Source organism: Homo sapiens, chromosome 5 (assembly GCF_000001405.40).
Source record: "Homo sapiens chromosome 5, GRCh38.p14 Primary Assembly".
Taxonomy (NCBI): Eukaryota; Metazoa; Chordata; class Mammalia; order Primates; family Hominidae; genus Homo; species Homo sapiens.
The window spans coordinates 32,498,780-32,641,766 of record NC_000005.10 but is presented as its reverse complement, the minus strand read 5'-3'; the positions used below and the strand labels follow the sequence as shown (position 1 = coordinate 32,641,766).

The following is a 142,987-nucleotide window of genomic DNA, read 5'->3' as shown; positions in this document are numbered from 1 at the left end:
AAGTGCTGGGATTACAGGTATGAGCCACCATGCCCAGCCACTTTGACATTTCATCATTTTGTTTTATGTCATTGTTTCTTTACAACAATTTTGGATGAACCAGATACCAAAATGCTGTGAGGCAGCATGACACACATGAGGATGCTTATCAAAATAAAGAACCATGGAGTAAAGAATTGGCTTTGTTTGATAGGAATGGAGTGCTCTAGGCAAGATGAAAAGAGGCTCAAATGGGCTATCCCACTCAATTCACACAGCAATCCGATGTAGTATGTCCTATTTTTCCTATTTTACAGATGATTAAATCTACCACAGCTTCAGGGTTTGTTTGTTTTGTTTTGTTTTTCCATTCTAGGTGATGAGAATAAAACTTAATTGCGTGTGTGTGTGTGTGTGTGTGTGTGTGTGTGTGTGTGTGTGTGTTTCTGAAATCGTGGAAAAGAAATACAACATAGAGAAAACATTAAAATACTGCACCTTGGCCAGGCGCGGTGGTCACGGCTGTAATCCCAGCACTTTGGGAGGCCCAGGTGGGCAGATCACGAGGTCAGGAGATCGAGACCATCCTGGCTAACACAGTGAAACCCCGCCTCTACTAAAAATATGAAAAAAAAAAATTAGCCGGGAGTGGTAGCGGGCGCCTGTAGTCCCAGCTACTCAGTAGGCTGAGGCAGGAGAATGGCGTGAACACGAGAGGCGGAGCTTGCAGTGAGCCGAGATCGCACCACTGCACTCCAGCCTGGGAGACAGAGCGAGACTCTGTCTCAAAAAAAAAAAAAAAAACTGCACCTTGTTCTAGGTCCGTTCCCATCTGTCTTAAGGCCTCGTGGCCCAGGGCACCCCACCGCAGCAGGAGGTTTCTGGCAGGCAGCCCGGCCTACATAACCTGAGGCCTCAGAGAAAGGAGAAAGCTCTTCTTCCAGCTTAAGCTGAGGCCCACCTCCTATGTCCCGACCTCCTCCTCCAAATCTAGCCTCTTTTCAGGATGGCTGGTGGCTGGATTCTCCACTCCCTTCAGGGAAAACTCCTCCCTCCACCCACAGGACTGTAGAATTGTTCTTATTCCCCAAAGACATCAGAACACATTTCTATGTTCATATGTTTGCCAAGCGGGTTACTCAGTCTTTAATAACACCATGTGTGGTCAGCCATAATCTCATCCAGATCCCTTTGCTCCAAGCAGAGTTCTTTGGCCCAGTCTGCCCTCCAGCATAAGGAAAGAAAAGATTGTGACCTGAGTGTGTCTCCAGACTCTTGGGGTCTGCACTCCTAATCTGGGAGCAAGGACACCCATTGCCCCAGTGTCCAGTGATGTACAGAACAGCATAGCCTGGATCTGGACCTAGAAAAACCTCTGCTAAAGAAAAGATGACACATGGTGTCTACAGCAATGGCCCCTGTGGGCACAGTCAGACACATCGCCTAGCTCACACCTGTCCATTCCAGAAGAGGGTCTTTGCTCCACGTTTTATTACTAAAGGCCAGTGGTGACTAGTTCCCACACACAAAGGGACAAGCCACTCAACAGACTAAAAGTCAGCAGAGAGGAATCAACACTTTTTCCAGTTTTAGCTCAGCAGGTGTTCAAACGTTGTGGGGCATAATATTAGTCAAGATCACTTGTTACAACTCAACATTCCTTGGATGTCATTCATCACTTGCCTGTGATGTGCCAGGTGGAATGCCAAGTCTTAAAAAACAAGTCTGGACATGGTGACTCAGGCCTGCAATCCCAGCACTTTGGGAGGCCGAGGTGGGAGGATCACCTGAGGTCAGGAGTTTGAGACCAGCCTGGCCAACATGGTGAAACCCCATCTCTACTAAAAATACAAAAATTAGTTGGGCGTGGTGGCACGCGCCTGTAACCCCAGCTACTTGGGAGGCTGAGGCAGGAGAATCGCTTGAACCCAGGAGGTGGAGGTTGTGGTGATCCGAGATCACGCCACTGCACTCCAGCCTAGGCAACAGAGTAAGACTCTGTCTCAGAAAAAAAAAAAAAAAAAAAGTAATTATGAAAAAGCTCCAGACTCAAGGATAAACATGTCTAGAAACTCTCTTACAAGTTCCTAATAAACAAATTCTAGCAAAAAACCTTCACTGCTATCCATCTCTTTGGCAAGCCTGAGAATTCTGATACCAGTAAACCCAAGTCATTCCTGAGAGGTATATTTAGAAAAGGAAGAACGTGGTGGAAATGGGATAGTCAAAAATGGAAAATGAAGGTAAATCATGGAGAATTCTGCAGTGAAGCCCAGGAAGATGAAGGAAGCTGAGAGGAGCCTACGTCCTGGGGATTGCACAGAAGGAAGGAACTGAGACATAAATAGGAGGGTCTGACAGCCAGGGCTGAGCAGTGACACAAAGATGCCCCAGGCAGGACAACAATTTAGCACAGTTTCAAATTAACGCTATTTTTTCAAATGGCTCAACATTTATTTAGTGGGGTTAGGGTTTTTATTATTAAAAAGTACACATAAGCCAGGCACAGTGGCTAATGCCTATAATCCCAGCACTTTGGGAGGCTGACACAGGAAGGTCATTTGAGCCCAGGAGTTCAACAACAGACTGGAAAACATAGGGAGACCCCATCTCTACAAAAATAAAAATAATTAGCTGAGTGTAGTGGAACGAACCTGTAGTCCTAGATACTAGGAAGGCTGAGATGGGAGGATCATTTGAGCCCGGGAGGTTGAGGCTGTAGTGAGCCATGATCACACCAATGCACCCCAGTCTGGGTGACAGAATGAGACCTTGTCTCTTGTTTTTGTTTAGTTTTTTGTTTTTTGTTTGAGACAGGGTCTGGCTCTGTCACCCAGGCTGGACTACAGTGGCACAATCTCAGCTCACTGAAACCTCTGCCTCCTGGGCTCAAGGCATCCTCCCACCTCAGCCTCCCGAGTAGCTGGGACTACAGATGCATGCCACCACGCCTGGCTAATTTTTGTATTTTTTGTACAGACAAGGTCTCTCCATGTTGGCCAGGCTGGTCTCAAACTCCTGAGCTCAAGCAACCTGCCTGCCTCAGCCTCCTAAAGTGCTGGGATTATAGGAGTGAGCCACCATGCCTGGCTGAGACCATGTTTCTAAAAATAAAAGTACCTATAACTCTTCTTCCCCTTCCCTTCTCTTTTCTTCTCAAACCATTCAGTCCTAAAGCTACACAGAACAAGATAGGCATCTTCACCAGGAGACGAAAGAGCCCTGATAGCCCAGAGCAGGGTGCAGAGCCCAACAAGAACAGCGTTCACACGCGGGGGCAGGCCAGTGAGGTGCGTCAAAGCCCCAGCAGGAGGCAGAGGATATCCCTGCCGGAAAGTGCCAGATGGGACGCTGGGGCAAGGGTAAGAAGGAGGTCTTTGTGGAGGGGCCCAGCAAGGGGTGTCAGTACCCTCGGAGCAAGGGGGACACCTACGCAAGGGAAGGCATGGCAGACTGGTTATATGCAGAGGGGTTAATCAAAGGGCTAAAGTGAAGATAATGGAAGCCAGGTTTCTCGTGCGGAAGAGAGGTACAAATATGTAAAGGAATGAATAAGTAAGCCCTATGGTGTTGGATTGGAATTGGAGGTATTGGTGTGAAATCCTGGTTTTCAATAGATACAGGTGGATATAACCAATGTAAATATGTATGTACTTATATACATGCACATACATTAAATCAAGAGAAACTATCCACTAAAAGTGCCTGAGAGCAGCAACACCCCAATAGCAGTGAGCACGCCTAACACCCAAGTCTTGAATTTTATTTATTTATTTATTTATTTATTTATTTATTTTTTTTTTTTTTTTTTTTTTTTTGAGACAGTCTTGCTCTGTCACCCAGGCTGGAGCGCAGTAGTGTGATCTCAGCTCACTGCAACCTCCACCTCCCAGGTTCAAGTGATTCTCATGCCCCAGACTCCCGAGTAGCTGGGATTACAGGCGCCTGCCACCATCCCCAGCTAAATTGTGTGTTTTTAGTAGAGATGGGTTTTCACCTTGTTGGCCAGGCCGGTCTCAAACTCCTGGCCTCAAGTGATCCGCTTGCCTTGGCCTCCCAAAGGGCTGGGATTACAGGCATGAGCCACTGCGCCCGGTCCCTAAATCTTAAATCCTAAATACCATTCTCCACTAAAAGTAATCAGGGCTCTGGTGGGAGATGAGAGAGGGAGAGAGAAAGGTGGGTATGGCTATAAAAAGGCAACAGGAGGGATCCTAGTAGAGAGGGAAAATTCTGTGCCTTGGCTGTGTCCATGTCAATATCCTGGTTGTGATGTTGCACTATAATTTTACAAGATGTTACTATTGGGGTTAACTGGGTAACGTGAAATCTCTATTTCTCACAACTGCATGCAAATCTAGTGATCTCCAAATAAAAAGTTGAATTGAAAAAAAGAAGGAACAAGGGGGTTCTTGAGGAATGGCTGATTTCAGTGTTGGGGCAGGGAAAGTATAAGATAAGCCTGGAACATTTTGTGCTAGAAAGCAAGAAATCTGGCCGGGCACGGTGGCTCACGCCTGTAATCCCAACACTTTGGGAGTCCGAGGCGGGTGGATCACGAGGTCAGGAAATCGACACCATCCTGGCTAACATGGTGAAACCCCGTCTCTACTAAAAATACGAAAAATTAGCTGGGCATGGTGGCAGGCGCCTGTAGTCCCAGCTACTCGGGAGGCTGAGGCAGGAGAATGGCGTGAACCCGGGAGGCGGAGCTTGCAGTGAGCCGAGATCGCACCACTGCACTCCAGCCTGGGCAACAGAATGAGACTCCGTCTCAAAAAAAAAAAAAAAAAAAAAGAAAGAAAGAAATTTTTTTTTTTTTTTTTTTGAGACAGGGTCTGTCTCTGTTGCCCAGGCTGGAGTACAGTGGAAGTAAAATGCCTCTTACTGTATATGTTGTCTCATCAAAGCCAAACAAATCTGCATGCGTATTAATGCAAGTGCAGAAGAGAGAGTGAGGGGACATGTCAAAAGGATGCAGGAGCCAGCCTGAATGGGGAGCCGAAAGAGGGACACTGACTATGGAGACAAAGGGTAGTAGCAATAGTTTGTAACCCAAATACAGGTGCCCATATTCATATGGATAAAACAGTCAATGAATTATAAGTTTAATGAAGTACAGGATATTTACATAACTTTTAAGTCTCTCCCGACAAAATGCTTATAAATAAAAGAGAAACCTCAGGGGGAAAAAAAAAGCCAGGTACGTTGGCTTACGCCTGTGATCTCAGCACTTTGGGAGGTAGAGACGGGAGGACCGGCTGCATATGTACATGAATACACATACACATATTCAGGGCTCTTTCACCTTCTGGTGAATACACATACATTTACAATCAGCTCAGGCAATGTAGGAGACCCCCTCTCTACAAAAAATAGAAAATAAAAAATTAGCAGGCATGATGGCTAACACCTATAGTCCTAGCTTCTCGGGAGGCTGAGGCAGGAGGATTACTTGAGCCCAGGAGTTTGAGGCTGCAGTGAACTATAATAGCACCACTGCTCTCCAGCCTGGGCAACAGAGCAAGACCCTGTCTCTAAAAATAAAATTTTTTTAAAAAAGGGAAAACATTATCTGTACTATACTTACAACTTTTCTGTTTGTGATTAAACATTACATATATGTCATGTAGAAACACCAATTCAATTCTACCGATTAAAACAGTCAATGGTCTGAAAAAATTCAACAAAGTATTTCCAGCTTTGCTGGTAGCTCTTTCCTTTTGGTATTTTCTAATCCTAGCCAATTATTGGGAGGCAAATTAAATAATAAAGTAAATCATTTATAAGGAAGTTGCCTGTGCCACACTTCACTCAGTTTCAGAATTCCAGTTGCCTGGGACTGCTGACAGGATGAGACTGCATGAGGAGGCACTGCAAAAGTATTTAGGACACAGGGCTGGGCACAGTGGCTCACGCCTGTAATCCCAGCACTTTGGGAGGCCGAGGCAGGACAGATCACTTGAGGTCAGGAGTTTGAGACCAGCCTGGGCAACTGGTGAAACCCTATCTCTACTTAAAATAGAATAAATTTAGCCAGGCATGGTGGCGCATGTCTGTAATCCCAGCTACTTGGGAGGCTGAGGTGGGAGGATCACTTGAACCCAGGAGGAAGAGGTTGCAGTGAGCTGAAATTGTGCCACTGCACTCCAGCCTGGGCGACAGAGCGAGACTCTATGTCTATATCTATATCTATATCTATCTATATATTATATATATATTTTTTTTTGTTGCTCAGGTTGATCTCGAACTCCTGGGCTCAAACGATCCTCCTGCCTTGGCCTCCCAAAGTGCTGGGATTACAGGCCCAAGCCACCACGACCAGAGTCAAGTTATTTTGTCTCTACTCAAGGCTGTTTTCTATCTGCACAACCAACTGACCACTGCACCTCTGTATTCCTGTTGCCTGACCACCCTGTGGATTACCGCCCTGAGCAGACACCTGCTTCTACCTCCATTGCCCAGGGTCTGTTGAGTTGGAAGCGTCATATTTGAAACCATGGGCGAGTGTGAGAAATGACTGTCAAGACTCATTTGAAGACCCCACTTGAAGAGACACACGGACCCAGAGGAAGTAAAATGCCTCTTACTGTACATGTTGTCTCATCAAAGCCAAACAAATCTGCATGCATATTAGTGCAAGTGCAGAGGAGAGAAATCCTACAACATTTCAAGCAAGGGGTTGAAAATTTAAATTGTTTGTATCGTACTCATATTACTCTTTTAAGATTTGTAAAATGTTATGAATAATCCTTCTCAGAGCCACGTATGGTCAGGCAGGTTGTGCTCTGCAGTGGGGCGCCTGTCCAATTGGGGCTGTAACCACCCAGAGAAAGAGATGCCTTTTAAATTCCAAACAGAGAAGTTGTATGGCCTAACAGCCACCTTGAATGTATTATCTTTATTGCTTTAACTTTGTGAACAACAAAACAAATTCTATGACTTTTATTTGTTCACTTCTAATTGCACTCCCTCAACTCCATAAAGTCATGTTTTTCATCTACAAATTTTCTTACTCTACAAGGTGTCAGGAACTTCATCCTTGCAATTTTGGAAGACTAAAAAATTAATTCAATATGATACTTGCAGCGTAAGTATACAAAGTATGAGGGGACTATAAAAGAAGGGACGGGGTATTGGATTAAATTTCTAAATGGCAATTACTTTTAAATTTGCCTGAAACATTTTGTATAAGGCAGAAATGTAGAACTGGTGAAGTTGGATTCGCATATCATTATTTGCATAAAGTTCAATTCACTATTCAATATTGCCATAGTGAAGAGATATAATTCTGTATTCATTATAAAATTTTTAACTAACATATTTTTCCATCTAGTTCCATAGAGAAAATTAATGTGTGCTGCATAAGTCTCAGGAGGAAAAAATATATATATTCTGAACTGCTGACTTTATCCTACTAAAGCAAGTTCATGCTGGACTTATATTAGAGAGGTTTGTGGTAAGAACTAGTGTTGGTATGAAATCCCTATTCCTTTTTCAAGTGGGATTTTGCATAAAAAGAAAATGAGACCATGTGCAGTGGCTCACACCTGTAATCCCAGCACTTTGGGAGGCCAAGGCGGGCAGATCACAAGGTCAGGAGTTCAAGACAAGCCTGGCCAGTGTGATGAAACCCCGTCTCTACTAAAAATACAAAAATTTAGCCGGGCATGGTGGTGCACACTTGTAGTCCCAGCTACTTGGGAGGCTGAGGCAGGAGAATTGCTTGAACCCAGCAGGCCGAGGTTGCAGTTAGCCTAGATCGCACCACTGCACTTCAGCCCGGGCGACAGAGCGAGACTCCATCTCAAAAAAAAGAAAAAAGAAAATGAGAGAATGCATTCTCACTGACTGTGCTGTTTAAAAAGACAAGTAAGCAAATTACTAATTTACTAATTATGTAATTATTGAAGAGCTTAAACTTTGGATGCTAAATCAGTTTTAAAGCCAAAATACAGTGTTGAAAAATTATAAATCATTAATTGGCTCTGTATTGAGTCTACTCTATAATGGGAGTAGTTGAAATTCCTTTTAACATTTTATTATTTTTTTAAGAGTTGCTTTTAAAAATAGTTCAAATAGCTATAGTATGTCTTATATTTAGATTTTAAATGAATTATTGCTTTATTATTAAATATTTCAAACTATACAGAGAATATAGAGAATGCTATAATAAACACATGATGCCTACCATTTAGCCATAACAAATATTTTCATTTTGCCATATTCAATTCGGTTTTTTTGTTAAAAAAATGAAATTGGCCGGATGCGGTGGCTCATGCCTGTAATCACAGCACTTTGGGAGGCCGAGGCGGGTGGATCACCCAAGGTCAGGAGTTCGAGACCAGCCTGGCCAACATGGTGAAACCCTGAAACCCCGTCTCTATTAAAAATGCAAAAAATTAGCTGGGCATGGTGGCGCGTGCCTGTAGTCCCAGCTACTCCAGAGGCTGAAGCAGGAGAATCGCTTGGACCCAGGAGGCGGAGGTTGCAGTGAGCCGAGATTGCACCACTGCACTCCCGCCTGGGAGACAGAGCAAGATTCTGTCTCAAAAATAAATAAATAAATAAATAAATAAATAAATAAATAAATAAATAAATAAATAAAATTTAAATTTATCAATGGGGCTATTGTCCTCTGTGTGGCCTTCTCCAATCCCATTCTGTCCCTCCTGTCCAGTGGGACCCAGTACTCTGAAGTGGGGGTCTTTCCATCCCAGGCATATTTTTACACTTTTACCCCCTATGTATATAACCACAGACAATACGATTTTATAACTTGGGGTTTTTTCACTTAACATTATATTCCTGATATTTTTTCATATCAATATACATACTTCTAATTCATTTATGGCGGTTACTATAGGTTTATCCGCAGTTGCTTTGTCCATTCTACTACTGAGGGAAGTTTTAGTTGTCTGTGATTTTTCACCATTACAAAAAAGACTGTGATCATGCCTATTTCTGGAGCACAGGCATGAGAGTTTTTCCAAAGAGACCTATCAGTTCCATTTGCTTTTCCATAAAATCTGCTTAAGTATAATAGCTACATAGGACTAGTTCGCAACCAGAAGCTGCTGAGAGATTCTCGTCTTCGTAAAGGAAAAGGTAATGGTGGGGGTCTCTCTGCGTGATTAGGCCTTACTAAACGCAACAGCTCTTCCAGAAGCCCACCTCACTCAGGAACAGCAAGTACCTTCTATCCCTATCCTCCTCCACAAAGAGTAAGTAGCACCAGGGCACACAAGCTCCCATCCCGGTGGTACCTCTGCAGGTGCTTATAAAATCTGGGACAGGCCAATGGAAACTGTAGAAATGTGTGCACTGGGAAACGAGGTTTAAAGGTGAATGTGACAACTTTGGTGGGCTGATTAATGAACCCCAAAAGATGTCCACACCCTAATCCTTGACACGTGTGAATATGTTTCCTCACATGGCAGAAGGGACTTTGCAGGTACAATCAAGTTAAGGACTTAGAGATGAGGCGATTATCCTGCATTATGGGGGAGGGGGCAGTCCAACGTAATCATCAGGTTCTTTACAAGAGGAAAGCAGGGAGTCAGGTCAGGGACAGACTGGAAGATGCTGTGCTGCTGCCTCCACAGATGGAGCAAGGCACCACAAGCCAAGGAATGCAGATGCCTCTAGAAGCTGGAAAGAGCAGAGAAAGGGTCTGGGTACAGTGGCTCTCACCTGTAATCCCAGCACTTTGAGAAGCTGAGGCAGGATGATCGCTTGAGCCCAGGAGTTCACGACAAGCCTGGACAACACAGCGAGACCCTGTCTCAAAAAAACAAACCAACAAACATAAAAACAGGCAAAGGGTGTCCAGGAGGAACAGTGTCTTTCCAGCTCCTTGATGTGAGCCCAGTGAGACCCATTTTTGACTTCTGATCTCTAGAACGGTGAGATAATAAACGTGCACTGTTTTGAGCCACTGGTGTGTGGCGATTTTTTCACAGCAGTAGTAGTAGACACTACAACAGTGAAGGTGGGTGAGGATCCACCTCGTGGATCATCACAGACGAGGAGGCAGCATTCCTCACCGATCCTGCGCACAGAGCTGGCTAACACAAAGCTAGAGGCCGAGGAAACAAAGACAGGCCTGAGGAGGACTGCCCTTCTGAACTGAAGCTGTCAGCATGGCAAGTACCCACGTGTGCCCCTCTCTGGGATTCAGCAACCCATTCCTGCAAGTGGTCACTGCTGACTTTAGGATATGTGGGTATAGCTGGTGGAAGTAAATCGATGTGTTGTTCATATTAAATTTCTCTTCTAGGGCTTGGAAGAAATTCTCTCTGGCATCATGTGGCTCCACAGACAACTCCTAACTTAATTTGGTCACACTTGCTTCCTTATCTTGGAATCTGAGGCACTGTTCTCTGTCTCCCTGTTCTGCCTCTGAGGATGGCTCCCTAACCTCTACCCTGCTGGGATCCTGCACTCCAGCCCGAGTGGGCCCCTCCAGACCTTGCTGTGGGCTGGCCGGTCTGCCTGGTTGGACCTCTGCCCACACCGTCTCACTCAAATTGGACCTCTGATGTTGACCCTGGCCTGTTCCTTGAACAAGTCTATGCTTTATGATAAATTTGGATCTTGCTACCCCATTCCCTGATCTTGTTTTGTTTGTCTGCCAGCTTGGCCTGACCTGTCAGACCTAGACCTTGACCTGGCTGTCTTTTTTTAACTGTGGGACTTGTTTTACAAAGCAGCCTTCCTAGCTGTTTATTTTGCCTGCTTAGTTAAGCATTTGCACATTAAAATCTTTCTCTTTTGCAACCTGAATAGAAGAGGAGCCACGATGAATCAACAGCCTATTGCAACGCCAGGAACCATGCTGGCAGCTCCACACACATATCCCATTGGTTTCTAAAATCCCCAGGTGTGTGACAGTTCAGAATACCAGTGTCCTTGGCCACCTCTTCTGGAAAACATACCTTCTTTCTTTCAAAGAAGTGCCCCCTATCACATAATGGTCACCCTATTATGACCATGCTGATATAGTGGAAGTGGCCATCATAGTTCACTGCTCTCCTGGCCACAATAATGGTATGTAAGCTGAGCTGACGAGAACACCCCACCCGCCCCTCCACCCTAGTGACTGGCCCAAGATTGGGCACATGACCTCAAGTCAGGAGCTAATCATAGATCTTCTCCAGAATGTTCTGTTGTTTTTTGAGATGGAGTCTCGGTCCGTCACCCAGGCTGGAGGAGCACAGTGGTGCGATCTCAGCTCACTGCAACCTCTGCCTCCAGGATCAAGCAATTCTCCCACCTCAGCCTCCTGAGTAGCTAAGACTACAGGCACGCACCACCATGCCCAGCTAATTTTTTGTTTTTGTTTTTGTTTTTGTATTTTTAGTAGAAGCTGGTCTCTAACTCCTGACCTCAAAAGATCCACCTGCTTTGGCCTCCCAAACTGCTGGGATTATAGGCATCAGCCACCGCACCCAGCCCAGAATGTTTTTAATAGGAATTGGAAGAGGAGCCCTTTCCCGGGAAGGAGGTAGGGGGCAGGCTGACAGGCGGGAGCCAGGTCTCTGTCTCATGGGGAAAGCTGGTTGAAGAGAATTAAATAGACCCAAGGACGCAAGAGTCATGCAGGAAAAATAAACTTTGACAGCATTTAAGTCCCTGGAGAAGCATAAGGTCAGTGGTTCCAAGTGTGGGCTCAGAGTCAGACTGCCTAGGTAACCTTGGGAAACTGAACCTCTTTGAACCTGAGTTTCCTCTTCTGTAAAAGATAATGATAGTACTTAGCTCATGGAACTGTTGTGAGGATTGAATGAATTAATGCATGAGAAGCATGCTGAACAGTGCCTGGCACATGGTTGTCTCACAATAAATATTAATTATTATCAGCTGCTCCAGTTGTCCAGGAGGCTATCTCTACCCTTGTCCTGACTTTGATTTGGTGACCGGAGCAAATGGTTTTCTCTTTTTGCCTAAGCTAGTGTTTGGTCTCATTACTTGCAACCCAAGTCCGGAGGAATGTAGGATTTCCCTAAATTCATCAGTTTCATGAGTGGCTCTATGAAAAAAAAAATGTCCATAATCAGGTAAGTTTGAGAAACTCTTGGATATTCATTGCATTTTAATTTATATGTTGTTCCTTCTTTGAGAGTCACATTGTATTTTAATATCTTAAAGCCTCTGAGCGACCCTATGGTTAAAAAGCCAGTTGAACTTCTTTTATTTAACTGTGATTTCCTTTTTTCTTGTGATCTTTTTTTCCTATTCTGCAAAACTAACATTTCACAGAATACACTTTGGTGTGTTGAACAGAAAATCCAGATAAGAAAACTGAAGAATTTGCTGAGCCTCAAGTTGAACCCAGAGCTGTTTAATCTAAAATGGATGCTCTTTGACAGTTCTGCACCCATATACATACACACACCACAATTACCATTAATCATTTGAAAGGTAAGTGCTAGACACACTGATTTTGAGTTTGCCTTTCCATTGCAAGTGTTATTTCCCCAGACAGCACAGTTTGAAGTGCTTGCCTTTGCAGATTCACATATACCATGCAAAATTAAGTAGCAGAATTAAGGTTTTTGAAAACAATTTTTCCCTGGTGGTCTAGCGGCTAGGAAAAAATAAGCATTTAAATATAAAAAGAAACAATTTTGAAGAAAAATTATCAGACATGCAATGGCCTCTTTGGTGAAAAATGACAAGAAAGATAGCTTTTCTTTTCTGCAGCAAGAGCCCATTGTGGAAGAAACGCTAGCTTGGGAGATGTTTTCATTCTAATTCACACTGTCAGACACCTTTGTCTTCATTTGTAAAATGGCCAAAGTATTGCATAAGTCACTCACATGTCCCTCTGAGCCAAATTCTAACTTCTGATTATCCAAAGCTATGGGCCTTGAACTGTAGGTCAAATATGGGCAAGGTATATCATTATTACTATTATTATTATTATTATTGTTGATTGATTGATATCAATTGTTGGGCCCTTAGAATTGTCAGAGGGGACGTTTAGACCAAGGGAGAAATCTAGTTCCCTCTGGCAGCCTTACAATGTAAATTAGACTGAGTTGCATAACAGTTTTAGGTATCTGATATGAGACTTGCCAAATTTCATGGCTTCAGGCACACGGAATGTACATCTCTGTTCCAGGGAGGCTAAATATTTTTCCAAATCAGTAGATAAAACAAACTCCCTGACCTCAACTTACTTCCTGGCGCCTGGAGTCCTGAGTAGCTGATGAAGAGTGTCTGTCTGCTATCAAGTGACAGGACACATTCAGACTGGCTCCTACACTCAAGACCATGTGGTACCTGATCCTGTCTCCATCTTCCGAGCTAAGATTTTGGACACAACCTGAAGATCTAAGTCCAGAGGGCAGTGGGCCAGGGTTAGATACCATGAAATGCCATTGAATCAGCCTTGAAGGGCAACTGTGGCTTCTTAGTGCATGAGGCAATGTGCTGCAGCCAGAGGCCGGTGAAAGCAATGATCACAGACCCAGGGCAAATCACATCACTAACGTCATCTCTGAAATGGAGAGGTGGCTACATCACTGACTTAAGTAAATACTATGCACAGACTTGAGACCTTACACAGCCGACCAAGCAGGGAGCTAATCCATCAAAGGGAACCTGAAGCTTCTGACCTACAAGCTTGTTGAGTGGACACCTTCACTATTAGACAGTGGCATCTACTGACTGTTACACACCGCCACCTTGCAGATCAAATAAGAATTAGCTAAGCCTGAGGATTCAAAGAATTGTTAAACGGGGGATGGGAGGATTCCCATGGATAGTTTAGTAAGAGCTGGAATAAATTAATAGCAGAAGAGAGATCATTGAGGTTGGAATGTGTTTTAGAGTGTTATACACACTTAATACAAATTAATTTCATAACCTCACAAAGTCCTCTGAGTCTTTCCCAGAGAGGTACTGTAGATTCATTAGGCATCGTGTTAGAACTTTTCTGTAATCATCAGGCCATTCTGATGCATTCACCTTGAGGTTTTCCCTTTCCAGGCAATCCCATCTGCCTTTTAGACTCATGTGCTTGCACTGATGTGCACATGCATGCTTTTCTCCCCTTTCTCTCCTCTCCTTGCCTCATCCCCCTGTGAATAAGCCACATTTAATCAAGAAGCATGAGTTTCCATTTCTTGTTTTCATTGAGTCATCTAAATAACTTGCTTTCTGGCTATTTCCTGCAGAAGCCAGGAATCCACACCGCCATATTTTCCCCTTCACGTACAATTTCATATAGCTGTAAACCACCCAGCAGCTCAGGTCCTGCAAGACACACAACCCCAATTCATTCCTAACTGCACAGCTGCCCTTCTCCCTACCAAGGCCACTAAGCTAAACCACCTGCTGTGGGCTCCTTCAAGGAACTGTTCATCCCAGCAGAGGTCCTGACCATAAACCTTTTGGAGCGGGGAGAGCGTCACTTGCCTCTCTTCAATCCCTCAGGACCTCTCTGGTGCACTATGCTCACAAGTGGACCTTGACAAATGCTTACTGGGTGAAAGAATGATGCAGAGGCTTGTTTTAATTCCAAGACATCAGTGAATTGAGAAGATTTTGCTCACAGCTATCATCGTGCTCAAATACACCAAACTGGAACCATGGAAATTAAACACTCAAAGAAAAACTGAGTCTGCCTTCCTGGCTTTTGCTGTCATCATTGTTCTTATACTACATATGAAAGGATTTATCGTATATCTCCAAGATTAATGTCCTCTCCCTATAAAACAATGTTATCTGTTTGATCAGGCTTTTCTTCCTCTGTCTTCCTGGCCTATCCTTTTGTATCCTATCCCCTCCCCACTCATTGCCTTTCCCGCACCTTCCCATCACCTCGGCCTTGCCCGGGGTCTCGTCTATCGTGTTTCTGTAGTTTTCTCTTTCAGAGAGTGGGTCTAAGTTCTTCAAAGGGAATGTGCAAAGCAGATCCTGAGCACTGAGAGTCAGGAACTGGATTGGAAACCAGCATTGTCTCCCCAGACCTCAGACTGAGGACCTGCTGTAAAGAGTGACAGCAGGAGGCTGAGAATTATAGCTTCAGTTGGTTTACAAAAATTAATGAGAACTTGTTTTTTTTTTGGCCAAGTTTCTCTTTCATGAACTAAAACATTTTCTATCGATTTTTATTTGGTAGATAAAAATGCAAGTATGAAAACAGAATTTAAAAAAAAATGTTACAAAGATTGAATATTCATAATATCTAAGTGTAAATATTTTTAGACCTTTCATTATTGCTTGCAACTATGGGTGAGCCTATAGGCGTTTTAGGGTAGATTTTCATGTTGTCTAATGTTGTTTAGTGCTTAGGAAAAATAGGTTATCCAAGCAAGTTCTGATCTGTTTTTCAGTCTCATCCCTTTTGATGTCATTATTGGAGGCACTGGATGTCTGTCATGTGGGAAGAAGGATGCAAGAGGGAATAGGCTGATGTTGAAAGGAAAGATCACCTAGGGCCCAGATAAAAAGGTGACACGTGAACTACGTATTCCACAAACAGGGCCTAGCATACTTAATCTCAAACGCTGGAAAGACACACGTGACTCACCCCTTAGCCACATCGATGGTACAAGGTAGTGATGACTCCTGGGAAGGGGCTGTCATGTTACTAAATGTCCAGGGACATTCTGGCATGTTTGTCATGCTGGAGTTCTGCCTCCATGGCCAACTATGGCCTACTCTGAGAGGGGTGGGTGGTCACAGCTGGTGTAACCAGCTAGGCGGAGAACGGGAACTAGGGAGAGGGAGCTCAGGCATTCTCTCAGGCTAGAACTTGGCAGGTTCAGGTATCTTCAACATCACAGGAACTGAGGAGTGAGGAAGCTCTCACCAGTGAACCATAAACAGGGAAGATTTGTCCAAAGGCTACTGTGCTCCCTGGTGCCATCAGTAAGTCTCTGCCTTTGGTCATTCCATAGCTTTGAGGAAAGCCTCTCCTGAATAACAGAGCCTTGGCTGGGCTGGGCTCTAAGGCATTAGTGAAAGACCCGTGCTTCTCTGTTTAAATCAGCTTTATTCAAAAGGAAATGATAGTCCCCACTCCCATCCCTACTCCACCCAGGGTGGAGGCAGTGGCAGGACTGCACATGAGATCCTCCACAGGACCGCGAGCCTTGGGGGACAAACACCAGGCTATGAGATCCAGCTGCTCCTCCCCGCAGGACACTGTCTTACTAACATTAACTTCGAAGGACCTGGTTATTATTTTTTATAACATTGGGGGTGGGAGATAATTACTTACAGACACTACTGTTTCCTAAATGAAATCTAATAAGTAATATGTAAATAAAAGAAAGCAATTCCCCAGCCCCTGGAGTAATATTGCTGTATGCTGAGTGCTCATTAAAACTTAAAATATCCACGAACTAATGCAAGTTCTCCCAAAGACTGACCACCCTGGGGAAAAAAGGCATCTCAACAAACAGTGATAGTTTGAACAAAATACAGCACATGCTCCAAGGTTCCAAGAGGGAAGGGACCACACGATGGAAAGATGGTAGCATGCTTGTGGTTTAACAGCATTTCCTTTTCCAGAAAACATCAGCATTCTGAACGAGAATTTAATTCTTGTATTTGTAAACACCTCAGTGGTATCTTACAGTATTACACAATAAGCTACATATTCCATTTTTAATCCTATGACTTTTATTTTTGATTTTTTTTGTTTTGTTTTTGTTTTTGTTTTGAGATAGAGTCTTGCTCTGTCACCCAGCCTGGAGTGCAACGGTGCTATCTCTACTAACTGCAACCTCCGCCCCCCAGGTTCAAGCGATTCTCCTGCCTCAGCCTCCTGAGCAGCTGGGACTACAGTGCCACCATGCCTGGCTAATTTTTGTATTATTAGTAGAGACAGGGTTTCACCATGTTGGTCAGGCTGATGTCAAACTCCTGACCTCAGGAGGTTACAGAGACTTGAACTTTAAGACATGGCAAATGTTTACAGTGTTGAATTAATAAAACAGATACTTTCTGTACAATGATCTTTACTTCTGATAAGTTGAAAACTGTTTCTAGCCTTTGTAGGTCAGAACAATGGATTGGATATGTAATAACTTTTATCACCTACCAAAAGGATGGTTATTCATTAAGATAATCAACATCTCTGTAACTAACTAAATCATTTTCCCCTCATCCATTCCTTTTATTGAAATGTTTGTGTTTTTATTTCAAGATGTATTCCTATGCTATGATTTTGGGGTCTTACAATGAAAATTTCGGGAGCAACTAACAACTGTCTGTGCACTGGAGCACAGAAACAATTTTCCTCTTCCTTACCTGTGGAAGAATCATAGCACAACCGTGAAATGATGACACGCTGAAACGTAAGACCACTGGGGAAATCCCTGTACCTAATTCGGGCTCCTTCATACTTGGGGGCCTATCCCTACCACTGCTCTCTATCAGCCTGTGTGTAGATTGAAGATCTCTTGACTTTGACTCCTAAAATAAACAACAAAAAGGATTTTTGGTATGTTTGTTTGTTTGACCCCTACCACAGTCTACTTGTTCTGCCCATTTCTGGAAGAAACTCAAACCCAGGTTCTATCCTCCTACAACCAATATTCCTACAATCCCCTTGTCTTCATGGAAGCTGATTCCACAGATGCTGTTTTAGGTGCAATGGTTTGGTCCATCTGCAGAATTTGAACTTCAGTGGCTATAGGGCTCCAATGTGGTTAGGTTTTTAGTTTTTTGTTCTTTTTTATTAGCCTACATAATGTTAACATTTTAAAAATTCATTATCAATGTCAAAAAAAAAAAAAGAAAACAAAAAAAGGAAAGATCTGGCATCTCTGGGCATGCATTTCCAAACGGCCGAACAGTAGCTGCCCCCTTAAACCAGGCATGGCCTCTTCAATTTGAGCCAGTCCCTGCCACTCCTGCAGCTCCCTGGCCACCTCATTCCTTTTCTTTCCCTGTCTGCTTCCTGGAGGCTGATGAGCCCAAGACCTCTTATCTGCACCAATGTTACCGGTGGAGGGTGTCTGGGTTCTTGGCGTCTTGAACAAAGAATTGGGCAAGATGCACAAACAAAGCAAGGAAAGAATGAAGCAACAAAAGCAGAGATTTATTGAATGAAAGTACACTCCATAGAGTGGGAGTTGCCCGAGCACAGGGGCTCAAGAGCCCCATTACAGAATTTTCTGGGGTTTAAATACCCTCTAGAGGTTTCCACTGGTTACTTGGTGTACACTCTATGTAAATGAAGAGGATGAAGTAAAGTTACAAGTCATTTACTCAGTGTATGCCCTATGTAAATGGAAAGGATATTTCCTGTCATAGCTGAAGTGTTTCCATTTGATTTAGTTCTAGGAAGTCAGCTTGCATCGCCTTATGTTCCCCGCTTCCAGACCCCATTCTCCTGCCTCACCAAGAGCTTGATTAGTAGATCAAGTGAGCACAGGAATGCCCACCCCACATTTACACAGTTGCTGTCTGGACCTGCAGCGTCCAGTAGGGTAGCCACTAACCATACATGGTCACTGAGGTCGTGAAATGTGGCTATTGTGACCACAAAACAGAATTTTTAATTTAAATGTAAAATGATCACATAAAGTTCTATAGGACGGTTCTGGTCTGGACCATGAGAGATTATAAGATTGAAAGATTTTGTTAACCACATGCAAATGCTAGTCTGTTATTATTTTCCTCGGGATCAGAATAGGCACCTTCATTGTAGATGCTCTTTAGGGAGTCCTTGCATACCATCAGTACTCTGTATCTTACTGAGCAGAGAAGCTGATCGAGCCAAACAACTCAAAACTCCCCAAACTCCTTTCCTCTCTCTTCTACTCCCAATGCCCAGGGCACAGAAAATCACTAGAAGTAATTTATATGTTGAAATTTAAGAGGACCCAAAGTAACTGATCTTCAGAGCCTTCCTTCTCTACTTGCTTGCCACCTTGCTTTCCAATCATTTGAGATCATGGAGGACACTTGTGGAAAGCACAGAGGGTTCCTGGGAGACGTCTAATACATGGGCCCTTTCTCACTTGTTGGGCTCAACTGCGGATACGTACTCTATGGACTGGCCTAGCAAACAGAGCAAATCCCTGAGAGAAAGAGACAAAAGGAATTTCTATGAAGAAGGTATGAGTTGATCTTGAGGCTTTTCCTGAGAGAATCAGAGCCCAATTAGGATGCCAGTGGAAGGCAGGGACCCTCAGGGAGCAATAGCAGTAAAGGGAACAGCCCCAAAGGCACAGTGGAGTGCTTAGGGAGGAGCAGAGACCAAAGGCAGGCTCAAAGGCTTCCCAACGCCGTGTGAGAAGGGGCTGTGGTCTCCAGCAGCTGTGTGGTGCTTGTGTTTGCATTAAAATGCTTGGAACAGAAGCTCTTTCCCTACTGTGCCCTTCTGCTCCCAAAATACAACCAAAACCTCTCCTCTCAACTCCTTCTGGGTGATTTATAAAACAAATTACAACCAGTGAAGACTTGGAGGATGAGTTCCTGAGCACTGGCGAATATGGAAATATGGCTGGTTATCCCACATATTGAATTTGTTTGATTACCCACTTGTCTTACTGTATTGTCATAGGCCCACTGAGAAGGAGAAAAGCAAGAATAATCCCTTACATAGCATCTTCTATATATGCTCAGACATGATAAATCGTTCACTTCACTTATTCCCTTAATGATACTGTTACTAATATCCCTTTTCCACAAATGAGAAAATTGAAGCTCAGAGAAGCTAAGCAACTTGACAATGGCCCCACTGCCAACAAGTGGCAGAGCCAAGGCTCAAACCCAAACTCAAATCCTATGCTTATGTCACGGTCAGGACGTTATAAGACAACACTATACAAGTAAACGAAGCTATCTATCTTCTTGTGAAAAATGGAGTCATTTCTGAAAGCAAACACCAGGAGTACACCACGAAGGCGTCTGGATGAATTCTGAGGCATTCTGAAACACGCTAGTGTCTGGAAAGGCAGGTGGGGTCTCCGCAATGCCCTGGTGTGGAGACTTGGCATCTGTACTAGCCAGTGGGCACTGCTACTGCACCCTAATTCCCTGAGAGCTGTCTCCCCGTTCCTGACTTCAGGGAGTCCCTGCAACCGTGAAGCAAAGCACATGCAGCTTCCCGAATTTCATTTTTAGAGGTTTTCATCTTTCCCTTAAAACATTCCAGAATTCAGATTGATTAAGTTCATCGATGCAGAGAAATGTTCTTTAATACTTGGCTCTCCTCACGGTGCACATCCCCGCACCCTAAGGGGAGCTTGCCCTGTGGACATGCTTGGAAGTGTACCATGGATTACAGCTGATTTTGCTAGGATTTCCATGAAATTTCCTGACTGTAGGACTTGCGAAACTTTGGAAATTGAAGTTCTGTTGCCAGAGGAGTTTGTGGAATTGTGTTCTGTGGAAACAGAATTATGGGATTTTAAGCCTAGAAAAAATCTTTCAAGTCCGCTCCTGCCAAAGGCCAGGCTGAGTGCGAACGCTTGCTGAGAGATGCCATGGCTGTAACATGCTTCTCCTTCCCAGCATGTAGCTTTCACCTGCAAACAGACACGTGTAAAAAGAAAATTCATAAATATTTCCTTTACCCAATTCTCTTCTTCATCTTTTCAGTTTATTATTTATTTTCCTTTTGGAAACAGCAACTACGCTCAGGTTTCTAACTGGATTTCACCTTGTCCATGCCAAATCAAGAAAAAACGTATATGAAAAAGTAACTACAATGGGACTGAGAAGAGGGGGAGCAGGTAGGCTGGTGAGGACTCGCTCCCTCAGTCTGTGCCGTCTGCTACAGGGAGGAGGCTCCCACCTCCTCAGTACCCCCAGGTCTGTTACCCGCCCTGAGCCCAAGAGGAAACAGTGGCCTGAGTCTGCAGCACCTGCCTCTCCCTTTGGATCAAGTGATCACACTGTGCTGGCCTCAATCAGAAGCTGCGAGAGGGATGGGAGCAAGGCAGATGTTGAAAGAGAAGTGGGTTTGGAATAAAATCATTGCGCATGCCCTCTTCTTTCCTTGGACGCCTGTGTGGCTCGAATGCGCCTGAGACCTCCAAAAAGCAAGCACAAGACTTGGCTGCAAATCACTGTGATTACCAAAACCTTACAAACAGTGGCAGGGAATTATTCTGGTCTTGGCTGTGCTGTGGGGAATTAAGGGACATAAGAAGGAGCATTGAAGCTGGGGTGGGGGGGCAGGGGAATATGACTCCCCATAAGGCAAAGGAGACCATGACAACTGTCACTAATAGGAGGACGTAGGGAGAAATGCGCCGGCAATGGAGCAGCCTGCAGGGAGACTTCCTCCTCATGGCCTCCTGGAGAACCTTGGGTGGATTTTTTCCAGGGCACTAGTGGGTTTCCTGACAGGTCCTCATGTGAAAAGAAGAGTTGACCTTTCCTTTTTAGCTCCTAAAGCATAAACTAAGGTGACTCTATGGAGCAACAAACTACAGCTCAATATATAGAGAGTCATTCGGAAAATTACAGACTTCCAAAGATAGAATTGTCTCCTGAAGCTATAGTGACCTCCCATTGTCTCAAATGTTCAAATAGAAAGTCATTCTGGGGGGAAGCGAGGGAGGAACAGGTGGAGTGCAGAGGATTTGGGAGCAGTGGACATACTCTGTGTGATACCATGATGGTGGACACGTGTCATTATACATTTGCCCAAGCCCGCAGTATGTATGGCACCACGAGGAAACCCTCATGAAAACCATGGACTCTGGGTGATGTTGGTGTGTCAATGGGTAGGTTCGTCGATTATAACAAACGCTCCACTCTGGTAGGGGATGTGATAATGGGGGAGGCTGTGTATGTGTTGGGGCAGGAGACATATAAGAAATCTTTATCTTCCTCTCAATTTTGCTGTGAACTTAAAACTCTAAAAAAAAAAATAAGTCTTAAAACAAAAAGTCAGTCTGAAAAGCAGGTAAGAATAAGGAATTCCTTGGTCAGTTGTGAGGTTTGATTGGTTGACCTGTGAGTTTCTTACATAAATTAGAGAATACTGGAGCTAGAGAAGTACATCTTAGAAGGTAATCCTTCCAGACATGTTGTTCTAAAACTTTGATCTGCTTTCTTTCTAAACAACTAGACTTACTTCTCTTGAGCTTGCTCAAAGACGTGTCCCCTCCCTACCCTGCTCACCAAACTCTATGATGAATTGGTCATCCCTGAAGGAAAACCTTAAAGAATAAGACGAATGACTTCATATGGGACTGGCCTTTGCATTCATGTCCATAGCAAAGAGGAATTCAAACACCAGGAACTTGTCAATTGATAGCAAAACTTAGACTCAGTTTCATAAAAATGTCTAAAAGCTATGTTATATGAGGTCTTAGGCAATAGATGTATCCTCTGAAAATCTCAAAGTGAGGATGTAGAAAAATTGGAACTCACATACACTGCTGACATGGATGTAAAATGGTACAGCAACTTAGAAAACAGTTTGGCAGTTCCACAAAATATTAAGCATGGAGTTAGCATGACCAACAATGACCCAACAATTCCACTCCTAAAGTCTCTGAACCACTTATCATTTTCCAAAATTCTTCCATGTATTTGTTTAGTAGCTTGTTGTCTTTGTCATCCACCAAAACTTATCTGTCCAGTAGAAAGGCCACTGGCCACACTCCAAGTGTTCAGCAGCCACATGTGGCAGTGGATACAGATTGGACAGCACAGTACAATCATCACTGTCAGAACGTCCTGTTGGATAGCACTGCACTGGAATGCAAGCTAGGTTAAAGCAGGCTCCTTATTTGTCTTGGTCACTGCTATTTCTCCGGCATCCAGAACAGTGACTGACACATAGTAGGCTCAATAAAGGGTAAGTAATGAGTGAATGAACTGAAGTTGAATGAATGAACAGCACTGGGTGGACAACAACAACACTGGAAAAGGAGGTGAAGGAATGCTGGAACAATACGAACAGGGGTGAAAATGGAAGCAAGAAAATAAAGTATTTGTTTAGGTTCTTCTTGTCATCGCTTTACTCCAGTATCTTATAATTTAATCATGATAGTCTCAAGAGAGTATTTTAATTATTGGATCTTAGTATCTTTCCTAGTATTCTCCTATTGGAGAATGTGTTGAGTAACATAATTTGACAAATGACATACCACTGTGAAAATGTATAGAATGTTGTGAATTTGTTAGTTTGCCATTAATTTCATTTCCAATTCCAACAGGGAGTACTACTGACATGGTAGAAATTTAGGTTGATAAAGAGCCTTTGACTCCTAGAGAATGTTTTAATAGTCATTCACTTTTATCAAACTTCAGAGGTCATTCTTATTTTATAGCTTTTTTCTGTAAATAATACTGAGTTCTAAAAATAGAAATTAAAAGATAAAAATCATTCAATAAACAGGTGTCATTTCATTGTTTTCCTAGTTTGTTCTTGTTTTTTGTTTTCATTTGGTTTGGTCTGTTTATATTGGGTGTTGAGACTGAAAATTTTTACTCAAGGTCTGATTGTAACTTTGCTACCATCCTCTGGCAAAATAATGACCATCTTAGGATCTTTGACTAGAATGAGTTTCCACAATTTTGTTTATTTCATGTTATAAACTGCTTTCACTTGCATCCTACTGCAGCTAAAAGCAAAAGCTATTAAAAGGCAACGATAGCAGAGGAAAACAAGATCACAGAATCTCTGTTCTCTAATACCTGAAGAAATGCAAAATTTTAAATGTTTTAATACCTGATATTCAACAGTGGCAACTAAAACAAAATGGCAGCCGGGGGGAAAAAAAAAGCAGAAAATTCAGAAGGAAAATTTTTGTTTGTAGAGATGGGGTTTCACCATGTTGCCCAGGCTGGTCTCAAACTCCTAGGCTCAAGCGATCCTTCCCACCTTGGCCTCCCAAAGTGCTGGGATTACAGGCATGAGTCCTGTGCCTGGCCAGAAGGAAAAATTCTAAGGAAAACCCTCCGTGATCCCCCCATCATAGCCTTGCCAGAGGCAGAAGGCAGAAGTGTTGCCCGGTCTCCTCCAGAGAACTGGGTTGAGTTGAGGGAACAGGTGAAGCCCATCAGGGTGGCTGGCACCCAGCAATGTTTGGGTGGAGTAAGTCCCAGCAGGACATGTCAATGGCTCCAAAGAAAATAATAAAAGCTCAGGACCCCCACCAACGGCTGCACTTGATCCCCAAAGAGCCGATCCTGCCTACTACACCCTCCTCTCCACAAAGAACATGGACTGCGGGTGTATGGAAAATGAAGGTAAAGCAATAACCACCTGTCTGACCATCATTCAGAGAGTTAAGACTAATGGGTCCTAAATGAGATGGGGGAAATGTCCAGGAGAATTTACCCACCCTATATAAGAGGAACTAGGCTTGGACAGAATTGTCCACATTAAACATAATATACAGAGAAATGCCACAATGGAATACTAAAGCAATAAATGTGAGCAAGCTATAACCACACACAACAGCATGGACAGACCTCACACACAACAGCATGGACGGACCTCACACACAACAGCACGGACGGACCTCACACACAACAGCACGGATGGACCTCACACACAAAATGCTGAATGAAAGAAGTCCAGTGCAAAAGGATACATCCTAAAAATTCTATTTAGATATTATGCTGTGAGAAGTCAGAATCCTGACTCCTCTTGTAGGGGGTAGATGTGAGCAGGGCATGTCTGTGTCTAGTGGACAGCACATTACATCTCTCCCAACTCCTGATAATTTTACCCAAGTTTTCAATTGCCTTCTTATTGACATTCCATATTTTTTTTAATTCTTGGTGCATTCTGTAACAAACTCTTTACATGTTGAAAATCATACAATATGGTATCATGCTATCTACAAGTCACTCACTGTAAAAAAGGCCTCATTGTGCAGCGATCATTCCTCAGAAAGACATTTTTGGGGGTAGTGACAGCAGTTCCTCAGTGGAGTCCAGTGGTCTCCACCCATGAATTTGCTACATCCTATCTCTCAAAATTCCTTTGTCTGAGGTCCCGTTAGTGACCCCACAGTGAACCAGGGCACACACCAAGGTTGCTTCCACCTTCATCTGACCATGAGATATTGCTGTGACTTACCCGCTCTTGTCCAAGTTCTTAGTTACAGACAAGAGAATCCAATCCAGTTGGTTAAAATAGAAAGAGATTTGTTAGTGGGTACATAGAGTTCACAGAATCATTACAAGGGCTAAAAGAAAGACTGAGCTTCCAAGAATGACTGCCAAACCACACTGTTCAACTGAACCACCAAGGAGGCTGCTACCTCTCATCAACAGGCAATGCAGAATCAGAAAGCTACTGCTCCTGTAGCCAAGAACACAGAATCAGAAAGCTGTCGCAGGCTGGGCGCGGTGGCTCATGCCTGTAATCCCAGCGCTTTGGGAGGCCGAGGTGGGCAGATCACCCGAGGTCAGGAGTTTGAGACTAGCCTGGTCAACATGGTGAAACCCCATCTCTACTAAAAATGCCAAAATTAGCCAGGCATGGTGGCGCATGCCTATAGTCCCAGCTACTAGGGAGACTGACGCAGGAGAATCGTTTGAACCCAGGAAGCAGAGGTTGCAGTGAGCCAAGAACGCGTCACTGCACTCCAACCTGGGCACCAGAGTGAGACCCTGTCTCAAGAACAGAAAAAAAGAAAGCAAGCAAGCGCCACAGACTGCTTGACTCACTGGTGCTATACCCCCAGCACCGGCGCATAGGCTATTGACATCAGCAACCTGCCAGCTGCACAGTTGCTTCTTAAACTGTTTGCTCACAGTTTTCTGAAGACAGTGCTTTTCAAACTTTAAGATGCCCACAAATTACCTGGGGTTCTTGTTAAAATCATAGATTCTGCTTCAGGAAATCTGAGGTAGGGCCTGAATTCTACATTTCTAATGAGCTTCCAGGTAAGATAGATGCCGCTGCTCTCACTCTTTAAGGAACAACATTAAGAGACATCAGCCTAATGAAATCAAGCCCTATAATCCCTTTCACCTCAATCCCACCAGTGTTCCAAGCTCCTGGGGCATCTGTCATTTGGTCTCTCACCCCTCACACTACCCTGGATCCCTGCTAACTAACCCAATCTCCCACTTTTTCCACCGTACCCTCTTTCATCAGATTCTGCACAGGCAAATTATCTAGTATTCTCAACTTCTTCTCTGAATGTTCCCTTTACTTTCCTGCTTTAACTGAAACTTACTCCCCTGAGGACGTGGATCCTGCAGCCTTCATTGAGGCTGGTGTTTTTTCTTCACTTGCATGTACCTTGAATACCAGAGGCAGGGCAGAAATTCTCCTTCTACCAAAGTTTGTTCCTCATCGCAGTGTTCCTCCTTTCCCCTTGAAAAACTACACCAGAGAAATCTTGCAGACACCACCTTGGCAAAACTATCAAAGTTGTCACCAGTAATAGGACAAATAAACATCATGTACCTCCTGATAAGATGTACTGAGAAGCCTACATCGTTTCTATGGTATCTCTATCAAAAATGCATAACCTGAATTTAATCAGCATACATCAGACAACCTAAACTCAGAGACATCCTACAAAATAAATGACATGTATGATTCCAAAATATCAAGGTCGAGAAAGAGTAAGTACTTCAATTTAGAGGAAACAGAGACATGACAAAACACACACACACACACACACACACACAATGGAGGGCTGGGCGCAGTGGCTCACGCCTGTAATCCCAGCACTTTGGGAAGCTGAGGCAGGCAGATCACAAGGTCAGGAGTTCAAGACCAGCCTGGCCAACATGGTGAAACCGCGTCTCTACTAAAAATACAAAAAATTAGCTGAGCACATTGGCGAGTGCCTGTAATCCCAGCTACTCAGGAGGCTGAGGCAGGAGAATTTCTTGAAAACTGGAGGTGGAGGTTGCAGTGAGCCGAGATCCTGCCATTTCACTCCAGCCTGGGCGACAGAGTGAGACTCCATCTCAAAAAAAAAAAAAAAAAAAAAAAAAAAAACACACAATGGGAGATTCTGGATTGGATCTGAGACCAAAAATGAGGATACTGGTGGGACAGTTGTAAAATTGGTACCATTAGATAATTGTATCAATGTTAGTTTCCTGCATTTGATAATTGTACTGTGGTTACATAAGATATTAACAATTTGAGTGAAGTAGGAATTTGAGTGAAGTACTTACAGAAATCCTTTGTACTGTTTCTACACTTTTCTTTAAAGTCTGAAGTTATTTCAAAACAAAAAGAACTTGGCCAGGCGCGGTGACTCACGCCTGTAATCCCAGCACTTTGGGAGGCTGAGGCAGGTGGATCCCTTGAGCCCAGGAGTTTGAGACCAGCCTGGCCGACATGGCGAAACCCCATCTCTACTAAAAATACAAAAATTAGCCAGGCAAGGTGGCACACACCTGTAATCCCAGCTACTCTGGAGGATGAGGCAGGAGAATCGCTTGAACCCGGGAGGTGGAGATTATTTGAAGTCCACGCCCGCCGACTGGACCTATGAAGCCTCCATGCACATAGTGAGTATTAGCCTGCACTAACACTAACACTAACAAACGCTACCAAATGTGCACTAACACTGCCAGATAACCTTTCTTCATGTTCCTGGTAAACTCACAATCCCACTGTTGAAGAAATCAAGTTTGGATTGTGTTTAGAATAGTGCTTTTGGAAATACTTCACTGATGGCATTCCAATTGGCCATGCTCAGCCAATTGTTAGAGTTGGCTATTTATGAAGGATTGAAGAAAAATACTAGAAAATATAGCCTCACTTTATTTTATATAAAAGTTAAAAATTAATATCCTGGTTGAGCATGGTGGCTCACACCTGTAATCCTAACGCTTTGGGAGGCCAAGGCTGGGGAATTGCTTGAGCCCAGGAGCTCAAAACCTGTCCAGGTAACATAGCAAGACCCCCATCTCTACAAAAAGTCAAAAAAAAAAAAAGCAATGATGGCATGCATCTGTAGTTCCAGCTACTTGGGAGGCTGAGGTGGGGGAATCACTTGAGCCTAGGAGTTCAAGACTATAGTGAGCTATGACCAAGCCACTGTACTCCAGCCTGGGTGACAGAGTGAGACCTTGTTTCAAAAAATAAAATAAAGTATCTTCCCCCACCCTTGATAATATTTCCCTGTGAGCTGGTTTATTTACTATACATATTATTAAAACAAAACATAGAAACAGTTTAGATAGACACTATCCCCTGTGACTGTCATCAACTCAATCTAGTTAAGTTTTAACAAGAAACAAGTTCATTTATCACATTAAAAACTAAATATTGATATATATCATGTTGTTCAAAACTAGTCTAGGTATTTAATGTGGGTATTTCAATGGCTATTTCCACCATTTCACTCTTTGTTTAGTTTTGTTTATACTGATAATGAACATTGTGCAGTTTTTACTTTTTCTTCACGTTTTTTGATTTATTAAAATATTATTGCTAAATCTAATAATAAAACATTCAGACTTGTATTTTGTATTTTTATACGCTTTTCTAATCATTTATTTGTATTTAACAAAAGTAGTGATCCACAACCCATTGGAAATAACCACAATTTGAGAAGCAATGCAGTCGCCTTTGATATTCCCGAGATGGACACTAGGTGGCGCCCAAGGATCTTCTTCCTGGCTGGTTGCGTGATCTTTGCAATGGCACGCTGGTCATAAGGCGCTTGGCAGTGTATAAGTGATAAGGCGCTTTTCCAGTGTAGACGGGCAGAATTGTCAGACCTTTCCTATCTATCAAGTCCACAGAGAAGGCAACTCACTCTCCTTTGTAGGGGACATCTATAAATAATTGAAGTTGACTTACACAAATGAAGACATTTTCATGTTTTGCCTATTGTTGGGAGGCTTCCCAGCTGAATAGAAGTAATCTCTAAACACCAAAGCTGTTACAACTATTGTTATATCAAGAAGACTATTTGAGAGCCTTTGTTCAATAATAGTGACAGGAGCCAACCACATCCGGGCCAAATTATAAAGGAAATCTACAAAGTCTTTTCAATGCCCACATCTCCCAGAATCAGGAGGGCAGTGGAATGGCAGAACAGAATTCTGAAAAATACCTGGCTGATATCAATCTATAAACGAGACCTCGAGAGGCAATCCTTGCATGCAGTCCTCATAAATATGAGATCCACAGTCAACAGAAAGACTCTCCCACACACAATAGACAGCCGAGTACAACACTTCCGGCTGCTCCCCGGGAGCCACTCACAGGACACTCCTATATTTAAACATACATTGAATGCTATTTAAAAACACACATGAAATATATCAAAGCTTTCCATTAAGAGATCTGAGAATCCAACCCTGATGAGCCCTGCCACAGCTACAACCTATGTGAAAGTTCAGCAGAGAAACTTATTCCTTCAGCCTCACTAGGACAGTGCTAACAAAGACCAGCTTATCACCAACACATAAATTGTCAAAGCCTTTAGCTTTCAATACGTTCTTCCCCCTCTAAGACTTTTGCACCACTGGGGCAGACAGCAAGAAGAATGCAGACCCGTCTATGGCCAAGGGCAGACCACAAGAATGCAGACCTATGGCCAAGGTTGACATCAAGAATGCAGACCTGTCTACGGCCAAGGTCGACATCATCCCTTGAGATGACTTGTCAAGGTTTCCAGGCCTGCCACTTGTGACTAGAAGTCTGATTTCCAACTTGTGTACCTGCCTCGAGAGTTTGCTCTGGCCATTCTTCAAGTTTGTCAGCCCAAGTCCTCAAAAACTTGTAAATCTCCCCATCCAACTCTGACCTTGTTTTGCTTGGGGTTGAACGTGCTAGGAATGAATACCCACTCTGTCAAGGAGAATGCAGTGGAACAGCAGCCACTGGAAATCATCCCTGCGTGGAGATAGGCAGTAGCCCTAGTTATTGCCAATAACCTCATGTTCCTACTGATAATCTTGATCATCTTTGGTAGTGAGACAACACAAAGAGATCATGTAGCCTTGGAATAGATACAAGTTTGCCTATTAAATCGGGGGGTCAAACTGTGAAGATCCCTTCTTTCTTGGATTTTTTTGCTAGTTGATGATTTTAACAGTTGTTTCTGGTCACTGCCATGACTGTTTTTAGAGGCCTCATAGGGCAAGAAAGACCAAACACATTAAAAATAACCAAGTGAAGTTCTTTTGCACAAAGTTTGAAGACATTCATCTTTGACTTTAATCTACAGAACTAGGTAACAGAGGTTTTTAATCCTAATCCGTAATAGTTGTCTCTGCTAATCTTATTTGTCCATTATTAGTCAAGCTCCCAACCTGAAAAGACACACTCGAATTATGCCAATTCAAGGAGTAAAATTTATTAAAATATATTATTTACAAAGGTGTGAGTGAAGGCTTAGGAAAACAAAAGGGTAACCAGTAGTAACAGAGGAACTAAACATCCCACAGTTGAAAGTTGTAGGGACCGAGTAGCTGCTGGAACCCATAAGAAACTCACATAGAGGAAGTCACCTTGAGAGGAGTTTTTAAGAAACACAGCCAACCTAAGGTGACCCTACCCCACCAAACTCTCCTTTCACCATGAACCAAACCCAACCAAACATCCCAGCCTCCCAGGACAGAGCGCAGGGTAAGACTGGATCTAGGGGAATAGATGGAATATCTAGGGGAACAGATAAAATATATACATATATGGCACCATCCGAGCCTTTTGCCTTCAGCATCATCTCTTGTCCTTCACCTGGTGGAAAGATTGAGTTCCCAATACGGGGCAGGATCAATGTTCCACCAACTACTACTTCAATACAAGTTGTTCTCATACTCCACAGCCTAAAACTTTAGCCAGCATTGGTGTTATTCATTTAACTTATTTCAGAGAAAAGAGAGGAGAAACACTTAAATGACATAAAACACTGTTGTGACAATCCTGACTTCTGTGAGGTCTGTATTGGTCATCTTAGCTGCCTTTGCCCTCTGCCCATTCCGAGTTCCAGTTAGCCTCCTCCAGCACCTTTGCTGGGCCAGGGTTCTTTACCAGATGAAAAGTACAAAACCTTCATTCTTACAGTGAGTCTTTGGAGGTCTTCTATTTACGGGTTGAAGTTTTTCCTTCAAGACAACTGGTTAAGGGAGCACAGTCACCAGTAAACCCCCTGGTTTCCAAACATCACTCTCCTTGCCACCACTGTGTAGGAACAAACAGTCCAATTTCCCTCAGACAATCAAGATCAATGAACTCAAACACCACAATCACCTCCTTATTTCCCTACTAATTCAATGGCATGAGAAGCCCAAGATGACCAAAAGGCAGTCTCCACTACCAACGCACTGGAACCATCACTCCCTTCCATGCTAGGCTCCCAAAACTTACATGCTTTTCAAAGAATGAAATAGACTGAATGCTCCTTGAGAGTAAAAAATTTTTATTTGTGGCCGGGGGCACAGTAGCTCACGCCTGTAATCCCAGCACTTCGGCAGGCCGAGGCAGGTGGATCACTTGAGGCCAGGAGTTCAAGACCAGCCTGGTCAACATGGCAAAACCCCATCTCTACTAAAAATGCCAAAATTTAGCCAAGCATGGTAGTGCACGCCTGTCATCCCAGCTACTCGGGAGGCTGAGGCACATGAATCACTTGAACCCAGGAGGCAGACGGTACAGTTAGCCGAGATCACAATACTGCACTTCAGCCTGGGTGACAGAGTGAAACTCTGTCTCACAAAATAATGATAATAAATAAAATAAAATAGAACGGGCAAGGCCGGGCACGGTGGCTCACACCTGTAATCCCAGCACTTTGGGAGGCCGAGGTGGGCGGATCACGAGGTCAGGAGATCAAGACCATCCTGGCTAACATGGTGAAACCCCGTCTCTACTAAAAATACAAAAAAAGTAGCCGGGTGTGGTGGTGGGCGCCTGTAGTCCCAGCTACTCAGGAGGCTGAGGCAGGAGAATGGCGTGAACCCAGGAGGCGGAGCTTGCAGTGAGCCGAGATCGCACCACCGCACTCCAGCCTGGGAGACAGAGCAAGACTCTGTCTCAAAAAAAAAAAAAAAAAAAAAAAAAAGAACGGGCAATCACCATTTTAAATAACTTAGTGATCAAAATTCACATGACCAGTTGTGAAACAACCTGGCCTGATGTACCTTCTGGTGTGGTGCGGTAGGTACAGCATCTCCTATGTAGCATTCTTGCAAAAGACATTTAACCTGAACTGAGCCATGAGGAAACAGACAAATCTAGAATATGGGACATACTACAAGTGGCCTGGACTCTTACAAAAGGTCAATGTCGTGGAAAACAAAATAGTAGGGAATAATTCTAGATTAAAAGAGACTGATAACCAAATGAACAGCATGAATTTTCATCAAGACACTGCATTGGGAGAAGAAATGAACATTTTTGGGAACTGGGGAAACTTACTACGGACTGAATAGTTGATAAAATTATTGATGTTTTAAGTTGTGATAATATTGAGGCTAGGTAGAAGAATGTCTTTACTCTTGGGAAATGCACATTGAGGTTCCAAGGCAGTCTCAAGGAAAAGCACCGGCAGAACTGTTTGGAGTGTGAACTGAACTAGCGGCACTTTGCACGGAGCACCATTTTAACTTCCAAGATTGACAAATTGTCGTTGTTCAGACCTGTGGATTTGGCAGACAATTTCTCAGAAACAAACAAACTGAGCCTATCACTTCAAAAAAAAACAACTGACAGCATGTGTTGTCAATGATGAAATTCAAGTTTTCAAGGGGAAATTACATACTACAACTTTTAAGAAACTACCACTTGTCAAATTTTGTGGTTGTTATCAAAGGATACCCACAATTACCTGGAAAGGCTATTAAAGTATTCCTGTGCCAGGCACAGTGGCTCATGCCTGTAATCCCAGCACTTTGAGTGGCTGAGGCAGGCAGATCACTTAAGCTCAGGAATTCGAGATCAGTCTAGCCAACATGGTGAAACCCTGTCTCTACTAAAAATACAAAAATTAGCCGGGCATGGTGCCATACGCCTGTAATCTCACCTACTTTGCAGGCTGAGGTATGAGAATCGCTTGAACCCGGGAGGTGGAGGTTGCAGTGAGCCCAGATGGTGCCTGGGCAACAAAAGCGAAACTGTCTCAGAAAAAAAAAATAATAAAGTATTCCTCCCTTTTCCAACTACACATCTCTGTGAGGCCACATTTTCTTCACATACCTCAACCCAAACAAAAGATTATCTGCAGAAGCAAACAGGAGAATCCAGCCATGTTCTATTAAAGAGATTGGTAAAATGTAAAATAATGTCACTCATAATTTTGTTTTGCAAAATATGATTATTTTCCATTAAAAAAATGTTAAAGTATCTTTCCATTCCTAGGAAATACATATTGAAGTACTTAAAATGAAATATGCCTGCAGTTTACTTTCAAATATTCATCCAAAAAATTGTATAGATGTATACACATGTATGTATGTGTGTAAACATGTATGCCTAAGTGGCATCAGAGATACTTGGTCTTTGTCCCTGGTTCCTGGCACAGAGCTCCTAAAACCTAATTTCTTGAGTTAAAAGTGATAGTAGGATCTTTTGTTCAAATGAGGGACTCTTGGCAGGGCCCCTAGACAGCTTCAGGATGGGGACTGGTTGCTAGAAAGATGAAACTTTGATTAGAAGCTTAGAATTTTCAGCTCCACCTCCCAACCTCTGGGGATGGGTGAGGAAGTGAGGACTGTTAATCACCAATGGCTAAAAATTTAATCAATCACGTGTAATGGAATCTCTATAAAAACACCCTAAATGATGGGGCTCAGAGACTTAAGTTGGTGACATAGTAAGGTGCTGGGAGAGTGGTGCTCCCAGAGAAGGCACAGAGCTCCATCTCCCTTCCCCATACCTTGCCCTGGGCATCTCTCCCATTTGGCTGTTCCTGAGTTTTATCCTTTATAATAAACCTGTAATTGTGAATAAAGTGCTTTCCTGAGTTGTGTGAATGGTTCCAGTCAATTATCAAATGTGAGAAGGGGATTGTGGAAACCCTCTGAATTTACTGGTCACAAGTACCAGTGACAACCATGGACTTACGGCTGGCATCTGAAGTGGGGGCCTTCTTGTGGGACTGAGCCCTTAACTTGTGGGATCTGACACACTAACTCCACGTAGATGGTATCAGAATTAAATTGTAGGACACCCAAATGGAGTAAGAGAAGTGGTGATGGAAAAAACACACACACTTGGCTCAGAAGTAAAAATAGCTCAGCATATGCGTACGTTAACTTTCTACAATTTACTTCCAAACAGTTCAGCAAAAAGAGACAGAAGGTTGCAAAATAATAGGTGAAGGATATGAGTGTTCCTTATACTATTGATTCAACTTTTCTCTGGGTTTGAAATTTTTCAGAATAAAATACGTTGGGGGCCAGGCACAGTGGCTCATGCCTGTAATCCCAGCACTTTGGGAGGCCAAAGCGGGCAGATTGCTTGAAGCCCGAAGTTCAAGACCAGCCTGGCAAACACAGTGAAATCCCGTCTCTACTAAAAATACAAAAATTAGTCGGGTGTGGTGGCACGCACCTGTAATCCCAGCTACTAGGGAGGCTAAGGAATGAGAATCGCTTGAACCTGGGAGGTGGAGGTTGCAGTGAGCCAAGATCACGCCACTGTACTCCAGCCTGGGTGACAGAGCAAGACTCTCAAAAAAAATAAAGATAAAATACGTGGGGGAAAAAAATCAAGTGCAAGGTCACTGAAATAGGAAGCAAACATTCTTCAAGTTAGAGGGGCCATTTCCATCTGCGACCCTGTGGCCTAGGAGCCATTCCCGAGGCTCCTCCAATAGATTAAAGAGGTCTTAAACTTCCTCCCTTCATTTATAGGCTCCCCATCCAGCGCAGGCCCTGTGACTCCAACAAGGAACTGAGATCTCATGCACCTTAAAACAATAAATGAGAATGGCTCATGGCTAGACATGACTGGTACCAGATCCCAAAACCCAAGGTTTGACTAGGCCCTGGTCTCAATTTGGAGAGCTTGGCTGTGGAGAAGAGGGGCGTGAGAACCAAGTGATCGAATTCCTGTTAAAATGAAGTAATTTGTGGCTCACACCTGTAATCCCAGCACTTTGGGAGGCCGAGGCGGGTGGATTACGAGGTCAGGAGTTCAAGACCAGACTGGCCAAGATGGTGAAACCCTATCTCTACTAAAAGTACAAAAAATTAGCCGGGCCTGGTGTGGGCGCCTGTAATCCCTCCTACTCAGGAGGCTGAGGCAGAGAATTGCTTGAACCTGGGAGGTGGAGGATGCAGTGAGCCGAGATCGTGCCACTGCACTCCAGCCTGGTGACAAAGCGAGACTCCGTCTCAAAAAAAAAACAAAAAAAAAAGTAGTAATTCATATTTTTCTTTAAAATTACTAGAAGTACTCATGGTTCAGGTGGCACTTAGTCACCAAAAAAAAAAAAAGTGGGAAGTGGTTGAAACTGTTGCTGACGCCGGGTGTGGTGGCTCAAGCCTTTAATCCCAGCACTTTGGGAGGCCAAGGCGGGCGGATCACGAGGTCAGGAGATCGAGACCATCCTGGCTAACATGGTGAAACCCCGTCTCTACTAAAAATACAAAAAATTAGCTGGGCGCGGTGGCGGGCGCCTGTAGTCCCAGCTACTCGGGAGGCTGAGGCAGGAGAATGGCGTGAACCTGGGAGGCAGAGCTTGCAGTGAGCCGAGATCACGCCACTGACTCCAGCCTGGGAAACAAAGCAAGACTCCGTCTCAGGAAAAAAAAAAAAAAAAAAAAAGAAACCATTGCTGACACCAAAGGTCAACTTAAATTCATACCGAAGAAGTTAGGAACCTTACCACCTTCCTTCAGATGCTGCACACTGTAATTTCAATCACACTCTGCCCTGGATCCCACACCCTTCTACAGCCACCATCCTATTTTTCTTTATCCTTCACAACCAAGCTGCTCAAATGAACTTACACACAGTCTCCACTCCTCACTCAACCAGCCTCTGCCCTCCCCACCCTTGTCACCACCACCAATGGCCTTCATGTTACCAAATCTTCAGAAACATCAAAGTTGTAAAAGTCAAGGAAAAACTAAGGAACTGTCAGGCTGAAGGAAACTGAAGTAAAGAGAGAATCAAATGAGACACGTGATCCTGTGTTACATGCTTTTGCTAAAAGACACTGAAACTCACAAAATCTGAATGGGGTCTCTGAGTGGAGGGGTACATGGGAGTTTTCTGTACCATTCCTGCAACAACTACATACTTGAAAAATAAAGCCTTCAGAATAGGAGCTATTAAAAGACTTGGGCTTGGCAGACACAGTGGTATACACCTGCAGTGTACAGATGCTAGGAAGGCTAAGGCAGGAGGATCACCTGGGCCCACAAGTGCAAGGCCATGGTGCGCTAGGATCACACCTGTAAACAGCCACTGCACTCCAGCCTGGGCAACACAGAAAGACCCTGTCTCTTCAAAAAATAAATACATAACATTTTAAAAGACTTGGGCTTAGCTTACTTAGGAAGGCAAAACTGGAACTTTCACATCACTTTTCAAGATACGTGAGTTACTACATAGACAACTTCAGCTGATTTCTGAACTACATATACAGTCTTCCTGTTACCCATGGAGGTTACATTATCCAACTATTGAAATGAGTTGAAATTCAGGAGCAGTTAAAAAGTGGCATAAATCTTATCTCCTAACTATGCAGTAAGTTATCCAGCAGAAGGATAAACCATTTAAACTATCAAGAACCTAAAAAGTGAAGAGGAGCATTTCACTTAGGCAGTGGGTCACTATTAATCCAGGACTAAAATGTCTATAAAAGCAGGTCTGGGAAGGTGTGGACTCTGTAAGGGGCTTATGTGAATGAAGCAAGTGGGCAAAGAAAAGTCCTGTTCATGTAGCAAGCTTTTTTTGTTGTTTTTTTGTTTTTTTTGAGACAGTCTCACTCTGTTGCCCAGGCTGGAGTACAGTGGCACAATCTCGGCTCACTGCAACCTCTGCCTCCTGGGTGCAAGTAATTCTCCTGCCTCAGCCTCCACTGTAGCTGGAATTGCAGGTGCTCACCAGCATACCCAGCTAATTTTTGTATTTTAGTAGAGATGGGGTTTCACCATGTCGGCCAGGCTGGTCTCGAACTCCTGACCTCAAGTGATCCATCCGCCTTGGCCTCCCAAAGTGCTGGGATTAAAGGTGTGAGCCACCGCACCGGGCTGTAGCAAGATCTTTTACTAAAATGGACACAACTATTAGGTGAACTGTTATATAGTAACTAATTCCATATAATTTTTTTAAATGTTTATTAGTACTTTGCAAATACCCTTCCTATCCCAGTAACTCCCTTTGAGCCATACTACAAAACTATGAAGTCAGTGATTAATTGTGTGAACTCCAAGTACTCTTTTTTTCCTTCTTCTGGCTGAATTATGTTTTACTAAAAGCAAATTTACAGTTAAGTGAATATACCATGGATCTTTCTATTCCTAAACAGAAATTGAAATGGGGCCTCAACATATAAACAAAAACAATAACCAAGGGCAAAATAGGGACTTCATAAATGAAAATGTAAATTTGAAATCTTCAAAGGAGTCCATGACACCAGTCAAGTATATGAAGGAATCATTAGACTACAAAGCACTTAAAGGGAGAAAGAAAAAAAAAGAGGCTGTGTACACCTAAGTGTTTGCATTTTTCCATTTGGATCAGGTAGATGGAAAGGACGGACCCAAGACTAATCCACATTCCAAAGCATTCACACAGAAAGGCATTCTATTAATAAAACTCATTCAACAGACAAATTACCCATTTACCTTCAGGTTTGTGAAACCGGGATAACACAAAGGGCACATTTCTTACTTTTATTTCAACATTTAAAATATTCACAGATGGAGTATTATATTCAGACATCTCCATGGAAGATGTACGAAAACAAAGCATACAAGCATTCCACAATTACAGAATTACATATTTGTGATTATGTGAATGTTCACCCTACAGTTTATCTGGAAAAACACTTTTAAAAAAAAAAAAACTTTTGAGTGTTTCACTGGATTAACTGCCATAAAAAATGAACTGCAAAGAATTTCAGGAGAGATACCTAAATTTAAGTACTTTTACTTTTTAAAAATTTCAAACTTTTATAGTATTCTGCTAACATATCTCCTGTGAGGAACACTTAATACTGAATTTTCCCCTCAATAGCCAAGTCAGAATATACTTATTTCATTTTTCACCCAAGTCTTTGTTTCTAAACGCATTATGTAGAATAGATTTGATCGTCACAGCATCTTGAGTAGCTAATGAGGTAGGAGTATTCTTAAGTTCTTAGGCATTAATGAAGCAAAGCAAAAGACAATCAAATTACAAAGATTTTCTTTTGTAGTGGTTGTTCTTTAAGTAAAATGCTAAGAGCACTGGAAATTGGTCAAATGCTACTCACATTTTAAAAACGAAGAGGAAAAACCCATTAGAAAGCCCTGATACACATAGAGTCTGTTAAAGGGAAAAACCTGAGTACTGGAATTAAATTCATTTTGGCATTGTAAGGTAAGGTATCTACGCCTAAAAATGCCAAGTTTTCTGCCCAGGAAAAAAAAATCTTTACCAAGGAGATAAAATTTAAACAGAAAACAAAATTAATCTATACTTTCTTTTCAGAACAAGTTAATTTGCTTTTAACCCAGTTCTCTTTTCCTATACACAAACTGATTAATAATTTCAGTATACTGCATATCCAGTAACACATTTAAATGAAGTTAGCAGTCAACTTACCAACTGTGCCAGAGAAACACTCCTTATATGGAGGCTTCATTAACATAATGCTGAACAACTAGAAAACATGTAGGTAATAGATTTCAGCACCATCTGTTAGTAGATTGTTTCAAAATGCATACACCCCCTAAATTCACATAAACCTAGGAAATTTACCCATCATTCCCTCTGCATCTACACCAAAAATCAAAGTTCTGTACTCGAACTACCCTTTCCGTGTGCCAAAAATAAGAAATATTTAAAAATCTATCCAATTAAGTTAATAGGACACAAACATGTTCCCCAAAAAAGGAGGGAAGTTACCAATCAAGCATGATGTGTCTAAAGTACAAACTTTGGGAGTTTCTCTGAACCTACTCTGGTTCAAGGGGCTGCAAAAAATACACATTTTTAATACACTGGTACCTATTATTCGATGAAGGCTAAATTACAAGAGATTTACCAATTTGAACCTCATAAGGTTACTGCTAAATATACTTTAAAAAGTCATCTAAAAAATGTTTTAGAAATACAACAGAATAGCTGATAGAAAAAAAAATTGATAACTATGTGGCCTGGCAAATGATTTTCAAATTAAGTCCTTGACAAGTAACTACAAAATGTTTTAGATGTATGAATCAAACTTGGTAGCAAAATAGTGCAAAACTCTAATATGGCAGACCTTAATAGCAGGTAACCATTTGAGATTTGCTACCAAAAATAATTTGTCAACAAGAATCTTTTATATGTCTTTAAAACTTTCCTTTTTCTACTCTACCTAGAATTGTGTTCCACTGCTGTTATAAAAATCTCAAAATATCATATGTATATCATTTAGATAGAAGAGAATTATTTCCTCTTCACTGCCGCCTCCTTTAATTTCAGTTATAATTCCCTTTATAAACATTCTTTTCCTAAGGCACACCATGCCCTATTTATTGCCACAAAGCCACTAAAATCTGTGCCTCAATCTGTCTGCTTCATCAGTATGGTTAAATACAAACCACTTACTAGTGTCTGCTAAAACTTAGTATCATCAAGTCTAGAATGCCATTGGTCTGTTCTACTGGGGCAAAGGCCAAAATACACAAGCATGTGCTCATATGCTCTTTTCCCTACAAACTAACCATATTACCTACTATAACAGTAAAGCTTAATGACATCTCTGGCTACATATAATTCATACCCAATATTATAAAATAAAATGTTAGGCCAGTAAGCTTTCACAATTTTTATTAAATCCTAGTCTAGTTGAACAATATCTGATGTTACAGACATCATCCCATGGTGAACATGTTTAATAAGTGAAAGCAAGTCAGACATCTCATCTAAGTCATTATTTTCTGCAGACTAAGCAATAACTACACAGAACACTATGGGTAAACAAACACCTGCTCAGTTTTCACACAAGCCATGTTGTTTATCAAATTAGATCTGCTAATATTGAATACAGTAGATTCGGTGATTGTAGTTCTCATATAAGTATCTTATTGAGATAACATTTTGACAGTTTCACTGACTTTCCAAATAAGCATACCATAATCAAAGAAAAGAATAAAGAGTGAAGTAAAAACTGAACATGAAGAGATTAAGTTATTAAAGGAAAATGAAGTAAATAAAAAGAGTGAAAAACCATTGGGGGTGGAAGTCAAACAAGCCTAGACATTTGATTGGAAGAGAAAAGATCAAATATGAAGTTCACAAACCAAAAGTTTATAAACTCAATGCAATACAAATCCTTTTTATTGTAAAAGCTGAGTTGAAACTAAAAGATCTATAAAAACTGTTACTTTTGGCCTTAAACAGTACCAACTCTTATGATCAAAAAAGGCCACAACAGTTAAGATTGTATTACTTGATTTTATTTTACACTAGGTGGTGGGCAGACAAAGTAATCCTTAATAAAGTTGACAATTAGCTTCACTCAATATTTTTAATAATGCACATTAAAAAAAAGTATTCATCTTACAAATTCTTCTGCAATCCAAACATACAATAGCTTGGAGAACATTTAGAAAACAAAAGCCAATGTAAAAAGACAGATTAAAACAACTAGAACAGTACAGGTTTTATTTATATGGCTCGAATTTTACAGTTTTCTTACTGCATCATCAATGTCAGAAATCTGTTCCTTCAGCTGGCTCCATTGTTCTGGATTTAAAGAAATACCTAAAACAAAGTTTAAAAATTCAAAGGTGAAAATCTATTTAAGCGTTGAGGATTTTCATACTTCCAACTAGAATACTGTTTTATCAAAATTGCCACTTTAGGCTGGGCGCGGTGGCTCACACCTGTAATCCCAGCACTTTGGGAGGCCAAGGCGGGTGGATCACTTGAGGTCAGGAGTTCAAGACCAGCCTGGCCCAACATGGTGAAACCCCATCTCTACTAAAAATACAAAAATTAGCCGGGCATGGTGGTGGGCACCTGTAATCCCAGCTACTCAAGAGGCTGAGACAGGAGAATTGCTCGAACCTGGGAGGTGGAAGTTACAGTGAGCCAAGATCATGCCACTGCACTCCAGCCTGGGCAAGAGAGCAAGACTCCATCTAAAAAAAAAAAAAAAATTGCCACTTGGACACAATGCTACAATACTGAAAATCATATCTCTTACATTTGTTAATTACATATCATCACAATTTACTGAGCATTATCAATCTCATATCCAGTCTTACTTTCCACAGTGCATCCTGCATAGTACCTATTGTAACCAATGAGAATAAATAAGGGTTTGAAGACACATCTTACTAATACCCGTCAACTATCAGGCTAAAATGGTCAGGTCCAGATTTGGCATGTGATACCCCATTACTATATTTCCAGCTGGTTCCAATATTTGCCCAAAATTTCCACAGGAATTCAAGCCAATTGTGCTGAGTTCTTCCAGAAGCATTCATTTCACTTTGGAAAAATTCCCAGGACGTGATTCATACAGGACTCCTCAGAGAGTATACCCGGGTAACTGCACTCTAGGGTCACCCTATCAGGGTTAAAATTCCAGCCTCACTTTCACTAAGTGTATGACCCTTAAAAAAGAACTACATCACCTTGTAAGCCTTAGTTTCCTCACCAGTAAAATGGCATCTATACGCCAAAGAGTTGTTGTAAATGATTAAGTAACATGAATAATGAACTTAGCATATCACCTAACACATAAATGGTTAAAAAATGTGAGATATGTCTTTCCAGTTTAAGATGTAAAAGTATGAACAGAAATTTTATATTTTCTATATTTTGTACTTTAACGTTCTAGCATTCCAATACCGACGCATATAAACAGAGAAGTAAACAAGAACTGGCAGAAAGTATTCCCAGAAAACTGCTGGAAGGCCATGAAATTGAAAAAAAAGAATAAACAAGAAATATGGCATCGGCCACTCTGGTACGTGAATTACCAATCCAGAAGTGACTTGAAGAAAATATGAAAGCATATAAACACATATAGAGGCTGAGTTTAACCAAAAAAAAAAAAACTGCATGAAGCAAACAAGTGGTACCTTTCAAACTAACAGGCAGGCAGAATAAAACTAAATAAGGAAGCATTTTTCTTTAGCTGAGGGTCAACCTAGAGCAGCAATCCAAATATACAAATTTAGGTTGGCTCACCTTCTCTAGCTGTTTGGTGAATTATACAAAATATGTTTCTACAATGCTAAGAGGCTTGGGACTGGATGAAGCACAAATGGAAGGAAAGCAGAGATCCGCTTGAAGAGTAATGCCCTAAAGAATAGCTTTTAGGAGCTGAATCAAAAGGAAGCATTGTAAACCAAGATTTTCCATTCCTGATTTTACAAGTTCCCAGATAGTGCCTAATCTGCTTCAGAATTGCATAAACCTTTTTAAAAATTGTTCAAGTAAATTAGCAGCCAACTGAAGTGATATTAGGGGTGTTACTTTTCTGGGTTTTATTCCCAAAAGCTGTATTAAGACATCTCATTAAAAAAATGTTAAGTATCATGTCCAAAATAACTACAGAAGATAGAGAATCAATTGAGTAAGACTCTTCCTTGCCCCGTGTGTCCTGCCAACATTTCAAGTAAGCTACTCAGAAAAGTTGTCGTTTAGTCCTAACACTGTAATAAAATTCAAGTAATTAGACCTCACCTTTTCTTCCTGGTTTCATTTCACCTTCAGGATCCATCCAATATTCTCTAATATCAATTAGCACTTTGCCTTTAAAATCGCGAACACTAACGTACCTCATTTTCCCAATCTGCAAAAGAAACAAACATAAAAAGAGGTGCTCCTTTCAAGAGTGGTATCTGTTTCAATTGTATTCATATTCACAACTTGCTGCATGCTCACTCTACATCTAATCATGAAAATGACTACTGCTGACCCTTGAACAACATGGCTCTGAACTGTGCAGGTCCCACTTATATGCATATTTTTTTCAATAAATATACTGGAAAAATTTTTGCAGACTTGACAATTTGAAAAAACTCACAGAACAACTGCATAGCCTAGAAATAACGAAAACATTAAGAAAAAGTTAGGTATGTCATGAATGCATAAAACATACCTAGATATGAGGTTATTTTATCACTTACTATCATAAAACATACAAATCTATTATATGAAGTTAGAGAGAAATGTAAACAAAGATGGAGTATTAATTCATAACTGCATAAAATTAACTACAGTAGTGTACTAGTGTTAACTTCATAGCCACTTCCTGTTATCTCAGTGTACTCAAATGTTACAAGTATCTGCTTAAAACACCTTGTGTAAAACACCATGTGATGCTAATCATCTCTGCTGAGCAGTTCATGTCTCCAACAAATTGCGTATTGCAGTAAAAAGTGATCTCTCACGGTTTTCACATTATTTTTCATCATGATTACTGCAATACCATAAACTTTAAATAACACCATGAGTCCTATACAAAGTGCCCCTAGTGATGCTGAAAGTGCTCCCAAGAAGCAGAGAGAAGGCATGACATCACAAGAAAAAAACTGCCAGAAGCAGTGGTGCATGCCTATGATCCCAGCTACTCAGGAGGCTGAGGCCGGAGGATCACTTGAGCCCAGGAGCTTGAATCCAATCTGGGCAACACAGCAAGATCCTGTCTTTAATTTTAAAATGCAAAAAAATAAAAATAAAAATAAAAATAAAAAAGTTGAATTGCTTGATATGTACCACGGACTGAAATCTGCAGCTGTGGTTGCCTACAATTTCTAACAGATGACATATTTTATTAACAGATGACATATCTTATAAACAGACAACGTAAACTAATGTTATTGATAAACACCATACAGTACAGTAAAATGTAATTTTTCTCCCTTATGATTTTCTTAGTAATATTTTCTTTTCTCTAGCTTACTTTATTGTAAGAATACAGTATATAATACATATAACATACAAATATATGTTAACTGTTTATGTTACTGTTAAGGCTACCAGTCAACAGTAGGCTATACTTAGCAGTTTTGACAAAGTCAAAAGTTATAACCAGATTTTCAACTGCACAGGGGTTGGTGCCTTGCATTTTGACCCTGCATTGTTCAAGGGTCAACTGTACTACTCTCAGTATCAAAACTGCAACCAAAGGAAATTGCTGTTTAAACTATCATATGATCCAGCAATCCTACTTCTGAATATATATCCCAAAAAATTGAAAGCACAGACTCCAAGAGACATCTGCACACCCATGTTCATAGCAGCATTATTCACAAGAGCCAAGAAGTGGAAACAACACAAATATCCACCCAGAGATGAACTGATAAACAAAATGGGAGAGGGGGGGTGGAATAGACACACAATGGAATATCAATTAGCTTTTAAAAAAGGAAATCCTGTTACATACTACGTCAATGAAATAAGCCAGTCATAAAAAGGAAAAAGGTAATACTTTATGATTCCACTTACATGATGTCAAGTTCACAGGAACAAAAAGTAGAATGGTGGTTACCAGGGCTGGGAGAAGGGGAACTGTTGTTTAATGGCCACAGAGGTTCAGTTTTGCAAGATGAAACAGTTTCGGCAATCTGTTTCACAACAATGTGAATATACTTTTATGGTTTTTACCAGCAAAAAAAAAAATCATTAGGAAGCAATATTTTGCAGTACAAACTACAACCAAGAGGAATCCACAGATGCAACTAGCTACACTGCTTCACCAACCATTCTGAATATACGAATCCAGAGTTCCAGTCAATAACAACCAAGTTTTTCCTTTTCATGTTCACTTCAAATAACATCTTTAATGCACCTCACTCACAGTCAGATTGAGAACTTAAAAATATTCACAGAAAATTATTTTTCAAAAATCTTATATATCTGCTTACCACAAATTACAAATTCCAGAGAAAAGAACAGGCTTTCCTCAACAAAGTGTCTCTTAGCACTTTCCAAGACTCACTATAATATAGTAAGGGAAGACAATGCAGTACTGGAGTAAAGACAGACATAAGAGGTCAGTGGAACACAACGGAGTCAAAAAATACACACGCATTGGATATATTCACTGATTTTTTTGGGGGGAGGGGGTAAAATCCAAGGTAATTCAAAGGAATAAGAATACTCTTTTCAACAAATGGTGTTGAAACAACAGGCTATCTGCATTTGGGGTGGGGAAGACTCTAAATCTCTATCTTACATCATACACAGAGAAATTAATTCTACATGAATTATAGACCTAAATGTGAAAACTAAAACTATAAAACTTCTAGGAAAAAACACTGGCAAAAATTTTTGTGGCCATGGTAGGCAAAATACGTCTTGGACAGAAAATAAGCATTAAGCAAAAAAGGAGAAAAATCGATAGAATAGACAATCACACTAAAGCCTTTTTTAAAAAGATGCTTCAGAAAATAAAAAGGTAAACCAGAAACCTAAAGAAAATATTCACTCAAGTTGGAGCCACAGGGGTCTTGGCCTTCGAGGAGAGCCTGAGGAAGAAGCAGAACCGTGGACGTGAAGAAAATGATGAACTGACCAGAATCCGTGAGGACCTCATTTCCAAGAGAGAGAAGATCTGTCACAGACGCCCCTGACCAACTGCCAGTCCCCCCTTATTCTGTCTGTTTGATTCTCTCTGGTTTCATATTTTCCTCTCTGTTAACCTCCACTCATTTTTGAACTAGATTGCTTTGAAAACTAAAGTTTCCCTGAAGTCTAAAAAAAATATTAATTATACTTACATCTGACAAAATATATAAAGTGTTACAACTCAAATGACCTGGCATTTTAAGTGGCCAAAAGATACTCTTCACAAAAGATATAAAAATAACCAATAAACACACTAAAGATGTACAATGAATTAAGACATGTACATGAGGGAAATGGAAAGTAAAACCACCATGAGCTACCATTATACATTCAATGTAACTAAAAAGAAAAAAACTTAAAAGACTGACAATATCTAGCGAGGATGTGGAGCAACTGGAATCTCCTAAGTAGTACCGATGGCTGTGTAAAATGCTACAGCTACTATGGAAAATGGTTTGACAGTGTCTTATACAGTTACACATTTACCCTACGACTCAGCAAATGTATCTGGTATTTACCCAAAAGGGAAAAAATGTCCACAAAATGACTTGTACAAGAATATTCACAGCAGTTGTATTCCTAATAGCCCAAGACTTGATACAATCCCAATGTCCACCCAAGGTGAATGGATTTACAAGTTGTAGTATTATCATACAAAATACTACTCAGCAATAAAATTACTGATATATGCAACAAGAACTAATCTCAACACATTATACTGAGCAAAAGCCAGACACAAAAAATAGACTGCATGTATCCATTTATACAAAGTTCTAGAAGAGACAACATAAATCTATAGTGGTAGAAATAAGATCAGTGATTACCTAGGACATGAGCAATGACTGTAAAGCCAAGAGGAACTTCCTGGGGTGATGAAAATGGTCTGGCCACAAAGGCGTGTACATTTACCACAGCCTATCAAGGTATGCTTTTAAATGTGTGCGTTTTATTGGACATAAACTATACCTCAAAAACATTTTTTTTTTTAAAAAAAAAAGGAATCTGCCCAACAGCTGCCTCTCCCTTGGGGGGAAAAAAAGAGTAAAACTGACAAATTCTTATTAGCAAAAATTAAACAAGTGATGAGATAGTAGTATAGGGATATATTACTTAAAGATAGAAAAAATAAAGATCACTGAAATCACATTTTATTGGAAAAAAATAAAATCAGATGACAATATATTTTATATCCACAAAATCTGGAGATTAGCAGCAAAAAATAGCATATACATCATAAAGAACTGTGATTCTTATACGAATTTGATTCCCTGTCCCCTCTGAAGATCTGATAAAGCAGTGGTTCCTAACCTTTTTGGCACCAGGGACCAGTCTCACGGAAGACAATTTTTCCACAGCAGGTAGGGAAGGGGAAAGGTGATCGTTTCAGGATAAAAATTATCCCACCATCAGGCATTAGATTCTCATAAGGAATAAGGAACGCACAACCTAGATCCCTTGCATGCGCAGTTCACAATAGGGTTCGCGCTCCTATGAGAATCTAATGCCGCTGCTGATCTGACAGGAGGCAGAGCTCGGGCTGCAATGTTCACTCACACACCGCTCACCTCCTGTGCAGGAGGGACCCCTGTGATAAAGGTTATGAATAATTCCTTCAAACACAAAAAAGAAAACTCAAATTAAAAAACAATTCTATGGACTCCTGCCCCAGATTAAAATGACCAGTTATAATCATTTTAAATTAAATAATTTAAAAGTATCAAGTATCCTTAAATCATCAAATAAACTAAAGCAGTATTACTGACCCTTTGTGCCTAACTCTGAAGAAAAATATGGATTAAAGTTTCCTGCCTCAACTATTCTGACCTTTCAAGACACAGGTACTAAATAATTATGAGATAATTCTCCAGTCTCTTTACTATCACAGATGTCACCTCAGGTAGACTACATCCCTATGGAAGAAAGTTCTTCAAAATCAGAGCTGAAGGAACCAGGAAGTAAGCATCTCTAGTATCTTCTCTCTAGTCACGATTCTGCCCCAATCACTTCAGACTTTAAAAGATAAGTCTATTGATTTTTCTTTGGTACAACTCTTTAATACATTTAGAGAACTGCTTATGTATTGATGTTTGATGTACATCAAGCTGTAATGGCAATGAAATTAAGTATCATATTATTTCATAATGCCTACACTACTAGATCCATGAAAGCCACTCTGAAAATAAGGCCTAGGCTGGGCGCCGTGGCTCACACCTGTAATCCCAGCACTTTGGGAGGCCAAGGCAGGCAGATGGCGAGGTCAAGAGATCGAGACCATCCTGGCCAACCAGGTGAAATCCCGTCTCTACTAAAAATACAAAAATTGGCTGGGGGTGGTGGCGCATGCCTGTAGTCCCAGCTACTCAGGAGACTGAGGCAGGAGAATCTCTTGAACCCAGGAGGCGGAGGTTGCAGTGAGCCGAGATTCGTGCTACTGCACTCCAGCCTGGTGACAGAGCGAGACTCCGTCTCAAAAAAAAAAAAAAGAAAAGATGACCTATGTTCCTCCTAGAGGCAGGCTTTCAAAAGGTGCAATGTCAGCCTTAGGAGGCTTAGGAATCTTTCCAGATGAGGGTTTAAGAAATGAAGCTCCGTTTTTCTGGTGAGAAAATTCCTAAAATTAGATCTAGTTTTCACAAAACTCCTCTTAACAGAACAGAATCTCTAAAATGTGTGTTCTGAACTAAATAGTTCATCTGCACTTTGTCTATCTTTTTTACCTAGAAGTATAACAAGGCAAAAATAAGCAATAGGAAAAAAAAAACTTAAATTTTCCCATTCTCACCTTAATCTTGGCACTCCACCTTTCAAAGTTATCAACAGGTCAAAATATACATGTGTTAGCCTTACTTTCTAGTCATATAAATGTCTACAGTCTTGGCCAGTCACGGTGGCTCACGCCTGTAATCCCAGCACTTTCAGAAGCCAAGGTGGGCGCATCACTTGAGCTCAGGAGTTCAAGACCAGCCTGGGCAATACTGTTTCTACCAACAACAAAGAAAATTTGCCAGGCGTCATGGAGCATTGCCTGTAGTCCCAGTTACTCAGGAGGCTGAGGCAGGAGGATCATTTGAGCCCAGGAAGCGGAAGTTGCAGTGAGCAGAGATCACACCACTGCACTCCAGCCTGGGTGACAGAGCAGAGACCCTGTCTCAAAAAAAAAATTGTAGTCTCGTTCCACCCAACTTTTTGGTTTCAACTAATACTTATAGCTCCTGGAAACACTCATCCTTTTCTTGCTCCCATTACTGCACTCTTCTAATTTTCCTTCACCCTCTCTCTTAACCTACATCCTCTTTTTCCTTCCATTCTCTATCTGAATATAACCCAAGACATCCCCTCATCTGCTTCCTGTTCTTCCTCTGTTTAATACTTCAGTAGGCAGCTTTAGTCAACCATGCTGATAATCCCACATGAACATTTCCCAACTAAGCCCTTCAGGTGCTACAGAAGCAACACCATTTTTTTTTTCAATCACATCCACAATCAAGTCCACATCTTCACTGACTGCCTAATTCCTCTGGTCCATTCTTCCTAACCTGTATCTTGTAATTGGCATAATTTCTTCTTTAGGAAAAACCATCTAAGCCCTTATCACCTCACATACAGATTAAAGCCTACAATTACCTAAGCAATCTCACCTGCATTCATTTATTCCCCAACATCCCTTCCTCACAAATCCTTCTTGTACAAAGATGCCAGTGTCAAGTCTCCCTAAAACAAGACAGGAAACCCAAGAGAAAAAGCTATACGAGTCCTCTCTAGGTGATTTCATCAAGTCCCTCTAATGAACTTCCTTCACTTTATCTATTCAACCCATTCCCCTTTTCTGTTGCTCATCAGGCCAAAATTAGGCATGTCACATTGCTGCTTCCTGTCCCATAATAATCTATTCATACTTTACTGTCCCAACACTTGACCTGCCTCCTCCAAGTTGCTTTCAAAATGTGCAGTTCTCAATTAAATTTGCATTGGTTTAAATACAGCAAAACTAGACTTTAGAGACTTTAACAATAATCCAGCATCGTACAAAATACTTTTACTAGTTTGTTCTATTTTAATAAATGTCCCTAGTTAAGAAGATTGTAACATACATATTAGGCAATTATCAGATCATAGTACTTTTAACATTCTTCAGATCAAGCCAGATAATAATTCCTCTGAATCTAAAGAAACAGCCAACTTTGGCAAGGCATGGTGGCTCACACCTGTAAACCCAGCACTTTTGGAGGCTGAGGCAGTTGGATCACAAGGTCAGGAGTTCAAGACCAGCCTGGCCAAGATGGTGAAACCCCATCTCTACTAAAAATACAAAAATTAGCCAGGTCTGGTGGCGGATGCCTGTAATCCTAGCTACTCGGGAGGCTGAGGCAGAGAACTGCTTGAACTCAGGAGGCTGAGGTTGCAGTGAGCCGAGATGGCGCCACTGCACTCCAGCCTGGGTGACAGAGCATGACTCCATGTCAAAAAAAAAAAAAAAAAAAATAGCCAACTTTACCTGAAACATGTTATCATCTCTGCTGCTGCTGCTCTGTTTAGAAGATGACAGGGCTCTCGAAGTCTCACCTGTCTTTTGTTTCTTTACAGGTTTTTCTGGAGCAACTTGCTTTTTCCTCTTTAACTAGAAAAGAATATGGTTAAAATTTGCACACATAAAAATAAAACATACCCCAGTGTCAAAAGATCCCATTACTTTTTAAGATTTAAACAATCAAAAGACTACATCCAAAATATCATAAATATATACATAAGCAAGTTTCACTCAACAACAAAACTATGAATCTAACCAATCCTTCTGTCTAGTAATGTTTTCAAACTCTGTTCTCAGGATCCCAAAAGACACTTCAGGCATTATAGTAGTATTAACCACAGGAACGGTTATTTTGTGGTTTGGGATCCCACATACGATTTCTTTGGTAGAAAAAAAAATGGAGGGATCTTGCTACTTCTGAATAAACCTGGAAACCACAGTCTACTAAGGCTAGTCAGTTACTTATTTTACGAAGCAGATATACTAATTAAAAAGAATATAACCAACTTATTCCATTTCCAGGATATGTTTATTTATGTCCTGCCTATTCCAAAAGGAATTTATGCTGGCTTAAGGAATTTATGGGCCGGGCGCGGTAGCTCACACCTGTAATCCCAGCACTTTGGGAGTCCGAGGCGGGAGGATCACTTGAGGTCAGGAGTTCGAGACCAGCCTGGCCACATGGTGAAACCCCATCTCCACTAAAAATACAAAAAAAGTTAGCCAGGCGTGGTGGTGGGCACCTATAATCCCAGCTACTAGGGAGGCTGAGGCAGAGAACTGCTTGAATCCAGGAGGCTGAGGTTGCAGTGAGCCGAGATCGTGCCATTGCACTCCAGCCTGGGCAACAGAGCGATACTCCATCTCAAAAAAAAAAAAAAAAAAAAAAATTAGCCAGGCGTGGTGGCACACGCCTGTAATCCCAGCTACTCGGAAGGCTGAGGCAGGAGAATCGCTTGAACCCGGGACGCGAAGGTTGCAGTGAGCCGAGATCGCGCCATTACACTCCAGCCTGGGCAACAAAAGCAAAACTTCATCTCAAAATAAAAAATTAAAAAAAAAGGAATTTACAATTAGGCAAATCTTTAGAGAGCTATTTTGCACTGGGCACTGACAGCCAGCAACTCAAGAACTTCCTCATTACAAAAAAAAAAAAAATCATTGTAGACAGCTATGTGTTAGACTAGCTTTCAAAAATCACAACGTTGTTTTAAAAACAGCATTATTTTAAAAGCTTATTAGAAAGTCGCATTCTCAAAAAGAGCTAACCCATAAAAACCACTACAATACCCAACCCAAACAGAAGAGGGCAGTCATGTTCCTTCTTGATGGAATAGTATAAATATTTTAATGTTACTAAATTAATTGAATGTTACCAAATTAGATGAAGCTAGGAAAAATATTATATACATGTAAAACATGAAATGAAAAATGTGGTATACAAGGTTAAGTGTTTACAAGAGTAATATTACTATTTGGGACAAACAAAAAGTTAGCTCAATATGCAGAAAGCAATTATTCTATAAATCAGGCTCTAAGTATTCCCTGTGGAATAGTGCATGTCTGGCAAATAAAAGCTCAATACACATGTGTTACATCAACATACTCAAATACTATATAGGGTGCAAATTTTAAAATTAAGAAATTTACTCAAGTATAGTCTTTGAAGCCTTATTTTACCCTTCCATGTGTTGTTATATTCTATATTTATACTTTAAGGTTGCAACTTCTCCAATCTCCCATACGCTCTCCCCTTTTCTTTTAGCTAAAATTGCTAAGCTTCAGGAGGAAAAAAAAAAGATAGGGAGCCTGCTTCTTTTGAATAAACTTTCGGAAATCACAGGTCTACCAGTGCTAGTCATTACTTACTATTTTACAAAGGATATATACTAATTAGGAAAAACACGACCAACTTATTCTATTTCTAGGATATAAATATCTCTTCAGATATGTAAAGTTCTATGCGATAAAAGACAATTCTGCACGGAAGACTTGACCGCAGAGTGAGACGCTCAGTTATGCTCCACTGAGATGCTCAATTTAGCGAAATTCACCAATTACGGTGCAGCTGTCATCTAATGCAGAAAAAGCCTATCTTGTCAATGGGTTTCAAGTTAGCTTTACTGCGTGCTGATTTAATTAAATGGAAGGGACCAGAGCACAAACTTAGTACAAACTTAAAAATGTACCAAGTCTAAAATTCAGAAAACCTTATGTGCAGAATAAACACCAGTAACTAAGAGAACTGTCAAAATTAACATTTTATGGCCACTCATGATGGCTCACACCTGTAATCCCAGCACTTTGGGAGTCTGAGGCAGAAGAATTGCCTGAGGCCAGGAGTTTGAGACCAGCCTTAGCAACACAGCAATACCTGGTCCCTACAAAAACATTTTTTTTTTAATTAACCAGGCATGATGCCTGTAGTCCCAGCTACTCTGGAGGCAGAGGTGGGAGGACTGCTTGAGACCAGGAGGTCGAGGCTGCAGTGAGCCATGATGGTGCCACCACACTCCAGCCTCGGCAAGAGAGTAAGACCCTGTCTTTAAAAAAAAAAATTAACATTTTACAAAAAAAAATCTGGTAAATTTCTAAATAACGGCAAATAGTGACTTTGGCCTACTTAGAATTCTATGACCCTAGGATGCAAGGCAGTGTTTCTGCAACTTTAGGGTTCCTAATGATGCTCAACAGAAGACTTGTTAAGTCTGATTTAGGGCCTATGAGTATGAATGTGCAAAAAGCATCCTAGGCACTTCTAGTCAAGTGGTCCAGAGACCAACCGTACCTCCAGAAATACCCATTCACATTCTTATTTTTTATTTTTTATTTATTTATTTTTTTAAAGAGACAGGTTCTTGCTATGTTAGCCTGGTTGGTCTTGAACTCTTGGCCTCAAGCAATCCTGCCACCTCGGCCTCCCAAAGAAGTAGGATAACAGGCATGAGCCACCGCGCCCAGCTAGATCCTCATTTTAAGATGTTAATACACCTTTTACTATCCTTCAGAATGGGATATGGACAATATTGTTGAGTATCACCAAAATGACTTGGTGCAGCAGTAGTCACCTTTTTGTCAACCTCACTGTCAGAATCACTGCCAGAAGAGCTTGAAGAAACAAGTTCCTTTGATTTAGGCATCCTGAAAGAAAAATACATTACAAAAATAATTAATAAGGTACTCTACTACTTTCAACTTAGCTCTCCCCCAATCAAAGAAAAAAATCAAGGACAAGTTCCACGGTTCATTCTACCATTTTTGTGGTACTGAGTTGTTACACTGAGCACAAGTTTTAATCTATACCCTTTTAAGTTGCAAATAACACGCAGGGTGCAATGTGCTGAACCCAGTAAGAACAATGAACTAAATGTCATACACTCCTACACCTCTAACCTTTCTCCAGGCCAATGGATCTTTCTATACTTCGTTTTAATGGCATTACACACTATGGGTAGGGTAAACTGCAAGAAGGCAGCAGACAACAATTACTATTAAAACCAGAAGAAATGTAATTCTACTATTACTGCTTTAGACTTCTCATCAACGAGATTGGAACTAACGTAAAATTATTCACTATGGGGAACTGACCCCAACATTTACACAACAGGGAACTAGCTGTACTATGCAAATGTGACATCTAATTAATTTTTACATAATATTTTATTCATATTTTGACTTTTTGGCCGTATCACCAAAATAACGACAGGTACTAATTCAAGAGTACACAAAATTATACGCAATTCAGGCCGGGAACGATGGTTCACGCCTGTAATCCCAAAACTTTAGGAGGCCAAAGCAGGCGGATCACCTGAGGTCAGGAGTTCGAGACCAGCCTGGCCAACATGGTGAAACCCTATCTCCACTAAAAATACAAAAATTAACAGGGCACGGTGGCACACCTGTAGTCCCAGCAATTCGGGAGACTGAGGCAGGAGAATCGCTTCAACACCGGAGGCAGAGGTTGCAGTGACACAAGGTCACATCATTGCACTCCGGCCTGGGCAACAAAGCAAGACTCCATCTCAAAAAAAAAAAAAAATCTTACACAATTCACAGCAATTCATTACATTTTACACAGATTTTTCTACTCTGGAACATAATTAAAATTTGAAGAACCTATTTATGGGAGGTGCAAAACCTATTTATGGGAGGTGCAAAACCTTCCCGCAAATTCCTACCATGCTGGTAACTTCCCAGGTCCCCCCAGAGACATAGATAACTTAGTGCCTTGCTTACAAGTGGGTGTTTACTGAGTGCCTGAGTGCAAGTTTGCAGAAAGCAAACTATCAGTAAGCCTAAGCCCCAAATTTCAAGGAATTCCAAGATACGTGGATACCTCTATTCAAGGCACTTATAACACCAGGTCATAAAACGCTGATTATCAAAATATCTTTTGCTCTCCCCATCTCAGAAGAGATTAGGTCCTATTAACCCATTTATGCCAGAGGTTGCAATTTTTTGAATTTATGCAAGCAGACCTTGGCGATGATCTTGAGCAGTAGCACATAAATAACTCCCACATGCTTAGCGTTCCAATAATGGAACACTAGGCATAAATTAGCTAATTTCTGTATGCGTTAAAGGGCCTAATAAACACATCACACACTGTATTTGTTTAATACAAGAAAAAAAGACTTAAAATTCCTCCTTAAAAAAAAATCATAAATAATCTAGCTCTCTAGATGAAACTTGCATTAGCACTGACATTGCATATGTTCCAAAATAGGAGGTCAAGGAAAAAGAAGTGGGCCACCCCAATCCTAGCCATTAAATTCAAAAAGCTCAATCTGATTTTAACTGGTAATGTCTTCAAGGGTAAATTCAGAAGGGAAAAGCAATGTTCATGACCACGTTTTATCCGTTTTTCCTGTTTCTGCTCCATTTTGCAACCTCATCTCTAAAATCAATTTAGTTAAGTTTTTTATGCTAATTAATACGACAAAAAGATATTTTTTAAAAAGGTAATTAAATTGAACATAATTTTTCACTTTGAAACTGTCGATCATAACTACCGTCTGTTATCAAAAACTGCCTGGGGGCCTAAGAATTTTTCAAAGAACCACCTGGTACTCAACCCAAAGAAGTCCACTGGAGAAGAAAGGTAACGGTAACTAAAACCAGCCTCTAAACTTTTAACAAATATATATTTACCTTAATGAGCCTGTTCCAATGTGGGGGTGGGGGGAGAAGCAGCTTGTAATTCAAGTAACTGATACTGAAACCACTATTGTAGAATTTATACAAAACGCAACTTTAAAAAGAGAAACGAAATCTTCAGCCTTTGCTGATTGAGGGAAAGATCAGAAAAAAACGAGGTGAAAATGAACCAGGACTGAAGGGCACACGACTTCGGTATAACAGGAAGGTGACAAGCACAAGACCAGGGAAGGGGTCGCGCGGCCCCAGCAAGCCGCTAGAACCCCGTGGCTAGCAGCCGCTCGGGCGAGGGGAGACAGGTTGGTCGGAGGGGGCGTGGGAGGCGGCGAAGTGCGGAGAAGACGGCGTGGGAAGGGGCGGGATTTGCACCAAGCGCCATTTTCTTCTCTCGAAGCGTTCCCTCCCCCTGCACATCAGCCGTTCTTCCCCCGGCCCCCTCCCGCCCGCATCCGCTCTCCCAGTCTCCAGAGCGCCCCGCTCAGGGCGAGGGGCGGGGGAAGAGTAGGTAACCGCACGCGCCCCACCTAGGCAGGCCGCCGCCGCATTGTCCCGGGGACGCCGCGACTCTCTCCCCGCGACTCCTCACTCCCCGGCCGCCCTCAATCTACCGCCCCGGGCCGCAGCGCCCGCCGCCTCGACTCGGCTCCCCGGGGACAGGAGTCTACCGCGGAAGGGCCCACAGCGCGTCAGGCGTGGAGTCAGAAACGGAGAAGGGGGCCGGGGACGCCGAGGGGAAGGGGGAGGTAAGGCAGAGCCGCCATTTCCCGCGGCCATTGCCGGCGAGAGGAGTGGAGGGCCGAAGGCAGCTCACGGCCCGGCTGGGAGGGTGGGGGCCCCGAGGAGTAGGGGTAGGGGGTCCCGCGCACTCACGCTTCGCTCGGCTCTAGCAGTCGAACACCCTCTTGGTCGTTCGCTCGCGACTGACAGAGAACCGGAAGTGACGGCAGCCAGGAGACGCCGGCCCCGCCGCGCTGGGGCTGCGGTCACGTGATGGGGCGTGGCCTCCCCACAGAAACCAACACTTAGACCCTTTCCAGGGCCTTAAAGGGACCGCGTCTCTTCCTAAATGGGTGACGCGAAAGTCAGATGTTGGAAGATTACATCTGACCCTTGAGAGAATGAAAGAGCTAATATCCTTCCTGTAGGAGATAGCTTAAAAAAAAATTAAAAAAAAGGAAAACGCCAATAAAACATGAGTGACAAGCGCCAAGCTTTGCGTTTGTTCAATAAATGTTTACTCTAATGAAGCGAAGGGGTCATAATGAAAAAGATCAATACTCTGGCCCATTTTCCCAGAAATGGTCTTCCTACCCCACTTCACCCACCTCAATACATGCCTCTGCCTCCTAAAATCCAAAGGAAGGAAGCTAAAGTCACAGCGTTTAATTCCAGAAAGTGCAAGAAATCTTTGGAGTACTCCTTATTCCTGTATTGAAGTCCTGGAGATGTAAGGGAGTTCACAGAAGGCAAGAGGAATCCATATACAAGCAGGAATATAGCTAAAAGATTATTTGAATATGTATTTGAATGAATACTTCCTACAGCTAAGAATCAATATAAAGGCATATCTATTAACAAAGATTTATCAAGCACCCACTACGTGTCAGACGCTGCAGGAGGCAATTTACATTACTCATCCTAACAAGCATGTTCCAAAGCAGAAATGACTGTTCTCTCCATTTTATAGACGAGGAAACCAAAGTTAACGCCCTATGGAGAGGATATTTCCTGTTACAGCTGAAGCGTGAATTGTCCTTATGTTCTCTCCCTCCAGACCCTATTTTCCTGCCTCAGGTAGAGGAATGGTATGGGATTTTACAAAGTAGAGGATGGAATCCTGTCGAAGCTCAGAATTGCACATCGGAGATGCCACAGAGGCTAAGGAAGGGCAGTGGGTTGCAGAAAGGGAGGAGTGTTTGGATCTACATATGGAGCAGTTAGACCTGTGGTTCCCACCCATCCCACCCTTATAGGAGAAGAGAGTTATATATTCCCTGCAAACATTAAAGCTGGGAGCGGAATGTGTAATGGGGTTGAGACGCAAAGAACACAGCGGATGGAATCAAAGTCTGAACACTAAACGTGAAAGCATCCCCCACACGTCCCTTTCTAGAATTACCTGACTTTTAAAGGATTAAATGCTGACAAAAATACAAACTAATCCCTTAGTTTGTTGTGAAACTCTCCATCATAATGAAATAAAAGAAGCCATGAAAATAAACACTGACATCAGGCGCGGTGGCTCACCCCTGTAATCCGAGCACTTTGGGAGGCCGAGGCGGGTGGATCGCCTGAGGTCAGGAGTTCGAGACCAGCCTGACAAATATGGTGAAACCCCGTCTCTACTAAAAACACAAAAATTAGGCGGGCGTGGTGGCGTGTGCCCAGCTACTCAGGAGGGTAAGACAGGAGAATCATATGAACCTGGGAAGTGGAGGTTGCAGTGAGCTGAAATTGTACTACTGCACTCCAGCCTGGATGACAGAGTGAAACTCCGTCTCAAAAAAAAAAAGAAAAGAAACACTGACATTATGCATTGTCATGGGACACTGCGCAGCTCCACACCTAGCTAAAGAAATGCTTAATATTCAAGGTAAACCACGTACACTTAAACTAATATGGTATCCCCTCCATCTGCAACCCTTCCTGCTTTAACAAGTTTTCATTCAGTTTCTGTGTCACTGAGGGAACCTGGGCAGTGTGCCTGCTGTAGGTTTGGGTTTCGGTTCTCTAAGCGTCGGAGGTGGAGAGCTGTTAAGGAGGTATGCATTTTTAGAAGTAGGGAGACCTGAAACTTTGCATGCAAATTTGTTGGCTCAATTTTCCTGGGTGTGGTACTTTGTAAAACTAATCGAAAATCCTTGATCCTAAGCGTTGCCCATTTTTAAAAGGTAAACATAACTCAAGAAAATAAACAAAAATAATTTTTTACATAGATGAAAGAGGAAGGAAACTTTTTTATTTTAAACAAAATAGGGGCCAGGCGTGGTGGCTTATGCCTGTAATCCCAGCATTTTGGGAGGCTGAGGCGGGTGGATCACCTGAGGTTAGGGGTTTGAGACCAGCCTGCAAACCTGATGAAACCCCGTCTCTACTAAAAATACAAAAAATTAGCCGGGCGTGGTAGCGGGCACCTGTAATGTCAGCTACTCGGGAGACTGAGGCAAGGAGAATCGCTTGAACCCAGGAGGCAGAGGTTGCAGTGAGCTGAGGCTGCACTGAGCCTAGATCACACCCATTGCACTCCAGCCTAGGCAACAAGAGCGAAACTCCGTCTCAAAAAAAAAAAAAAAAAGACAGCAGTTGCTTTCAAATAATAGAATGGGAAGGAGGTGTAATTCACATGCATTTGTACATTGTGGGGTGGGGAATAGCTCCTTTTATAGGCAAATTCCTAGAGGGCATCTTTAAAAGTGAAAGAACTCCCACTTTCCACTCCAAGCCTTGGTCTGGAAGAAGAGGGTGGCACAAAAAGGAATGTGCTGAATTTGGAGAATCTGTAGGTGTCCCAGAAAGGGAGGTAGACTGGGAAGTAGGGCTGAGAAGGGAAATAGCTCACAAACTATGAAAGGGACAGAGCTTGAGGAGGAGACTGCCAGGAAGAAGTTCCTGGAGGCCTGGAGTATGGCACGGGACTGTTAATGCGGTTCCCTCCAAGGCCTTATGCTGTCGACACCCTCCGTTACTCACTTCTTTCAAAGCTTCCGAAAAAGGCTTATTCAAGTATCAGGATATTATTTTGAAATCTTACCCAATGTGGCTTTTGTTACTAGCACTTCCTGCTTTCTGACCTTCACTCTTTCCCCATCCCCCGTTTTCTCAGCTACAGCATTTGACTAGAAGAAGGATGTTAGACCAGAACACACAGACCAGATTCTTGGCTTTTGACTTTTTTAAACTATTAGGATTCCAGGCATAAATTACAGATTTAAGGTAATGTGCTATTAAAGTTTTTTTCTGGCTGGGTGCTGTGGATCCTGCCTGTAATCCCAGCAATTTGGGAGGCCGAGGTGGGTGGATCACTGGAGCCCAGGAGTTGCAGACCAGCCTGGACAACATAGTGAGACCCTGTCTCTACAAAAAATACAAAAAAATGGGCCAGGCACAGCGGCTCACGCCTGTAATCCCAGCACTTTGGGAGGTCCAGGTGGGTGGATCACGAGGTCAGGAGATCGAGACCATCCTGGCCAACATGGTGAAACCCCGTCTCTACTAAAAATACAAAAATTAGCTGGGCGTGATGGTGCGTGCCTGTAGTCCCAGCTACTCAGGAGGCTGAGGCAGGAGAATCGCTTGAACCCAGGAGGCAGAGGTTGCAGTGAGTCAAGATCATGCCACCGCACTCCAGCCTGGTGACAGAGACAGACTCCATCTCAAAAAAAAAAAAAGAAAAAGAAAAAGAAAAAGAAAAAAATCAGCTGGGTGTAGTGGTAAGTTCCTGTAGTCTCAGCTACTCAGGAGGCTGAGGCAGGAGGATTGCTTGAGCCTGAGAGGTCGAGGCTGCAGTGAGCCATGAGTGCGCCACTGCATTCATTCCAGCCTGGGTGACAGCCTGGGTGTTTTTGAGACCCTGTCTCAAAAACAAACAAACAAAAATAGTTCCTTTTAGCCCACCCCACTCGCCTGTAGAGATTATTGCAACTGTGAAAGGGAGGAGTCAGAAGAGAAAGGAGATGAGGCCCCTCTTCAGTGTCTAAGGAGTAGAGAAGTAGTTCTGCTGTCTGTCCCCACACCAGCCCTGGGGAAGGAAGGAAGCATCAAATTCCCAGAGGGCTTAGGGATCTGAGAGAGCAAAGCAAACTGGTGCCTTGCTTTCCAGGCAGCCGAGCTCTCCGAGCTCCTCTGCAACCCAAGCGCCCCTCCCTCCACCACAGAGTTGGGGTAGAGATATCTGTGTGGTGTGTCAGGATGGCCGACCTCAGGCTTCCTCACCGAGTTCAGAGATGCCCCAGGGTACTGCAGCATTCAGGGGAATGTCTTTCTCTTTGGCCAAGAGTGGCACAGATGTGTCAGTGACAGCCAGCAGACCTGGGGAGGACTTGCAGTGAGGAAGAGGAAATCTCACCACCCTCAACTTGCATAGAGTGCTGTAACAAAGGACATCTCAACAAATACCAGTGTGAAGAAGTGAGAAGGATCAAGAATCAGACAAGATGAACTGTTAAGCAAAGGCCAATGATACGGTCTCCATCTGTGTCCCTGCCCAAATCTCATGTTGAGTTGTAATCCCCAATGTTGGAGGAGGGGGCTGGTGGGAAGTGATTGGATCCTGGGGGCAGATCTCCCTCTTGCTGTTCTCGTAATAGTGAGTGAATTCTCACGAGATCTGGTTGTTTAGAAGTGTGTAGCACCGGCCGGGCACAGTGGCTCATGCCTGTAATCCCAACACTTTGGGAGGCTAAGGAGGGTGGATCACGAGGTCAGGAGATCGAGACCATTCTTGCCAACATGGTGAAACCCTGTCTCTACTAAAACTACAAAAATTAGCTGGGAATGGTGGCACATGCCTGTAATCCCAGCTACTTGGGAGGCTGAGGCAGGAGAATCACTTGAACCAGGGAGTCGGAGGTTGCAGTGAGCCGAGATCATGCCACTGCACTCCAGCCTGGCGACAGAGCGAGACTCCATCTAAAAAACAAAACAAACGAAAAAAAAAAACAGTGTGTAGCTCCTCCCCCTTGTCTCTCTTCCTCCTGCTCCAGCAACGTAGGATGTGCCTGCTTCCCCTTCTCCTTCAACCATGATTGTAAGTTTCCTGAGGCCTCTCCAGCCATGCTTCCTGCACAGCCTGTGGAACCATGAACTAATTAAACCTCTTTTCTTTATAAGTTGCCCAGTCTCAGGTAAATCTTTATAGCAATGCGAGAACAGACTAATGCGGCTGTCATGGACAGATGGGGAAAATGGGCCAGACTCTACCACTACCCTTAGTGCTCTGACACCATGTAATCCTACCCCACCTCTGTCCAGAATTTAGGAGAGAAAGGGGGAAAGGGAGAAATTATGAGTTTGACCTGAAATTGGCCACAATTAAGCTTTTACCACTAGGTGAAATGGTGATCATTAAACACAATCATAAGAAAATGAAGAAAGTCACATTTCCTGAGAGCCTGAGTTTGTAGCACAAGAGACATACCAGTAATATACAAAGAAGAGGAAACAAGAAAGAAAGGGAGAGGAACAGGCTTATGTGCCAGGGATGTGGTGGGCACCTAGGGAGGTCAGCCGCCTCTGGTTTAACCTCCAGGCTAAAGCAGGAAAGCAGATCACAGCGTGAATGACTAGGAGAACATAACTCCTTCCAGGTTATTTTGGGAAAACTTAAGAATTCTGGAGGTCCCACGGCACATGGAATGGTAGCACCAACCATTCAATTTGGATATTAAAAGATATGGTGGCTCTGGATGTCTAGAGGTTTTAGGAACACCTAGGATGGGGCCATGTGGATCATACATGCAAAAGAGAAAACAAATAAAACAAAAACCTGGGCATCCTCCAGTTTAGTGAGTCTGAAGAACTGGGAAGGGAGACAGTACAAGGTAAGAGGGTTGTTATGGATTGAATGCTTGTGTTTTCCCCCAGATTCATATGTTGAACCCTTAATCCCAGTGGGATGGTATTATAGGTGGGGACTTTGGGGCATACTTAGTCATAAGGGTGGAACCCTCATAAATAGATTCATGCTGTTATGAGAAGAGACAAGAGAGAGCTTAATTATTCTGTCTCTGTTCTCTGCCATGTAAAGATACAACAAGAAGGCAGTCATCTGCAAACCAGAAAGTGGGCCCTCACCAGATATGCAGGCACCTTGATCTTGGACTTCTCAGCCTCCACAATTGAATAAAATAAGTGTTGTTTAAGCCACCCAGTCTATGTTATTTCTATTACAGCAGACTAAGACGGGGCAATATACACTCTCCCCAAGAGGAGACACAGGGAGCACCTACTCTTTGTAGGGTGTGAGTTATATCCATCAGATGCAGTGATGTGAGAAAAAGTTAAGGCATAAAAAGCCTTGTGGGTGGGGCTCGGTGGCTCACACCTGTAATCCCAGCACTTTGGGAGGCTGAGGCAGGTGGATCACTTGAGGCCAGGAGTTCAAGACCAGCCTGGCCAACACGGCAAAACCCCATCTCTACTAAAAAATACAAAAATTAGCTGGGTGTGGTGGCACATGCCTGTAATCCCAGCTATCTGGGAGGCTGAGGCAGGAGAATCCCCTGAACCTCAGAGGGTGAAGTTGCTGTGAGCTGAGAGAGGGTGAAGTTGCTGTGAGCTGAGATCACACCACTGCACTCCAGCCTGGCTGACAGAGCAAGACTCTGTCTTAAAAAAAAAAAAATCCTTGCTTCACAGGCTTTGAAGAAGCTGGGAAAAATAATTTTCCTTCTTCCTTTCCTGCCCTGCTAAACCCTGGAGTGTTAGGCCTAGAGACAGAGAGGAAGAAACCAGCAACAGTGTTCACCTGGTGTTATGTAGGCTTGGCTTCAATGAGACATAATCCCAGATCAGAAAGCCAACAATGGCAGTCAAAAACAAACAGAGTGAAATTCCTCTGTCAGCAGTTATAGTGGTAATGCTGGTCATCTGGAGACCAAAGTGGGCAATTTAATATGGATGAGAGGAGAAAAGGAAGGACTGAACTTGCTCCCCATAGCAGCGCTATGACCCATGCGCTAAAATTTTCTTCCACCAAACAAGTTGCTACAGACCCTTGTATTTTATCTACCGTCAAAAATGAACTTTCATAGTACAACATTAAAAAAGCTAAGAATATGTAATTCCAAAAGTTTAATACTCCTTCTCACTCAAGTAATTATAAATAAATATGAATTACATGAATTACGTGTAAAGTCATATGCAATGAGTAACAGCAATATATTTAAGGAAGTTATTTAAATACAAACTGCTAAGCATTTCTCCCCTAGGGTGACTTTTCTGAACTTGGTACTGGAGCTATTCTTAGATCCAACTTTCATTAGAAATGCAGTGTCACCTTTTATAGAAGAACGCATTTTGTAATAGCAAATATATGTACACCGTCTTTAGTAGGTGAATAGCACAACTCCTCCTGCTAGCTATACCTGACTTATTTAATGTGCTATAAAATAGTGTAATTACTTTCTAGTAAATATGCTGTAACTTACATTCAAATGAGTGTTTTCTCCTTCAAAAGTCGTCTTCTTGGAGGCTGCAAAAACATTGTAATGACTCTGACATTGGTCAAAGTTAACTTTTAGAATTCCTCTTTGAGAATGGCTGTCAGAGCTTGAGGCATAGTCTTTTACAGGCTCCCAGCAACAAGAAATCTTTAGCTTTTGCAGTTAATTTCTATTTGTAAAGAGCAAAAAGGTTTCTAAGTTCCATGATCAGTAATATGAGTAATTAAGAAATTTATAAAAATGATATCCTTTTATGGATTACTAATTGGCCCTGGTAACAAATACAAAAAAGAAAAAATGTTGAGTGCAAATGTGGGATCACTGTTTGAACAAATATGTAATGTCCCAAGAAGACTACTATGGAGGATAGTTCATTTATGTGTTCTGGTTTCACATGTTATGTGTTACCTGTTACAAAGACAGTCTATTTAAGTGTTAAATTTTCTGGAGTGCTCAATACTTAACATGCATACTATGTTGCTATGCTTGTGATAGTCAATAAAAAGAATTTGAAAAATCCAATCCAAGTATCTACCTCTTAGCTGGGGCCCAGCACTAGGCTGGCTGGTTGACCATCACACCCCTTGCAGGAAGCATAGCATGAGATGTATTAGCCAATGGGTTACGTATAGTGACTGAATAGACAATCAGATACCATCATGGTCTCGACTGAAACAAGAACTTGATCTGCCAACAGCCCTGCTTAGCCAGAGATCACAGGAGAGAGTGATACCTGCACTGAGAAACCCAAATTATTTAATTTGGCAATACCTTCAGAGTACTACAGTTTAGCATAGTTATGCAGACTCTTCACCTCTGAACTGTCAGAGAAACTAGCAGCCCGGGGTCAAGATTACAATGCTACTCAATCACATCCTGAGTTTTTCATACCACTGGTACTTCACAGTGGTCTTTTCACATCATTGTGTCTTCAGTTAATGTATTTCTTGTTTGAAAGATCAGCTTGTTGCTTTTGGTTTCAAAATTTTAACTATGATTAACAAACCAAGACAGGTGTATTGATTCTGGTATCTCAGTTTGTTAAAAGGTCTGCTTTTTAGTAACCCCTTATATGGACATTCTTGTTCCTCGGTGACTTCTGCTAGATTATCAAGCCCTAGACTTCAATAGTTAAATAGTGTATTCTATCATGGCAGAACCTAGGACATAGTTGACTTTATATCCCTGAATAGGACAATACTGAAAATGGAAACTCTTGCAGAAGTATATCTGACTAAGTCCATCCGGGACATAGCATCCAACAAGAAAAACTGGGATCTACACACAGAAGAAAGTAGCAAGGTAAAGAAATCGGTAAATAATTTCTCTCCAACGAGTTTTTAATTTATTCGCTAAAAGAACTTCAACTGTTATAATTGTTAAGCAAATTCCTCAACAATTCTGCTTTCTTATGCCCTGCTGGTTTAGTTTTCTGCTCTTTCTTGTTTTAGCCCTTGCTCTAAATTTTCCTTTAAAGAAACTTCTAGAGACATCTACCACATTAGATTCTGCTGAAATATGTTATCAGGTTAGTAATTTATTTTCTCTAAAGACCTGGAGCTTTTTTTTCAAATGAGATATTTCCTCTATGAATTCGAACTGTTACTCTGGAGGATAGTTTTCTTTTTTCTGTCTTCTATTTTTTGTTTTGTTTGCTTTGGTTTGGTTGGTTGGTTGGTGGTTTTTTGTTTTGTTTTGTTTTTCTTTTTTAGTCTGAGTCTTTCTCTGTCGCCCATGCTGGAGTGCATGCAGCAGTGTGATCTTGGCTCACTGCAACCTCTGCCTCCCCAGTTCAAGTGATTCTCCTGCCTCAGCCTCCCAAGTACCTGGGATTACAGGCACCTGCCACCACGCCTGGCTAATTTTTTTTTTTTTTTTGTATTTTTAGTAGAGATGGGGTTTCACCATGTTGGCCAGGCTGGTCTCGAACTCCTGACCTCAGGTGATCTGCCCGCCTTGGCCTCCCAAAGTGCTGGGATTACAGGCGTGAGCCACTGCGCCCAGCCATTTTTGTTTGTTTGTTTTCTTATTTACCAGGGATGCTGTTAAATAGGATAGTTTTCTAATAAAACTTGCCCATTTTAAACAATCTATATGAATTCACATTTCTTTAGGTCATTTATGTAATTTTTATTAATTCTTCAGTATTCTGACTAGGAGCTCACCTATAAAGCCAAATTAGAAGCCTTAATTCAATAGTGTAAATATCTTTGTGTCAATTCCACACAGAAAGCAGAGATTTTGTCCTCATAACATGTTATCAAGGAGTTAATGCTAAATCCAAGCAGAACCCGAGATGTGCAGAAAGGATGCTGCTATCCATGGTGATTTAAGGAGAAAGCAGGTAGAACTAGTAAATGTGTCTCAAAAGTGATTCTCCAAGAGGGACTGGGAGAGTCTTGCCTTGTGAAAAGACACTTAGAGAATGCATAGCCAGATCTCTGGGTCCTTTGGTGCAAAGTCCACTGGGCATTTACACTTCTGATTTAGAAAATCAATCAACTGCCAAACTTATCTACTATGTGCGATCACTGAGCTTGACTTTAGGAACAAAGAAATCCAAGGGGGAGTTGGCAGCATCTTCAGAGCACCTCCTATATTCCGGGCACTTATGCATGTCATCTCATTGTATTCACATTAAGCCTGGGAGAGAGGTGTTTTATTCCATTATAGAAAGGAAGAAACTGTACTCAGATTGGTGAAGGGAGTTACCTGAGTTAGTTGGTTGAATTGTAACCCCCCTCAAAAAATCTACCCAAGTCCTAACCCCAGTACCTGTGATTGTGACTACATTTGAAAATAGGGTCTTTGCAGATGTAATCACATTATGACAAAGTCATACTAAATTAGGATGGGCTTCAAATACAGTGACCTGTGTCTTTACCAGAGAAAGCAGAAAGACACTTGGATGCATCTTACAAGCCGAGGAACACCAAGGATTGCGGGCAGGCACCAGAAACTAGGCAGAGGCAAGGGAGGACTCTTCCCTAAAGCTTTCAGGAGGAGCATGGCCCTCCCGTTGCCTTGATTTTCGACTTCTACCCTCCAGAACTTTAAGATAATAAATTTCTGTTGATTGATTGATTGATTTTTTGAGACAGAATCTTGTTCTAGTCGCCCAGGCTGGAGTTCAGTGGCATGATCTCGCCTCACTGCAATCTCTGCCTCCTAGGTTCAAGCAGTCAGTTCTCCTGTCAGCCTCACAAGTAGCTGGGATTACAGGCGTCTGCCACCACACTTGGCTAATTTTTGCATTTTTAGTAGAGACAGGGTTTTACCATGTTGGCCAGGCTGGTCTCAAACTCCTGACCTCAAGTGATCCACCTACCTCAGCCTCCCAAAGTGCTGGAATTACAGGCATGAGCCACCATGCCTGGCCAAATTTCTGTTGATTTAAACTACGAAGCTTGTGACAATTTATTACAGTCTTAGGACACAAAGATACCAGTGTCACACAGCGGCTAAGTAGCAGTGCTGGAATTTGATCCCAGTTGTTTGCTTTGCAAATACCAAACATAACCCATATACCATGATATCAAGGGGGGATTTTGTTGCCACATGATTTCTGAACCTATTCAAGGCTGTCCTAGACATTATGAGCCAAGGAGAAGTGGTAAACTGCCTGAATTCAACCTAAGAGTTACAGATGCCCAAGCTGCATTCTCTCAGAGAACTGATACATGGGGAGCTGCATAGAGGCATGGAAAGGTTGCTAAAGAGCTGGGTCCAGAGACCTACAGTGATATTGACCATAACAGGGCAAGGGCAAGTCATTTTACCTCCCTGGGTCTCAGTTTCCTGTTCCCATCAGAGGTCAGGTTAAATATTCCATGGGATCCCAGACAACTGTGTAACCAGTTGGCTGGCCCACCCCAGACCTTTTTAAAAAACTTTTTGGACAGGCGCAGTGGCTCATGCCTGTAATCCCAGCACTTTGGGAGGCCGAGGTGGGTGGATCACAAGATCAGGAGTTCCAGACCAGCCTGCCCAACATAGTGAAACCCCATCTCCACTAAAAAAATATAAAAATTAGCCGGGCATGGTGGTGTGTGCCTGTAATCCCAGCTACTTGGGAGGCTGAGGCAGGAGAATTGCTTGAATCCGGGAGGCAGAGGTTGCAGTGAGTTGAGATCGCACTACTACACTCCAGCCTAGGCAACAGAGCAAGTCTCCGTCTCAAAAAAAAAAAAAATTCAATAGCTGTAAGGGTTCAGTGGTTTTTGGCTACACAGATGAATTGTATAGTGGTGAAGTCTGAGCTTTTAGTGTACCTGTCACCTGAATAATGTACATTGAACCCAATAGTGAAACATTTTAATTTCTACTTTTCTTTCTTTCTTTGGTCAGTAAGTTTTATTTTAATTTTTTTTTAATGTTTTGCCATTGGATTAGTTACATCTCCATTTAAATGTTTCTTCTTGTATCTATTCATTTTCAGGCATTAGAAGTTAAAATAATGGAAATAGGGCTGGGAATGGTGGCTCATGCCTGTAATCCCAGCACTTTGGGAGGCAGAGGAGAGTGGATCACTTGAGCCCAGGAGTTTGAGACCAGCCTGAGCAACAAAGTGAAACCCCCATCTCTACAAAAAATAGAAAAATTAGCCGGCCATGGTGGCATGTGCTTGTAGTCCCAACTACTCGGGAGGCTGAGGTGGGAGGATGACTTGAGCCAAGGAGGTCAAGGCCTGCAGTGAGCTGTAATTGCTCCACTGGCCAGCCTGGGCAACAGAGTGAGACCCTGTCTCAAAAAAAAAAAAAGAAAAAAGAAAGAAAAAAAAAAGGTAATATATTTCAGTGAAGTGCACAGTATTTCTTTCTCCTTCTTGACAGCGGCTCACACTTTTAATGAAGGACCCAAGCCAGCACAGTGCTCTCGTAGCCACAGCAGGTGTAAAAGAGAAGTTGACTGTTTCAAAGATAAAAACGATGAACCGTTCCCAAAATAAACATTAATCTTTTGAAACCATCAACCATGCAGAGTAATGCAAATACTAAATTGGGTTGTTTTCCAGGATGACTTTTCTTTAAGAATGTCAAATGGCAAAAAAAAAAAATGCACCTGCTTTTACAGCTGCGACTCTGAACAGAATCAAGCAAAGTCCCCCAGTGATGCATCCTGTCCAATCTCATAGGTATAGAAAGGAGGCATTCTTAGCTAAGAAGAAGAACTGGGCTATTTTCACTTTGACTTGCCCTTCTTTGCGTGTGTTCAAAGTAGTGCTATTTATAAAAGTTCTAAAATCAAAAGATTAATACAGTCGAGGAACTTTTGAGGCACCCTCTTAGACACTGGCTCAGTTTCTTCTCTTTCAGCAAGCTGAGCTGCAGTGACTGCCAACAAGGAGAGAAAGAAGGTGATTGCACGTGAGAATGTAGAAACTGGAGCGCTTCTTTCCAGCCTCCTTTGTGAATTCTCTCAGAGGTGGAAAGCCCATGGCATCATATCACAATAGCCTCCTTCTGTCATTTTAAAATGCACAACCAGGATTGTTATCAACAATATTATTGTTATTATTATTTTTGTCATTTTATTATTTTGGTGTGGGAGAATCTGATTCCCTGAGCATAAATGTGGGGGGGCTGTGTGTGTGTGCACACATACACACACATACATATTAAATGACAAATTAAATGACATACTATCCATTGTTGTTGAATAAACAAGAAATGTTTTGTCAACTCTACAGGAGATGCCAATAGAATCAATAAATACAGAGTGAATTCGAAGAGCAAGGTACTATGCCAGCCATTTTGAAACAAAGATGATTCATTCGAAAGGTAAAGTGACTGCTAATGGGTATGAGGTTTCTTTTTTCTTTTTTTTCTTTTTTCTTTTTTAAATAGAGACAAGGTCTTGCTATCAGGTATGAGGTTTCTTTTTTTTTATTGTGAGACAGAGTCTTGTTCTGTCACTCAGGCTGGAGTGCAATGGCTTGATCTTGGCTCACTGCAACCTCTGCCTCCTGGGTTCAAATGATTCTCCTGCCTCAACCTCCCGAGTAGCTTGGACTACAGGCATGCGCCACCATGCCCGGCTAATTTTTTGTATTTTTAGTAGAGACAGGGTTTCACCATGTTGGCCAGGCTGGTCTCGAACTCCTGACCTCAACTCCTGACCTCAGGCGATCCACCTGCCTTGGCCTCCCAAAGGCGTGAGCCACTGCGCCCAGCCAGGTATGAGGTTTCTGATTGTGGTGATAAAAATGTTCTGGAATCAGTGATGATGACTATATCACTTTGTGAATATACTAAAAATCACTGAATTGTAACTTTAAAAGGGTGAATTTTATGGTGTGTGACTTGTTTTTGTTTTTGAGATGGAGTCTCATTGTGTTGTCAGGCTGGAGTGCAGTGGTACTATCTCGGCTTACTGCAGCCTCCGCCTCCCGGGTTCAAGCGATTCTCCTGCCTCAGCCACCGGAGTAGCTGGGACTACAGGCACACACCACCATGCCCAGCTAATTTTGGTATTTTTAGTAGGGGTTTCACCATGTTGGCCAGGATGGTCTCAATCTCTTGACCTCATGATCCGCCTGCCTTGGCCTCCTGAAGTGCTGGGATTACAGCACCACTGCACCCAGCCTATGGTATGTGAATTCTATCTCAATTTATACATACATACATGCATATATATAATTAAAGAATAGCTAGTATGTGCCAGAGAGTCTGTGCTAGGCATTGGGTAAATCATACCTAACCTGTTTGAGTTACTGACTCTGTGTCAGCCTGTATGCGAAGTTCTTTGCATACATCCTCTTATTTGATCTTTATAATCTCCTTGGAGGGAATGAGTATTGGTACCCCATTTTATAGCTAAAGAAATGGATTTAGAGAGTCCCTTGCTCAAAATCACATGTGAAGTTAGGTTTAATCATGTGAAACTGCCATTTTGTAGACAGTATTTATGTTCATATGTCATCAGTTTCTTATAGCTCAATCTAGTAAGTAGCTGTGTCTCTCTGAGTTTGTCACTGTGTACATCAGGAAACCACTCTAGCCAGATTAAGCAGCAAAGAATCATGAGAAGGTAAGAGCCTATGTCCATAAATGGCAATGTGTACTAAAAACGACTTCATATGAGTGAAGAAATAAGGTTATATTGTGTGAAGTCACAAATAATTTGAGGTTTATCTGTTATAGCACCTAGCACCACTTACCCTAATGAATGCACCAGGCCTATTGGACTCCAGAGGCTGTGTTCTTGTCCACTGGTAATTTGTCTCCTTCAGGGAGTTTAGAATCTGTTGACAGATACATGTACAATGTACTAGAATACTAGAATCAAAAATAGAAATTCCACTAGAGTGAAAGAAATAATGAATTATAAGGTTAACATAACAGAGAACACAAAAACCAGTGGCTTAACCAAACTAGGCCCTTATTCTTTTCACAAAGCAAGAAGTCTGAGGATACAGTCCAGAGTTAGAAGGTCATCCTCACAATTCCGTTAGCGACCCAAGATATATCTTCCTTTCCACACCACCATCCTTAGCGTGTGGCATTCTGTGAAGGAAGGATAAGTCAAAGGACAAAGGTGCATGCCAGTCAAATTAACCCCTTTTTAGGCCCCCTCTGAAGTCTCTCCCAGAAATGAACACTTGACAAGAACTATTTCAGTGGCTGCTTGTGATTTCAAGGAAGACTGTAAAATATTTTTTTTTATTTTTTTATTTTTAAAAACAGGATTTTTTTTTTTTGAGATGGGGTCTCACTACATTGCCGAGGCTGGTCTTGAACTCCTGGGCTCAAGCGATCCTCCCGCCTTGACCTCCCAAAGTGCTGGAGTTTAAGCTACGTGGCATGAGCCACGGTGCCCAGACTAAAATTTGATTATTCCTAAGATGGTGAAATTTATCACTCTGTACAAATTAGGATGCTGTTAGTAATGGAAAATGAGGAGTGAACAGTAGGAAGGCAACTAACACATTCTGCCTCATACAGGAAGAAAGTTCAAAAGCCTGGGTAGACAGAGACGGACAAATGTCTACTACAGGGATCAGCCAGGATTTACACCCAGGTTTGACTGCTCCAGAGCCAGTACTGTTAACTCCAGGTGATGCTGCCTCCTTCATGGAGTATATAGTGTAGAAATGTGTTTGCACTACTTACTGTGACATAAAGATATTATATTAGTTTCCTATTGTTGGTGTAGCATATTACCACAAACTCAGTAGCTTTAAATAACAATAATTTAGGGTTTTACATTTCCAGAGTTCAGAAGTCCAAAATCAGTTTCACTGGGCTAAAGTCAAGGTGTTGGCAGGGCTGGTTTCTTCTAGAGGCTCTAGAAAAGAATCCGTTTCCTTGCCTTTTTTTAACTTCTGGAGGCTGCCTGCATTCCTTGGTTCATGGCCCCTTTCTTGAATCATTCCAAGCTCTTGCTTCTGTGTCCCATCTCCTACTTTCATAATGAAATCTCCCTCTTCCTCCTTTTTATAAGGACACTTGTGATTACACTTAGTGCTCATCCAGATAATTTAAAATAAACTCTCCATCTCAAGATTCTTAACCTAATCCTATCTGCAAAAAAATTATTTTGCTTTATAGGGATAAAATCAAGAGGTTCCAGGGATTAGGACATGGATACCATTGATTGACATATTATTCAACCTACCACAAATAGTAAGTTAGAAATTATTAAGTGCAAGGAAAAAAAAAAAAAAAAAAGGATGACCACATTGGCAATTGCCTTGAAAAAGGAGCAAGCAAACTGAGAAACATAAGATTCAGAAGGCCAAAAGAGAAATACTACTTGGAGAGCCTGAAAGAAGAGTATAAACAATCTGGAAATGGAAAGATAACACAGACATCATGGGGAATAAGTAAAATAACCCTAAACTACAAACAGGCTGTGTCAGAGCTGAGGGGAAACTTTGAGACCGAGAGACCCAGTAAGGGTTTATCTCCAAAGCTAGACAAAATGTGGTTCAAGATTACTCATGGTGGCCAAGCGTGGTGGCTCATGCCTGTAATCCCAGCACTTTGGGAGGCTGAGGCAGGCAGATCACTTGAGGTCAGGAGTTCAAAACCAGCCTGGCCAACATGGTAAAACCCCATCTCAACTAAAAGTACAAAAAAAAAAAAAAAGAAAAAGAAAAAGAAAAATTAGCCTGGTGTGGTGGCACATGCCTGTAATCCCAGCTACTCAGGAGGCTGAGGCTCGAAAATCGCTTGAACCTGGGAGGCAGAGGTTGCAGTGAGCCAAGATCACGCCACTGCATTCCAGCCTTTGCAACAGAGTGAGACTCAGTCTCAAAAAAAAAGAAGAAGAAAAAGATTACTCATGGCCCTGGGAATGTCTTCCAAGCCTTTTGTACCCTCCTGTGTCCTTTCCAGTGATAGAAGGCGGCTCTGGCTCCTCTTAAAGTTTGGAGAGCCTCAAAATCAGTACTCAGATGAAGCAAGAGAGGTGCCTGGTGCCCACACTGACCCTGGACTTGCATCACCCTAAGTGTCTCCTTACTTCTTAAATTTTACACAACAGACACCTCACTTTCTCTCACCCCAGTCCCCAGCTCTGGATAGCTTATAGATAAGCAAGGCCTTGAGGTCTTGAGGAGTTTACCAAACCCTGAACAATGTGAAGAAAGACATTTTAAGCGGTATAATTTATCAATCTTCCTCCTATTATGAGCCCTTGAAGACATTTTAATTTCTGAGTCTAGACATTTTGATGAAGCAAGGCATCCCTTCACCCAGGGGAGCACTCAAACAAAAGCTGAATGTCTCCTACTATTTGCTTTTGCTTTTGGTTAACTTTATTTCTTTTTTTTTTTTTTTTTTTGAGATGGAGTCTCCTTCTGTCACCAGGCTGGAGTGCAGTGGTGTGATCTTGGCTCACTGCAATCTCCACCTCCTGGGTTCAAGCGATTCTCGTGCCTCACCCTCCCGAGTAGCACACGCCACCATGCCCAGCTAATTTTTGTATTTTTAGTAGAGACGGGGTTTCACCATGTTGGCCAGGATGGTCACGAGCTGCTGACCTTCTGATCCACCCACCTCGGCCTCCCAAAGTGCTGGGATTACAGGCGTGAGCCACCGCGTCCAGCCTTCCTTCCTTTCTTTCTTTCTTTCTTTCTTTCTTTCTTTCTTTCTTTCTTTCTTTCTTTCTTCCTTTCTTTCTTTCTTTCCTTTCTTTCTTTTCTTTTTTAAGATGGAGTTTTGCTCTGTCACCCAGGCTGGAGTGCAGTGGCACAATCTTGGCTCACTGCAACCTCCGCCTCCCAGGTTCAAGTGATTCTTTTGCCTCAGCCTCCCCAGTAGCTGGGATTGTAGGTGCCCACGACCATGCCCCATTAATTGTTTGTAGTTTTAATAGAGACAAGGTTTTGGCATGTTGGCCAGGTTGGTCTCAAACTCCTGAACTCAGGTGATCCGCCCACCTCGGCCTCTCAAAGCACTGGGATTACAGGGGTGAGCCACTGTGCCCGGCTTCTTTAGGTTAACTTTCAAGTCATCAAAGTTCAAGTGTCTTAAAAAGGAGGCCACACCCCAGGGGATTCCTCCCTGCAACAGGCCTGCAGGGACCTCAAGAAGATCTCTGTGAGGACACAGGAGGCACCCAGGAGGCCTTGCTGCTCATACCCCTGTGTGACCTGGATTCTGTGGACTGCCTGTGCATGGCTCTTTTGCTAGTTTGGTGGTAAAACAAAGCAAAAGGTGAAAAAGAAATAAGGATTAAAAGTATCTGCTATGGTTTAGATATGGCTTATTTCTTCCCCCCAAAAGTTACGTTGAATTTGATCCCCAATATGGTGGTGTCGGGCCTAGTGGGAGGAATTTGGGTCATGGGGGTGAATCCATCATGAACAGATTAATGCCCTCCCTCAAGGGTGAGTGAGTTACACTCTAGCTCTATTACTTCTTGGGAGACAGCCAGTTGTTAAAAAGAACCTGGCACCTCCCACCCTGTATTAGTCCATTCTCACATTGCTATAAAAAAATACCTGAGACTGGGTAATTTATAAAGAAAAGAGGTTTAATTGGCTCATGGTTCTGCAGGCTGTACAGGAAGCATGGTGCTGGGATCTGCTTGGCTTCTGTGGAGGCTTCAGGAAACTTACAATCATGGCAGAAGGTGAAAGGCAGAGCAGGAGAGAGAGAGTAGGGAAGGTGCTACACACTTTTAAATGCCCAGATCTCATGAGAGTTCACTCACTATCACAAGGACGGTACCTAGGGGGATGGTACTAAATCATTCATGAGAAAGCCATGTCATAATCCAATCACCTCCCACCAGGCCCCACCTCCAACACTGGGGATTATGTATCAATATGAGATTTGGGCAGGAATACACATCCAAACCATATCACCTTCTCTCCATTGCTTCCTCTCTCACCATGTGATCTTTGCAAACACCTGCTCCCCTTTGCCTTCCACCATGAGTGGAGGCAGCCTGAGGCCCTTACCAGATGCAGATGTCCAATCTTGGACTTTCCAGCCATCAGAATCATGAACCAAGTAAACCTTTTTTTCTCTACAAATTACCCAGCCTTAAGCGTTCTGTTATGGCAACACTAAATGGACTAACCATCAAAGTCTAAACAGGAATGCTTTTTCTTATTATGACTAGAAAACATGTAACTTCTCCTGATGAGACTGTCCCAGAGAAAAAAAGAAAACAATCTGAAAATGCAGGAGAAAAAATGAATCCAGGAATGTTTGAAAGTTAACCTTTAAGCTCATGTTCCCTACAAGGGTTGGGAAGAGGGGCCGGTTTGAAAGACTGATGATTTGCTCTTGTGCAGGGTTCATCGACCCTGACAACATTACATTTGGGGTCAGATAAGTCTTTGGCAGTGGGGACTCTGCTTTGCATTGTAGTATGTTTGGCAACACTCTTGGCCTCAACCCACTGTATGTCAGTGATATCTCTGCCCTAACTGTGACAACCAAAAAAATGTCCCAATATATTGCCAAATGTTCCCTGGAAACAGAAATAGTCCCTGACTGAGAACCACAGCTCTGGGGAGTTATCAGTGCTTCAGCTGAGTTCATCAAAGTAACTTTCCCATCATAGAATTCCTGTTAACTCTGAATGAGAAGAAAGGCAATAGTATTCTTCAAAATGACATGTCACAGAACAGTAACTCATCATTCCTGTTACCCTAGAATAATAACCAAAAATAGATTACAAATGGATTTTTATATATTATATGGAAGCCCTAAATTAGTGGAGGAGGGGAGACACAGGGAGCTCACTGTGCCCCTCACAGAGACTTCCAAAACACCTTATACCTCTCCATCCACAAAAACTCACCTGCAGATGCTCCCTCGTCCTACCCTTCTTATCTGAAAATGATACCAACAGCTACATCTTTTTAACTCTGCAATTCAGGGAATCTCAATGGAGATCATTAGATAGGTGACAATTGTTTTAAAGTGTTGAACTTTACACGTACCTAAAAAGTTCATATATATGTGTGCTCTATAAATGAAATTATATATTTTTTATATATGAAGTTATATATATACTATATATAATTTTATTGTATATAATAATATATACAATATACATATACATTTATTGTATGTAGTAATACAAACTGGCCCCTCTTCCCAACCCTTGTAGAGAGCATGAGCTTAAAATGTAATTATAAAATAACCCTGGATTCATTTTTTCTCCTGTGTTTTCAGACTGTTTTCTTTTTTCTCTGGGACAGCCTTATCAAGAGAAGTTATATGGTTTTTAATCATAATAAGAAAAAAATTCCTGTTTAGACTTTGATACTTAGTCTGTTTAGTGTTGCTATAACAGAATACCTAAGGCTGGGTAATTTATAGAGAAAAAAAGGAGTTAGTTTTTTCTAGGAACCAAAGATAATAGTAAAATGGACGTTGGTGCAGCTTCAAGTGTTTCAACACAACATCCTCTCCATGGATGCTCACAACAAGGTGGGGAAGTGATTAGCATCATTTCTTATGCATCTGGTGTCCATGGTAGTCACATAGATAATAGGCCTTTAACTACCTCTGACACCAAAGAGGAAGTGCAATGTGGTGCACATTGTACATTGCATGGAGAGAAACTGCCTGTCAGGACCACCCCTCTCTGCAGCCCCTATGTCCTATCTTATGGCTGTCAAGGTAATCAAGTTGCTATTTATAAGGAGGCCCAGGCCTGCCATCCCCACCTTCTCCCCTTCCTCCAGCCCCCATCCCCACCCATGCTAGTTCTGCCTGCAGTTGCTGCTCTGCAGTTCTCTCCTCTCAGCAACATCAATTTTTCATTGCTTCAAGCCAGGTCTCTGAGCATCCTTAAAGCACCTCTCCTGATACCTCCTGTACAGCTGGTTCAGTGATTAGCTCTGGGAAAGAACAGAGATGGACCATTAATTCCCAAGGCATGTCAACATTTCCTTGACTGTCTCCCTGTGAAGAAGTCTGGGGTGTTGGGGAGGCAGCTGTTTTGCAGTTTCCCCATAAGAGTGAGAAAAGTAAACCACAGCAGAAGGATGAATAGAATAGACATAAAGTTACAATGGGGAAAGAAAACTCCGCTTTAAAACAGGTTCCTTAAGGGCAGGATGTTGAAGATTCCAGGTGCTGTTTAAACTGTGCTGTCAAGGTGCACTGTATTTCTTTCCATGCTTCCTGTTTGTCCCCTGTAAGACAGAGTCTGAGGGCAAAGTCATCCCCACCAGTTGTAAATATCTACCCTAACAACTGATAAGGAGTACAATGGCCATACATCTTTAGACTTCAGGGTAGTTTTGTTAGTTAGGATTCTCCAAAAAATAAAGAGAAGCAACAGGATATAGTGTGTGTGTGTGTGTGTGTGTGTGTGTGTGTGTGTGCGCGTGTGTGTGTGTGTGTGTGTGTGTGTGTGTGTGTGTGTGTGTGGAGAGAGAGAGAGAGATTGTGGGTGCTGGCAAGTCCAACATTTGCAGGTCAGACCAGCAGACTGGAGACCCAGGGAAGAGTCGATGCTACAGCTCAAGTCCAAGGCTGCTTGCAGGCAAAATTATCTGTTCCTTGAGGGATCTCAGTCTTTTTTCTTAAGGCTGTCAACTGATTGGATGAGGCCCACTCACACTATGGAGGGTAATCTGCTTTACTCAAAGTCTACTGATTTAAATGTTAATCACATCCAAAATACCTTCACAGCAACATCTAGACTGGTGTTTCACCCAGTTGACACATACAATTGACCATCAGAGCAATCCTAAAACCTACCAAGTACAATAGGATCTGAATCAGGGCTGAAATATAGGCAACTGCCCCTAGGGAGCCTCTCTGAGATGATCTGAACTTGATAAACGGGAAGGCAGTTCTGCCTTGCACCTACCTCTCTGCTGCCATCTTGTTCAAGTCTGCCCTAAAACTGTAACTCCTGCTAGATCCCCATATTTCCTTCCCAAATGACCGCAATGCTTACACAAGCCCCTTGTACTTGCTGGCCTTTGCTGGTAGTTCAAAGTCAGAATGGTTGCCTAGATCTCAAGTAGGCCTAGGCCACAAATATTGGAGCACTAATGTGGGGAGCCTGGAGCTATTCTGGGATGGAGGAGCCTGGGTTGGAACCAAGAGCCAAGATAAGTAAGCACAATGTAATGGAAAGATTACTAGCCTGGGAACAGGGTGACCTAGCACTATATTTGTCACTAACAAATATCAATTAAGCACTGTGTATCTATTTCCTTATTTGTAAAATGAGAGGTTTGGGCTCAGTGACCCAGAGCTGTATAGTCCTTTCGAGCTCTAAGATTTGTTGGTTTCATTAGGCTATTGTAATGTGGGGTCTGACTACCGGATGGCCACCAAATCCATGGCCAAGCTGGCCCATATTTTAGGAGCCAGAGTATTTTGGATTGCCTTTTTTTTAAGGGATGGGGTCTTGCTCTGTTGCCCAGGCTGGAGTGCAGTAGTATAATCAGAGCTCACTGCAGCCTCTCAACTCCTGGCTTCAGGTGATCCTCCCATCCAGCCTCCCAAAGTGCTGGGATTACAGGTATGAGCCACCATGCTCAGACTAGATTGTTATTATTTATCCTTTTATCCATTCATTTATTAAACTTGTGCCTACCCTATGTAAGAAAATCTTCCATAGTATTATGAGAAATACAAATAAATTAAATACAGTATCTCTGCCTCAAGGAACTTAAAATCCAGTTGGGACATAATTCAGTTAGGATGTGTTTGGCTGCAAATAACAGAATTCCTGACCAACAGTGGCTTAAGCATTGTAGACCTTTATTCATCTGCAACAAAAAGAAGTCTGGACATTCTGGAAAAGGAGAAACTATGGAGACAGTGAAGATTAGTGGTTGCCAGGGGTTACAGGGAAGAGAGGGATGACTAGGCAGAGCACAGAGGATTTTCAAGCCAGTGAAGCTACTCTGTATGACACTATAGGTTTGTCCAAACCCATAAACTGCACAACACCAAGAGTGAGCCCTAATGTCAACTGAGGACTTTGGGTGATTATGGTGTGTCAAGGTAGATTCATCAATTATAACAAATGTTCCACTCTGGCAGGGGATGTTGATAACTGGGGGCTACACATATGAAGGAGTGAAGGACATGCCATCCCAAATTATGCTGGATTGGTATATTGATTATGTCATGTTGAAAACATTGGAGGAATTGTAGTTTCAGAAAAGCCTAGCTGGTGTTTCTCTTCCTGCATACAGCAAGCCATAAAGGCTCCTCTGGGAGGGGTACCCTCGCCACACCAGGGCAAGAAGATAGGCCTTATTACCAGACAGTGGGCACTGGGGACTGCAATGGACCTGAATAAATATACTTGACAGGGACTGAGAACAGTGGCCCATGCCTATAATCCCAGCGTTTTGGGAGTCCTAGGCAGGAGGTTCCCTTGAGCCCAGGACTGAGGATGCAGTGAGCTACGATGGCACCACAGTACTCCAGCCTGGGTGAGAGAGTGAGACTCTAAATGTGTGTGTGTGTGTGTATGTGTGTACTAAATGAAGTAACTCTTATCTTTCACTAGTTTTGCACCCTCCCAATATATCTCCTAGTGACGTCCCTAGAAAATTTACTGCCCCTAGCCAGATTTTTCTGATTTTCTTTGTCCTGTTATTTCTTCTCAAACTTATTGTTTTGTGTCTAAAAAGTTGTGTAGGGCAACCTTGACATAAGTAACTCCATCTTAGAAAAAGACTCCATCTTACATTTCATAATGCACTTTGCCGACAGGGACTAGATGTTTTGTCTGATTGATAAAGATTGTATCCATCCAAATATGGACATAACCAAGCACACTCTTCTATCAGTCCTTACTGGAGGACTCTGTGTCCAGGAAAAGAGCAGGACTTCAGCAGCTTGAAATGGCCATCTTTTTTTTTTTTTTTTTTTTTTTTGAGACAGAGTCTGGCTCTGTCGCCCAGGCTGGAGAGCAGTGGCACGATCTCAGCTCACTGCAAGCTCCACCTCCCGGGTTCACGCCATTCTCCTGCCTCAGCCTCCGGAGTAGCTGGGACTACAGGCGCCCGCCTGAAATGGCCATCTTAACAGACATCGTCTTGGCCAGGCACGGTGGCTTATGCCTGTAATCCTAGCACTTTGGGAGGCTGAAACGGGTGGATCACTTGAGGTCAGGAGTTCAAGACCAGCCTGGCCAACATGGTGAAACCCCATCTCTACTAAAGATACAAAAATTAGCTGAATGTGGTGGCGGGCACCTGTAATCCCAGCTATATGAGATATTCAGGGGGCTGAGGCAGGAGAATTGCTTGAACCCAGGAAGCAGAGGTTATAGTGAGCCAAGATCGTGCCACTGCACTCCAGCCTGGGCAACAGAGTGAGACTCTCTCAAAAAAAAAAAAAAAAAAAAAAAAAGGCCACCGGCCAGGTGCTGTGGCTCACGCCTGTAATCCCAGCACTTTGGGAGGCTGAAGCAGGCGGATCACCTGAGGTCGGGAGTTCAAGACCAGCCTGACCAACGTGGAGAAACCCTGTCTCTACTAAAAATACAAAATTAACCGGGCATGGTGGCACATGCCTGTAATCCCAGCTATTCGGGAGGTTGCGGCAGGAGAATTGCTTGAAGCCAAGAGGCAGAGATTGCGGTGAGCCAAGATCGCGCCATTGCACTCCAGCCTGGGCAACAAGGGTGAAACTCTGTCTCAAAAAAAAATAAAAGAAAAGAAAGACACCATCTTGCTGTCACTTGTGATAAGCACCCAGGATCTGCCAGCCAAAGGCTCTGCCCACTTCAAAGTTTCTCCCTTGCAAGACCTATGGACCTCCCAGGCCAGACCAGGATATTCTTTTTGTCTATATCACTCTCCCTGGGCTGGTTGGTTAATCCTTTTCCTATCCCTGTTCTCTTGATGTAAAATGCTACTTTGTTGTGGAATGTTTAATCTGTAACATTTATATATTGATTAAGGGTACCATTATGTATGGTTTGCAATATTGACTGACGGGTGGAGTGGCTTGAGCCCGTGTGCATGCAGCTCTAACTGCTGAGTGAACAAAAGTACTAGGAGAATTGCCTCCTTGGGAACTCCATGTAGCTCATGGCTCCTATGATTGAGACAGTGTCGATGAAAACCCGACCTTGTAGAAAGACACAAATGCCCATAGACCTGGTTATATCTGATCTTGTGCCACCTATGATAAAAGTATAAAAGCATCTTTCTTTGGCTACTTCTTTGGACTTTACTCTCTTGTGAAGATCCCCATGGACAAGTAAAACTAATAAAATGTGTATGTTTTTCTCTAGTTAATCTGCCTTGTGTCAATTTGGTTTCTAGATCCAGCAGAAGAGCCCACATTAGAGCTTAAGGAGGATTGGAGTTGGGCTCTGACTTTCCAACACGTTTGGAAGCAGGAGGTATATGGGAAACCTCTGTATCGTCCTCTCAATTTTGCTGTGAATTTAAAACTGCTCTAAAAAACAACATGTTTTTTGTTTTTTTCTTAAGTCTGGAAGCTGGCAGCTCCAGGGCTGGATTGGGGCTCAGTGATATCATCAAGGACACAGACCCTCTCTGACAGCCCCTCTGCAGCAAGTCCTTAGGCCTACACATCATGGCTGCTACCATGCCAAGCTCTCTGTCTTCACACTAATGCCTAGAAGGAAGGTAGAAGCATAAGGAAAAAAGCTTTTGCCTGATAGGCTCTACTTTTTTTCTTCAGGAAAAAAAAATATTTTCCAGGTGCACAACAGACTTCCCTTTTTATCTTATCATCTGGAGTTGGGTCACACTACTTACCCTAGGCTAATCCTGATGAAGGGAAATGGGATTCCCAGCATGATTTATCTCTGGGTGCCTCTGTGGTTGCTGACCAAAAAAGGAAGAAAATGGCTCAGAGAGAGAAAAAGAAATATATATATATATACACACACACACACACACACACACACACACATACATACATATATTAAAATGAAAGGTCATATATTCACAGGGAGTATATATATATGTATATACACATATATTTCTTTTCTATATATATAGTTGAAAGAAAATTCAGCGATTTATATATTCACAGTGAGAATTGTGTGTGTGTGTATGTGTGTGTGTGTAAACTGTATTTCTTTTCTATTATATATACATAGTCACAGGAAGATTCAGGGAGCTTTACTTTTCCAGGGAGAAAAAAACAATTTTTCCCTCAACCCCACATAATTCTTAGCTGGGACACCTATAACAAAAGGCAGTTTAACATGAGAAAAGTAAACAAGTTTATGAATGCCCATGGCACACATCAAACAGAAGAAGCCTCAAGGAAATGTATCTCAAAGCACTGGCTTAGAACTCTGGCCTATAAAGCATCTTTAACAAAGAACAATAAAATTGTGGGGAAATGATAGGACAAAAGAAAGCAGTTCTAGGCTTTCAACAGCAGAAAACTGTGGAAAGGTAAGTAAATGGGAGGAAATTAATGGAGTGAGTTTTGTCTGCAGACTCCTCTGTGCTGTCCCTGGGCTGTTAAGAGTTTAGAGCTGTCTCCAGTAAAGGAGAATTTATATCTTGTCTTTAGGCAGAGAACAGGAAGGATAGAGTTTTCCTTCTTTTGCTGTCTCCTTATTGTCTTTACATCAAAAATAATTTTTATGTCAAAAAGATATATTGTGAAATGGCATATTCTGGTTTCATTCAACTTGACATAAACATTTTTTGTTGGGTGTTTTTGTTTTTGTTTGGTTTTTGTTCTTTGTGCTTTGTGTGTGTGTGTGTGTGTTTTGTTTTTTTGTTTGTTTTTTTTTTTTTTTGAGACAGGATCTCGCTCTGTTGCCCAGGTTAGAGTGCAGCAGCACGATCTTGGCTCCCTGCAACCTCTGCCTCCCGAGTTCAAGCAATTCTCCCGCCTCAGCCTCCCAAGTAGCTGGGACTACAGGCATGTGCCACCACACCCAGCTAATTTTTGTATTTTTTGTAGAGACGGGGTTTTACCATGTTGACTAGGCTCCTCTTGAACTCCTGGCCTCAAGCGATCCACCCGCCTCGGCCTCTCAAAGTGCTAGTTTCTCCTATAAGAATGACTTCTAGTATAAACTCCAGGACTCTGTTACCTTCTTAGGTACCCGGGCTCACCAATCAGAAAGACATAATTTTTGCCCAAAGCCCCGTCATAGCGGGGACTATCTGGAATTTTAGGATCCCTCCTCAGACTAGCAGGCCTAACAAAAGCTATTCCTGAAGCTAGGATATGGGGAGCCTCATATGGGGAGCCTTCCTATTCATATAAGTCAGGACAAAAGGTGTCACTCTTCCAACTCTGGAGATCCCTTCCCTCACTCAGGGTATGGCCCTCCACTTCATTTTTGGGGCATAACATCTTTATAGGATGCAGGTAAGATCCCAATACTAAGAGGAGAATGCTTAGGACTCTAACAGGTTTTCGAGAATGCATCAGTAAGGGCCACTAAATCCGATTTTTCTCAGTCCTCTTCGTGTTCTGGGAGGACAGGCAAGAGTGCAGGTTTTCGAGAATGCGTTGGTAAGGGCCACTAAATCCGACCTTCCTCGGTCCTCCTTGTGGTCTGGGAGGAAAACTAGTGTTTCTGCTGCTGCGACAGTGAGCACAACTATTCCGATCAGCAGGGTCCAGGGACCGTTGCGGGTTCTTGGGCAGGGGTTGTTTCTGCTGCTGTGTGGGTGAGCACAACTATTCCAATAAGCAGGGTCCAGGGACCCTTGCAGGTTCTTGGGCAGGGGGAGAAATAAAACAAACCAAAACCGCAGGCGGTTTTGTCTTTCAGATGGGAAACACTCAGGCATCAACAGGCTCACCCTTGAAATGCATCCTAAGCCAATGGGACCAATTTGACCCACAAACCCTGAAAAAGAGGCACCTTATTTTTTCCTGCATTATGGCCTGGCCCCAATATTCTCTCTCTGAAGGGGAAAAATGGCCACCTGAGGGAAGTACAAATTGCAATACTATCCTGCAGCCTAACCTTTTCTGTAAGAGGGAACGCAAATGGAGTGAAATACCTTATGTCCAAGCTTTCTTTTCACTGAAGGAGAATACACAACTATGCAAAGCTTGCAATTTACTTCCCACAGGAGGACATCTCAGCATACCTCCATATCCTAGCCTCCCTATAGCTCCCCTTCTTATTAATGATAAGCGTCCTCTAATCTCCCCTGCCCAGAAGGAAACAAGCAAAGAAATCTCCAAAGGACCACAAAAACCCCCAGGCTATCAGTTATGTCCCTTGCAAGCTGTAGGGGGAGGGGAATTTGGCCCAACCTGGATACATGTCCCCTTCTCCCTCTCTGATTTAAAGCAGATCAAGGCAGACCTGGGGAAGTTTTCAGATGATCCTGATAGGTACATAGATGTCCTACAGGGTCTAAGGCAAACCTTCGACCTCGCTTGGAGAGATGTCATGCTACTGTTAGATCAAACCCTGGCCTTTAATGAAAAGAATGCAGCTTTAGCTGCAGCCTGAGAGTTTGGAGATGCCTGGTATCTTAGCCAAGTAAATGATAGAATGACAGCCAAAGAAAGGGATAAATTCCCTACCAGTTACCAAGCCATCCGCAGTATGGGTCCCCACTGGGACCTTGACTGAGATCATGGGGATTGGAGTCGTAAACATCTGTTGACTTGTGTTCTAGAAGGACTAAGGAGAATTAGGAAAAAGCCCATGAATTATTCAATGATGTCCACCACAACTCAGGGAAAGGAAGAAAATCCTTCTGCCTTCCTTGAGTGGCTACAGGAGGCCTTAAGAAAATATACTCCCCTGTCACCCGAATCACTCGAGGGTCAATTGATTCTAAAAGATAAGTTTATTACCCAATCAGCCACAGATATCAGGAGAAAGCTCCAAAAGCAAGCCCTGGGCCCTGAACAAAATTTGGAGACATTATTAAACCTGGCAACCTTGGTGTTCTATAATAGGGACCAAGAGGAACAGGCCCAAAAGGAAAAGCGAGATCAGAGAAAGGCCGCAGCCTTAGTCATGGCCCTCAGACAAACAAACTTTGGTGGTTCAGAGAGGACAGAAAATGGAGCAGGCCAATCACCCGGTAGGGCTTGTTATCAGTGTGGTTTACTAGGACACTTTAAAAAAGATTGTCCAGTGAGAAACAAGCCACCCCTTTGTCCATGTCCGCTATGCTGAGGCAATCACTGGAAGGTGCACTGCCCCAGAGGCCAAAGGTTCTCTGGGTCAGAAGCCCCCAACCAGCTGATCCAACAACAGGACTGAGGGTGCCCGGAGCAAGTGCCAGCTCATGTCATCACTCTCACTGAGCCCTGGGAACATTTAACCATTGAGGGCCAGGAAATTGACTTCCTCCTGGACGTTGGCGTGGCCTTCTCAGTGTTAATCTCCTGTCCTGGACGACTGTCCTTAAGGTCCATTACCATCTGAGGAATCCTGGGACAGCCTGTAACCAGGTATTTCTTCCACCTCCTCAGTTGTAATTGGGAGACTTTGCTATTTTCACATGCCTTTCTTGTTATGCCTGAAAGTCCCACACCCTTATTAGGGAGGGATATATTAGCCAAGGCTGGAGCTATTATCTACATGAATATGGGGAACAAGTTACCTATTTGTTGTCCCCTTCTTGAGGAGGGAATCAACCCTGAAGTCTGGGCATTGGAAGGACAATTTGGAAGGGTAAAAAATGCCCACCCAGTCCAAATCAGGCTAAAAGGCCCCACCACTTTTCCTTATCAAAGGCAGTATCCCTTAAGGCCTGAAGCTCATAAAGGTTTACAGGATATTGTTAAACATTTAAAAGCTCAAGGCTTAGTAAGGAAACACAGCAGTCCCTGCAACACCCCAATTCTAGGAGTACAAAAACCAAACGGTTAGTGGAGACTAGTGCAAGATCTTAGACTCATCAATGAGGCAGAAATTCCTCTATATCCAGTTGTACCCAACCCCTATACCCTGCTCTCTCAAATACCAGAGGAAGCAAAATGGTTCTCTGTTCTGGACCTCAAGGATGCCTTCTTCTGTATTCCCCTGCACTCTGACTCCTGGTTTCTCTTTGCCTTTGAGGATCCCACAGACCACACATCCCAACTTAGGTGGAAGGTCTTGCCCCAGGTGTTTAGGCATAGCCCTCACCTGTTTGGTCAGGCACTGGCCCAAGATCTAGGCCACTTCTCAAGTCCAGGCACTCTGGTCCTTCAGTATGTGGATGATTTACTTTTGGCTACCAGTTCAGAAGCCTCATGCCAGCAGGCTACTCTAGATCTCTTGAACTTTCTAGCTAATCAAGGGTACAAGGTATCTAGGTCGAAGGCCCAGGTTTGCCTACAGCAGGTCAAATATCTAGGCCTAATCTTACCCAGAGGAATCAGTGCCCTCAGCAGGGAGCGAATACAGCCTATACTGGCTTATCCTCACCCTAAAACATTAAAACAGTTGCGGGGGTTCCTTGGAATCACCGGCTTTTGCTGACTATGGATCCCCAGATACAGCGAGATAGCCAGGCCCCTCTATACTCTAATCAAGGAAACCCAGAGAGCAAATACTCATCTAGTAGAATGGGAACCAGAGGCAGAAATAGCCTTCAAAACCATAAAGCAGGCCCTAGTACAAGCTCCAGCTTTAAGCCTTCCCACAGGACAAAATTTCTCTTTATACATCTCAGAGGGAGCAGGGATAGCTCTTGGAGTCCTTAGTCAGACTCGTGGGACAACCCCACAATCAGTGGCATACCTAAGTAAGGAAACTGATGTAGTAGCAAAAGGCTAGCCTCACTGTTTATGGGTAGTTGCAGTGGTGGCCATCTTAGTGTCAGAGGCTATCAAGATAATACAAAGAAAGGATCTCACTGTCTGGACCACTCATGATGTCAATGGCATACTAGGTGCCAAAGGAAGTTATGGCTATCAGACAACCACCTACTTAGATACCAGGCACTACTCCTTGAGGAACCAGTGCTTCAAATACATATGTGCATGGCCCTCAACCCTGCCACTTTTGTCCCAGAGGATGGGAAACCAATTGAGCATGACTGCCAATGAATTATAGTCCAGACTTATGCCACCCAAGATGATCTCTTAGAAGTCCCCTTAGCTAATCCTGACCTTAACCTATATACCGATGGAAGTTGATTTGTGGATAATGGGATATGAAGGGCAGGTTATGCCATAGTTAGTGATGTAACCATACTTGAAAGTAAGCCTCTTCCCCCAGGCACCAGTACCCAGTTAGCAGAACTAGTGGCACTTAGTCTTAGAAACAGGAAAGGGAAAAAGAATAAATGTGTATACAGATAGCAAGTATGCTTATCTAATCCTACATGCCCGTGCTGCAATATGGAAAGAGAGGGAGTTCATAACCTCTGGGAACCCCCGTTAAATACCACAAGGAAATCATGGAGTTACTGCACACAGTGCAAAAACTGAAGAAGGTGGCAGTTTTACACTGCCAAAGCCATCAAAAAGGGGAAGAAGGGAGAACAGCAGCATAAGCAGCTGGCAGAGGCAGCAGAAAGGAAAGAGAGAAAGAGACAGGAAGTCAGAGAGAGAGAGAGAAAGACAGAAAAAGAGAGAAAGAGAAAAATAGGAAGTCAAAGAGATGGAGACAGAGAGGAAGAGACAGAAAATCAAAGAGAGAAGGAAAGAGGAAGAGACAAAGAAGAAGTCAAAGAAAAAGAAAGAGAGATAGAAACAGTAAAGAAAAAAAAGTGTACCCTATTCCTTTAAAAGCCAGGGTAAATTTCTGTCTACCCAGCCAAGGCATATTCTTCTTATGTGGAACGTCAACCTGTATCTGCCTTCCCACTAACTGGACCAGCACCTGTATCTTAGTCTTTCTAAGTCCCAACATTAACATTGCCACAGGAAATCAGACCTTGTCAGTACCCCTCAAAGCTCAAGTCCGTCAGTGCAGAGCCATACAACTAATACCCCCTACTTATAGGGTTAGGAATAGCTACTGCTACAGGAACTGGAATAGCCAGCCTATCTACTTCATTATCCTACTACCACACACTCTCAAAGGATTTTTCAGACAGTTTGCAAGAAATAACGAAATCTATCCTTACTCTACAATCCCAAAAAGACTCTTTAGCAGCAGCGACTCTCCAGAACTGCTGAGGCCTAGACCTCCTCACTGCTGAGAAAGGAGGACTCTGCACCTTCTTAGGGGAAGAGTGTTGTTTTTACATTAATCTGTCAGGGATAGTACAAGATGCCACCCGGCATTTACAGGAAAAGGCTTCTGAAATCAGACAATGCCTTTCAAATTCTTATACCAACCTCTGGAGTTGGGCAACATGGCTTCTCCCCTTTCTAGGTCCCGTGGCAGCCATCTTGCTGTTACTCGCCTTTGGGCTTTGTATTTTTAACCTCCTTGTCAAATTTGTTTCCTCTAGAATTGACGCCATCAAGCTACAGATGGTCTTACAAACGGAACTCCAAATGAGTTCAACTAACAACTTCTACCGAGGACTCCTGGACTGACCCACTGGCCCTTTCACTGGCCAAGAGAGCTCCTCTCTGGAGGACACTACAACTGCAGGGCCCCTTCTTCACACCTATCCAGCAGGAAGTAGCTAGAGTGGTCATCAGCCAAATTCCCAACAGCAGTTGGGGTGTCCTGTTTAGAGGGGAAAGTGAGAGGTGCCAACATGCCAGCAGCCCTCGCTCACTCTCGGTGCTTCCTCGGCCTCAGTGTCCACTCTGGCCACACTTGAGGAGCCCTTCAGCCTGCAGCTGCACTGTGAGCCCCTCTCTGGGGCTGGCCAAGGCCAGAGCCGGCTCCCTCTGCTCGCAGGTAGGTATGGAGGGAGAGGCGTGGGCAGGAGCCGGGGCTGCATTCGGTGCTTGTGGGCCAGCACACATTCTGGGTGGGCATGGGCTTAGCAGGCCTCACATTCAGCATGGCCAGCCACTGCCTGCTGGGCTTAATTAGGGGACAAGCTCCCTCTGGGCTGCCGGAGTGCCCAGGCTGGGTGCTGCAGAGTCCCGCAGCAAGTGCCAGTGACAGGTGAAGCCAGCTGAGCTTCTGGGACAGGTGGGGACTTGGAGAACTTTTCTGTCTAGCTAAAAGATTGTAAACTCACCAATCAGCACTCTGTGTCTAGCTAATTGGGTGGGGACTTGGAGAACTTTTCTGTCTAACTAAAGGATTGTAAATGCACCAATCAGCACTCTGTGTCTAGCTAAAGGTTTGTAAATGCACCAATCAGCACCCTGTCAAAATGGACCAATCAGCTCTGTAAAATGGACCAATCAGCAGGATGTGGGTGGAGTCAGATAAGGGAGTAAAAGCAGGCTGCCAGAGCCAGCAGCGGCAACGTGTTCAGGTCCTCTTCCACGGTGTGGAAGCTTTGTTCTTTGGCTCTTCACAATAAATCTTGCTGCTGCTCACTCTTTGGGTCTGCGCCGCCTTTATGAGCTGTAACATTCACCGAGAAGGTCTGCAGCTTCACTCCTGAAACCAGTGAGATCACGAACCCACCAGAAGGAAGAAACTCCGGACACATCTGAACATCTGAAGGAAGAAACTCCAGACACACCATCTTTAAGAACTGTAACACTCACCGCGAGGGTCCACGGCTTCATTCTTGAAGTCAGCGAGACCAAGAACCCACCAATTCTGGACACAAAACAATCCTGCCTCAGCTTCCCAAAATGCTAGGAATACAGGTATGAGCCACTGCACGCGGCTGATATAAACTTTTTATCGAGGAAGAAACAAACTGTTCACACATAGGCACTTCACAACCAAGAGATAAGAATGGCCCTCTTGTAAAGGTTAGATAGAGTAAGGCTTATAAAGAGTAAAAGAGGAAGTTCATAGAGCTTAATTTTCATTGGTTATTTTAAAGTATCTTTTCCTTTTAGGGCAAGCAGCTTACTTAGGCTGTAGCTGATTGGCTACAATGTGTTGATTCATGCTGAAGGAGGAAATAAATTTCAAGAGTTCATTATAATTTAAGTGAGCATTTCAGGAAATGGGGCTTAATGAGTTTTGCTGAGCTGGCTGTAGGCCACTGGCTCAGAGGCAAAGGTCAGCCCCAGCCCCCATTTTGATTTCTGTTTTACAATATATAATCAGTATAAGCGTTAAACAACAATGCAATCAGGATAATCAACAACCAGACTTGTCCATAGGCCAGCGTTCTGCTCCTGGTCTCCCACCTCTCCTCATATCTATCTGTACGACATTGGTTAAGACACAAGCTGGAGGCCTGGGGGCCTTGTAAAAATAGCAATGGAAAGGATGGAGAGCATCAGGTGAGAATTCTTCATCCTTTCTACTTACGAATTTTATTCTAGCTCTATTAGTGGGGTAAAAGTGTATTACAGCAGATGACTACCATTTCAAATGTGGGCCCCGGCAAGCCCTGTCCTGATCTGTGAAGACCAAGGCCAGCTACTCCAACCCTGCAAGTCAGGCTAACAAGATCGGGCTAATCTCATCCTCTGTTGAAAGTAAGAACACAGGCTTCAGAGTGAAAGATACGCAGCCAGGCTTTCAACTCTGTCCTGAAGACATTTGGCAAATCACTGAGGTGTTGCACTTTCCTCCCCTGGAAGATGGTGCAACAATCTATCTAACTCAAAGGGCTGTTGAAAGGACTGAATGAGAGAACAAGTTAAGTAAGCACTCAGCACAGTGCCTGGTACAAGATAATTGCTTAATAAATGTTGAAGTTCAAATTATGATTTAAATGGATTGTAAGATTGAGGCAAGGACTGTCTAATATCTTGTTCACACGTTTCTTTTACTGATAGCCCACCCTCTTGCCCACCGAGCACAGTGGGTCAGATGTCAATTAAGAATGAAGGAATGCCAGGCCACGCGCGGTGGCTCATGCAAGTAATCCCAGCACTTTGGGAGGCTGAGGTAGGTGGATCACTTGTGCTTAGGAGTTCAAGGTCAGCCTGGGCAACACGGTGAAACTCCATCTCTACAAAAAATACAAAAATTAGCCAGGCATGGTGGCAGGCACCTGTAGTCCCAGCTACTCGAGAGGCTGAGGTGGGAGGATTGCTTAAGCCCAGGAGGCCAAGTCTGCAGTGATCTGCAATCGCACCACTGCACTCCAGCCTGGGTGACAGAGTGAGACCATGTCGCAAAAAAAAAGAATGAATGAATGCCATCTACACACATTAGGATGGCTATAATCCAAAAGAAAAGGAAGAGAAAAGAAGAGAAGGGAAGGGAAGGGAAGGGAAGAGAAAAGAAGAGAAGAACAAGTGTTCAGACGTCTGGAAGAAATTGGAACCTTTGTGTTGATGCGAATGCAAAATGGTGCAGCTGCTATAGAAAACAGTATGGAAGTTCCCCACAAAGTTAAAAATAGAACTACCATATGATGCAGCAATTCCACTTCTGGGTATATACCAAAAAAAGAATTGCAAGGAGGAGCCGGATGTGGTGGCTCACACCTGTAATCCCAGCACTTTGGGAGGCCGAGGCAGGCAGATCACTTGAGGTCAGGTCACCAGCCTGGTCAACATGGCAAAACCCCTCTGTACTAAAAATACAAAAAACAATTAGCCAAGTGTGGCGGTGCATGCCTGTAGTCCCAGCTACTCTGGGGGCTGAGGTGGGAGGATAACTTGAACCCGGGAGGTGGAGGTTGCAGTGAGCCAAGATCGTGCCACTGCACTACAGCCTGGGCAACAGAGTGAGACCCTGTCTCAAAACATAAAATGAAACAAGAATTGAAAGGAGGGGCTTGAACAGATATTTGTACACCCTTGTTCATAGCAGCATTATTCCCAGTAGCCAAAAGGTGGAAGCAATCTGAATGTTCACTGATGGATGAATAGATAACCTGCGGTATATACATATAATGGAGTATTACCCTTAAAAGGGAAGGAAATTCTAACACATGCTACAACATGGAGGAACCTAGAGGAGATAATGCTAAGTGAAGTAAGCCAGTCACAAAAAGACAGATATGCATGATTTCGCTTATACGAGGACCTAGAATAGATCATAGAGACAGTAGTACCATGGTTGACAGGGGCTGGTTTGAGGAGTTATTTAATAGGTACAGAGTGTCAGTTTTGCAAGATGAAAAGAGTTCTAGAGATTGGTTGAACAACAGCATGAATGTACTTAACCCTACTGAAGTGTACACTTAAAAATGGGTAAGATGGCAAATTTTGTGTTATGTGTATTTATCACAATTAAAATTTTTTAATAAAGAGGAATGAATGAATGTGTTGACATATGCTATACCATAAATAAACCTTGAAAACATTAGATTAAGTGAAAGAAGCCAGATGAAAAAGACGACTATTGTATTCTTCTATTTACGTGAAATATCAGAAATAGGCAAACCCATAGAAACAGAAAGTAGTTTAGTAGTTGCCAGGAGTTGAGAGGAAGGAGGAATGAGGGATGAGTGCTAATGGGTACAAGGTATCTTTTTGGGGTGATGAAAATATTCTAAAATTAGATAGTAATGATGCCAACTCTATGAATATATAAATATCACTGAATTGTATAAAAGCATACCTCAGAGATATTTTGTGTTCAGTTACAGACCACTACAGTAAAGCAAATACTGCAGTAAAACATGTCACATAACTCACACCTGTAATCCCAGCACTTTGGGAGGCCAAGGCAGGCGGATCACCTGAGGTCAGGAGTTCGAGACCAGCCTGGCCAACATGGTGAAACCCCGTCTGTACTAAAAATACAAAAATTAGCTGGGCATGGTGGCACGCACCCGCAATCCCAGCTCTTTGGGAGGCTGAGGTGAGAGAATCACTTGAACCCAGGAGGTGGAGGTTGCAGTAAGCCAAGATCGTGCCACCGCATTACACCCTGGGCGACAGAGTGAGACCCTGTCTCAAAAAAAAACCAAAATTATTTCCCACTACACATGAAAGTTACGTCTATACTATACTGTAGTCTATTAAGTATGGAATAGCATTTTGTCTTTAAAAACAATGTACATACATTAATTTAAAAGTAATTTATTGTTGGCTGGGCACAGTGGCTCATGCCTGTAATCGAAGCACTTTGGGGGGCCGAGACGGGCAGATCGCATGAGGTCAGGGGTTTGAGACCAGCCTGGCCAACGTGATGAAACCCTGTTTCTACTGAAAATACAAAAATTAGCCGGGCATAGTGGCACATGCATGTAATCGCAGCAACTCGTGAGGCTAAGACAGGAGGATTGCTGGAACCCAGGAGGCAGAGGTTGCAGTGAGCCAAGATCGTACCACTGCACTCCAGCCTCTGTGACAGAGTGAGACTCCATCTCAAAATAATAATAATAGTTTATTGCTAAAAATGCTAACAATCTTCTGAGCCTTCAGCAAGTCATAATCTTTTTGTAGGTGGAGGGTCCTGCCTTGATGCTGATGGCTTCTGATTGATCAGGGTGGTGGCCCCTGATGGTTGTGGTGGCTGTGGCAATTTTTTTTAAGTAAGACAATATGAAGTTTGTCATATTGATTAGTCCTTTCATGGAAGATTTTTCTGTAGCATGTGATGCTGTTTGATTTTACCCACAGTAGAACTTCTTTCAAAATTGGAGTCACTCAAGCCTGGCTGCTGCTTTATCAACTAAATTTCTGTGGTGTTCTAAATTCTTTGTTGTGATTTCAACAATGTTCACAGCATCTTTACCAAGAGTAGATGCCACTGCAAGAAACCACTGTCTTTGCACATTCATAAGAAGCAACTCCAGGCCATGTGCAGTGGCTCAGGAGAAGGAGAAGAAGGAGAAGGAGAAGGAGAAGGAAAAACTCCTCGTCTGTTCAAGTTTTATCATGAGATTGCAGCAATTCAGTCACATCTTCAGGCTCTTGCTATTTCTACCACATCTGTAGTGACTTTCTCCACTAAAGCCCTGAACCGCTCAACGTCATCTGTAAGGATTGGAATCACCTTCTTCCATAGTTAATGTAGCTATTTTGACCTCCTCTCATGAATCATGAATTTTTTTGAGATGGGGTCTCACTCTGTTGCTCAGGCTGGAGTGCAATGGCACAATCACAGCTCACTGCAGCCTTGACCTCCCAGGCTCAAGCAATTCTCCCACCTCAGCCTCCTGAGTAGCTGGGACTACAGGCATGCACCACCATGTCCAGTTGATTGTTTCAATTTCTAGTAGAGACAGGTTCTCACTATGTGGCTCAGGCTGAGCTCAAGCAATCCTCCCACCTCAGCCACCCAAACTGCTAATATTACAGGTGTGAACCACTGTACCCAGCCAGAAGCCTCTTTTTCTAATCTTAATCTCTATGTGGTAGCTAAAAGAATTGTTACATTCTTAATAGCATCTACGATGGTGAATTCTTTTCAGAAAGTTTTCAATTTACTTTGCCCAGATCCATCAGAGGAATTACCACCTATGGCAGCTATAGCCTTAGAAAATGTGTTTCTTAAATAATGAGACTCAAAAGTTGAAATTATTCCTTGATCCATGGCCTACAGAATGGATATTTTGTTAGCAGGCATGAAAACATTAATCTCCTTGTACTTCTCCATCAGAGCTTTTGAGTGACTAGGCACATTGTCAATAAGCAATAATATTTTGAAAGAAATCTTTCTGTCTGAACAGTAGGTCTCAATAGTGCACTTAAAATATTCAGTAAACTATGCTATAAACAAATATTCTGTCACTCAGACTTTGTCTGAGCATGGGCAGAGTAGATGTAGCATAAATCTTAAAGACCTTGGGATTTTTGGAATGATAAATGAGCATTGGCTTCATCTTGAAATCAGCAGCCACATTAGCCCCTAATAAGAGGGCCACCCTGTCCTTGGAAGCTTTGAGGCCAGACATTGACTTCTCTCTAGCTATGAAAGTCCTAGGTGGCTGTTTCATCTACATTGAAAATTTATTGGCCGAGTGCAATGGCTCACACCTGTAATGCCGGCACTTTGGGAGGATGAGGCAAAAGGATCACTTGAGGCCAGGAGTTCAAGACCAGCCTAGACAACATAGCATCTAGATAATATCTCTACAAAAAAAAAATAAAATTAGCCAGGGCTGAGCACAGTGGCTCACACCTGTAGTCTTAGCACTCTGAGAGGCCCAAACGGGTGGATCTCTTAAGCTCAGGAATTCAAGGCCAGCCTGAGCAACATGGCAAAATCCCATCTCTACAAAAAATACAAAAAATTATCTGAACATGGTGGCATGGATAATTGTCTGTGGTCCCAGCTACTCAGAAGGCTGAGGTGGAAGGTTCACTTGAAACTGGAAGGCAGAGGTTGCAGTTAGCCGAGATCACACCACTACACTCCAGCCTGGGTGACAGAGTAAGACTCGGTCTCAAAAAAAAACAAAAAACAAAAAACAAAAAAACACATTGTTTAGAAAAGTGGCATTGATAGACTTTCTCCAAGGTTTGTTGCCACAAACCTTCAATTTGTAAAAAACAAACACAGTATCTGCAAAGCACAGTAAAAAAAGGTATGCCTATAATTTAAAAGGTTAACTTTTGGCTGGGCACAGTGGCTCACGCCTGTAATCCGAGCACTTTTGGGAGGCCAAGGCAGGCAGGTCGCTTGAGCCCAGGAGTTCAAGACCAGCCTGGGCAATATGGCAAAACCATGTCTCCACAAAAATACAAAAAATTACCTGCATGTAGTGGCGCTCTCCAGTAGTCCCAGCTACTCAGGAGACTGAGGCGGGAGGATCACCTGAGCCTGGGAAGTCAAGGCTGCAGTGAGCTATGATTGCACCACTGCACTCCAGCCTGGGTGACAGGAGTGATACTCTGTCTCAAAAAAAAAGGGGGGGTAACTTTTATCATAACTTTTATTAGGTATGAATTATATCTCAATAAAGCTATCATAAAAAATGAACAAAGGCCAGGCGCGGTGGCTCACACCTAAAATCCCAGCACTTTGGGAGGCTGAGGCAGGCGGATCACCTGTCAGAAGTTCGAGACCAGCCTGCTCAACATGGTGAAACCCGGTCTCTACTAAAGCACACAAAAACTAGCCATGTGTGGTGGCTCACATGTATAATCCCAGCTACTTGCGAAGCTGAAGCACAAGAATCGCTTGAATCCAGGAGGTGGAGGTTGCAGTTAACCAAGATAGTGCCACTGCACTCCAGCCTGGGAGACAGAGTGACTCTGTCTCAAAAAAAAAAAAAAAAAAAAAAAAAAGAACAAATGAGGTTCTAAATTATAAACAGATCATTGGGCTTGTTTTAATTCAGTGTCGATCTCAGCAGAAAGGAGGTTGTCCTGAGTGACCACGAAACTTTGAGATTTGCTACGAAACACCTGCCAAGGGCTGCAAAAAGCCCTAGGCTTTTGCAACTTACCGTAGGACCCACGCTTATCTGGAGCCACAGGATTATCTAACTATACAGTCTCTTTAGGGCATTCGGGCTACAGGCAGCACATCTCTTCCCCTAGAAACGCCCTACAGGGAATTCAGTTTACTACTTGCCATTATAATGGTGTAATTGCATGCTATGCATGGATAATGTGCAAAAACAATCACCAGAGAGTATAAACAAACAGCTGGTGAGCAACCTCGCTGCAAAATGCTAAAGGCAAACTTGAAAAGTTTTGGTTTTTTTTAATTAGTTTTTAAAACCTGATGTGGTTGTCCCAAATGTGCAGCAGAGCATATGTGGCAGCTCGGAAGCAACAGAGACACGTTCTGTAAAATGGCACATTGTCAGAACCATTCACAGGAGAAAACCCGAAGGCAGTGACGAGGCTGAAAGTGGAACCACAATTCACTGGCAGGCCTTTATTCCCACCAATGATTCAAACTTTTCAGCTTAAAAACACCTTCTGTCCCCATAACACATTTTTGCACAGCATGTAAATTTCAAGTGGCTTCTCCCAAAAATACCTTTCTCACCCACCCTAGAGGAGCCTGTAAGACTTATTCAAGAAGCTCTGCCCAAGGCTGGGAGTGGTGGCTCATGCCTGTAATCCCAGCACTTTGGGAGGCCAAGGCGGGTGGATCACCTGAGGTCGGGAGTTCGAGACCAGCCTGATCAACATGGAGAAATTCTGTCTCTACTCAAAATACAAAATTAGCCAGGCATGGTGGCACATGCCTGTAATCCCAGCTACTCGGGAGGCTGAGGCAGGAGAATTGCTTGAACTCAGGAGGCAGAGGTTGCTGTGAGCCGAGATCGCACCATTGCACTCCAGCATGGGCAACAAAGCAAACTCCGTCTCGGAAAAAAAAAAAAAAAAAAGAAGCTCTGCCCAGTCAAGGCGACTGTGCTGGTTGTCCGGGGGCTAATGTGCAGGGCATTTCTAGTCCCCCAAGATCATCAGCCCACATTGCACAAGGACCTAGAGCTGTATTTTGAATAGCCTAAATGGACCTTCTAGAACCGAGTCTTGGGGGGAAAAAATTGAAATATTTGAAACTTACCTGACCAGGCACGGTGGCTCATGCCTGTAATCCCAACACTTAGGGAAGCCAAGGCAGGAGGATCACTTGAGCCCAGGAGTTCAATACCAGCCTGGGCAACATAGTGAGACCTCATCTCTACAAAAATTTTTTAAAAATTAGCGGGGTATGGTGGCATGCACACACCTATAGCCCCAGCTACTCAGGAGGCTGAGATGTGTGGATCGCTTGAGCCCAGGAAGTTGAGGCTGAAGTGAGCTATAATGGTGCCACTGTACCCCAGCCTGGGTGACAAAGTGAGACCCTGTCTCAAAAAAAAAAAGAAAAAAGAAAAGAAAAAGAACTTACCAAACCATCATTATAGCAGAAATATAAGCATATGTAAACAATTCACGTGGCACTGAAAATAATGATGATTAGAAGCATATCAGGCGTAGTTTTGTTCATTGCCTATCTTTTCTGAGAAACTGGTAAATTCTTCAAGCCCCAGCAAGGAAAGGCAGAGTCTCAAACCTGACCAGGTTTGTCATCTGAAGCCCACTATATTGGATATTCTTTCTGCCCTCTCCTGTGGGTTCTATCAGAGTCATGACAGGCTTTGAGCATTTTCTTAGTGCTTATCCACGGATCACTGGTTGGCTTCATTCTATGTGGTTGCTTCTTTCTTTTCTTTTTAAAAATTGAGATATGGGCTGGGTGCGGTGGCTCACACCTGTAAATCCCAGCACTTTGGGAGGCCAAGGTGGGTGGATCACTAGAGGTCAGGAGTTCAAGACCAGCCTTGCCAATATGGTGAAACCCTGTCTCTACTAAAATTAGAAAAATTAGCCAGGTGTGGTAGCAAGTGCCTGTAATCCCAGCTACTCAGTAGGTTGAGGCATGAGAATCCCTTGAACCCAGGAGGTGGAGGTTGCAGTGAGCAGAGATCACGCCACCGCACTCTAGCCTGGGCGGCAGAGTGAGACTGTCTCAAAAAAAAACAAAACAAAAAAAAAAAAAAACAGAGACAGAGAGAGAGAGAATCTATGTACCATAAAATTCACCCTTTTGAAGTGTCCAATTCAGTGACTTTCAGCATATTCACAAGATTGTAGCGCTATCACCACTATCACCTCAAAAAGAAATTCCATGTGCATTAGCAGTCATCCCATTTCCTACTTCTCCTGGTGCCTTGACACTACTAATCTAATTTCTGTTTCTTTTTTTTTTTTTTTTTTTTTTTTTTGAGACAGACTCTCGCTCTGTGGCCAAGCTGGAATGCAGTGGCACGATCTCGGCTCACTGCAACCTCCGCCTCTGGGTTCAAGCCATTCTCCTGCCTCAGCCTCCTGAGTAGATGGGACTACAGGCACACATCTCCACGCCCGACTAATATTTGTATTTTTGGTAGAGACAAGCTTTCGCCATGTTGGCCAGGCTGGTCTTGAACTCCTGACCTCAGGTGATCCACCCGCCTCAGCCTCCCAAAGTGTTGGGATTGCAGGCATGAGCCACTGCACCTGGCCTAATTTCTGTTTCTATAGATTTTCCTATTCTGGACATTTCATATAAAGGAATTCTATAATATGTGGTCTTTCATGTCTGGCCTCTTTCTTGGCATAATGTTCTCGTGGTTCACCCATGCTGTTGTGTGTGTCAGCACTTCATTTCTTTTTTTGGCTGAATAATATTCCACTGTATGGGTATACCATATTTTGCTTATCCATTCGTTGGTTAAGGGAGATTTGGGTTGTTTCCACTTTCTGGCTATTATGAATAACGCTTCTTTGAACTTTCATGTACAGGTTTTTGTGCAGACATACGTTTTCAGTTCTCTTGGGTATATACATAGCAGCGGAACTGATGAGTCATATGGTGACTCTGTGTTTAACGTTTTAAGGAGAACTGCCAGATCCACTGTGCCATTTTACATCTGTGGTTGCTTTTGGCTGTGGCATGGTGGGGCCTTTTCTTGGCTTCTGCCTTTTGTGCTCCTCGTTATCCCACCTGAGCCTCAAGTGGCAACACGCTTCCAGGAATGTCTTGTTTTCTCCTCAAACTTACTCCCAATCAAAGTGAAGTGACCTGTTCCCAAGCAAAGACAGACGAAAGAGAACAAAAATGCAGCAGGGTCCAGCTGCACACCCAACATTGAGCTCCACAATGTATGTGTTCAGTTCTTTTCTTACTCACAGTAAGACTTGAGGTAGATGTCATTGTCTCCACTTTATCAACGAGGAAGTGGAAAAGGCTTCCAGGTTTGTCATTTGAACCCCACTGTGTTGGACATTCCTTCTGCCATCTTATAGTTTTATTGCTCTAAGCTCCTTCCCAAGAAAGCAGTTCTCAAACTGTGCATCACAGAACCTGATGGTACTTCAGGGGTTCAACAACAAACAGTATTTTCTTCTAAACAATGAGTGTTTAACATTCCTGAAAAATCCGCTCCTCATTTTTATCTGTCTTAGAGTTCAGTGGAAACCTTGTCAGTCATTTTCTTTTCTTTTTTTTTGGAGACAGAGTTTTGCTCTATCACCCAGGCTGGAGAGCAGTGGTGCAATCTTGGCTCACTGCAACCTCCGCCTCCAGGGTTTAAGCAATTCTCGTGCCTCAGCCTCCCGAGTAGCTGGGACTACAGGCGCACGCCACCATGCCCAGCTAATTTTTGTATTTTTAGTAGAGATGGGGGTTTCACCATGTTGGCCAGGCTGGTCTCAAATACCTAACCTCAAGTGACCTGCCCATCTCAGCCTCCCAAAGTGCTGGGATTGCAGGTGCCCAGCCACCTCGTCAGTCTTATTTACCACTTTTTGTCCAGGGCTTACAACAATACATGGCATACAGTAATTGTTCAATAAATATTTTTCTAGTTAATAAATTTTTCTCTGCTAAAAATTTGGGAAACCATTGTGCTAAGGCATTGCTTCGTAAACCCGACAAAGTCAAAACTTGCAATTTAACTTACTGTTAAATTGCCCATATAATATATTTTTTAAATATAGCTCATGAGGCCCTGCTGAATCAGACTCTTCAGGGTGGGTGTTGGCATTGCTGTTATGAATCTCCCCCGGTGATGCTGAAAGAGCTTTCTGCAGACCCTAGTTTGCAAGCCACTGCTCTGAGAGGTACTGGCTCTGCTTGGCCTCAGGGCCAGTGACATCTATGGTTACTTTCCCAGGCCTAAGAGATCTTACTCTGGCCCAGAGCCACAGTCAACAACTGTACAGTCTGGAATTTTTATCTGTATCTATTGTCATGACAGTCCACTGGCTATGGCTGGCTTCACTCTAACCATTAGACTTTTCTTTTCTTTTCTTTTCTTTTTTTCTGAGACAGAGTCTCGCTCTGCCGCAGTGGCACAATCTCATGTGACTGCAGTGGCACAATCTCCGCTCACTGCAACCTCCGCCTTCCGGGTTCAAGCAATTCTCCTGCCTCAGCCTCCCAAGTAGCTGGGATTACAGGCACCCACCACCATGCCCAGCAAATTTTTGTATTTTTAGTAGCGACAGGGTTTCACCATGCTGGCAAGACTGGTCTCGAACTCCTGACCTCAGGTGATCTGCCCACCTCGGCCTTCTAAAGTGCTGGGATTACAGGCATGAGCAACCGCGCCTGGCCACCATTAGACTTTTCAATGTGACTGCAAGCCTGAGGAGCACTACAAGCCAGTCTTTCCCTAGACCTCAACTGTAGACCTTCTTTCTTATTGTTAACTAGTAGCAATTAAAGCCATTCTGGATTGAATATCAGAAGTTCTCCATGACTGGAGAAAAGAATCTCACCACTTCTAACACCCTGTAATTCTTCCCTCTTACCCCCAACCCCCGCTCACCAAGGACTTGAGGGATAAGCTTATGCCATGCAACGGGGTTCCCCTTTCCCCTCCACCTATAGAAAGTGGCAGTAGGTCCCATAGATTCAGTTCTTCTTTCAAGGTCAAGGACAGTGTAGGAAATGGTAACATCTTCCACTCCATTCCATTACACTGGGGCCACCCACTGATGGTGGCCCTAAAGAGAAAAAAGAACTCCTGACTCAATTTTACATGCTTGCTTCGAGTCCCACTTCCCCTTTTCTCCTAGGAGGAAGAAGGACTTTATCATACTAGCAAATCTGAAGATTATCTAAAGATATTCAATTATGTATCTATAGTCAGAGTAGACCCACAGTGTGAGGAAGACCAGGCTATGGCAGCAGGGCTGCCCCTTAGGCAGAGTGGGGGTAGAAGAGTGAGGGTGGGAATAGGGGTGTTGGCTGAGGAGATGGAAGGGGAAGCAGGAAGGCAGGGTAAATCTGGATGAGCATGAGATAGAGCCCAGTCAACAAAGCACAGTACCCATGAGGGTGCAGCAATCTCCAATCCCAGTGCAAGCAAATCACTGGCCCCAGGGACTTGAGAAGCCTCAAGATGGCCTCACAGGAGTGCAAAGGAAATAAAAATAGTCTCTCTAGCACTTTGCCACCCAAGGGGTGGTCCTCCAACCAGCAGTGGCAGCATCACCCAAGCGTTTGTTAGACATGCAGAATCTCACGTCCCACCACCTAACTTAACAAGACCTCAGCATGATTTGAATGCACATTAAAGTGCTCTGAACCAGCTTGAGAACAAGCACAACTCAGTATTAAAACACAGTAGATGGTTCAGCTGAGGCTGCGTCTAGGCAACTCTCAAGCTTTGATGCACATAAGAATTGCCTGGAAAGATTCTGATTCAGGCAGAATCAGAATTTTCGGGTGCAGAATTTGGGTAGGGCACAAGAATCTATATTTTTAGCAAATGCACAGATGATTCTGATTCCAGAGGTTCCAACTGCTTTACTTCTGAACAGAGGACATGAAGTTCCCACTTACGTGTGTGCAGAATAATATTTTAAATTCTTAACTCATTGTTTCCATGTATGTGTCTCTTTTGCTCATTGCCCACTTCCAGCAGATAGGCCATTTTGTGCCCGTTGCCATTTGGAAAGGGTGTAAGAAGACTGAAGTCTAAAGAACAGAGAGACAGACAGATAGACTTCTTCCTGACTGTGGCTCCCAAAAGCCTATAGCCTTTGGTTGTACTTGTACAATGCAAACAAATGCCAGTAGATAGACAGGCTATTAAGTGTGAGTCCCAGTGGATTAGGAACTCAGAATTCAGTTGCGGTAGAAAATAAAGAAAGCAGAATATGGAGTGAAAATTGCACCAGCTACATGGGAAGGTTGGCAGGAATTTAGCTCAAGAACATTCTTTTAAAGAGTCCCCTGGTGGGGCCCCTGGTGGGGCACCTCTGGTGCAGCAGACTCTCTCGGCACTACCTCCAACGTTTCTCCAGAGAATCCTGGGCTTTTCTACCAAATGTCCAATTTTCCTTATTCTTTCTTCATGTATTTTCTCTATTCTCCTCAACATTGCCTTTAATGGCCCATCAGGAGACACCACCATGACCCTTTCAAACTAGAGAACCCAAACAACAGCGGAGAAAACAGCGATTCTTTTGATCCACTTTCTCCCGGGCCAGGGAAAACCCAGTGTTTCAAAACACGTGCTTTCCCTACCATTCCTGGAGAGAGAATGAACCATGTGAGTCTTTCCTGGGTGAGGCCAGTTTCATGCCTGACCTGCTCTCCAATCAGCAGAGAAAAGGACAATGTTTCCCTATTAAAACCAGATGAACTTTCACAGCTACTCCCCAAATATTCTTATCAATGTCGTCCTTCACTGGAAGTTAGGGTGAAATATGTATTAGCGCTTGGCAGAAATGCCAGCTAATTGCAGCTAAGATAGTGTTGCAATTTCTACCCTCCTAAATTTCTCAACGGCAAAGTTCAGCTTTCCTAAAGCTTCGGGGTCTTTGCAACCTGAAATGTCAACCCCGCAAAGACCAATTCCTATGAAAAAGCATTTGCTCTGTAATTGGTTATGGAAATGGAACCTTTAAGTGAGCTTCTGGGAGTAACAGTAGTCTGCTAGAGCAATGGCAACCCCATCCTCCTCTTTCTTGAGAGCAACGGCAACCCCATCCTCCTCTTTCTTGAAGTGAGCACCAGGATTGAAGTACAGACATACTCAGGATAAGAGTAGAATAATTCCCACACATAATCTCCAGTCTCTGTTATTTCTGTACAGGAACTTTTCCTAGTCCATCCAAATTTGACACAGCCGGGTCTGGCCTTGAACCAGCGCCACATCTCCAGGCCTGCCCTGAGCCTCCACGGCAGCCTGTTCCAGGACTCCCCTGGGAAGAGCAGTGGGAGGCTGTCTCTCCTCCAAACCCAGCAAGGTTTCTGTTCACACTTTTCCAGAGTCAAAGTGGATTAAGCTGTCTAAAAGTGGGTACAGTTAACAGAAGTGACTCAAATTACAACCATTACCTCTGCCTGCCCCCACTTCCTCTTTCATCACCTCTGAGAGGCACCTGTGGGTGCCTCCTGGGTTGATGAGCCTCCCCCTTTGGCTGCAGCATATGTATGAACGTATGACGCCACCGCTGTATGGTGGGATGCCAACTGGAGAGGAGTCTGTTGATTCTAGAGCAGCTGACTTCTGTCATGTTTCTCCCTAGAAATAGAGAGAAGCCACAGAGGGAAGAAGGTGTGAAATGGGGCCAGGTGCGGTGGCTCACACCTGTAATCCCAGCACTTTGGCAGGCAGAGGCAGGAGGATCGCTTGAGGTCAGGAGTTCGAGACAAGCCTGGCCAACATGGTGAAACCTCATCTCTACTAAAAATAAAAAAATTAGCTGGGTGCGGCCACGCGTGCCTATAGTTGCAGCTACTCAAGAGGCTGAGGCAGGAGAATCGCTTTAACCCAGGAGGCAGAGGTTGCAGTGAGCCAAGATCACACCACTACACTCCAGCCTGGGTGACAGAGTGAGATTCTGTCTCAAAAAAAGAAAAAAAAGAAAGTGTGAAATGGGAAAATGAGGGATGAAGAGCAAGTCTGCATCCTGGTAGTTCATTTCCTGCTTCCCTACTTCCTGAAGCTTTGTGGCCCTTGGGTTTCATAAAGCATCACTGTGAGTCATCCCACTATCTCATGTCTCCATCATAGCTACACTATTTCTTCACTTGTATTGTCTGCCTCTCTCACAATCAGCCAGGCTCTCCTTGACACCAGGGACCTCTTTAAATTCAGATTAGTAACGACAGCCCATGGTGGGATAGTTAGGTACAGGGAAAGTGATTCAAATGTCAGTTGAATAAATAAAAGCACAACTTGATTATCACACACTATCCTGAAAGAACATGTGTGTCATAACAAAAATCATTGGATATTATGTTTGGTGCTTTAAACACGCACACACACACACACACACACACACAAATATGAAACATTTTTTCTGCCATCCATGGGTTGACAGCTAAATAGAACATTCTTTTGTAAATAAACATGACTATTTATACAAAACATATGGCAGCAGAATTAAAATATTGTATGTTTATGAATGACTTATAAAACCCCATATAATGTTGTAGGGAATGGATTTAATAATTATGGGGGTTTTCTGCCCAGACACAACAGTGGAGAGCACATTTTCTCTGTGGAATCCAGGAGGCTTCATGACAAGAAAGAGATACTATCAAAAGAGCTTTCAAAACACTGCAAAGAGACCACCTGGAGATCAGGAAACACAAGGGAGAGCCAGGTGCATACTGGGTAGGAGCATGGGGCTGGTACCTTGGAGGGTGCAAGAGAAGTGAGAAAGTCAGGGTTTTTAAGTTTGCCAGGGCCACTCTAACAAAGTACTGCAAACCGGGTGGCCTAAACCAGTGGTCCCCAACATTTTTGGCACCAGGGGGACAAGTTTCATGGGAGACAATTTTTCCATGGACCCGGATCGGGGGCAGCAGGGAAGGGGGGGGGCAGTTTCAGGATGATTCAAGCACATTACATTTATTGTGCACTTTATTTCTATTATTATAACATTGTAATATTTAATGAAATAATTATACAACTCACCATAATGTAGAATCCGTGGGAGCCCTGAGCTTGTTTTCCTGCAACTAGACAGTCCCATCTGGGGATGATGGGAGACAGTGACAGATCATCAGGCATTAGAGTCTCATAAGGAGCCCACAACCTAGATCCCTCACATGCGCAGCTCACAATAGGGTTTGTGCTTTTATGAGAATCTAATGCCAGCTCTGATCTGACAGGAGGCGGAGCTCAGGCAGTAGTGTTCGCTTGCCCACTGCTCACCTCCTGCAGTGCAGCCCAGTTCCTAACTGGCCTATGGTACTGTTCTATGGCTCTGGGGTTGAGGGCCCCTGGCCTAAACAAAAGGAACTGTTTTTTTTGTTTGTTTTTTTTTTTTGAGATGGAGTTTCACTCTTATTGCCCAAGCTGGAGTGCAATGACATGGTCTCGGCTCACTGCAACCTCTGCTGCCTAGGTTCAAGAGATTCTCCTGCCTCAGCCTCCCGAGTAGCTGGGATTACAGGCACCCACGACCACGCCTGGCTAATTTTTTGTATTTTTAGTAGAGGGAGGTTTCACTATGTTGGTCAGGCTGCACCCAGCCCAGAACTTCTTGTTTCATAGTTCTGGAGGTTAGAAGTCCAAAATCAAAATATCAGGAGTGTTGGTTCCATCTAAGGGCTATGAGGGAAGGATCTGTCGAGGTCTCTCTCCTTGGCTTATAGATGGCCATCTTCGTGTTCAGATGACAGTCTCCCTGTGTACCTGTCTGTCTCCAAATTCCCCTTTTTATAAGGACACCAGGCATATGGGACAAAGGCCCACCCTAGTGATCTGATGACCTCTGCAAAGATCACATTCTGAGGTACTGGGGATTAGGACTTCAACATATTCATTTTGAGGGAATACAATTCAAACTGTCACATGGATGCCCTGGAAGCACTATAGATGAGGATGTGTTCCTGGCTTAGTTCGAATTCTAGATCTCCAGTCAAAAGGTTTTTTTAAATCACCCCATTACCACACCACCACCCTAGCCCCCAGATCTTCTCATCACACACGCTTTTTATCTTTTTTCTTTTTTTTTTTTGAGACAGAGTTTCACTCTTGTTGCCCAGGCTGAAGTGCAATGGCACAATCTCAGCTCACTGCAACCTCTGCCTCCCGGGTTCAAGTGACTCTCCTGCCTCAGCTCCCAAGTAGCTGGGATTACACATGCACACCACCACGCCCAGCTAATATTGTATTTTCAGTAGAGACGGGGATTCTTCATGTTGCTCAGGCTGGTCTCGAACTCCTGATCTCAGGTGAGCCGCCCACCTCAGCCTTCCAAAGTGCTGGGATTACAGGCGTGAGCCACCATGCCTGGCCTCACACATGCTTTCTGTGGCTGCTAGAAAACAAGGGCTCTTTGGAGTCACTCGTGCCTGTGGAATCTCCTGCGGGACTTTCAAAAGTGAGTTGTTAGGCTTGGCACAGTGGCTCATGCCTGTAATCCCAGCACTTTGGGAGGCCAAGGTGGGCAGATTGCTTGAGCTCAGGAGTTCGAGACCAGCCTGGACAACATGGTGAGACTCCCGTCTCTACAAAATAAATAAATAAATAAAAGTGAGTTGTTGCCTCCCTAGCAGTCATTCAGCCTCTTGGTGGGAGCACTGACACTGTGATGCCGACGTTGAAACTGCCGGACACCCAAACTCTCAGTTCAGCGTGCAGGCAGAGCACAGGCAGCTGACTCACTCTTGACTGACGGGACCGGACGTGGCTTCCGCTGGGAACTTTTGGCAAAGCACATCTCCGTTAATACCTAAAAGATGCGGGATGGGAACACCCCTCCCTTCCTGGCCTGGACATGGCCTGGTGAGGATGTAATGCTTGGGAGCTCCAAAGTGATTTTTTTTTTTTTTTTTCAGAGACGGAGTCTCGCTCTGTCGCCCAGGCTGGAGTGCAGTGGCGTGATCTCGGCTCACTGCAAGCTCCACCTCCCAGGTTCAAGCAATTCTCCTGCCTCAGCCTCCCGAGTAGCTGGGATTACAGGCAGCCACCACAGTGCCCAGCTAATTTTTGCATTTTTAGTAGATGCAGGGTTTCACCATGTTGGCCAAGCTGGTCTCAAACCTCTGACATCAGGTGATCTGCCCACCTTGGTCCAAAGTGATTTTAAAACCATGAAGGGAGATGGCACCAAAACATTAGAACGGCAGAGCAGGAAAATGAAAACCTTTTCTCAACTTTGGTAGGCTGATATCCATATGCTAAGCCCTGGAACCCATCAATTTTACCTTATAGATTTGATAAAGTTAAGGATCTTGGGGTGAGATTATCCTGAATTATCTGGGTGGACCCTAAATGTAATCACAAGTGTCCTCATGAGAGGGAAGCAAAGGGAGATTTGACAACAGAAATAGGGGAGGAGATGATGGAAGCCAGAGGTTGGAGTGATTTGAGGAAGGAGTCACGAGCCAAGGAATGCAGACAGCCTCCAGAAACTAAAAAATGCAAGAAAACAGAACTTCCCTAGAGCTCCCAGAAAAAAAAACAGCCCTGCCAACTGACTTTAGTCCAGTGAAACTGATTTTAGACTCCAGCCTCCAGAACTATAAAAGAATAAAGTTGTGTTGTTTTAAGCCAAGTTTCTGGTAATTTATCATAGTAGCAGTAGGAAATTAATACAACAACCTAAAACTGAACCAACCCAGGGAACACGTTTCCTCTTGATTTCTTGTAAAATGGCATCATTTTTTAAACTCCGAATTTTATAAGCTACTTTTAGCAAGGCTTGTTGTTTGTTACTTGTAGTCCCATGCATCCTAAATCATACTTTTAACATGACTGGCGGCAGTTTTAGTGGAGCTATTATTAGTTAGGATATTGGTTCAGCTGCTAACATAGGAAGAATTTTTTTTTTTTTTTTGAGACGGAGTCTCATTCTTGTCACCCAGGCTAGAGTGCAAAGGTGCGATCTCGGCTCACTACAACGTCTGCCTCTCCGGTTCAAGCGATTCTCCTGCCTCAGCCTCCCAAGTAGCTGGAATTACAGGCACCCACCATCATGCCTGGCTAATTTTTGTAGAGACGGGGTTTCACCATGTTGGCCAGGCTGGTCTTGAACTCCTGACCTCAGGTGATCTTCCTGCCTCGGCCTCCCAAAGTGCTGGGATTACAGGTGTGAACCACCACGCCCAGCCCCCCAACCTTTTTTTTTAAAGGAGGACTGGTAGTGCAGGTCTGCTTTGAGAATTTTACTCAGAAGTAGTCTTCTTTATTTAGCATATTGGATACCTCTCACTTTCTTTTTTTTAGTAGTGATAAAATAAGTAGCAATATTTTTATATGAGTATATCTTATTGCTCTGCCATTCCTGGGGGGTTGTCCTCATCCTCATGGTCCAAGATGACTTGCCACCAATACAACTGCAAGCCAACCAAGAAAAGAGGGGGAGGCCCAAAGACAGGGCACACCCCAGAAAGCTGCACCACTTCCATTCATAGTGCAACGGTCAGAACTTGGTCATCTGGCTACACCTACTTGTCAGGGAAGCTGGAAGTCTTTAGTCAAACGTGCACAATTAGAAACACAAAAATAAAAATAAAAGAGCATGTACATACTGGAGACCATAGGTGGTCTCTGTTTCAGTTCTGTTTCAGGAACGATGATATGAGCATTTAAGTTAAAATCAAGGAGGCTTTAGCATCTCAGGACAAATGACCCTAATACTCAACCCTACTGATGAAACTTAACTCATTCCAGATCTCCTCTGGTCTACGGCCATGGTTTAAGAATTTGTGGGGGCCGAGTGTGGTGGTTCAAGGCTGTAATCCCAGCACTTTGGGAGGCTGAGGCGAGTGGATTGCTTGAGCCCAGGAGTTCAAGACCAGCCTGGCCAACAGCCTGGGCAATATCCCTACTAAAAATACAAAAACTAGCTGGGTGTGGTGGCACACACCTGTAGTCCCAGCTACTCGAGAGGCTGAGATGGGAGCATCACTTGAACCCAGGATGTCGAGGCTGCAGTGAGTCATGATCGTGCCACTGTACTCCAGCCTGGGTGACAGAATGAGACCCTGTCTCAAAAAAAAAAAAAAAAAGAATTTGTGGGGAGGGTAGCAGCAGATTCTGCAATATATAAGAAACAAATGGTGGTGCCCTTCTCCATTACCTTCCCCTCGTGCCCAGGGCACCTCTTTGAAGTATTAGTTCTCCGGGAAGACACTGAAAGAATGCATTGCTCTAAGAGAAAGCAAAACCCTACTGCTCTGCAGATAGTCACAGTAATTCTTGGGGATTCCCAAGGCTGCCAAGTTTATTTCTCCTGTGAGTTACGCTGAAAACCCCCAACCCTTGGTAAATAATCTGAACCAGTCTCGTTGCTACATTGCTTGGTAGATTTTAGAGTCACTCACTGCAGGAAACAGAGGCTGGAACATTCCACTCCCTAGGTGAGAAGCCATTTTCAACTACACCCTGTAGTTCACGGTGCTATCTGGAGCCAGAGTGAATGCCGGTTGCCATGGCACTGCTTTAAATTGTGCCTGTGCTGACACATCTCATCACAATGTCACATGCTGCTCCCATACACTAGATAGATAGAGCCGCATCTATCTCTTCCTCATGTTTACCGATTGATGCCTGAGCTCTGCGTTAGGAATAGAGATACATCAGCCAGAAAGCAAATCATGTGGGTGCCACACCTCCCTGGCTTATTTATAAGGGGTTGAAAACACCTGAATTAGGCAACAAGCGATCTGAGTTCTACTCACAGTTCTCCACTCTGTGATTTTGGACAAATTCCTTAAAATCTCTGACCCTTGGATTCCTCACCTGTACAATGAATGAGATGGAGTAGAATATCTCTGCAGTATCTTCCTGATGTAATGTCTCTGACTCCTGCACGCCGTTTTGAAGCAGCGGAAGCTCTGCAGAGAATCAACATCAAAGTGTGAGTGAGGCAATTCCTGTAAGCAGTTGCATGGCCCTGCCCTGCTGACTGTTTCTGAAATTCCCCTCCACCATCTCTGAGCTGTTAGGGATTTGTTTTGAGTTAATTTTCTGGCAAGATGCCACTTGCCAAAAGGTCCCTTCTGGTGCACTAAGAGGACTGTTTTCAGCTTGGATTATTATTTGCCTTGGAAATGCTTTCTTCTCAAGCCAGTCGCTGGTTCAGTGCTCACAGTTTTGGTCCCAAAGATAGCTACACCTCTGAATAAAGTAAGTTCTGAAACTAGACACTTTGGGATGCAGAGGTGGGAGGGTCACTTGGGTTCAGCAGTTCAAGACCAGCCTTGGCAACATAGTGAGACTCGTCTCTACTAAAAATACAAAAATTAGCCAGGTGTGGTAGTGTGTGCCTGTAGTCCCAACTACATCACTTGAGCCCAGGAGGTCGAGGCTGCCGTGAGTCGGAATACAATGGCTGGACAACAGAGCGACACCTTGTCTCAAAAATAAATAAATAAACTAGAAAAAGACATGTGAGGCTGGCTTTTGGGCATGTTTTATAGAGTAGTATCTCATGGGACCAAGGGACAAAGCAGCTCTGATACTTGTATAACCAGCGTGCAGCTGGTCTCATTAGCTGGTCTCATTTCATACTTGCGTTGTCCTGCCCCCTAGCACTCATCTGTTGTTTGTAAAAACTGGGCTCTTGCTGGGCGTGGTGGCTCATGCCTGTAATCCCAGGACTTTGGGAGCCTGAGGCGGGCAGATCACGAGGTCAGGAGTTCGAGACCAGCCTGGCCAATATGGTGAAACCCCGTCTCTACTAAAAATACAAAAATTAGCCAGGCGCGGTGGTGTGTGCCTGTAGTCCCAGCTACTCAGGAGGCTGAGGCGGAAGAATCGCTTGAACCCAGGAGGCGGAGGTTGCAGTGAGGCGACATCGCTCCACTGCACTCCAGCCTGGGCAACAGAGCGAGACTCCATCTCAAAAAAAAAGAAAAAAAGAAAAAAACTGGGCTCTCACTTTCAAATTCTCCTTCACACCCCATCTCAATTATTTGTGGGAATCCTCACATGGGCTCTCATGTATAATCCACAGACAAAAATAGGGTCTGGGAAGTAAGGGGAACAAGGGTAATAGAGTGTCTTGGCTCAAACCAGGGATAAGCAAGTCACAGGAAAAAAATCTAGGGACTTGACAGCAATCATCATCTTTTTTATTTTTGAGATAGGGTCTCGCTCTGCCACCTAGGCTGCAGTCCAGTGGTGCGATCTCGGCTCACTGCAGCCTCAGCCTCCTGGACTCAAGCCATCCTCCCACCTCAGCCTCCCAAGTAGCTGGGACCACAGGCGCATGCCAACCATGCATGGTGAATTTTGGTTGTTGTTGTTTTTGTTGTTGTTTTGAGACAGAGTCTTGCTCTATTGCCCAGGCTGGAGTGCAGTGGCGCAATCTTGGCTCATTGCAACCTCTACCTCCTGGGTTCAAGTGATTCTTGTGCTTCAGCCTCCCTAGTAGCTGGGACTACAGGTGTGCACCACCAAGCCTGGCTGATTTTTGGTTTTTTAGTAGAGACGGAGGGGTGGGGGTGGGGGGTTCGCCATTTGGCCAGGCTGGTCTTGAACTCCTGACCTCAGCCTCCCAAAGTGCTGGGATTACAAGCATAAGCCATTGTGCCCGGCCCAGACTTTTTGTATTTTTTGCAGAGACAGGATCTCACTGTGTTGCCCAGGGTGGTCTTGAAGTCCTGGGCTCAAGCGATCCTCCCACCTCAGCTTCCCAAAGTGCTGGGATTACAGGCTTGAGCGACTGTGCCAGGCCACAATCACCATCTTGAAAACAAGGTTTGTCCACCTCAGTTTGCCTGATAGGGAGTGAGAGGAAAATCTAGACAGACTTCACAGAGAAAATGAAACATTGGCTGGCTCTCAAAGAATGAATGCTGGATCCAGTGATGATGGCTTTGGGGGAAGACCTGATGAAGCAGATGCCCCTGTGCCTTGCCCCCCAACAGACTGACCTCCCCTTTCCAAACTTCAGTTGGAGCACTTGTACATTCATTCTATATTTTTTAGTCTTCTATTTTTTTTAATGTCCTAATCTTAGAATTAAGGCAAAAAGATAATTGTATGTCCTTTCACTGTCATGCTGGAGCATTGTCCGAACAGGTCCACCCAAGTGTTATTCATCTGGAGAATGTACCTTTGTTTGACTTGTTAATTATTATCATTAGGGTCCAGATTCTATGAAGTTACGTGTTAACTTGTAGGTTTTTGTCTGTTAGAGACCCAAATGATTCCTATTCTACAGAAAAGACAATCCTAAAGATTATAGTTTATTAACCTGTAGGACATAAACTAGATTTCCCTTTAACCTAGCTAACTTATTTCAGCATGTCTTTTCTGCTATACAAACCTCTGTTCCTTGAATTCTCCTTCAACCAGATTTATTATCTTTCTGGTCTCTTCATTAAATGAGTTAGATTGATATTTGACACATGCTCACTATATATTTGATGGCAGCATGTTTTTTACTCTTAGAGGGAGACTTAGCCTAAAAAAAAAAAAGGAAAGAAAAAAAAGAAAATTATCCTTTGGCACTCATTTAACAAATATTTATTGAACAACTTTTTTTTTTTTTTTTTGAGATGGAGTCTAGTCCTGTCGCCCAGGCTGGAGTGCAGTGGTACGATCTCAGCTCACTGCAACCTCCACCTCCCAGGTCCCGGTTCAAGCAATTCTCCTGCCTCAGCGTCCTGAGTAGCTGGGATTACAGGTACCCACCACCACGCCCAGCTAATTTTTGTATTTTTAGTAGAGATGGGGTTTCACCATGTTGGCCAGGCTGGTCACGAACTCCTGACCTCAAATGATCCACCTGCCTCAGCCTCCCAAAGTGCTGGGATTACAGGCGTGAGCCACCGCGCCCGGCCTATTGAACAACTATTATAGGCATCTTCGTCTGTTTAGGCTGCTAGAACAAGAATACCATAGACTGGGTAGTTTATAAACAATAGAAATTTATTTCTAACAGTTCTGGTGGTTGGGAAGTTCAAGATTACAACACTGGCATGTTTGGTATCTGGTGAGAGCCTACTTACTGTTTCACAGAAGGCCTCACAAGGCAAAAGGGGCAAGGGAGTTCTCTGGAGCTTCTTTTATAAGGGCACTAATTCTATTTATGAATGTACTACCCTCAAGATCTAATCAATTCCCAAAGACCCACATCTCCTAATATCATCACACTAGGGGTTAGGAGTTCAACATATAAATGTTGAGGGAAGCCTGGGCAACAATGGCAAAACTTCATCTCTACAAAAAAAAAAAAATATATATATATATATACACATATATATATAAAACATAGATTTATATATATAATATATATTTATATCTATATACAGAATATATAGAATATATATTCTATATATATACACACACATATACACAAAAAAATAGCCTAGCATGGTGGCGCCCATCTGTAGTCCCAGCTACTTGATGTTGGCACCCATCTGTAGTCCCAGCTACTTGGAGGGCTGAGGCAGGGAGGATCACTTGAGCCCCAGAGGTCGAGACTGCAGTGAGCCATGTTCACACTACTGCAAATGGTCTCAGTTTGTCACCCTGTCTCAAAAAAAAAAAATGGGAAAACACGGAGACAGTAGATATTACAGAGAACAAGATAGACCTGGTCTCTGCCCTCATACAGCAAACATTCTGAAGGGAGAAAGATTGCAAATACATCAATAAATTGTAGACTATGCTTAGCGAAATGAAGAAAAATACAAAAAGTGCTGTGACAGAGATTATTGGGGTAGGTAGTCACAGCAGGCCTCTCTGAGAAGGTGACATGAAGCTGAGACTTGAAAGACAGAAGCCAGCTCTACAAAGAGGGAGCGGGGAAAGGTTCCAAGAAGAGGGAAACAGCAAGCACAAGGACCCTGCAGTGGAGCCAGCTTCAGATTGTCCTGGGAACTAGAAGGCCAGATGATGAGGGTGGGATCCATGAAAGGCAAGATGGCCTGAGATATAGTCAAAGAGGTAGTGTGGAAATTAGATTTTTAATGTCAGGACTTGTCATTACCAAGAACTAAGGAAGAAAGAAGGGGGCTGATCACCACCTAAAAGCCGGGTGACCTTCACGTCTTAATTATTTTATTATATTATATTATTTTATTTTTGAGACAGGGTCTCACTCTGTCACCCAGGCTGGAGTACAGTGGCTCAAACATGGCTCACTGCATCCTTGACCTCCTGGACTCAGGTGGTCCTCCCACCTCAGCCTCCTGGGTAGCTGGGACTACAGACACACACCACCCAGCCTGGCTAAATTTTTGTATTTTTTGTAGAGTGGGGATTTCACCATTTTACCTAAGCTGGTCTTGAACTCCTAGGCTCAAGCAATCTGCCCACCTTGGCCTCCCAAAGTGCTAGGATTATAGGCGTGAACCACCATGCCCAGCCACACCTTAGTTATTTTAATACGTCAGATTATCGGCTTTCTTTTAGCTTTCTTAATGTTAACATCTTACATACCATGGTACAGTACGTTTCTCAAAAATAAAAGATTGATCCTGGTACAATACTATTAACTATTCCACTAAACTCAGATTCTTCCAATTTCTCCAGTTTTTCCACTATATTCTTTTCTCTGTTCCAGGATACCACATTGCATCATTTGTCATATCTCTTTAGTCCCCTTTAATCTGTGACAGTTTCACAGTCTTTCCTTGTTTTTCTCGACCTTGGCACTCTTGAAGAGTGCCAGGTATTTTGTAGACTATTTCTCAATTTGGATTTTTCTGATGTTTTCTCATGATTAGACTGAGGTTATGAATTTTAAGGAAGAAACAACAGAGGTCATGTGACAAGCATTCTTTTACTTCTTTTTTTTTTTTTTTTCAATCCTGGCTGACCAAAAAAAAAAAAATCCTGGCTGAGAACTGTCTTGTGACACTCAGGGGAGGAGGGATTTTGTGATATACAGGTGAAGAAGGGGAAGGTTTTCATGAAACTGAGGTAGGGAAGAAGGATTTCTTTTTTTTTTTTTTTTTGACAGAGTCTCCCTCTATTGCCCAGGCTGGAGTGCAATGGCATGATCTCAGCTCACTGCAAGCTCTGCCTCCCGGGTTCACGCCATTCTCCTGCCTCAGCCTCCTAGTAGCTGGGACTACAGGCGCCCACCACCACGCCCGGCTAATTTTTTATATTTTTAGTAGAGACGGGGTTTCACCGTGTTAGACAGGATGGTCTCGATCTCCTGACCTCGTGATCCGCCCGCCTTGGCCTCCCAAAATGCAGGGATTACAGGCGTGAGCCACCGCGCCCGGCGTGGAGAAGGATTTCATGTTATTTCACAAATAGGGAGAAACACGATTAGAAGTGAGTAAGTTCAAAAGTCTGGCTTCAGGTGGGGCATGGTGACTCACGCTTGTAATCCCAGCACTTTGGGAGGCCAAGGTGGGTGGATCACCTGAGGTCAGGAGTTCGAGACCAGCCAGGGCAACATGGCAAAACCCCGTCTTTACTAAAAATACAAAAAAATCAGATGGGAGTGGTGGCGCGCACCTGTAATCCCAACTACTCAGGAGGCTGAGGCACGAGAATCACTTGAACCCGGGAGGTAGAGGTTGCAGTGAGCTGAGATCATGCCATTGCACTCCAGCCTGGGTGACAGAGCCAGACTCCATCTCAAAAAAAAAAAATCTGGCTTTGGTCAAATGGGCTGATAGCATGCATATCAAATAGGACACAGTGTCCAGCAAAATTGTAAAAAGCTGGGGTTTCGCTAAGATTTTAACTCTTTCTCTCACGGGGAGTTTAAGTAGTGTGAAGCTCTATTGTGAGGTTGTTTCCCTTCATCAGTAGGTAAAGATAGTGTTGCGCACAATTAGATTTGAAATGATTCCAAGACTAGGGGAAGTTGGCAAAGGGTTTTAGACCAGAGACTGGTATTCCAAGCTGAAGAAACAGCATAGTGAAAGCCATGCAGGCGTGAGGGAGCACTTGGCATATTCAAGTAATTGGATTGCTTGAAGGGTAGGATGAGCAAGGGAAACAGTGAGAGATAAGATTAGAAAAGAGTCAGGGGCCACAGCAGGAAGGGCCTTCTGCACCATGTTAAGGTATTTGGGATCTTATAAATGATCCAGAAGTCAACAGTTCACTTCATTCCGAACGATGGTCCAAAGCCGAACCCGATCCAATTACCTTGCAAGTTCAAGTCACACATTTCAAGGAATCACCAGGCAAAGGTAAGCTGCAAGTTCACCATTTGCTCAGGCAACATTCCTTATCAGTTGGTCAAGAGTGTTAGCTAACATGTTATGAAAAACAGCACCTTATTACTATTGGATCCGCCATCACCAATATTTATTTTGTTTGTACTACTGAAAGGAGTGGTTGTGTGGCTCAGACATCCTCACTCATTTCTTGTATTGATTGTGTGATTACATGTTCTCTTTTTCTCTAGATCTTTCTACCTTCTCCTTTATAGTTGCCTTGGCACCTTCCACTAACCATTAAATGTTGATTCATTCTCAAGCCCTTTTCTCACCCTATGCTCTTTCTCCCTATGTGATTTTATCTAGCTTTGTGCTTCCCTTGCTATCCATGTCCTGAAAATTTATTTATTTGTTTGTTTATTTATTTATTTTCTTGAGATGGAGTCTTGTTCTGTTGCCCAGGCTGGAGTGCAGTGGCTCAATCTCGGCTCACTGCAACTTCCGTCTCCCAGGTTGAAGCAATTCACCTGCCTCAGCCTCCTGAGTAGCTGGGATTGCAGGTGACCGCCACCGCACCCGGCTAATTTTTGTATATTTAGGAGAGTCGGGGTTTCGTCATGTTGGCCAGGCTGGTTTCAAACTCCTGACCTCAGGTGATCCGCTTGCCTCAGCCTCCCAAAGTGCTGAGATTACAGGCGTGAGCCACCACACCTGGCCAATGTCCTGAAAATTTAAAAAGCTATTCCACCCGAATTGTCACCTGAGCTCTAGGCTGCACTTCCAACTGTTTCCTGGCTTCTGACCCTTCTGTGACACATGCACCTCAAACTCAGCATGTCCAAAACAAAACTTTGAGGGGCCAGGCGCAGTGGCTCATGCCTGTAATCCCAGCACTTTAGGAGGCCGAGGCAGGCGGATCACAAGTTCAGGAGATGGAGACCATCCTGGCTGACACAGTGAAACCCCGTCTCTACTAAAAGTACAAAAAATTAGCCAGGCGTGGTGGCGGGTGCCTGTAGTCCCAGCTACTCAGGAGGCTGAGGCAGGAGAATGTTGTGAACCCGGGAGGCGGAGCTTGCAGTGAGCTTAGATCGCACCACTGCATTCCAGTCTGGGCAACAGAGCGAGACTCCGTCTCAAAAAAAAAAAAAAAAAAAACTTTGTATCTTCCTTTCCTCCACCAATATCTGCTCCTCCCTCCTTCCTTCAGCTGTTAATGACAATCAGTCACCTGATCTCCCAAATTAGACACTTAAAGTCATCTCTGATGTCTCCTTCTTTGTTACTTCCCACATCTAATCTGCTGCTCAAATTTGTCCATTTTTTTCTTTCTTTCTTTGAGACAGGATCTCACTCTGCTGCCTAGGCCAGAGTACACTGGGGCGATCTCGGCTCACTGCAGCCTGGTCCTCCCAGACTCAAACAATCCTCCCACCTCAGCCTCCCAAATAGCTGGGACTACAGGCACACGACACCACAACTGGCTATTTTTTTAATGCAAATTTTTACATTAAAATATGTTTATAAATCATAGTAGTTGTTTTCCCTCTTGATTCAACATTTCTCCCTCCCCTAACAGGAGCCCTAGAACCTGAAGAGCATGTACATTACTAACCAGATATATAATCCAGCCGCCCTGTCCAAACTGGAATCTGATTACTAATGGACTAGAATCGGGGCTGCCCCCAAGGGATGGGAAGCAGTAACTACGCTCTCAGGGAGAATGGGTACTGAGGGTGCCATCAGTCAAAGAGCCGAAAGCTGTGCACTGGGTCCAGGATGACTTGCACACCCTGTTCACTGCACAGTTTCCGACCACCATGGACAGGGGAATCTTGAAACACCAGTCTCACTCAATGATGCCGTATGTCCTTGCTCACATTGATAGTAAAGAGAGTAAATATCATTCTCATGACAATCGGAATGAAGATGAAATTGAGGGTGGTGGCCTGCAGTAGGCAGCAGTCCCGGTGTGGATTGGTATGAACATCTTCGTACTGAACAGGGGGCTGCAATCCTCCTGTACACTTGCTCTTTAACCTGTTTTTTTAACTTGAAGTTGAATTTCCACATTGGTTCCTGTCTGTTCCCAACAATATTTCTGCACCAGAAAAGTAAGCATTTGGAATTCTTTAATGTGCTGGGGGTGCTTGGATTCTTGGAGATTGGAGCAGCAAATGGCTCATACATATATGGTACAGAGATCGGATCACACAAGCCCGGAGACAGCGCAGCTTCTCCATTGACTCTGGTCGCAGACGCAAAGGCAGGGAAGCATCCAGCGTGTAGTGCCTTCGGTACAACCTTGTCCAAAAGGCAGCAGTGCAAGTGACAGTCCGAGCATTCTTACAAATCAGGGAAAAATTCACAATGTCCTCAGGACAGATATAGGAGGCCAGCAATAGCCAAATATCCATGGGATACTCTTCTCCTCCAGCCCCGTCCAGTTCTTCTTTGTGCCTCTTGCTTTTCTTTTTTCTGGAGACAGTTCTCTCACAGATGCTTTCCTCCTGGGCATCGTCTCATCACCGCTGTCGATGATGTCACAGGGCTCACCAGCCCCAGAAAGAGCTTCCTCTGCAGGAACCTGAGAGGCTTCCAAGCCACAAAGAGATTTTACTTCCTGCTGAACAGCGTTGGCTAAGGCTTTCTTGACTCATCCAGACCTCACGACCGCTGGATCCGAGTTGGCGTAATCCACCTCAGTCACTTGTCCAGAGCAGGCGTCGTGGGCCCAGAACTTGAGTCGCTTTCCTCTCTTGGGCATGGCGACCGTATCGGGGCGAGGCCTGCCTAGCTGGCCGGGCCCCCGGGCCATGTCTCCGGCCCGGCTCCGTGGCCTTCCCACACCGGAGGCCGCTAACTCTCCCACAACTGGCTATTTTTTGTATTTTTTGTAGAGACGGGGTTTTGCCCTGTGCCCAGGCTGGCCTCAAACTCCTAAGCTTAAGCAATCCTCCCGCCTCAGGCTCCCATGAGCCACTATGCCTGGCCAAATTCGTCGATTTTTAAACCTAAGTTTTCCCCTTTTCCTCATATACTTGATTTCACATCTTCATCTCTCATCTGAACTATTGTTTCATCATAGGACTTACCGCTCTCTGCAGTGATTTATTCAGATTACATCTGTGTTGAGGAGTAGGCACCGGATGGATGTTCTGTGGTGCTAGTTCTTACCCATGTATGTATGAAACCTGGGCAAACCCCATAGTTTTTCATTAATTCTAAGAGTTAAAAAATATTCCGATCGCGGCCAGGCGTGGTGGCTCACTCCTATAATCCCAGCACTTTGGGAGGTCAGGGCAGGCAGATCACTTAAGGCCAGGAGTTCAGGACCAGCCTGGCCAAGATGGTGAAACCCCGTCTCTACTAAAAATACAAAAATTAGCCAGGCATGGTGGCTCGTACCTGTAATCCCAGCTAGTCGGGAGGCTGGGGCAGGAAAATCATCTGAGCCTGGGAGGTGGAGGTTGCAGTGAGCCGAGATCGCGCCATTGCACTCCAGCCTGGGCAACAAGAGCAAAACTCCATCTCAAAAAAAAAAGATAAGAAAGAAAATATTCTGATTGCTTTCAGCCACAAGAAAAACTAATGTTATAAATTAATATGTCTCATGCAGTATAATCATCGGAACTCTTGACTTTATGTCAACTTGCCTCAGCGTGGCCTGCTCAAGGCAGAAGCATGCAGTCAAGGAGAGGGTGATTGTCTGCTTCTCTTTTTCCTCTGGGAGCCTCTCCTCCACAGCCCGCACTTTCTGGGACTTCTGACCCTCCAGGCTTGGAGTTTCTCTGAACATGTTAAATGATTTGAGCTGATGCTTCTCTCCTGGTTACTCCGATGGGCTGGCCAGGAAGCTGTCTGACTGCTCCTCTTCACTTGGAGTTGGGGAATGGCCTCTGCTTTGGTTTGTCATTCATCACCCTTGGCAACCTTAGCATGGGGTGGCCGTCTCCACACGGACTGTCTCTCTGTTGTGTCCCATCGTACTCTCAGGCAGTCCTCTTGGGCAAGATCTCTTTTTCTCTTTTTTAAAGACAGGGTCTTGCTATGTTGCCTAAGTTGGAGTGCAGTGGCTATTCATAGGTGTGATCATAGCTCGCTGCAGCCTCCAACTCCTGGGCTCAAGTAATCCTCCCGCCTCAGCCTCCCAAGTAGCCAGGACTATAGTCACACCCCACAGTGCCAGGCAAAATCTCTTTTTAAATGATGCCAGGTCAGAATTCATACATCAGTTTTCACCTCTGGTCCCAGAAAATAAGCACCTTAGACCCACTGCTTGGGGAGTGCAGCTGCTTCTAAGGCAGCCTCGCAACCTTTTTTTTTTCAATGACAACTTTATTGACATTTAATGCACGTATCATAAAATTCGCCACTGAAGCACATTCCATGGGTGTTAACATATTCACAAGGTTGCGTAACCATCCCCTCTCTCTAATTTCAAATATTTTCATCACTCCAAAAAGAAACCCCTGACCCATTAGCAATCATTCTGCATTCCCTCCTTCTTCTAACCTCTGGAAACCCCCAATCTACTTCCTGTTGCTATGAATTTTCTTATTCTGGACATTTCACATAAGTGCAACTGTACAAGATGTGGTCTTTTGTGTCTGCCTTCTTTAACTTAGCATTATGTTTTCAAGGTTCATCCACACTGTAGCATGAATCAGTATATCATTCCTTTTTATGACTGAAAATATTCCATTGTTTGGAGATACCACATTTTGTTTATTTATGTTTGTTTATTGATGGACATTTGGGTTGTTTCCATTTGTTGGCTATTATGAATAATGCTTCTATAAGCATTCATGTGCAAGTTTTCGTATGGACATATGTTTTCATTTCTCTTGGGCATATACATAGGAGCACAATTGCCTGGTCATAAGGTGACTCTATGTTTAAATTTTTGAGGAACTGCCAAACTGTTTTCCAAAGTGGCTGCACCGTTTTACAATCCCATCAGCAATGTATGAGGGTTTCTGATTTCTCCATATCCTGGCCAGTGCTTCCTATTTTGTCTCTTTGTTATTTTACCCATCTAGCAAGCATGAAACAGTATTTCACTGAGGCTTTGATTTCCATTTTCCTAAACTACCGGATGATGTTGAGCAGCTGTTCATGTACTTATTAGTCGCTTGTGTATCTTCTTTAGAGAAAGTCTATTCAAATCCTTTGCCCATTTTTTTTCAACTTCTATTTTTGATCAGGGGGTACACGTCCAGGTTTGTTACATGGGTAAATTGTGTGTCACTGAGGTTTGGTGTACAAATGATTCCATCACCCAGGTAGTGAGCATAGGCAGTTTTTCAACCCTCGCCCTTCTTCCATCCTCCCTTTTCTAGTAGCCTCCAGTGTCAGTGGTCAAGGCAGCTCATGCCTATGATCCCAGCAATTTGGGAGGCCAGGGAAGGAGGATCGCTTTTGTCCAAGAATTTGAGAACAGCCAGGGCAACTTAGTGAGACTCCAACTCTGCAAAAAAAAAATTTTTTTTTTTTTATTTAGCCAGGTGTGGTGGCACATGCCTGTAATCCCAGCTACTCAGGAGGCTGAGTTGGGAGGATCACTTGCGCCCTGGAAATTGAGGCTGCATTGAGCTGTGATTGTGCCACTGTACTCCAACCTGGGTGACAGAGTGAAATCTTGTCTCAAAAAAAAAATAAAAATAAATTAATTTTGAGACAAGATCTCACTCTGTCCCCAGTGTCATTGTTCCCTTCTTATGTATTTGTGTGCTCAATATTTAGCGCCCACTTATAAGTTAGAACATGTGGTGTTTGGTTTTCTGTTCCTGCATTAATTCACTTAAGATAATGGCCTCCACCTGCATCCATGTTACTGCAAAGGATGTGATTTCATTCTTTTTTATGGCTGTGTAGTATTCCGTGGTGTATATGTACCACATTTTCTTTATCTAGTCCACCATTCATTGGCACCTAGGTCGATTCCTTGTCTTTGCTATGGTGAAAGTGCTGTGATAAACTTATGAGTGCACATGCCTTTTTGGTAGAATGACTTACTTTCCTTTGGGTATATACCCAGTAATAGGATTGCCAAGTTGAATGGTAGTCCTGTTTTAAGTTGAGAAATCTCCAAACCCTTTTCCATGGGGACTGAACTAATTTACATTCCCAGCAACAGTGTATAAGCATTCCCTTTTCTATACAACCTTGGCAACATCTGTCATTTTTTGACTTTTTAATAGCCATTCTGAGTGATGTGAGATGGTATCTAATTGTGGTTTTGATTTGTATTTCTTTAATGATTAGTGATGTTGAGCATTTTTTCATATATTTGTTGGCTGCATGTATATCATATTTTGAGAAGGGTCTGTTCATGTCCTTTGACCATTTTTTAATGAGGTTGCTTGTTTTTTGCTTGTTGAATTAAGTTCCTTATAGATTCTGGATATCAGACCTTTGTTGGATGCATAGTTTGCAAATATTTTCTCCCATTCTGTAGGTTGGCTGTTTAGTCTGTTGATAGTTTTTGTTTGTTTGTTTGTTTGTTTTGCTATGCAGAAATTCTTTATTTTAATTAGGCTCCACTTGTCAATTTTTTTGTTGCAATTGCTTTTGGGCACTTCATTATAAACTTTTTGCCAAGGCCAATGTCCAGAATAGTATTTCCTAGGTTTTCTTCTAGAATTTGTAAAGTTTTAGGTCTTACATTTAAGACTTCAATCCATCGTGTGTTAATTTTTGTATATGGTGAAAGGCAGGAATCCAGTTTGATTCTTCTGCAAATGGCTAGTCAGTTATCCCAGCACCATTTATTGAATAGGGAGTTCCTTCCACATTGCTTGTTATTGTCAACTTTGTCGGAGATCATATGGTTGTAGATGTGTGGCTTTATTTCTGGGTTCTCTATCCATTGGTCTATGCACCTGTTTTTGTGCCAGTGCCATGCTATTTTAACTTCTGTAGCCTTATAGTTTGAATTTGGGTAGTGTGATGCCTCTAGCTTTGTTCTTTTTGTCTAGGATTGCTTTGGTTATCCCCTTTTGCCTATTTTTAAACTGCGTATTTTGTGCTTTGGTTGTTGAATTGTTAGAGTTATTTATATATTCTGGATCCTAGCCTCCTTTTTAAAGCCAGCTGAAAGGCATCACCAACTGTGGTTTTGCCCTGGGATTTTTCAAACTGTAGTAGGCTAGGACAGGGGACCTTTGTCAAGCTTTTTAGATAGTTCTCTTGTAAGCATGGCACATTAACCACTCTCTCCAAAGAAATTCTTTCTCTCCAATCTTTTTTTTTTTTTTTTTTTTTTTTTTTTTTAGACAGGGTCTTGCTCCCTGTCACCCGGACTGGAGTGCAGTGGTACGATCTTGACTCAGCAGCCTCAACCTCCCGGGCTCAAGCAATCTTCCCACCTCAGCCTCCTGAGTAGCTGGGACCACAGGCTCGCCCCACCATGCTCAGCTAATTTTTTAATTTTTGTAGAGACAGGGTCTCACTGTCCAGGCTCATCTTGAACTCCTGGGCTGAGGCAATCCTCCCACCTTGGCCTCCCAAAGTATTGGGATTATAGGCATGAGCCACCATACTCAGACATCGTTTCCAGACTTTTTGATCTTCAACTCAATCTTTTATGACTTTGAGGTGGATGAAGGGACAAGAATAACAAAAATTGTTTTATCTGCTCCCTTTCCAGGTCCCATATAGTTGGGGTGACTAATTTATCATCCAAACCAGAAAACTTTTGAATGAAAGGAGGTACGGGCCAGGCACTGTGGCTCACACCTGTAATCCTAGCATTTTGGGAGGCCGAAGTGGGTGGATCACCTGAGGTCAGGAATTCAAGACCATCCTGACCAACTTGGTGAAACCCCATCTCTACTAAAAATGCAAAAAATTAGCCAAGCGTGGTGGCAGACACCTGTAATCCCAGCTACTCAGGAGCCTGAGGCAGGAGAATCACTCGAACCCGGGAGGCAGAGGTTGCAGTAAGCTGACATCGTGCCACTGCACACCAGCCTGGGCAATAAGAGCAAAACACCATCTCAAAAAAAGAAAAAGAAAAAAGAAAGGAATTACTAAAATAATGAAAATCATATTATTGGAATTTTTATTTATTAACTGATAGATTGACTTCATTTTATCAGTGGGGTTACCTATAATAAAATTCTCTTCAAACCCTACTTTCAAAAATACAGTGTCCTAAAAAATAAAAAACATCAAAACTCTGTATAGAAAGAATGTTTTCACATTGATTATCTAAACAATAATAATAAAAAAACCTAAGCATGCCCAGTTCTCCCAGTATAAATTCATGCACCATAACCAATTCCTCTCAGCCATACTCCTTCCCTCTCTCATGGCCCACGGGAACCTTCGGCTCTCCTTTACCACTTGGGAGTCGCAGGAAACTTAAGGGATAATTCCTGACTGTCTCCAACTAGTCTCATGATGCCACCATCTCTTCTGTTCTCCTCATGTGGTCGTGGGTCACATCTGCCAGTCTGCCACCTTCTTAAAATTCTAGATGATCTTTGACAAACCTGAGAAAAACAAGCAATGGGGAAAGGATTCCCTATTTAATAAATGGTGCTGGGAAAACTGGCTAGCCATATGTAGAAAGCTGAAACTGGATCCCTTCCTTATACCTTATACAAAAATCAATTCAAGATGGATTAAAGACTTAAACGTTGGACCTAAAACCATAAAAACCCTAGAAGAAAACCTAGGCATTACCATTCAGGACATAGGCATGGGCAAGGACTTCATGTCTAAAACACCAAAAGCAATGGCAACAAAAGCCAAAATTGACAAATGGGATCTCATTAAACTAAAGAGCTTCTGCACAGCAAAAGAAACTACCATCAGAGTGAACAGGCAACCTACAAAATGGGAGAAAATTTTCGCAACCTACTCATCTGACAAAGGGCTAATATCCAGAATCTACAATGAACTCCAACAAATTTACAAGAAAAAAACAAACAACCCCATCAAAAAGTGGGCAAAGGACATGAACAGACACTTCTCAAAAGAAGACATTTATGCAGCCAAAAAACACATGAAAAAATGCTCACCATCACTGGCCATCAGAGAAATGCAAATCAAAACCACGATGAGATACCATCTCACACCAGTTAGAATGGCGATCATTAAAAAGTCAGGAAACAACAGGTGCTGGAGAGGATGTGGAGAAATAGGAACACTTTTACACTGTTGGTGGGACTGTAAACTAGTTCAACCATTGTGGAAGTCAGTGTGGCGATTCCTCAGGGATCTAAAACTAGAAATACCATTTGACCCAGCCATCCCATTACTGAGTATATACCCAAAGGACTATAAATCATGCTGCTATAAAGACACATGCACACGTATGTTTATTGTGGCATTATTCACAATAGCAAAGACTTGGAACCAACCCAAATGTCCAGCAATGATAGACTGGATTAAGAAAATGTGGCACATATACACCATGGAATACTATGCAGCCATAAAAAATGATGAGTTCATGTCCTTTGTAGGGACATGGATGAAATTGGAAATCATCATTCTCAGTAAACTATCGCAAGAACAAAGAACCAAACACCGCATATTCTCACTCATAGGTGGGAATTGAACAATGAGAACACATGGACACAGGAAGGGGAACATCACACTCTGGGGACTGTTGTGGGGTGGGGGTAGGGGGGAGGGATAGCATTGGGAGATACACCTAATGCTAGATGACGAGTTAGTGGGTGCAGCTCACCAGCATGGCACATGTATACATATGTAACTAACCTGCACATTGTGCACATGTACCCTAAAACTTAAAGTATAATAATAATAAATAAATAAATAAATAAATTCTAGATGAGACGCAAAGCAGAAGCTCATGTTGCTCTTAGATCTGCGGACATAAAGAGGGGTTCTTATCACCCAGGCCCATTGACAATGAGAGTTGGGGGCGTACTGTATGGCCCTTATACTCTTCCTAACTCTTCAACTGCTTTATTCTTCTTGACTTGAAGGATTTTTCCTAGTTGGGGAGAGAAAGACTCAGGAAAAAAGGATTCCTGCCATTTGCAAATCCTTTCAAGTTTTCCATCTTAGGTTAAACTCTCAGCTCTACAATTGGAAGCTGAGTCTACTCTGTCCATTTCTGGCTTTCTCCTGAGACCCATGGTATACCCGTGTTCCCTGGTCTGAACAGGGTGGTCAAAGGAGAAAAAAAAACACCACTTTATTATTCAAGAATGTACATACACACATGTGTGTGTATATGTGTGATATTTATATTTATACATCAACTTATTGAAGAAGTAGACACTTAGAAGGAAACACTCTATCTGGTCACTAGACCACCACTAATAATTACGTGTTCTCTCCTCCATTATCCAATTTCCTGTCCCCCTGAATGCTGGCCAGCACCTCAAATAGATGGCAATTTTTCTGCCCAACTTTGCATTTCTAAATGATCTCAGCTTTGGTGCACCTGCCAATGAAAGGTTGAAATAAGCTTCCACTGACCACAACTGCTGGGCATGGACATAAATAATAAAACAAGGAGCAATTCCTGATGAATTGCTGGTTTCTTGTGTACACCCCTACTCCCATCGTGTGGCAGCAACCTCATTTCCCTTTTCACAGTGTCATTCACCCCAGCCGACACCATTACCCTTTTTTGCCTGCTTATGGCTAGGATAGAAACCATTATTGTGTCCCCTATGGGAAGTATTCCTCCCTTAGAGAGTAAGACCACTAGCTGAGCATGGTGGCTCACCCCTGTAATCCCAGCATTTTGAGAGGCCAAGGTGAAGGATCGCTTGAGCCTAGGAGTTGGAGAGCAGCCTGGGCAATGTAGTGAGACCACATCTCTATTTTTTAACAAGAGTTTTTAAAAATTAAAAATAAATAAATAGGCTAGGTGTGGTGGCGCATGCCTGTAATCCCAGCTACTCAGGAGGCTGAAGCAGGAGAATCACTTGAACCTGGGAGGCGGAGATTCCAGTGAGCTGAGATTGCACCACTGCACTCCAGCTCGGGTGACAGAAAGAGGCTCCGTCTCAAAAAATAAAATAAAATAAAAGTAAAGTAAATAAATAAATAAATAAGAGAGCAAAATAAACAAGACAGCAAAGCCCAGAGTTGCATACATGGGAAGCAAACATTTTATAATTTAGTAATTAGGTAAAACTTTGAAAGGCACCACCGCCAAATCCTGTACCTGTATTTCCTTCTAGGTATCAGATGCTTCAAGTTCCTAAGTACATGATAAAACTAGTTAACTGTTAGCATGATATCTCATTGTCTTTTACTTTCCTTGTGAAGTGAGTTCCTTAACTGAGGACTTATCTCCCTCAAACATTTGGACCATCGTTGTATCTCCTGGGTCATACAGCAGGTACCAATTGGTACCTCCTCTTCTTCTGCAGTCTGGATGAGCTAGAGAGGCTTCTCTTGTTCTGTACCCAAATAAGGCTGGCATATCTGAGTTCACCAGGTCAATGGGTTGAAGCAAGGCAACCAAATGTGTTCTCTGTTACCTCTAATATGCAAGGAGCCCTATCAATTGGAGAGGATTATCTATCGATATTTCAGTCCACTCCACTAGGTCCTCTCCTAAAGTTTATTTTTCTTCCTGTTTTTAGAGACAGGGTCTTGTTCTGTCACCCAGCCTGGAGTGCAATGGTGCAATCACTGCTCACTGTAACCTTGAATTCTCCAGATCTAGTGACTCTCCCACCTCAGCCTCCTAAGTAGCTAGAAGTACAGGTGTGCACCACCACATCCAGCCAATATTTAAATTTTTTGTGGAGACAGGGTCTCATTATGTTGCCCAGGCTAGTCTCAAATTCCTAGTTTCAAGTGACTCTCCCACCTTGGCCTCCCCAAACACTGGGATTACAGGCATGAGCCATGGCGTCCAACCCTCCCCCAGAAGATTAACTGAGGTAGCAAGTCCTTGTATTTTCATAGGATTTATTTCTCACCTGCTAGCACATATGGGTCTAAGATATCTAGATCAACATCTGTGATACCGGTTACTTCTTATTTCCCAGGCCTTATATGTGTGCTATATTCAATGTAGACCAGCCTTGTGTCTTGTGGGTTGGTGAGATGGTCAAGATCCCTACCGGACGGACTCAATATATCCCTGAGGCAGCATGGTAAAAGTATATATTTCTACTAGGTGAAAGCTAACTATTTCTGGAATACCCTTTATCAGAATGGGTAAGAAAATACACTTGCTAGATCAGTTGCTGGTGCCAGGGCCTGTGTTAATATGCTCCAAACGGGAGACTATGTCTTGGCCTGTCACTGTGGGAGGAGTTATCAACTAATTAGGCTTCCTTAATCCACTGTGGTTTCCAGAATCCATCTATCCTCATACGGGCCATTCTGAGGAACTTAGCTGCTGTTTCAAAATCTTTAACTATGGGGCTAATCTTTGTGATTCCCCTGGAGGTGTGGTATTGGTTTTGATTTATTATTCTGGTAGGGAGAAGAAACTTCAGTGGTTCCCACTTGGCTCTTCCAACCACAGTCATTCTTACTGTGTGTGTCAGAGAGCCACTATGGGGACCTACCAGTCCAACTCTGTGCTGTATTCAGGATCTGGAGAAATAATTACGGGGCTTTTTATAAATAGACCCAGGTTAAAATCCTACTTACCACCTGATGACCATTAGACCCACTGCAATCAGGAACTACAATACATTTATGTATCTCATGTAAGTTCAGAGCCAATATTCGCTACTCCCTGAAAGGTTTATGTCTCTCTCTTGCCCCCGTACACAGCTATCCAGGTAAATAGTTCCTTTGAGCAAGAAGGAAGTTTCAAGTATGTAACTGAGGTGTTACATGGGTCCTTCCTTGTAGGCATTTGGTGTCCTTTCCATTCTGTGCATCTGGTTCTGTTACCAATCTCAGGCCTATGAATTGGAAGATAAGCTATGTCTACTACGGTGGTTCAAATCAGGCCTCTATTCACCAAACCAAAGCTTTGTTTGGTTTGGGTTAGTTATTCACGTCACAGAAAACCTGCACAGGTCATCTGATGATCTCATTACCACGGATGCCATAGCAGAGATCTTGGAGGATCAGACCCTTGTCAAATATTTTTCCCAAGCCTGCCCTAGAGCCTAATGTAACCGTGCCCATGTTGCCTCCAGTCGTTAAATAATTGGCATCACTTGTACTCTGCCACAGTTCACTCCCAGATACCTGCTGATAATAGAAAACAAGTTTCAACTTTGGCATTTTTCTACCAACAATTCTAGCCTGCAGACTTCTGATATGTTTCTGATAAGCTGGCCCCTATTTAGGGGGCTAGGAGTGGCCGAGGGACCTCCTCCAAACTGCCTGGCCGCTGGAAACAATGAGGCCACTGTGGGCGGAGAAGAGTGCAGCAGGCTGCTGGCTCAGCCAAGTCCACGATGGTGAGAGCTCGCCCAAAGTCTGCCCTCCTGCTCTGTTCTCTCCCCAGGAATTGTGAGAAGCAGGGACATCCTCCCAGGCCCCTCATCTCACCTGCCGGCCCAAACCAGCTGCACCTAGAGTGTCCTCAAGCTCTGCCCACATTGACGTCCAGACTGCCATGACTCTCTAAGAAGCAGGGGCATGTGGGCCAGGCCAGAAAGAGTGGGGGTGATGAGACAGGACGTATGCCTATGATCCTCTGCAGGGGAGACAGGAAGGCCACAGGGGATTTCTGGTGTCAGTCCTGGCACCCACAGGCAAGAAGAGCTTAGGAGATTGTGAGAGCTGTGACAGGCAGGATCCCCTGCCCCCAGGCTTCCTTTCCCACACCCATTCCATAAAGCTGCTCCCTGAGGAGGCCTGGTGCTGGTGGCCTCGCCCTCTGGGGTTGGGACCCTGGCAGGCAGTGTGGTGCAACGGTGTGAGAACTGAATTTGTAGTCAGGCGAACAGTGTCAATTACACCCTGCCCCTTCTGAACTATGGGATCTTGTCCTTTGTCCCTCTGAGCCCCAGTTTCCTCATCTGCAAAATGAAGATAATTTTATATAGTGACATAAGAGTAATGAAACAGAACACCTAAGACACGCCAGCCCTCAACAAACCACCTCTGGCCCAAATGCCCCATCTTTATCTCCTGCCATGGCACCCACATATGTCGGTATTTGGTAAAGATGGGCTCTTCAATTTCAAAGCCCAGTGAGGGAAGAGTCTTCCAAGCTCTGTGAAGGAGATGCAGTCAGCGGGTAAGTGGGCAAGAAATGCATGTCAGATATTGATGGACATTAAGATATTGATTGATTGATATTCGGCCCTCATATCCCCCTTCCCATATCCTTCTGTGTATTTTTTGGAGCCATTAGAATATTATATTTCCCAAACTCCTTCACCAGCTGGGTACTGGATAGATAGGTTCTGCCATTGAAGGGAGATAGAAGGTAGGAAGAAGATGACCCCTAGCCTTCTCTGGCTCTGACAGAAGCAGCCAATTGCAGACAAAAAATGCCAATTGCTGTAGCAGAATGCCAGTTCCAATCGTGGCAGCAGTGACAGCTCCTACTCAGGCCACTTGTCATCTGGAGCAGCTTAGCAGTGAGTGTGAACCCACAGGTGTCAGCCCCAAGTGGTGGCAGGTCCCTTATCTCTAGATAAACCCATGTCTCCATTTTGCAACTCCAGCCCTTACAAAACCTTTGTAACCAGTCCCCTGCATTCAATCCCTTTCTGCTTGAAATATCTAGAATGGTTTATGTTTTTTGGACTGGACTCCTGATTGACACAGCAGGCTTGAAAAAGCCAATCCAGAACTGTCTCCTAACGTTTTAGAATTCTTCTGTTTACATCAGTTGTTCCCAACTCAGTCTGCCTATTAGAATCACCTAGAAGCTTAAAAAACACTGATGCCAGCCTGGCACAGTGGCTCACACCTATAATCCCAATACTTTGGGAGGCCAAAGTTGGAGGATTGCTTGAGTTCAGGAGTTGGAGACCAGCCTGGGCAACATGGCAACATGGCAAGACCCTGTCTCTACTAAAAAGACAAAAAAAAATAGCTGGCATTGTGGTGTGCACCTGTGGTCCCAGCCACTCAGGAGGCTAGGGTGTGAGGATCACTTGAGCACAGGGGGCCAGAGGATGCAGTGAGCCAGGATCACACCACTGCACTCCAGTCTGGGCAACAGAGTGAGACCCTGTCTCACTCACACACACACACACACACACACACACACACACACCCCCAAACTACAAAAACAAAACAAACCCAAAAAACACCACACTGATGCCTATATGCCCTATACTTTCAGAGATTCTGACTAAATTGCTCAGACACCAGTGTTTTTTAAACTCACCCGGGAGATTTTGATGTGCAGCCAGTTTGAGATCCACTGCTCCCTTTTTAAACATTTTCTCTGAGACAGGGTCTTGCTCTGTCACCAGGCTGGAGTGCAGTGGTGCAATCACAGCTCACTGCAATCTCCCCTTCCTGGGCTCAAGCAATTCTCCTGCCTCAGCCTCCCGAGTAGCTGGGATTACAAGCACGTGCCACCATGACCAGCTAATTTTTGTAGAGACGGGGTTCCACCATATTGCCCAGGCTGGTCTCAAATTCCTGGCCTCAAGTGATCTGCCTGCCCTGGCCTCCCAAAGTGCTGGGATTACAGGCATGAGCCACTACGCACAGCCTGAGATCCACTGCTCTCTGTCATGCCAAGCTATTTCTGGCCTTTCCCTATTATCGCGAGTGGACCAGCAGTGGATCCATGGCTACATCAGCCAACTGCAGCAAACTTAGAACAATTATTAAGGTATTATCAACGTAATGAGATTTCAGGTGATTTAATTTTCTTTCTTATACCTTTCTAACTTGTTTTAATGAACATTGTTTTAAATTATTTTGAAGGCAATTTTCACAAACAGAAATGATCTTCCTGTCTTCTCTAATGCATAACTATACCCACATCACTAAATCTAGCACAAGCTAAAATTATATTCCACGAGCCTTGTTTATACATCCTCGAAATTCATTCTTAGAAACATCATCAGGGCTTTTGAAAATGTAAATAAGCAACAGGTTACAGATATGTAGCAATAGTGTTCTCATTGTTGTGGTTGTGTTCTGGGTGAATGGAACCCCTGGGCTGCCCACTCCCAGCTCTAAGCAATCTCATATTTAACCCAGCATGCTGCACAAATGATCATTTTCTATTATCATATCCTTGGTCATTTCACATCCTGCTCAATCCCACCCTGCTCCACCCCAGGCCATGTTGTATTTGGATTTAGGTTAGTGGCATAGCAAAATGAGAAGCAGGTCATGAAGCAATTCCTACTCCAAGGGAAGGACTGCCTCCTTAGGCAGAGGAGAGGCAACCCAACCCTTGTTGGGCAAGAGTTCTTCTTGGGCAACCCTCTTGAAACTCAACCACCTTCCGAGTTTCAGAAGTCTTTGAGGATTGGGATTTGCTGTTGTTGTTAACCCAACTGAGAACCGTGATTTTGGTTTCCAATTTAATCTACTCCAATGCTTCCCTGCTTTTTTCATATCATGGCTCAGTCTAACCCATACTACCTCTAGATCACCATACCAAGCTGTGTACTCATAGCCAGAGACACCAAACTGTCATGCCTTCGGGCTGCTGTTCATGCCATTTCCTCTGGATGATATATTCTTAAGGTTAGGTAAGCCCTGGAAACATACGGGTATTTATTATACACCACACACTTTGCTAGATTCCAGCACTACATTACTCCCCAACCCGTGCCATCAGCTCTCAGTAGCCTGGCCCAATGTCATCTCCCTCACAAAGTTGTTTTTTTTTTTTTTTTGAGACAAAGTCTTGCTCTGTCGCTTAGGCTGGAGCGCAGTGGTGTGATCTCGGCTCACTGCAACCTCCTCCTCCCCGGTTCAAGCGATTCTCCTGCCTCAGCCTCCCAAGTAGCTGGGATTACAAGCGTGCATCACCACGCACAGCTAATTTTTGTATTTTAGTAGAGATGGGGTTTCACCATGTCGGCCAGGCTGGTCTCAAGTTTCTGACCTCAAATGGTCTGCCCGTCTCGGCCTCCCAAAGTGCTGGGATTACAGGCATGAGCCACCATGCCAGGCCCTCCCAGCCCTCCTTCACAAATTTTTCCTGGACTTCGCCACAGAAAAAATTAATGGTTTTCTCAATCTCCATTCCAACACAGTTATTTACACATGAAATAAACCCTTGACATTCATAAATTTAAAATTCCTCATTCAGGCAATTCAAAAGTTAGTCTACAAAGTGAGTCTATGGGGTGTCATCATTTGTCATTTTGCCAAAGCACAAACGGGAATAGTTCTCACTGAAGAGCTGGAGAAGAGTGAGTCTACTTCCTCTTGGAAGCCTTTCCTGATACTCCATCCTACTCAGCCTCAGACTGATAGCCCTCTGAATCAGTTGGGATACTTCCAGCTCTGATGGAAAACGGGAATAACAACATTTAATTTCTCCACAACAAAGAGTCGGAGGTGGGTGGTTCCAGGGTTTGCTCAGCTCCTCAACAATGTCAGGGGTCTGGATCAGGATTTTTGCAAGCCTCTTGGCCAAGTGCACATCATCACATGATATCAGTAGCTCTAAACAGCAGCTCCCCACATAACCTCATTTCAGGTGATAGAGACAGAAGACAGCCAAGAGTCCCAAGTGAAACCCTGCCTTCAAGCCTAAAACAGCCTGAAGGCTGAAAAACCGGTCTGCTGGTCGCAAATGAAGCCTGCTCTTTCCCAGCTGATTCTGAATAATGCCTGCTTGTGCACTGGGAGGATCGGGTGGAGCCTTGGGAAGTTCACACCATTTGCAGGGGGGAAGAGTCTGGCCTCTTCAGTGCCTGTGTGGTAACCCGGGATTCAGTCTGTGAGGGGGGAGGTTGTTGGCAAGACCCCCTCTCACTTTGCTGAGAGTTTTTCTTTCTTTTTCCTTTTTGCCCAATAAATTCCATTTTCCTCACCCTTCTATGTGTCCACAAGCCTAATCTTTCTTAGTTGTGTGACAAGAACCCAGTTTTAGCTGAACTAAGGATAAAGTTCTGGAACCCAGGATGGGATGAAAAGATAGGCCTCCTTTCCATCTTACATTTTACCAAGAAGCAAACAGTTGTCCTAAAACTTCATTGACTTTTCCTTTCATTTAATCAGCCAGAATTTGGTCATGTGCCTAACCCTAAACCAAATACTAGAAGGGGTAAACCAGATGATTGTGCTTGATTGTGATTAGTGATCTTCAGGCCAGCAGCAACAGCGTCACTTGGGAACTTGTTAGAAATGCAAATTCTTGGGCACGCAGGGTGGCTTACACATGTAATCCCAGCAGGGTGGGAGGCCGAGGCAGGTGGATCATTTGAGTCCAGGAGTTCAAGACCAGCCCTGGCCAACATGGTGAAACCCCATCTCTACTAAAAATGCAAAAATTAGCTGGGCATGGTGATGCATGCCTGTAGTCCCAGCTACTTGAGAGGCTGAGGCAAGAGAACTGCTTGAACCCAGGAGGCAGAGGTTGCAGTGAGCCAAGATCACAGAGTGAGATTCTGTCTCAACAAAAAAAAATGCAAATTCTTAGGCTTCACTTAGACCTACTGAATCAGAAACTCTGGGAGTGGGGCCCAGGATTCCTGGTTTTAACAAGCCCTCCATGTGACTCATGCAAGCCAAAATTTGGAATCACTGGCTTAGATGTATCATAGTTAATCCTGAGCCTGGGGGAGGGACCTGAGCATCCTGCCTTTTAGAATAAAATCCAGATTCTACAAACTAAGAAGAGAGTTATGCTGTTGGGTAGATGGCACTCTCCTATTATTTCCGTTTAAATTATCATGATTACATTTATTTACCAGTTGATTTTCTTGCTGACTCCCTGACTCAACTGCATGCTTCCTGAGGGCACGAACTTTGTCTTTTATTAGCATTTCTGTCCCTAACACAATAGAAGGCGGTCAATCAATGTATGCTGGACAAATGGATAAATGGTAAAGTGGTCTCTCCTTTCTAAGTGCCCACCTCCTTAACAGCTGCTTCCTGCTGCTTTCCACTTAAAGAACATTTTCACATCAGTTCATGTCAGTGAGCTGAGAGCTGTCTCTACCAGGGGGTCTGAGAACAATGATTCCTTTGCATATGGGCACAAGTGGAGACTCTGGCTTCCTGAATGCATGTTGGACCTTTATGTGCATTCATTTCTATTCAAGGGTGTCCTTGGAGAGCACTGCTGTACAATAACACAGAACTGAACACGATTGTTGAGCTGAGTTCTGGCTGCTGACTCCTGCCTGGCAATCTTTCTCAGAGGCAGCTGTGTACTCAGAGTCAAACATGACCTGGAAATAAGCCTCCAGGCTTCATCCACAGCAAGAGCAGCATCGAGGCAATGATAGATAGCTGCCCTCATTTTGTTCTGCCCAGCACAGTGACCTGGACAAGCCTCCCGGGCTTTCTGAAGGCACTTGTATTAGGTGTGAGGGACAGAAACCCAAATGCAAAGTGGTGAGAATAAAGAGGTGGGGGAAGACTTACAGCCACATATACCTGCAAAGTCCTAGGGTAGGATCAGTTTCAGCTGCAGCTGGATCCAGATGCTCAATGTCCTCAGGAAACTTCTTTCTTCATTGCTCAAATGCATCTCTTCTAATTGGCTTCATTCTCCAGTAAGTTTTCACAGAACAAGCCAGGAACAGCTCCAGACTTGCATACCATCCACTTGGCATTCGCAGCAGAAAGCCCCTCTTTCACAACAGTGTCAGCAAAAGTCCTGGAGCTGACTCTCCTCATCCTAACTTAAGTCACATGAACATTCCAGGGCAATCAATGGCTTAGGCTGGCGTAAGTGCCCAGCTTGGAGCAGGGGCATTGGGCAGGATGGAATCAGTCTCACCTGAACCACAGGGACTTACAGTGAAAAAGATGCACCCCCAGCCCTTCCCCGCCACCAAATCATAGTGCTGTTACCAGAGGAGGGGGGAATGGCTGCAGAAGAGGCAAAACCCACAGATGCCCCATCTGCCACTGTTCCTTCTTTTGAGTCCTTGAGTAGCACTTCATTAAAAAAGGCACCCACATGCATGCAGAGCTAGGTATCATTTTCCAAAACAGGGAAGGAAATAAAGCACCTCCTAAAGACAAATAGTGCAGACTCTCTTTCTCACTGGCTTGAAATAGCTCCCAGCGCTACAGAGCAGGGCTGAGGGACGGCACCAGCAGCCTCACTCTCGGTGTAATTTAATCCTCCAGAGCATCTGCCCTGAACATTCAGCTCCACGAACACCCACTCCCCCGCCCTCTGCTGTGGTCCACCCCCTCCCTCCCATGGTTTCTTGGCCTGCTTTACTGTCTTTTTGTAATCATCAGCTAACATCTGCTACATTTTATTTGTGGCAGGAAGGATTTTTTTTTCTCCTTTACCCTTCCTCCTCCTGGGGTTGAATGCGAAATAGACTAGAATAACAAAATGAGGCAGACAGGCTTCTTAACATAATAACCTAAAAATGTGTGAAGCTGGGAAGTGTCCAATGTTTGGATCCCTCCCTCCGCGGCTCCCTGAGAGCAGGCCCTCTTTTTCCAGCACTCTCCTGGCTCAAAGCCCTGGATCTATCCAGGAGAGAATGGGATGAAGCTGAGGGACAGACAATTTAAATTGAGGAAAAGGGCAAGGGGTTAAGAGAAGGCAGAGCCCCGTAAGAGGTAGAGATCAGGAATCCAAGGGGGAGAGACGGGGAAGGCAAGATGTTTCTTTGCTGTCTTTCACGGGGCCTGCGTATTTTCCATCTGCAAGTAGAAGATGATGCCAGCTGTATAAGGAGATACAGTCTTTAAATCAATGACCAAATCAAGGATGTAGTCCCTTCCTCCCCGTAGCTTTTACCAGCAGTTTGCAAAATAATAAAATAGCTAAAAGGTGGATAGCAAAGGAAGAAGAAGCAATCTGGCTCAAACAGTTCTAAACTGAGGTTTTCCACACCAGAGAGGAAAACCAAGAGGGAAGCTGGTAAAATGGGGCAGAGATTGATACTGGTGGGCTAGGGAAGGTCTCTAAATGTCAGTGGGACCTTAACCCCAGCCGGTGTCCAGGCTCCTGATGCCATCGTGAGAATGAATTCAACGACAAGTCAGAAAATTGTGAAAGTACAGAGATTTATTGCAAAGGGAAAGTACACACACCAGAAAAAAAGAGTGCATGCATACTCAAGAGAGTGCTGTGATGGGATTTAGCATTTCTGTCTTTATGGATTTCTTAACCAAAGAGTGGAATATTCATGAAGATTCCTGGAAAAAGGTGATCATTTCTCAGAATTGTCATGCTACCCATTTTTACACCAAATACAGGTGTTCCCGGAACTGTCATGGCACTGGTGGGAGTGTGTTGAGTATGCTAATGAGTGCATAATGAGGTCCTAGGAGGCACCTAGGTCAGATCCAGCACCATGTTGGATCCAGTCTATTTTTTTTTTTTTTTTTGAGACAGAGTCTCACTCTGTCACCCAGGCTGGATTGCAGTGGCATGATCTCGGCTCACTGCAACCTCTGCCTGCCGGGTTCAAGCGATTCTCCTGCCTCAGCCTCCCGAGTAGCTGAAACTACAAGCATGCACCACCATGCCCTGCCAGTTTTTGTATTTTTAGTAGAGACGGGCTTTCACCATGTTGGCCAGGCTGGTCTTGAGCTCTTGACCTCGTGATCCACCGGCCTCAGCCTCTCAAAGCGCTGGGACCACAGGCGTGAGCCACCGTGCCCGGCCAGATCCAGCCTATCTTAGCCAGCATGGCCCACAACGTGGTTTTTCTTTTTCTTTCTTTTTTTTTTTTTTGAGACAAAGTCTCACTCTATTGTCCAAGCTGGAGTGCAGTGGCGCGATCTTGGCTCACTGCAACCTCCACCTCCCGGGTTCAAGCAATTCTCCTGCCTCAGCCTCCGGAGTAGCTGGGAATACAGGCATGCACCACCATGCCCAGCTAATTTTTGTATTTTAGTAGAGACGGGGTTTCACTATGTTGGCCAGGCTGGTCTTGAACTCCTAACCTCGTGATCCATCCACCTCGGCCTCCCAAAGCGCTGGGATTACAGGCGTGAGCCAGCACGCCCGGCCCACACCATGGTTTTGCAAAGTCTTTTCAGCCCATAGCCTTTAGTCCTGTGAAACTGCTGTCTGGAATTTTTATCCTCCTGTGACTATCCTGTATTATTCCTGTCTCAGGACCACCCACAAATCTCCAGCTGCTTTGTGGACTCTCTCACGGACATCCTTTCAGACTCAGTGTCTGTACTCCATCAGCAAATCCATGTGTGCCATGGATCAGACAACTACTTCTCTCCCATCACAGGGGGAAACCTATGGGATTATATATTTAGTTATTTTAAAAGCATTTGACTAGTAAATTGCAAAGCACAATGTACCATAAAAAGGATATTTTGCTGATTTCTAAATTCTCTATTAAATGTATTTCTCAAGTGAATGTACTTCTTCTCCTCTATTGAACCTGTAAAACTCCCCTACCTGTGAATACTACGAGTCCTTTTCAAGGAACTCACTCTGTCTTCTCATCAGTTAAGTGGAAGCTGACTTCTCTATTTCTTGGTTTCTTCCAATGGAACCCTTCTTTTCTTCCTACAGACCCCAAGACTCATTTGGTTTTCTTCTCCCTTGGCCCCTGTCACTGCTTCTACTTTCTCTGTCTTTTGTGTCTGTATTGATCAGGATTATTAGTGGCAGAGAAGAACCCTCTCTAACTAATTTAAACACAAAGAGATTAATTAAAGGGGATTAGGTGACCTAATGCTTTTTTTTTTTTTTTTTTTTTTGAGACGGAGTATCGCTCTGTTGCCCAGGCTGGAGTACAGTGGCATAATCTTGACTCACTGCACAGGCTGGAGTACAGTGGCATAATCTTGACTCACTGCAACCTCTGCCTCCTGGGTTCAAGCAATTCATCTGCATCCGCCTCCTCAATAGCTGGGATTACAGGTGTGTGCCACCACACCCGGCTAATTTTTGTATTTTTAGTAGAAACGGGTTTCACCATGTTGGCCAGGCTGGTCTCGAACTCCTGACCTCAAGTGATCTGCCTGCCTCTGCCTCCCAAAGTGCTGGCATTACAGATGTGAGCCACCACGCCCAGCCTGCTAATGCATTTCTGAGAGGACTAGGGGACCAGCTTTGAACTAGGGAACCACCCTGGTAGGTTCTTCTAACAAGAACCTCACTATTGCCACCACGTGCCTCTTAGCATCTCTGACCAGGATTCTCTTTATAATCCCAGCGCATGGTAGTCACATTGTAGACATCTTACAATTTCCAGCAGATGGAGTCTTATTCTAATATACTGGTATACTAATGATTGATGTATTAGAACGGAAGGGAGGTATCAACAGGTAAGGGACTTCAGAGGCCTGAGAGTGGAAGAAGTCGCTGCCTTTAAAATACAAGGAGTGCATGTATTTTACAGATGGAATTGAGGTGCTTCAGGCAAAATTAGGTGTCTTTTTCTAATTAATACAAAGATGCTGTACAGGTTAACCATAACCATACCCATGAAATCAGATATGAAACAATAGAAACTTCACCACACCTGTTTCAGAAAAAAACAAAAACCTCCCCTAGGGGTGCTTTTCAGAAGATGCAACCTTCGAGCCCTCAGCCAGGGTCACACCCTCAGCCAGGGTCTCACACTTCTACCTTGAAGTCTCACCCAGTGGGTGTTCTGGTGGAGTAGCGGTCTCCTGAGGAAGCCTAACTGCAAAGGAGTCTAGTACTCATAGGTTTCTGCTGTCCAGCCCCTGCATATGGGAATTCATGGAATGACGTTCTGCAAACCAATCTGCAGTCACAATCTCAGATTTGCAGTGGAGCAAGCACATCATGTCTCCCTGCTCCCTGCTTTTCGCAGCCTCTGAAAAACACCACTCAGCCTCTGATCTTTAAAAGATCCTGCTGATCCCTGTGGCGTAAATCTGAGAAGCTATGCAGGAGAGAGAAATTCTGGAATCAGCAAAAATGTCCCTTTTTACAATGCGTTATGCTTTGCAACTTACTATTGAATGTTGTATTCTGTTTACAAAGCTGCTGAAAATCTCAAAAAGTTCTCTCTGGATATGTTTCTTTAGTATATTGAAATGCAAACGAGCTCCGTTTCAACTAGGTAATCTGGGCACACACATGAATAATTACCACTCCCACCACCTGATGCCTCATTAAAATGACCGTAAAGGAGGAGAACGCAAAGGAGGTGTCAACAGCTAAGGGTTTCAGAGGCCTGAGAGTGGAGGGTGTCCCCACCTTTAAAATACAGGATGTGCCCGACCCAGGGAAGAAAGTGGGCAGCCCCTCAGAGAGTCTACGTCAAGCGGCCAAGCCGTCCCCAAATAGCAGCTGCTGGGTCCGCTGATTTGCCCCACTTTCCCAGATAGATGTCATTTACTACTCAGAGCACAGCAGGCAGCATGACCCCAATGTTCGCATCAGTTCTGCTGGCCCCCAAGCCTCATGGGGCAATACCAGTGCTGGCCAGGTGAATACTGCCCCTGAGGAACACTGAGTTCATGAAACCCCCAGTTTTCCAAGGGAACCGCTAGCACACCTGCCCCAACTTTGCCCCAGCGGAAGGCACTATCTTTTTTTTTTTTTTTTTTTTTTTTTTGAGCCAGAGTCTTGCTCTGTCGCCCAGGCTGGAGTGCAGTAGGAAGATCTCGGCTCACTGCAAGCTCCGCCTCCCGGGTTCACGCCATTCTCCTGCCTTAACCTCCCCAGTAGCTGGGACTACAGGCTCTCACCACCGCCTGGCTAATTTTTGTATTTTTAGTACAGATGGGGTTTCACCATGTTGGCCAGGTTGGTCTCAAGCTGCTGAACTCAGGTGATCCACCTGCCTCTGCCTCCCAAAGTGTTGGGATTACAGGCGTGAGCCACCGTGCCCAGGGGACACTATCTTTATCACAGTGATAGGGCTCTAAAGAGTGGAGGAACACCAGAGTTCTTGGTCCTCATGTCGGTTTAGATGAAACTACATGGACACACGTGGAGTGGTTTTAAGGAGTGGAGAGTTTAATAGGCAAGAAGGAAGGGAGACGACAGAAGGAAAGAAGCTCCCGCATACAGAGACAGGGGGAGGGGGGCTCCAAAGCCAAAAGAGGAGGTCTCTACCTGCCACGGATACCAGCCAGGTATATGTGCAGTGGCTGGAGGAGGCGGTGTTTGATTTGCATAGGGCTCAGGGGATTGGTTTGACTAGGCATGTCATTCACCTAGCCCGAGAAAAAGCTGGCCCTCCCACCCTAGCCTTTTAATATGCAAATATAGGGCACCAAGGTGTTCTATACACGTGGGGATATGTTGGGGAGGCCGTGTTGCCAGAAACATGTCGAAAAAGGGTAAGAAGGCCAAGGGAATCTCCATGCTTGGGTGGACCCAGTTTCTAATGGCTTGCATTTGCATATCAAAGGTTGCTGGCCTGGCTCTAACAGCCAGGGCTTTACTAGAAACTTTTCCAGAGATGCTTTAAAAAATGAAAACTTCCCAAGGACCCCTTTTCCTACAACAACAGTAGTCAGGAAACAAAACTGAACTCTGACCCGAAGGGAGACATATCTCTAGCTTCCAAAGAGGTCTGCTAAGCAAACAATCTTTAAAAGATTATCTGGCCAAAAGCTGCCATAAAACATGTCCAATACCAGGAGAAAGGCCTCCCAAAATTCTGTAGGTATGAGAGGCAGTTGGTGAAGTGAGGTGGAAAAAAAGAGTTCAGTGAAAGATCTGTGGGCCGGGCACAGTGGCTCACGCCTGTAATCCCAACACTTAAGGAGGCTGAGGCAGGTAGATCACTTGAGGTTTCAGGAGTTGGAAACCAGCCTGACCAACAAGGTGAAACCTCATCTCTGCTAAGAAAATACAAAAATTAGCTGGGCATTGTGGCAGGTGCCTGTAATCCCAGCTTCTCAGGAGGCTGAGGCAGAAGAATTGCTTGAACCTAGAATGTTGCAATGAGCCGAGATGGTGCCACTACCCTCCAGCTGAGTGACAGAGCAAGACTCTGTCTCAAAAAAAAAAAAAAGAAAGAAAGAAAGAAAAAGAAAGAAAGGTCTGTGTCAGAGGGACAAATGTCTAGAGAGCCACTGCTCCAATCCTGCGTGGGTGGATGGGGAGTCATAAGCTGGTACCTTTCCACCCTCTCAAGCTCCAAGACCAATGTAGGGGGATTCCACCCCATGAGTTCCAGGTTACAGCTTCCTTTTCTGGGGTTTATTGAAGTCACAGGGTGTTATGAAGTGTGGGTTAACCTTATAGGAAAAGTAATATAGGGGTTGAGCAAAGGTTTGGAGATGGACGGGAGTCACCAGATTGCACTGACATTGAAGGAGATGCTGGCTACTATTAAAGAGATCATTCTCAAGGGATGTCAGTGGGAAGCAGAGCCAGCTGAGCCCCTGGGGGCAGATAAGGACCAGTGAAGACCACTGATCTGCAGATAATGACTCAGCTCCCACCCAGTTCCTGGGTTCTTGAACAAAACCCTTTAAGGAAAAGCCCCTTATTCCTGTCCAGGTGGCCTCTTCAGGTCAGGCCCTCTCTCAGAGAAACCCCCAAACCTCGATCCCCACTCCCATCCTCCCCTGGAGATGTTCGCCTTTTAGAATCCAGCTCTACAGGCAAAGCATGGTGGAGTCAACTGTGGATACAGAACAGAATGTAAAGTTTATCAGCCTGACGAGGTGAAAGTGAAATGACAGATGTCGGAAATTGGGAAGTAAAAGATGGACAGTTGTGTTGAAGGGAAAGGCAAGCTTTTTTTTTGCTTTCAATAAAGGGAGAAGAAGATACTCCTTGAAATCACTAGAACAAGAGAGATTCCAGTCCATTACTTAATGTTAGAAACCAGT

The 142,987-nt window shown here is 43.6% G+C and overlaps 1 protein-coding gene, 2 long non-coding RNA genes and 1 pseudogene across 7 annotated transcripts in view, besides 13 other annotated features; 1 reads left to right on the top strand and 3 right to left on the bottom strand.

Moving 5' to 3' along the window:
• LINC02061 (long intergenic non-protein coding RNA 2061) overlaps positions 1–7,549 on the top strand; it is a 17,806-nt gene extending 10,257 nt beyond the window's left edge. Inside the window, exon 2 of the long non-coding RNA NR_187557.1 lies at positions 6,218–7,549. This is a non-coding gene — a long non-coding RNA (long intergenic non-protein coding RNA 2061). The remainder of the gene's footprint in view (positions 1–6,217) is intronic.
• A 30,138-nt stretch (positions 7,550–37,687) lies between these two features.
• Positions 37,688–56,210, bottom strand: SUB1 (SUB1 regulator of transcription). 3 transcript variants are annotated; one of them, XM_047416661.1, is made up of 6 exons: positions 55,796–56,210; positions 55,266–55,398; positions 53,183–53,255; positions 50,082–50,204; positions 42,698–42,806; positions 37,688–40,762 (listed from the first exon to the last, which is right to left on the bottom strand). In XM_047416661.1, exons 3-6 carry the CDS (start codon positions 53,252–53,254, stop codon positions 40,683–40,685), a joined length of 384 nt encoding a protein of 127 aa, XP_047272617.1. In that variant the 5' UTR covers position 53,255; positions 55,266–55,398; positions 55,796–56,210; the 3' UTR covers positions 37,688–40,682. The 3 variants fall into 3 exon arrangements, with proteins under 3 accessions (XP_047272617.1, XP_011512246.1, NP_006704.3); XM_011513944.4 differs by having other exon boundaries at positions 55,266–55,275; NM_006713.4 differs by lacking the exon at positions 55,266–55,398 and having other exon boundaries at positions 56,142–56,210.
• Positions 55,627–55,896: a silencer, noted in NCBI's record as "silent region_15960". NCBI's record gives its function as "represses an Ori minimal core promoter by ATAC-STARR-seq in GM12878 lymphoblastoid cells {active_cell/tissue: GM12878}" and the evidence as "EXISTENCE:reporter gene assay evidence [ECO:0000049][PMID:35858748]".
• Positions 55,937–56,036: a silencer, noted in NCBI's record as "silent region_15959". NCBI's record gives its function as "represses an Ori minimal core promoter by ATAC-STARR-seq in GM12878 lymphoblastoid cells {active_cell/tissue: GM12878}" and the evidence as "EXISTENCE:reporter gene assay evidence [ECO:0000049][PMID:35858748]".
• Positions 59,740–59,799: an enhancer, noted in NCBI's record as "active region_22452". NCBI's record gives its function as "activates an Ori minimal core promoter by ATAC-STARR-seq in GM12878 lymphoblastoid cells {active_cell/tissue: GM12878}" and the evidence as "EXISTENCE:reporter gene assay evidence [ECO:0000049][PMID:35858748]".
• Positions 65,071–65,241: a silencer, noted in NCBI's record as "fragment chr5:32576632-32576802 (GRCh37/hg19 assembly coordinates)". NCBI's record gives its function as "represses an EF-1alpha promoter that drives an FKBP-Casp9 reporter gene in an ReSE screen in K562 erythroleukemia cells {active_cell/tissue: K562}" and the evidence as "EXISTENCE:reporter gene assay evidence [ECO:0000049][PMID:32094911]".
• Positions 68,167–68,226: an enhancer, noted in NCBI's record as "active region_22451". NCBI's record gives its function as "activates an Ori minimal core promoter by ATAC-STARR-seq in GM12878 lymphoblastoid cells {active_cell/tissue: GM12878}" and the evidence as "EXISTENCE:reporter gene assay evidence [ECO:0000049][PMID:35858748]".
• Positions 68,517–68,606: an enhancer, noted in NCBI's record as "active region_22450". NCBI's record gives its function as "activates an Ori minimal core promoter by ATAC-STARR-seq in GM12878 lymphoblastoid cells {active_cell/tissue: GM12878}" and the evidence as "EXISTENCE:reporter gene assay evidence [ECO:0000049][PMID:35858748]".
• Positions 70,035–135,842, bottom strand: LOC124900954 (uncharacterized). Of its 3 annotated transcripts, XR_007058719.1 has the most exons (5): positions 135,650–135,842; positions 124,538–124,689; positions 112,384–112,521; positions 109,851–109,945; positions 70,035–70,676 (listed from the first exon to the last, which is right to left on the bottom strand). It is a non-coding gene; the product is annotated as an uncharacterized LOC124900954 (long non-coding RNA). The 3 variants fall into 3 exon arrangements; XR_007058720.1 differs by lacking the exon at positions 124,538–124,689 and having other exon boundaries at positions 70,440–70,676; XR_007058721.1 differs by lacking the exons at positions 112,384–112,521; positions 124,538–124,689 and having other exon boundaries at positions 70,578–70,676.
• Positions 98,762–98,821: an enhancer, noted in NCBI's record as "active region_22449". NCBI's record gives its function as "activates an Ori minimal core promoter by ATAC-STARR-seq in GM12878 lymphoblastoid cells {active_cell/tissue: GM12878}" and the evidence as "EXISTENCE:reporter gene assay evidence [ECO:0000049][PMID:35858748]".
• Positions 99,192–99,391: an enhancer, noted in NCBI's record as "active region_22448". NCBI's record gives its function as "activates an Ori minimal core promoter by ATAC-STARR-seq in GM12878 lymphoblastoid cells {active_cell/tissue: GM12878}" and the evidence as "EXISTENCE:reporter gene assay evidence [ECO:0000049][PMID:35858748]".
• Positions 103,649–103,858: an enhancer, noted in NCBI's record as "active region_22447". NCBI's record gives its function as "activates an Ori minimal core promoter by ATAC-STARR-seq in GM12878 lymphoblastoid cells {active_cell/tissue: GM12878}" and the evidence as "EXISTENCE:reporter gene assay evidence [ECO:0000049][PMID:35858748]".
• Positions 109,761–109,860: an enhancer, noted in NCBI's record as "active region_22446". NCBI's record gives its function as "activates an Ori minimal core promoter by ATAC-STARR-seq in GM12878 lymphoblastoid cells {active_cell/tissue: GM12878}" and the evidence as "EXISTENCE:reporter gene assay evidence [ECO:0000049][PMID:35858748]".
• Positions 110,001–110,110: an enhancer, noted in NCBI's record as "active region_22445". NCBI's record gives its function as "activates an Ori minimal core promoter by ATAC-STARR-seq in GM12878 lymphoblastoid cells {active_cell/tissue: GM12878}" and the evidence as "EXISTENCE:reporter gene assay evidence [ECO:0000049][PMID:35858748]".
• TMEM183AP2 (TMEM183A pseudogene 2) lies at positions 117,681–119,059 on the bottom strand (annotated as a pseudogene).
• Positions 129,741–130,241: an enhancer, noted in NCBI's record as "H3K4me1 hESC enhancer chr5:32511632-32512132 (GRCh37/hg19 assembly coordinates)". NCBI's record gives its function as "activates a minimal SCP1, AML or CMV promoter by ChIP-STARR-seq in primed H9 embryonic stem cells {active_cell/tissue: H9 hESC(primed)}" and the evidence as "EXISTENCE:reporter gene assay evidence [ECO:0000049][PMID:30033119]".
• Positions 139,858–140,504: an enhancer, noted in NCBI's record as "NANOG-H3K4me1 hESC enhancer chr5:32501369-32502015 (GRCh37/hg19 assembly coordinates)". NCBI's record gives its function as "activates a minimal SCP1, AML or CMV promoter by ChIP-STARR-seq in naive H9 embryonic stem cells {active_cell/tissue: H9 hESC(naive)}" and the evidence as "EXISTENCE:reporter gene assay evidence [ECO:0000049][PMID:30033119]".

What these genes read in the sequence shown, in the direction of transcription:
- SUB1 (XM_047416661.1), bottom strand. Translation starts at nt 53,254, where the DNA reads ATGCCTAAATCAAAGGAACTTGTTTCTTCAAGCTCTTCTGGCAGTGAT. An exon ending in ACAGTGAGGTTGACAAAAAG is followed by an intron (nt 50,205 to 53,182) that starts GTGACTACTGCT and finishes ATTCTTTTCTAG; the next exon opens with TTAAAGAGGAAAAAGCAAGT. An exon ending in GAGATGATAACATGTTTCAG is followed by an intron (nt 42,807 to 50,081) that starts GTAAAGTTGGCT and finishes TTTCTTTTGCAG; the next exon opens with ATTGGGAAAATGAGGTACGT.